Source organism: Salvelinus alpinus, chromosome 23, assembly GCF_045679555.1.
Source record: "Salvelinus alpinus chromosome 23, SLU_Salpinus.1, whole genome shotgun sequence".
Lineage (NCBI taxonomy): Eukaryota > Metazoa > Chordata > Actinopteri > Salmoniformes > Salmonidae > Salvelinus > Salvelinus alpinus.
This window is the reverse complement of record NC_092108.1, coordinates 23,763,001-23,867,550: the sequence shown is the minus strand read 5'-3', so window position 1 is coordinate 23,867,550 and position 104,550 is coordinate 23,763,001. Positions and strand designations below refer to the sequence as shown.

Genomic DNA, 104,550 nt, shown 5'->3' with positions numbered 1-104,550 from the left:
ACCAGAGCAGAGCAGACCAGAGCAGACCAGACCAGTGTCTCGTTTATGCCATGATTGTTTAATTTAAACAGTAACGGTCTGATGTATAGGTGGCCTGCTAAGCGTTCAAATTATGTGCATTTAGAAACAAAAAACATATCCTGGTTATTTTTTATCTTTTATCACTGCAGGACCTTAGAAGAGGTTATCGGCCTTATGTCTGCCGCCCGCCCACCTGCCTTGCCACTAAATCTTGCTATAAGTAAGTTGCTCTTTTTTAATCCCCTCCCCCATTAATGTATTTATTGGACAATAAGGAGGAAAGGCAGCAGTTACATAAATATGCAAGTCAACATAGGATAGATATAGTATAGGCAAGGCGTCCAATCAGCGTGTTAGCAAGGAGCTGCTGTGCCACAAAGACACAAAGGTTTGCTGTAACAGTAGCCAGTGTGGGGGGATAATCTGTGCCTTAAAGCAAGACTGGGCTAGTAGAGACACACGTGGTGGTAAGCCAAGCTTAAATCCCGTCTGACCTTACCCCATTCCCTTCCTTCCCTTCCCTTCCAGCAGCCAGGAGAGGAGATGAAAGGGGGTGGCGATGTCTCTACTGCCCCCCAGAGGATGGTTCACAGACTGGTAGGGGAAAACAACATCTTCAAGGCAACTCTTCTTCAAACGCATCTCTTGTGATTATGCACAAGCCAGTATCATGATATGCTATGGAAATTTGCTCATACTGAGAAAAGTGCATGTGTTAATTTGGGTTTTATAGGTATTGAATATAGGTTTATCATTAGTGATCTAAAAAGCTCTGAATGGAAAATAATTTAACAAAGCTCCATTTCATAAAAATAAAAGCAATTAATTTAGGGACTGTTCTGTTCCTAACAACATTATTACTACAGTAATTACAGTGTTACTACACATATTGGATTCAGTGCGAATTTTAGAATGCCTGAAATGTGTTGCTTTATTCGTTTTTGATAACACCAGCAGTGCGCCAAACATTTTGGCTGATTTTGCAGTCTCCTCTCCTCTGGCATAGATCAACCTGTAATGTCCTTCCTAGATCTCAGTCAAGGGAATCATCATTCTGAACATAAAATATCCTCATACCCTTTGCCATAAATTGTGGTGTAGAAAGAGAAGTGGTGGTAGTGAAGGGATGTAATGCAGCTAGATAGAGGAAATAAAATCACTGAAACAAAAGACGGGACTAACGACGGTCAACCGGCTCCTTTTCATTTCACGTTGTACAAGTTTGTCACTATGGTTTATGGACAGCCGTTTCACCTCTCAGCAGCCATAATTTGGGATTATTAAATAGCCTCTTAAAGGCTCACAGCTGTGAATGCGCTATGGCTTGTGGCAGACTATCGCCGTTGGTATTTTGATATGAAGAGACATCCTCTAATATATGGCATAGGTGCCGTGTTTCATCTTGCCTATAGCCCCCCGCCATATGACACGATCGACCACCAAGCGCAACAAAATGATTTATATTTTCCTGAGCTGTCTCTGACGAAAGCTTTCCATCTTATTGTATTACAGCTTAACATAGTTATTATCGAAGACAGACCAAGTGTACATCTAAGCCTCACATAAATATCTTGTCAGTATAACTATTTTGATGAATGGAATCCAAACACTAAGAACATTTATTTTATTGTATTTATTTAACCTTTATTTTAACAGTGAGACATGCTGAGACCAAGGTCTCTTTTACAGATGAGCCCTGTATACACTTCAATACTCTGCTACAGAGGATAACTGGTGGAAATCTGTCCTTTTGTCTGATGAGTCCAAATTTGAGATTTGTGGTTCCAACAGCCGTGTCTTTATGAGACGCAGAGTAGGTGAACGGATGATCTCTGCATGTGTGGTTCCCACCATGAAGCATATAGGAGGAGGTGTGATGGTGTTGGGGTGCTTTGCTGGTGACACTGTCTATGATTTATTTTGAATTCAAGGAACACTTGACCAGCATGGCCACCACAGCATTCTGCAGCAATACTCCTTCCCATCTGGTTTGCGCTTAGTGGGACTATAATTTGTTTTTCAACAGGACAATGACCCAAAACACACCTCCAGGCTGTGTAAGAGCTATTTGACCAAGAAGGAGAGTGATGGAGTGCTGCATCAGATGACCTGTCCTCCACAATCACCCGACCTCAACCCAATTGAGATGGTTTGGGATGAGTTGGACCACAGAGTGAAGGAAAAGCAGCCAACACGTGCTCAAAATATGTGGGAACTCCTTCAAGACTGTTGGCAAAGCATTCCTCATGAAGCTGGTTGAGAGAATGACAAGAGAGTGCAAAGCTGTCATCAAGGCAAAGGGTGGCTACATTGAAGAATCTAAAATCTGAAATATATTTTGATTTATTTAACTATTTTTTGGTTACATGATTCCATGATTCCATGTGTTATTTCATAGTTTTGATGTCTTCACTATTATTCTACAATGTAGAAAATAGTAAAATAAAGACCAACCCTTGAATGAGTAGGTGTGTCGAAACTTTTGAACGGTACTTTACATACACCTCAATATTCATGTCAATACATGAAAAGCAAAACCCAATCAAAGAAAACAAAACACATTCTTCAGTAAAAAGGTCCTCAATCAGCTTTTTGAATTGAGCAGCCTGGCCTCAAAGACATAGTAAATGTAAATCTGTGACACTCAAATTAGTATTTTGCTGTATGTTGCATTTGATATGGTTACATAACACAGAAGGTTACTCAAAGGTTGCGTGTTCCATCACATCACATACCTAACCTTAACCTTAACCCCTAAACCTAACCTTAACTCTAACCCCTAACCCTAACCCCTAGCCAATGTTAGCCACCTAGCTAACATTAGCCACAACAAATTGAAATTCATAACATATCATACGTTTTGCAAATTTGTAACATATTGTACGATTGGAAATTTGTAACCTATCATATGAATTGTAATTCATAACATATCATATGAAATGGATGATGGACATCCACAAATGAATACATACCAAACCATATGAAACGTAACATATCACACTATACGGAAGGAGACATATTTACATTTACTCTGTTACGTCTACCTCTGAGTCCAGGTTGCCATGAGTGATGTGGAGAGCCTCATTGCAAAACACACAAAAGCTTCACACCTAAGAATATAATACATTGACACAAACAGTCAAAGTCAACTGACCAATAAACATGACTGATATGAAACAGTTTGAAAGTAAATGAAAGCCGGCGATGACGTCCCTGAGCAATGATGCTCTTTTCATGTCAAACCTAGCTCACACAGTCCTTGTCTATCCTTGTTTTTGTGTAGCCTACCTTGGAGAAACCCATCAATTGAATATGGTGGGTATTGCTGATGCTGACAGCATAATTGCAGTCTGAATGTTTTTATTTATTCCCGATTCAGATGACACCAAAATGAGTGTGGGTGCAGCTGCACTGTATCATTCTTTTGAGCTCTTAACTACAACTTGTATTAGGAAGGTGATTTAATAAGTATCATCACATGTACTCTCAGAGGGCACCTTGCTCGGGGAGGAGGGGGGGGGGCATGCCTGTCAAGATGTTCACTTCAGGGCATCAGACAGAGTTGCTCTCTTCAACCAATATTCTTGGGGAATATTTGACAGCCCTATTGCTTTTTAAAGTGTGGTTACAGTAATTACATAGAGCTGCTTTTCAGGAGAAACCGAGGACAGCTTTGAATGAACCGCTGGAATTTCAATCAGACCCATAACATTACCCACCAAGGATATCTTTCTATTTCTTCCCCTCAGCTCTTTCTCAGAAGCTACCACTTCAATGGATACATTTACATGTTAGTCATTTAGCAGACACTCTTATGCAGAGCTACCTATAATAGTGACTGCATCCATTTTCATACTGGTCCCCCATGGGAATCGAACCCACAACCCTTGCATTACAAGTGTCATGCTCTACCAACTGAGACACACTTTTCCTATGAAGTTAATGGAATTGAATATGGACAATCTCTATGGCATTGAATTTGTATCAAAGCAAATTAATTGTACAGTAAGTGTTGACTTGAAAAATAAAATTCTCGCCTTGCTGAAAAAAGCAGCTGGCTTGGAGGAGATGAAAGAACAATTTCATACATGTGCAATATGTAATGATCATTCATTCGTTCACTGTGCAATTTATTTATATTTTTTTATTTATTTATTTTTCCCACCTTTATTTAACCAGGTAGGCTAGTTGAGAACAAGTTCTCATTTGCAACTGCGACCTGGCCAAGATAAAGCATAGCAGTGTGAACAGACAACACAGAGTTACACATGGAGTAAACAATAAACAAGTCAATAACATGGTAGAAAAAAGAGAATCTATATACAATGTGTGCAAAAGGCATGAGGTAGGCAATAAATCGAATAATTACAATTTAGCAGATTAACACTGGAGTGATAAATCATCAGATGATCATGTGCAAGAAGAGATACTGGTGTGCAAAAGAGCAGAAAAGTAAATAAATAAAAGCAGTATGGGGGGTGAGGTAGGTAAATTGGGTGGGTAGTTTACAGATGGACTATGTACAGCTGCAGCGATCGGTTAGCTGCTCGGATAGCAGATTTTTAAAGTTGTTGAGGGAGATAAAAGTCTCCAACTTCAGAGATTTTTGCAATTCATCCAGTCGCAGGCAGCAGAGAACTGGAAGGAAAGGCGTCCAAATGAGGTTTTAGCTTTAGGGATGATCAGTGAGATACACCTGCTGGAGCGCGTGCTGCGGGTGGGTGTAGCCATCGTGACCAGTGAACTGAGATAAGGCGGCACTTTACCTAGCATAGCCTTGTAGATGACCTGGAGCCAGTGGGTCTGACGACGAACATGTAGCGAGGGCCAGCCGACTAGGGCATACAGGTCGCAGTGGTGGGTCAAATAAGGTGCTTTAGTAACAAAACGAATGGCACTGTGATAAACTGCATCCAGTTTGCTGAGTAGAGTGTTGGAAGCTATTTTGTAGATGACATCGCCGAAGTCGAGGATCGGTAGGATAGTCAGTTTTACTAGGGTAAGTTTGGCGGCGTGAGTGAAGGAGGCTTTGTTGCGGAATAGAAAGCCGATTCTTGATTTGATTTTGGATTGGAGATGTTTGATATGAGTCTGGAAGGAGAGTTTGCAGTCTAGCCAGACACCTAGGTACTTATAGATGTCCACATATTCTAGGTCGGAACCGTCCAGGGTGGTGATGCTAGTCGGGCGTGCGGGTGCAGGCAGCGAACGGTTGAAAAGCATGCATTTGGTTTTACAAGCGTTTAAGAGCAGTTGGAGGCCACGGAAGGAGTGTTGTATGGCATTGAAGCTCGTTTGGAGGTTAGATAGCACAGTGTCCAAGGAAGGGCCGGAAGTATATAGAATGGTGTCGTCTGCGTAGAGGTGGATCAGGGAATCGCCCGCAGCAAGAGCAACATCATTGATGTATACAGAGAAAAGAGTCGGCCCGAGAATTGAACCCTGTGGTACCCCCATAGAGACTGCCAGAGGACCGGACAACATGCCCTCCGATTTGACACACTGAACTCTGTCTGCAAAGTAGTTGGTGAACCAGGCAAGGCAGTCATTAGAAAAACCGAGGCTACTGAGTCTGCCGATAAGAATATGGTGATTGACAGAGTCGAAAGCCTTGGCCAGGTCGATGAAGACGGCTGCACAGTAATGTCTTTTATCGATGGCGGTTATGATATCGTTTAGTACCTTGAGCGTGGCTGAGGTGCACCCGTGACCGGCTCGGAAACCGGATTGCACAGCGGAGAAGGTACGGTGGGATTCGAGATGGTCAGTGATCTGTTTGTTGACTTGGCTTTCGAAGACCTTAGATAGGCAGGGCAGGATGGATATAGGTCTGTAACAGTTTGGGTCCAGGGTGTCTCCCCCTTTGAAGAGGGGGATGACCGCGGCAGCTTTCCAATCCTTGGGGATCTCAGATGATACGAAGGAGAGGTTGAACAGGCTGGTAATAGGGGGTGCGACAATGGCGGCAGACAGTTTCAGAAATAGGGGGTCCAGATTGTCAAGCCCAGCTGATTTGTATGGGTCCAGGTTTTCCAGCTCTTTCAGAACATCTGCTATCTGGATTTGGGTAAAGGAGAAGCTGGGGAGGCTTGGGCGAGTAGCAGCGGGGGGGGCGGGGCTGTTGGCCAAGGTTGGAGTCGCCAGGAGGAAGGCATGGCCAGCCATTGAGAAATGCTTGTTGAAGTCTTCGATTATCACGGATTTATCGGTGGTGACCGTGTTACCTAGCCTCAGTGCAGTGGGCAGCTGGGAGGAGGTGCTCTTGTTCTCCATGGACTTTACAGTATCCCAGAACTTTTTGGAGTTAGAGCTACAGGATGCGAATTTCTGCTTGAAAAAGCTGGCCTTTGCTTTCCTGACTGACTGCGTGTATTGGTTCCTGACTTCCCTGAACAGTTGCATATCGCGGGGGCTCTTCGATGCTATTGCAGTTCGCCACAGGATGTTTTTGTGCTGGTCGAGGGCAGTCAGGTCTGGAGTGAACCAAGGGCTATATCTGTTCTTGGTTCTGCATTTTTTGAACGGAGCATGCTTGTCTAATATGGTGAGGAAGTAACATTTAAAGAATGACCAGGCATCCTCAACTGACGGGATGAGGTCAATATCCTTCCAGGGTACCCGGGCCAGGTCGATTAGAAAGGCCTGCTCGCAGAAGTGTTTTAGGGAGCGTTTGACAGTGATGAGGGGTGGTCGTTTGACCGCGGACCCGTGGCGGATACAGGCAATGAGGCAGTGATCGCTGAGATCTTGATTGAAGACAGCAGAGGTGTATTTGGAGGGCAGGTTGGTCAGGATAATGTCTATTAGGGTGCCCATGTTTACGGATTTAGGGTTGTACCTGGTGGGTTCCTTGATGATTTGTGTGAGATTGAGGGCATCAAGCTTGGATTGTAGGACTGCCGGGGTGTTAAGCATATCCCAGTTTAGGTCACCTAACAGAACAAACTCTGAAGCTAGATGGGGAGCGATCAATTCACAGATGGTGTCCAGGGCACAGCTGGGAGCTGAGGGGGGTCGGTAGCAGGCGGCAACAGTGAGAGACTTATTTCTGGAGAGATACATTTTTAAAATTAGAAGTTCGAACTGTTTGGGCATAGACCTGGAAAGTATGACAGAACTTTGCAGGCTATCTCTGCAGTAGATTGCAACTCCTCCCCCTTTGGCAGTTCTATCTTGACGGAAAGTGTTATAGTTGGGTATGGAAATCTCAGAATTTTTGGTGGCCTTCCTAAGCCAGGATTCGGACACGGCAAGGACATCAGGATTGGCAGAGTGTGCTAAAGCGGTGAGTAAGGCAAACTTAGGGAGGAGGCTTCTGATGTTGACATGCATGAGGCCAAGGCTTTTTCGATCACAGAAGTCAACAAATGAGGGTGACTGGGGACATGCAGGGCCTGGGTTTACCTCCACATCACCCGAGGAACAGAGGAGTAGTAGGATGAGGGTGCGGCTAAAGGCTATCAAAACTGGTCGCCTAGAGCGTTGGGGACAAAGAATAAAAGGAGCAGATTTATGGGCGTGGTAGAATAGATTCTGGGCATAATGTGCAGACAGGGGTATGGAGGGGCGCGGGTACAGCGGAGGCAAGCCCAGGCACTGGGTGATGATAAGAGAGGTTGTATCTCTGGACATGCTGGTCTCAATGGGTGAGGTCACCGCATGTGTGGGGGGTGGGACAAAGGGGGTATCAGAGGTACGGAGAGTGGAACTACAGGGTCCATTGCAAACCAAAACAATGATAATGAAAACTAGCCTGAACAACAGTATGCAAGGCATATTGATATTTGAGAGAGACATACAATAAGGCATAAAGTGATTGCAGGTCTTGATTGGGAGAGCTAGCTAAAACAACAGGTAAGATAACAGCAGCAATAACAGGGTGCTAGTCTAACACAGCAACAACAGGTAAAAATGGCGACGACTAGGCAGAGAGGGTCGGATTAACTACACACAGATCCTGAGTTAAAGCACAGAGCCGACAGATAAAACACAAATAAACAGAATGGAGTACCGTGAATTAATGGACAGTCAAGCATGCATCAGCTATGTAGCCAAGTGATCATAGTGTCCAGGGGGCAGCCGTAGATGGAGCAGGGAGGCCTCCACTAAGCTAGCACGCGGCGTTTAAAGTTAGTAGCCCGGGGGGTGGTCTGCTCAGACGGAGGGGGTCTGCTCAGACGTGGTCGTGTCGACAGAGAATCCAGAGAATCCAAGCCGAATGGCGAAAGAGAGGTTGTGAATTGTAGAATTGTGTTTGCTAACTGGTGCTAGCTTCGTGGCAGTGGCGCTAACTGCGCTAGCTGCAAGCTAGCTGTGAGGATCAGAAGTAGTGGCTCAGGGATTACGGCAGGAATCCGGCGTTGTTGTCGAGAGACAGTCCGATGCTGGTAAATTGGTGAGTAATATCCAGGCTAATAACAGGGCTGGTGTCTGTGCAGAAGGTAAAAGCTACTAGCAGCGGCAAAAAATTGGCTAAATTAGCTTGTAGCTGATTTAGACCAGTTGTGATGGATTGGCAGGGCTCTGTGTCGGCAAAAAAAAGGTCCAGTCCAATTGGCAAAAGAGGTATTGTAGCCCAAGAATTCGCTGGTAGACCTCTTCGGCTAGCCGGCAGATGGGCCTAGCTCGAGGCTAGCTCAAGGCTAACTGGTGCTTGCTTCGGGACAGAGGTGTTAGCCAGTAGTAGCCACTCGGTTGCAGCTAGCTAGCTGTGATAATACGGTGTAATTGTCCAGAGCTTGCGTCAGGAATCCGGTGATGTGGTAGAGAAAAAGCAGTCCTATATGCTCTGGGTTGATATCGCGCTTGCAGACTGGCAGGTATTGGCCCGGTATTGAAGCTGGCTGTGTCCGAGTTAAGGGCGAAGACCGCAGCAGTGGCTAACTGACTACTAGCTAGTAGCTAGTTATCTGGCTAGCTTCTGATTGGGGTTACGGTTCTAAAGTATAAAAAAATAGCAGGTCCGTACCACATTGGGTGAGGCGGAATGTAGGAATGTATATTCAGTTCCTAGATGGAAAGTGAAATTAAAATATATACGAAATGTATACGAAAAATACGAATACTATTTACACGGGACAGACAGGACAAAGACACATCCGACTGCTACGCCATCTTGAAAAGGTATGGAAGCAGAGGAGCAGAGAGATTGCTAGCCTAGTCACACCTGCTGCAGTGAGACTTCTACACACACATCCAAACCCCTATAATACAGTTTGATGCACAAAAATCACTTACACAAACATCTATTAGTAAACAAATATGTGGTTGGAATCATCATTCGGTATTAGTTGTGGTAGTAATAGAGGTATCAGATATAGTAGTGGTAATTATAATAGATGTAATTGTGTAGCAGTGGTATAAGATAATGTTATTGAAAGTCATTGAATGTGAAATGAATGACTGAAATAAGAGTTGCTGATGCTAGCCTGTCTCTCAGCCCAAGAGAGTGGCCCAGGGATTAGCCTGAAGCAATGCTGCAGTGGGAAACAATGGATGGCCTGGGGCTAACACAATACAACTGGGATCTCTAGGCAGCCATCACACTGCAGTAGCAGAGTACACCCGATAATGTGTCACACAGCGGTATGTAGGTTTCACAAAGTCTGTTCTGCGCACTGTCAAGAAAGCCTTCACATAGAAGAATGAAAGACAGCCGGGAGAGAAAGAGTGAGGGGGAGAGAGAAAGAAATTCTATTTTTTAGCAGCTCTTGAGAGAAGGTTAGAAAAGGTGAAAAACTTGCTGGGGTAGAGAATAGAGTTTTGTGGTCCTTTTTGTCAGAATTTGAAATGGTTGGAGGGATAATATAATTGGTTCCACGATTGTGAGAGGAGGAGGAGGAGGAGGGGGGCACGTATACATACCCGCAAAAGACAGATAGAACATACTGGGGAAAAAAGAAAAGGAAAGCTAAATAAACGCAAGTTGACAAGCAAAATGGGGGACAGTGAGGCTTAGTGTTATTACCATGACAAAGAGTAAAACAGTGATGTGTCTACTCTCTGCATGGAGGGTGAAGGGGTTTAAGGACAGAGCAGCAGGAGATGAGGAAGTGGCATGCCGGGATGCCTGTGTGTGTGTGTGTGTGTGTGTGTGTGTGTGTGTGTGTGTGTGTGTGTGTGCGTGCGTGCGTGCGTGCGTGCGTGCGTGCGTGCGTGCGTGCGTGCGTGCGTGCGTGCCGTGCGTGCGTGCGTCTATGTGTCTGAGCTTCTCTCGTATCTAGGCCTACATAGTTAAACTTTTTAGATGTAGCAGTTTGTCCCTTTCAATATCACATATCATGTCTGCAACTTTAACACCAACTTAGAAAACCTCCTGGTGTGCACTGGTTTTTAGATGAAATGGTTAAGTATGTTACTTATTACTACATAGGAGACTTGAAGTGGTGTTAGAGTCAGCTGGAAAAGAGCATATATCAAAGCCTGGTCCCACCTAAGGGGCCCTTCAGGCAAAACAGGAGACATAACTCCTCTGCCAGGCAAGAAGTGCCCTCCTTGTTGGCTGGGAAATGTTATGAGGAGAGTTTGCAATAGCGCATGCCTCACATGACATACGTAGACCGCATACATTAGTATGTAGACTGGTGTGTCATGTGCGTGTGTGTGGGTTTGTGTGACGCACACACACACTCACTGCAAGCTGGTGTGCGTGGCCAAAGAGCTCTATTTTCAAGTCATCCAACAAACGTAAACGCTTGGATTCGAACTGGTGCTATTGTCTGATGACATGAAAACAGAGCTCTTTGGCCACTCACACCGGTGGTGTGTTTGTTGTCGATATGCATAAATAGAAAAGAACCCCATACCTACTGTAAAATATGGTGGTGGATCTAACTTTACCCAGTACCAGGATATTTTAGCCGAAAACCTGGTTGCTTCTGCCAGGAGGCTGAAACTTGGCTGCAAGTGGATCTTCCGCCAGACAATTATTATCATTTTTTTTTAAATGTAACCTTTATTTAACTAGACAATAACTCCATGCACACGTCAACATCCACAAAGAAGTGGTTAATTGACCACAAAATCAACATTTTGCAATGGCCATCAGTCTCCGTACTTGAACCCCATTAAAAACCTGTGGTTTGAATTGAAGAGGGCAGTCCATAAGCAGAGACAAAGGATATTAAGGATCTGGAAAGATTCTGTATGGAGGAATGGTCTAAGATCCTTCCCAATGTGTTGTCCGAAGTCATAAAACATTTTAGAAAAAGGCTCAATGCCATTATCCTCTCAAGTTGAGGTATTGAAAGGTATTAAAAACAGGGGTTCCATTCATTTTAACACCTATAATTTTTTTTTGCATACACTATAGCTCAGTATTATTAGTATTAGTATTATATATTTTATACTTTTTTGCTCATATATATCAAGAGTGCCAATCATTTTGGACCTGACTGTGTTTGTCAATGAAGCTAGCTAGTAGCTAGCAGGCACATACAGGCTGGCCACGTTAGCTAAATCAGCTTATCAAGTCACTGGCGAGTGGCAAAGTGCTTCAGTGCCATTTTGTTTTTCTATCTTTCTCACTATCTATTAGGGGAGTGTGCATCTGTCTGGCAGTGTTAAATTAATCATGATACAAAACAGGTCACAGCAGGACACAAGATGCTCACAAATGGGTTTTGAATTGTGTTGGGATGTAAGTGCGCATTGTCTTAATTGTAATTTTGTGAGTGATCCCTATCAAACACATCACCAAGTGGCCCCTCCATAAAGGGCTTAGGGGCCAAATGTTCTTTTTACATAACATTGGCGACGTGTTGTCTAATGTAATAATGTAAACAAGTTTATAATGGGCAGGTGTGTGTCTCTGTCTGTAGGCTTTGCCCTACGATTGGATAGAGCGCAATCAGCTATGGTGTTTCTCCGTGCATGACAATTTACCCTTGGCGTTATCATCCCGTGTTAGTGGGCAAGTGGGCATGATCTAAATCAAAACCCAACCTTCAATTAACCAATGGAACTAGAAAAGTAACAGCTTCCCTGAATCTTTCAAATCTCTATTTTGAAGATACTGACTTATGGACAAAAATATGCTATTTACACTTTGTTGTACATTTTTACAGTAGAATCAATGTTTCTGACTAATATTGATGCAAAATAGGCTGTTTTCAAACATACTCTTTTTAGTTCAGCTGCCCTTTAAAACTGTTTTAAAGAATGGACGTGCTCTAGGAGAATAAACTTTACTCCTGACATTGGGATGACATTAACAAGGCCCTGATAGACAACTTTAGGAATGTTCCTGGGAATGGAAACATATCTGATATCGTCCAATAATGTTTTAAATCAACAAATATATCCATTACTAGACCCTATCTGAGAGTGACCACTCTACGAAATATGTTGCCTTGGTTATCTCTTGTGGTTGGTAATATGCTGTTCATTCTGGAATGCACTGCATGCCAACATTTACTTAGGATAGATATATTCCCCATATCTGATTGAAGGTTAAGCCTGGACCAGACCCTCCTGAAATGTTATTATGTCCTTAAATCGAAATTACACTGTTATCATTTTTCTGTGACATAAACAAGCAGGGCATTTATTCTCTCTATTTCAGGACTCAATTCTCAATTATCTGATTAGGTGTTGTGTTTTCTTGTCTGACTGTACAGTACATTATAGAATGAGGCCTTACAGCGTTTCTTATTACTATATTTTCTCTCACTAGTCGACTCCCCACGGACTTTTTCTCCCAGACTTTTTCGTATTACTTTGGATTTAATGTGCTAAGGATTATCAGCTAGTTTGTTCCTCATGCCACCTTTCTGTTATGTCGTATTCCCCAAGACAGCAGCTCGGTAGTTGGTCATGTTTCTAAACTCACATTGTCCTGTTGTCACAAGCAAGACCGTTGACAATGATGTTGATGTTGTTGATGGCCTGTCTCTTTCTATTGGCATAGTGTATACACATATGATGACATGATAACTCGGGTTGCATAGTGTATACACATATGATGACATGATAACTCGGGTTGCATAGTGTATACACATATGATGACATGATAACTCGGGTTGCATAGTGTATACACATATGATGACATGATAACTCGGGTTGCATAGTGTATACACATTTGATGACATGATAACACGGGTTGCATAGTGTATACACATATGATGACATGATAACTCGGGTTGCATAGTGTGGCTTTATTCCAATATTTTGTGATTCAGAATAATTGACCCTTCAGTCAACATGGATTTGATAGAATTACAAATGAACCATCATAACTCCATTAAAAGTGTTGACATAAGGAACAGTCAGAGTCAGAGGACCAGTCTCTCAGAACTAGCAGCCATTATACAAATTCTGCTGCTGTGTACTGGACATGTCCTGGCACCATTGAAAGTAGTGTGCACTTTGTGGCATTTCTGCAACTGTGTGCCCAACAGCCGTCACATACGCCCTGACACTAATGTCAATCAATTGGATATCTTGTTATGACATCCTCCCTTCGTTTTACTGTCCAATTTCCCAGTGGTAACAGTTTATCTCTACCGGCTTGGCGAACGTTCTGTTTTGAACGGTGTTACCATTGTGTAAACCGCTGTTGTGCTCAGAGAAATTAAATTGTGTCTATTGACAGCTGTATTTCCATGTGCCTGGCCACTCTGAATGTTTACCCAAACACTGGCTGATGGATTGAGGAAACGAGGTGGAGAGTATAGACTGACATATGTGTTGTGTCATGATGAGCATGTCACATAACATTGTGCTGGCACAGAGTGTAGGGGGAATTATATTTCCAAGGAACATGACTGTCAAAAAGGAATTAAGTCACATTATTGTAGTTTGGTTACAGTTGCAATAGCTCAATGATTTCTTATTACCTTTCTGTATATGCACATGATTGGTAGAGTTCAATCAAAAGATTGATTCCACAGATTTTAAGAATTTCAATTGAAAAAAGTTTATGGGAGAGACACCACCAGATAATGCAACGGTTTGGTTTGCCCACCACCCAAATCATTGAAAAGCATGACAAAGTATGTCCTCAACTTCTCCCTGAAAAAAACATTAATATACAGTACCAGTCAAAAGTTTGGATACACACTATGCGCAAACCAGATGGGATGGCTTATCGCTGCAGAATGCTGTCGTAGCCATGCTGGTCAAGTGTGCCTTGAATTCTAAATAAATCACAGACAGTGTCACCAGCAAAGCACACCCACACCATCACACCACCTCCTCCCTGCCTCACGGTGGGAACCACACATGCGGAGATCATCCATTCACCTACTCTGCGTCTCACAAAGACACGGCAGTTGGAACCAAAAATCTCACATTTGGACTCATCAGAGCAAAGGACAGAGTTCCACCAGTCTAATATCCATTGCTCGTGTTTCTTGGCACAAGCAAGTCTCTTCTTCTTTTTGGTGTTCTTTAGTAGTGATTTCTTTGCGTCAATTGGACCAAGAAGGCCTGATTCACGTATTCTCCTCTGAACAGTTGATGTTGAGATGTGTCTGTTACTTGAACTCTGTGAAGCATTTATTTGGGCTAAAATTTCTGAGGCTGGTAACTCTAATGAACTTATCCTCTGCAGCAGAGGTAACTCTGGGTCTTCCTTTCCTGTGGTGGTCCTCATGAGAGCCAGTTTCATCATAGTGCTTGATGGTTTTTGCGACTGCACTTGAAGAAACGCTCAAAGTTCTTGAAATGTTCCGTATTGACTGACCTTCATTTCTTAAAGCAATGATGGACTGTCGTTTCTCTTTGCTTATTTGAGCTGTTCGTGCCATAATATGGACTTGGTCTTTTACCAAATAGGGCTATCTTCTGTATACCACCCCTACCTTGTCACAACACAACTGATTGGCTCAAACGAATTAAGAAGGAAATAAATTCCACAAATGAACCTATAACAAGGCATATCTGTTAATTGAAATGCATTCCAGGTGACCACCTCATGAAGCTGGTTGAGAGAATTCCAAGAGTGTGCAAAGCTGTCATCAAGGCAAAGGGTGGCTACTTTGAAGAATTTCAAATATACAATATATTTTGATTTGTTTAACACTTTTTTGGTTGCTACATGATTCCATATGTGCTATTTCATCGTTTTTGATATCTTCACTATTATTCTACAATATAGAAAATAGTAAAAATAAAGAAAAACCCCTGAATGAGTAAGTGTGTCTAAACTTTTGACTGGTACTGTACATTTCCCAGCTTGATCATGAAATCATCCAACTTCTTACAGGTTGTATACATAAATCTCATTGTGTGTTCCTTAAAATATACACATTGTTTCCAAAATCCACCTAAATGTAAAAACTCACAGTGACAGTAGGATCTAGTCCTCACTCCTCATGTAAATTCAGAGGATTAGAATTTTTTTTAATTAAAAAGTCTGTCAGGAGGGCTGAAAAATGAAGACAGGAAAAGTAGGCCATCCTGATTAGCCCCGTGTGTTTTATCCGCCTGGGTTTGAATGAAGGTTTCTTCATTTTTTCAGAGATCTCTTAGATGGAAGGATTTGAATAAAACATCTGAGAGCAGCAGCATTTTGATGGTAAAACGTCAAAACTGACATTAAGTGAGCAAGAAAAGCCTAAAAGAACACCGTCAGAAAAAGCAGAACATCTATAGCATTCTTTCTTTTTCCATCTAACCGAGGTGCTAACCTTTCTAGATAGGAATACATGCAGATGGCACTTATTGGGCCTGAAATACCGTATTTTGTTTCATGGCAGGTAATTGCTAGAGGGACATTGTCAGAGAAAGCGAAAGAAAGTCATGATGTCTATCAAATCAAGTTTCAAGTTTATTTTATATAGCCCTTCGTACATCAGCTAATATCTCGAAGTGCTGTACAGAAACCCAGCCTAAAACCCCAAACAGCAAGCAATGCAGGTGTAGAAGCACGGTGGCTAGGAAAAACTCCCTAGAAAGGCCAAAACCTAGGAAGAAACCTAGAGAGGAACCAGGCTATGAGGGGTGGCCAGTCCTCTTCTGGCTGTGCCGGGTGGAGATTATAACAGAACATGGCCAAGATGTTCAAATGTTCATAAATGACCAGCATGGTCAAATAATAATAATCACAGTAGTTATCGAGGGTGCAGCAAGTCAGCACCTCAGGAGTAAATGTCAGTTGGCTTTTTTCAGCATGTCTATGTCTATGCATAGCAATAATTTTAATCCATGGCATGTTTTTCCTGATACAGTACATGATAGCATAATTGCTTTATATAAATGTCATACATGACCTCCAATAAAAACACATTTTCAGCCATGATGATATATGTCAAGAAGATTAGAGCAAGAGCATGTTGAGAGTTTCAAAACCATCTGCTTTTGAAAATGGTCTCGATATTACTTTATATTCCCAATGGTGTTCTGTCTGAAAATAATTGTTTTCAATTGTCTCTAGTGTATCACTTTCAGACATACAGTATAGTGTGTTCCTTACTTTGGCTGGGTTACCAGTGTTGTGTCTTCTTTTCTCCTGCCTCATAAGAGTTCAACTGTGCAATACATTACCTCAACCTTCTACGCTTACGGGGAATCAGAGCAGAGTGCATTATACAATGACTTCAGAAAGTATTCACACCCCTTGACTTTATCCAAATTCTATTGTGTTACAGCCTGAATTTAATATTGATCAAATCGAAATTTTGTGTCACAGGCCTACACTCAAAACCCCATAATGTCTAAGTGGAATTATGTTTTTAGAATTTTTTACAATTTAATTAAAAATGAAAATGCTGAAATGTCTTGAGTTAACAAGTATTCAACCCCTTTGTTATGGCAAACATAAATACGTTCAGGAGTAAAATGTTGCTTAACAAGTCACATAATAAGTTGCATGGACTCACTCTGTGTACAATAAAAGTGCTTAACATTATTTTTGAATCACCTCATCTCTGTACCCCACACATGCAATTATCTGTAAGGTCTCTTAAGTCAAGCAGTGAATTTCAAGCGCAGATTCAACCACAAAGACCGGGGAGGTTTTCCAATGCCTCGCAAAGAAGGCCACCTATTGGTAGATGAGTCAACATTTTAAAAGCAGACATTGAATATTTCTTTGAGTATGGTGAAGTGATTAATTACACTTTAGATGGTGTATCAATGCACCCAGTCACTACAAAGATACAGGTGTCCTTCTTAACTCAGTTGCCCGAGAGGAAGGATACATCTCAGGGATTTCACCATGAGGCCAACGGTGGCATTGAAACAGTTACAGAGTTTAATGCTGTGATAGGAGAAAACTGAGGATGGATCAACAACATTGCAGTAACTCCACAATACTACCCTAATTGACAGAATGAAAAGAAGAAAGCCTGTACAGGATAAAAACATTCCAAAACATCCATCCTGTTTGCAAGAAGGCCCTAAAGTAAAACTGCAAAAAATTTGGCTAAGAAAATTTACTTTATGTGCTGGATACAAAGCTTTATGTTTGGGCAAATCCAACACAACACATCACTGAGTACCACTCTTAATATTTTCAAGCATGGTAGTGGCTGCATCATGTTATGCGTATGCTTGTCATCGGCAAGGACTATGGAGTTTTTTAGGATAAAAAAAGTAGACTAAAGTTAAACACAGGCAAAATCCTAGAGAAAAACCTGGTGCAGTCAGCTTTCCAGCATACACTGGTAGACAAATTCCCCTTTCAGCAGGACAATAACCTAAAACACAAGGCCAAATATACACTGGAGTTGCTTACCAAGACAACATTGAATGTTCCTATTTACAGTTTTGACTTAAATCAGTTTGAAAATCTATGGCAAGACTTGAAAATGGCCGACAACCAAATATTGTACAATCTAGGTGTGCAAAGTTCCTAGAGACTTACCCAGAATTCACAGCTGTAATCACTACCAACAATGATTTTAACCTGTATTGACTCAGAGTTCTGAATAATTATGTAAATTATATATTTCTGTATTTCATTTTCAACAAATGTTTTGCTTTGTCCTTATGGGTTATTGTGGGTAGATGGGTGAGGGAAAACAAATATTTCATCCATTTTGAATTCAGGCTGTAACATAAAATGTGGAATAAGTCAAGGGGTATGAATACATTCTGAAGGCACTGTATATCATATGTTGGCCTCTACAGAGGAGACAACTGTATGGGAATTGAAAAGTAATTAACCCTGACTCCTACCATTGAGGGTTTTCTCCTGAGAAGGATACACATTTATTCAGAGAGTGGATGCTGAAGGAAGCCGCTGACCTTCAACCTTTCAATATGAATATGAATTTCATATGAGATATACAATAAGAAACATTCCAGCACTTCAACTAACTCAATGGGTAAAATGAAATGCTTGTTGTTTGTTCTTGGTCCAAGTTCAACTATGTTAAGCTGAGTAATTGCAGTTGAATAACCTTTGTAATGATACTGTAACAAGCTATTACATAAAGTTGTATGTACTCAGCTACCACCTTTGATCTCATATGTTTGGATTTACTTAGAAATTAGACATCTATGCTACAGACTATTATTAGATACCTTGTGCATTGTGATTACATAAATAATTCCCTTTATAGTTACCCTGAAATAATGCCTCTATAGCTACATGGATTTCCCAAATTAAATTGAGTGTTTGTGTTATCATTACTGAAATAATATTTATCAATGTATTTATTTATTAATACTATTATTATTGTGTGCTTCAACAGTGCATAGCAATTGGACAAAAATCAATTCTGACTTTCCTTTCATACTATACAGTGTAGTTCACAGGAGGAACCACAGAATGAGTCTCTGGTGTAGCCTATCTATGTGCACCAAGGGTGTTAGTTTGACTCCAGGACACAGAGTAGAGCTCCTTTCCGAAATGGAGGGAAATGGAGAAAATACAAACACATGTCAAATGGATGTCAGACCATGATCCCTGCTATGATTGACATGACACCTGTGAGACGGTCTTTCCATGCAGCCTTCCAGCAGAGTTAAACAATTCCCTCTGGGTATAGTCACTATCTTGTTAAAGGATGTGTAAGGGACCTCACATCCCTTGTATAACCCATGTTATGTTAGCAGGTTGGGCTCTCCATTCTAAAAGCATGGAGCTAAAGAGAATTTTCCCATGACTGTGAGAATAGCTCAATGACATTGGAAAGTCATTGACAAATTCAGTTAATTTCAATGCCAGCATCAATATAAACTTTAGCATGACATTTTATAATTGAATAACTTGCTTTAATATATGAATATTTTACAGTAGGTTATGATAAATCTGTTATTGTCTGTACATTTTAGGTAACATAAATTACTGGAATAATCAAGGGTATGAGGGAATATAACTGGAGTAAAATAATTCTTCATTAAATAATCCATCCACAGCTTTTAGATTTAAGACAATATTCATGACACTGTTCATTTATTTGAATTTAATTTCAAAACTCATCTTAATGAGCAAAAAATATCCTTATTTGAAATATAAACCTGCTAGGGTTTTACAATACCCAAAACCCCTCTGTGATAGTAGTTGAGCTACTGTGTCAGTACCGCAATACCAGTTGGATTTAATTGAGTTGAGGAGCCTGCTTACAGGCTGGGATTCAATCAAACTTGTGGGGCTTGGGCATCTAGAAACAAAACAAAATACATTTTGATGTTAACGCAAGTGAGTTTGATTGAGTTTGATTGAATATGGCCCAGAGTGGAAGCTTTTCAAAGTTTTCTAGTAATTCTTCTTACAGAATGTCAAACAAAGGCGAGCTGGGATCCTGCCTTGGAAGAGATTCTCTATTTCTGGAGGTATTATAGGAGAATTAGACATGCCGCAGGCCCGCTTTTCCCCCTGGAAATGACCCAAGAAGCGTAATTTAAGAAACATGCATTGGAAGGCATAAGCGTTCCTTTCCCTTGGTAATCTCGCTTAGTAACTGTGGAGACTGTACACACACTGAAACACACACAATGAATCCCACACATTGAAACACACACACGCAGACGCACGCACACACGGTGGATGAGTTTGTTGAATGGTGTGCCTGGTCCTACTTAGAACTTAATGTCAAGAAAACCAAGGATATGGCTATTGATTTCTGGAGGAGGTCACTGCCACCAAAGCAGACTCTGACAGATGGTGAGCCAGTGGAGACCAATGATCAATACAAATATCTTCCCAATATTAATATAATGAATTTGGCCTCCTATTTATAGGGCTAATGGTAACTACTTCTTAACTTCCAAAGGTCAAATCAACCATAGATGAATGAGAGTATACCTAGCTACATGTTGAAATGATGGTGTCCTTTCTTGGGCAAATCAGCCTGCATAAACCCAACCTCAATCCCAAATGTACTTTCACATACAGGTTGTGTAAGAAAAGTTTGAGGAGTTACTTTCAGCTATTACATTTTATTTAGGTAGTCCAAGCAAATGAGCATGGAAGCTGATCAACATCTAATTGTGTTTCCATGATAGCTCAGCTGAAATGAACAGAGGTTGTTTTCAAAGACAAGCAGGGTACATAGAGATATGCATCTGGATGGTAGACTTGCTCTCACTTAAGTGGGTTACTCCTCATGTACCATTAGGAGTCACTGTTCAGGCAGCAGTTGATGGACTGTGGCTTCTCATTTTAGGATGATGGCATGACGTTAAAACTATGACTTTGATTCAAACATACCCTTTTACTATCAACATTGAAACAAGGTCAAATAAAATAAGTCTAATCAAATCTAAAATTCTACATCATTTTAACCATAGGATGAACATTTTTATTTACGTTTCTATGTGGATTTTTCAACACCATTTCAACATATACATAGCTCTGATGATTATGTTGAAATTAGATTGATGTAACGACTTGATAGTCAGGTTACGACAATGTATTTAAGTTGAAGTTTTACCCTAATTTCAATGTTTACAACGTTGGTTGAAATGAGATGAAAACAGTACTGGTTGATTACTTTTTGATTCCAATGTATTTTCCACATTGATTCCACATCACAATACGTTGACAATTTACGTTGAAACAACATTGATTCAACCAGTTTGTGCCCGTGGGTTGGCACTTTCCTTCACAGCAAACTGAGTTTTGAGGCCAATGTGGATGTTATCTGTGGAAGGGAAAATCAGCCATCCATTCTGGGAGACACCCAGCATCCCTTGTTTGATGAATTTCTGTTGCTTTCCTCAGAACACAGATACAGGTTCCCCACGTTTAAAACGAACAGGTCTAAACCCTTCTTCATGCCAGCTGCTATCAGCTTTCTCAATAAGCTGTAGTAGTACTGGTAGTTATGTACATATTGCTGTATTTATTGTTTTGGTGTATATTTATTGTCATGTTCAATGTGTTTTTACTAGGTGCTGGAAAATGAATTGCCCCCTCCGGGGATAATAAAGACTCTACACACACACACGCACGCACTCACGCACGGGCACATCCTCCCCCTCCATCCTCAGTGTCTCTGTGTCACCATGGCGATTTGTTTCATTATCCAGCCAAACAGACTGTTTCAGGTGGTTTCGGTTCATTCAAAATTGTATTTTTTATTATGAGAAGTAATTGTGGAGCAGAGATTTTGTTTAATCAGAAGTGTACTTTTTCATCTGCATACTCACTATACAGTATAACTATGCAGAATCAATCTGTTTCCTATTTTGATGTAATATCAGTCAAGTCCATTGCTTGATTGAATAGCCCTGGCTATAAGTAGAATATGTATGTGTTGAAGACATTTTGCATACTTTTAACCTGGATGAGCCACTATCCTTCACTAACAACCACCAATGTCATGTGATTAGATTAAATACAGTCAGTTGATGATACTTTTTTGTAATGAAACAGTCAAGTGGAACAGTCAAATAGAACAGTCAAGTGGAAGAGTCAAGTGGAGCATTCAAGTAAGACATGTCAGTAAAGAACCCATCACCGTACAGGTGTGGAATCTTAATTTGATTACTCTGTTGCAGTATAACTTTCCAGCAATGGAGAAAATCTAAAACGTATTGTTTATTTTAGGTTTAAAAAGGCTTCTGAAGTTTAACATTTCTACTTTAAAATTTCAGACTTGATTTCCCTTACAAAAAATGTATCAACCTCAACAATCATTTAAACGTCCTGTTGCTGCAGGATTATTTTCCTGCTGTAGCAATGTGGCTCAAATTAAGATCCTACATCTGTATGCTTTGAGTGGAGTGTGTATTTCTGAATACATTTCTGACTCTACGATGTGTTCTGTGAGGTGTATAGCGCCCTGCACCACGGCTGAGCAGTAATTGGGAGGGTGGTCAGCCCGATAAGTGTTTGAAGTCTGCAGAAAAAAGCCTAAATGGTCTGATTGATACGATTTAAGGAGCTGTTTGAGGCATGGTGAGGGAGATTTTACAATATGTTGGAATGATGATGTCACTGCTATTCCGTTGTAAAACCGCTGAAATAATGGATTCTCAGTCATTTTATTTATTTATCCACTTTACTATTTCCAGACAGCAGTACTGGCCGTGGTCAAAATCAGTAACTGTACTTTCAATGAGAAACTGTACTTTCTATTGCCTATTTTCCATATGAATAGGCAATATACAGTGTATCGCATACTATCATAATTTTCCCTAAAACTGTTAATATTTGCATTGCCAAAAAGGTTTTTCAGTCAAGCCTATTATTACCTTGATTTGATAATAAGGATATGGTTGGAACAATGTCCAGACCTCCTTACCCTCTTCTCTTGTCTATTCTTTAGGCAGGCCTCCCAAGGGGCACGTTCCTCTGCCCAGGCGTTGCTGACGCATGCCAGATCTTAAAATGCCTGGATAGGTATTTTAAGTATCAGCTAACCACATCATATGTTACAGCAATCTATCAGTCGATGACACAGTCGATGATGTCAGAGGTGTCATGCCCATACGGCCACGTGCCCCCTCAGATGATTTTTAAAAAACATTCCAATTAAAAGCGGTTAAATAAAAACTACATTTTTAAGCCCATGTTTTATCATAATTATTTATAACAATACATATTAGCTGTATTTTGAGGAATCAGCACACTGACTGGACCAGAGGTGGTCCCTTCCGAGGTGAACGGATTCCGTCAGTAGAGGAGAGTGTAGAGCAGAGACGGAATAGGAAGTGAGACCTCTGGCTTCCTCGTTTTTTTCTGTTTCAATGGTATTCAATGAGCTAAGTAGACCAGACCCAGCAGCTATCACATTGGTGTCTATGGGGGAGCAACAGCCTTAAGTAGACCGGAATACATGAATTTGATCACCAAGAAGCCATTTCAAGGTATCAATCAAGTTTGAGTGGCTGGCTTGTCTAACAATCTTAACTGGCATGCCTGCTGGCAAGGTTGGTAGACTTTAGAAAAGTAAGCAATTACTAAATGTTCTGAATAATACTCACATTCCTTTCAATCTTTTACCCAGATTTTAGCAGAGATGAAGAGAAGCATATTTAGTTTCTTTAAAAAAAAGACAGACAACTCAAGAGGTAAGCTTAGATTTGCAGAAAAAATTGACAGAATTTTACATAGAATTAAGCATAATGAATATGGTTCTAGACTGCAGGAACAAGCTGTTTTATAGCCCCCCTCCGGACCACCCCCCAGCCATCATCACGTACTTTACGCCCCTTCCAATTTTGGGTGTGATGACACCCCTGGATGACGTGGCACACAACCATTGGGAAAGGGAACGGGGGATACCTAGTCAGTCCTACAACTGAATCAATTGGTTGATGCATGCAACATCTCAGCAGGAGAATGTGACCATTGTCACGCGACAAGCAGTTGCCAGGACATGAGACTAGGGCCGCGTTCGAGAGGATCAAAACCGTAATGTATCATGGGTAAATTGTGACTGACTGACTGATCTACAAATAATAATGAGTAGTTATTTATGATGCAAGGTTCTTTGTAGATCAGTCAGTCGGTAGTCGACTGCACTGTCAGCTGCAATGTCGAAGAAGCCCAATGGCAGGCCTCCAGCAAGACAAGTTTTACATCTCCGGCGCTTTTTCAAAGCCAGCCAAAATGCTTTCCCTTGAGAGAGTTAGCAATACAAGCATTTCGCAGCACCTATGATAACATCTGCAAATCTGTGTACGCGACCAATAAACTTTGATTTGATATCAGCATACTAATTGCTCCAATTAGGAAAGTTTGACTGTTCAACTTTAGATTTAAACACCTGCTTGTTCAGGACCCTGAGCAAGGCAGTTAACCCACTGTTCCCCGGGCGCCCAAGACCTGGATGTTGATTAAGGCAGCCCCCCGCACCTATCTGATTCAGAGAGTTCCAAAAGGGTTCTTCGGCTGTCCCCATTAGATTCTACATGGAAGCAAAAGGGTTCTACCTGGAACCAACAAGGGTTCTTCAAAGGGTTTTCCTATGGGGACAGCCTTTTTTTCTAAGAATGCAGGAAGAATGTTGGTTTGCACTGTAAGTTAACTGTTTATGTATGTGTTTAGTCTTGGTACCCTAAGCCCAGCATTATCTGTAACGATTAACAGTTATAATAACAGAGACCTTTCAAATCGTAATTTAGACTAATGTTGATGGAAGTCAAAACCTTGCAATACACACTATTATTATCAGATTATATTTTCTTGATTTTTGAGATGTTGTTTTCCTATTCTTTATCCAATTAACCCCACTCAATTCCATGCTGGTCTTCAAGTAGAATAAGTACTTGCCATGCTTAGAATATATACTTGACATTATCACCAGACAACGCATTTGGACACTCCATATTAGAATAATGGAGGAATGTGCTGCATAGATTTGTCACAGTTTTAATCTAAAATATATTTTTCTGAGCAACACAGACTAATGCATATAGTTTCCCCAATAAAAACACACCATCATTTTCCTTGTGCTTTGAGCATTCCATCTGGTGCCAAGCTGTTTTGGTTTCAGTTCCTGGTGCGATGTAATTTAGAAACCAATAACGATGGCCGCGGATATTTGTTTTGATTGTGATGACGTGTTTACCATCAACATCTCATGAATATGCATGATGCTGCTGCTAGGTTTCATTGCTGCAATTTCCCTTTAAGGGCAAAGTCTTAACTTCATAATCTCTTATTAGTGAGAGTTAAAAGAACCATCTAAACTGCCTTGAGTGTTATTCTGTTGAACATCAAAGACAATTGTTTTCCAAATATGGAGCCTCTCATAATAAATAATTTCCTGTGACACACAAACACAGGTTAAATAGAACACATGGTACACTTTCAGTAGTGTTAGCCTCCAGCAGCACAAAGCCAACCACTGAGACTATCATCATCCCCCTCACCCTCATCATCATCACTATCACCACCATCGCCATCATCACCATCCATCAACATCACTGTTGCCACAACAACAATAGTTGACATTTTGCATGTGTTCTCCCTACAGCTTTTTGTCTTTGCCTGTCTTTGCCTGTCAGTCACTTCCATTCTAAACAGCCTCATGTTAGACTAATCCCTCGCCCCCTGCCCTGCCATCCACAGGGAACTCCACAGCAGGGCATGCTTGTTTTAGTGGCAGGCTACATATAAATCCACTCTTAATCCGCTCTCTTCCTCTTTTTCCCCTGCAAATATGCCTTTCCCTTAGCTCTTGATCTCATTAGCAGTAGAGATATTCTGCTATTTAGATTCCTATTCAGGCTCTCTGCCGCAGTTTCACAGTCAATGTTGTTGAGAGTCACACTAGACCTTAGAGTACTAACAGACACAAAATACGATGACAAAACATGGCATATCACTTTCCCAATGTGCAGTGTGGCTGATTTCCATGCCTTTAGCTGGAGCATAAATGATCCAGTTCGCTGAGAATGCTTTGAAAAAGCTTGGTTATACCCGAATGTGCTGGTTTCCCTCTTCTGCACCTCATCAAGGGTTCTCTCTCTTCCTCTTTGTGTCTGGCCTGTTGAGCTGTGCGGGGAGAGAAGCCTGTACAAAGAGAATCACAGATCAACCTCAGTGTTTGACAGTACATGAATACAGTCAAACACAGTAAAGCCCAAACAGGGAAGCCTCTCTCTCTACCTCAACAATAGAATCACAAATCACATACAACAAGACGTGAGCTATAAGAAAAAATAATCCTTGCACATAATAACAAGTATTAATACTCCTCTTTCTGGTTCTTTTTCTTGTGTAGTGGTTAGCAGATTGCGTCTTAAACGTCAGAAGGAATGTCCTTTGCTGTTTTTTTAACAACTGCATAATAATTCATTTCTTTTAATATTTATGTATTCTTTTCAAGATAAAAGGTCACAAATATGTCTCACTTTAACATTTTCATAATGCCTGTGTTTCTAAGAACAATGTATTATCCCTATACTGATTACTCATGCTCAGTCTTTGCATCTCTCTCTGTGGACGCTCAAGATACTACTGTACCTTTGAATTAGCACCATGCAAAATGATTATTTAGAACATGTTGTTGTTTCTCAGTAGGCTCTTCACTAAACACATTGTATATTTAAATCTAAATGAGAGATGAATTAAGAGCATATACAGTACCAGTCAAAGGTTTGGACACACCTACTCATTCCAGGCTTTTTCTTCATTTTTACTATTTTCTACATTGTAGAATAATAGTGAAGACATCAAAACTATGAAATAACACATATGGAATCATGTAGTAACCAAAAAAGTGTTAAACAAATCAAAATATATTTTATATTTGAGATTCTTCAAAGTAGCCACCCTTTATCTTTATTGACAGCTTTGCACACTCTTGGCATTCTCTTGGTATTTTTGTATTTTATTAGGATCTCCATTAGCTGTTGCAAAAGCAGCAGCTCCTCTTCCTGGGGTCCATACAAAACATGAAACATGATACAGAACATTAATAGACAAGAACAGCTAAATGTTTTTTTAAAGGCACACGTAGCCTACATATCAATGCATACACACAAACTATCTAGGTCAATAGGGGAATCATGTAGTAACCAAAAAAGTGTAAAACAAATCAAAATATATTTTATATATGAGATTCTTCAAAGTAGCCACCCTTTGCCTTGATGACAGCTTTGCACACTCTTGGGATTCTCTCAACCAGTTTCACCTGGAATGCTTTTCCAACAGTCTTGAAGGAGTTCCCACATATGCTGAGCACGTGTTGGCTGCTTTTCCTTCACTCTGCGGTCAAACTCATCCCAAACCATCTCAGTTGGGTTGAGGTCGGGTGATTGTGGAGGCCAGGTCATCTGATGCAGCACTCCATCACTCTCCTTCTTGGTCAAATATCCCTTACACAGCCTGGAGGTGTGTTGGGTCATTGTCATGTTGAAAAACAAATGATAGTCCCACTAAGCGATGTCGGCGATGTCATCTACAAAATAGCTTCCAATACTCTACTCAGCAAACTGGATGCAGTCTATCACAGTGCCATCCGTTTTGTTACCAAAGCCCCTTATACCACCCACCACTGCGACCTGTATGCTCTAGTTGGCTGGCCCTCGCTACATATTCGTCGCCAGACCCACTGGCTCCAGGTCATCTATAAGTCTATGCTAGGTAAAGCTCCGCCTTATCTCAGCTCACTGGTCACGATAACAACACCCACCCGTAGCACGCGCTTCAGCAGGTATATCTCACTGGTCATCCCCAAAGCCAACACCTCATTTGGCTGCCTTTCCTTCCAGTTCTCTGCTGCCAGTGACTGGAACGAATTGCAAAAATCGCTGAAGCTGGAGACTTACATTTCCCTCACTAACTTTAAACATCAGCTGTCTGAGCAGCTAACCGATCGCTGCAGCTGTACATAGTCCGTCTGTAAATAGCCCACCCAATCTACCTACCTCATCCCCATATTGTTTTTATTTACTTTTCTGCTCTTTTGCACACCAGTTTCACTACTTGCACATCATCATCTGCTCATCTATCACTCCAGTGTTAATCTGCTAAATTGTAATTACTTTGCTACTATGGCCTATTTATTGCCTTACCTCCTCACGCCATTTGCACACACTGTATATAGACTTTCTTTTTTCTATTGTGTTATTGACTGTACGCTTGTTTATTCCATGTGTAACCCTGTGTTGTTGTCTGTGTCACACTGCTTTGCTTTACCTTGGCCAGGTCGCAGTTGTAAATGAGACCTTGTTCTCAACTAGCCTACCTGGTTAAATAAAGGTGAAATAAAATAAGCGCAAGCCAGATGGGATGGCATATCGCTGCAGTATGCTGTGCTAGCCATGCTGGTTAAGTGTGCCTTGAATTCTAAATAAATCACAGACAGTGTCACCAGCAAAGCACCCCAACACCATCACTCCTCCTCCATGCTTCACAGTGGGAACCACCCATGAGTTCACCTACTCTGCGTCTCACAAAATCACGGCGGTTGGAACCAAAAATGTGTGTCTGTTACTTGAACTCTGTGAAGCATTTATTTGGGCTGCAATTTCTGAGGCCGGTAACTCTAATGAACGTATCCCCTGCAGCAGAGGTAATTCTGGGTCTTCCTTTCCTGTGGCGGTCCTCATGAGAGCCAGTTTCATCATAGTGCTGGATGGTTTTTGCGACTGCACTTGAAGAAACATTCAAAGTTCTTATGTTACGCACGCCTCTTGGAGGAGGGAACGCAACACCCTGCTACACTCAACTAACTCCCCATTGAGTGACTGTAGGTGCGGGTAAGGATGACAGAGGCAGAATATATTACTTTAACAGGGAATTTATTTCCTTCACACGGTAATTTGGGGAAAAGCGGCTGGATGGAACCAAAGCAAAGAAAGTAAAAGTTAGAGAGGCCCCTCTCCTACCTTATCTACCTACCCACAACTTACCTAACTAGCACCAACTGGTGCACTAACCAAAATACAGGGGATGGTCCGCCCAGGTCTTATCTAGTGTGCATAGACATAGCACATTCTACGAGTATATGTATGCCCACAGGCCTCTTGCCTAAGCACTCCCAAGGTGCCTTCCCCTTCCCCCCTGGGAACAAATGAAACAGAATAATACAAACTTAAAGTGAACAATTTCACTAAGCAAAAACACAGTCCTATGGCATACACAAACGTCAGCAGGACCGGCTACAAAATACTTAGGGTTATGGTTAAGTTTAGGAGTTGGGTTCAGGTTAGGGTTAGGGGGAGGGTGAAGGGTTAGCTAAAAGAGTTAAGGTAAGGGCAGTGGTGGAAACCAATTGTCATACTTGAGTAGAAGTATAGATACCTTAATAGAAAGTTACTCAAATAGAAGTGAAAGTCACCCAGTAAAATACTACTTGAGTAAAAGTCTAAAAGGATTTTGTTTTAAATATACTTAAGTATGAAAAGTAAATGTAATTGCTAAAATATACTTAAGTATCAAAAGTATAAAGTAAAAGTATACATAATTTTAAATTCCTTATATTATGCAAAGCAGATGGCACCATTTTCTTGTTTTTAAAATGTACGCATAGCCAGGGGCACACCCCAACACTCAGACATTATTTACAAAAGATGCATTTGTGTTCAGTGAGTCCGCCTGCCCATAGGAAGTAGGGATGACCACGTGTTCTCTTGATAAGTGAGTGAATTTCAAAATTTTCCTGTCCTGCTAAGCATTCAAAATGTAATAAGTACTTTTGATTGTCAGGAAAAATTTATGGAATAAAAAGTACAATATTTTCTATAGGAATGTAGTGAAGTTTACTATGTTGTGTCTAGTCTATGAGACCAGGCTAAAATATTTTATGCTCAATATGCCATTGATTAACAACAAATATGCACATGCATTATTGATGTTCGCATTATTAAAATGAAATCAATATAAAACTGCCATAATGTTTTGCTGACACCTCCATAAGGACATTACTGTGATCTTCAACCTTTACCTTCTTTTGTTGGGGAGTCGACTCTACGTTGCACATTTTAAGACAGCAACTCTCTGCAATGCTCTATCTCAGGGTTTCCCAAACTCGGTCCTGCCCCCCATTCACATTTTAGTTTTGACCTAGCACTACACAGCAGATTAATAATCAAAAGCTTGATGAGGAGTTGAATATTTGAATCAGCTGTGTAGTGCTAGAGCAAGAACCAGCAGAGAGCAGAAACCCTGCATATATTCTATTATATGAGAACATTGCCCCCTGCTGATGTACACCAGCAAATACTATATACAAAAAACAGAATAGTAAATAACATTTCAAAAACTGGCTGATTGGCTGATCAAATCCTAGGACCTATCACATATCCTTGGACTTATTCCATATACTGGAACCTTTAAAAGGAAAGAGTGAAAACCAGCAGTGATGTGGTCTTTCAAAGCTTTGACTGAATAGGTATAGGACATAATGACTATGTACTAGTAGTAAAATGCAATTGAATGGTTATTCCTCAAACGTCTCATTGCTCCAACTTCAGTAGGCTAACAGATATGACCGTCAACAAATTATCAAAGGCATATACACTAGCTCTCACAAGGAGCTGGAAGCATACTGTTTAGAGACCAATCATATCAATAGATACGCATGTTCTTATAGGCCCCACATAGCTCTTCATTCAATGAGTACCACACACTGTTTCACCCTTAGGCCTTGTATCACAGACAATAAAACAGGCTCTAATATCATTCCTGATGGAGATTTATGAAAACAGCCATTAAACATAATGGTCTGTGGACCACAATAAATGGGTAACATCGCCGCTAATGAGCAGAGTCAGTATTCCAGGAGCAGCACCACCTCCAACCAATGCAGTTCATCTGTATTCAAACAGTCTGTCATGTCAGATGAAAGCATTCAATTAGTAGTCAATTCTATTCAGTATCTCCCATCATGCGATCCATTTAGATTCTCTCTCAGCGCATGAGATAGATCGTTGCCAGACAGACAGTTGCGTTGCCCAGGATCAGCCCTGATGAGAGTAAGGGGACCCCTGCTGTGAACAAACTGTGAAAACAAGTGTTTTATTGTAATCAGGAGTACGGTGGATTGGTATTATGGTAAAATGGGGGACCCTGTAAAACAACACATTTCATTGCACCTATTCGGTGTGTGACAATAAAAAAATGAAATACAAATAAATGATACCCCCCCTCACTCCCTGCCTCGTGGCTGTCGATGTGACTAGACAGAAGGTTGAAGCAGCATCCTTTTCAGTCTTTCAGCGAAGAGATGAAACATCCTCCCTATGCTTTGAATTGGAGCATCATGCTGGGGGTTTAGCACAGACCCACAGCGTGACGCATGTCCCCTCACCAGGTGTTCTAAGTAGAGATGAGCATCTGATTGAATTTTTACTCTACCACCTACATGCCTCTTTTGCTATACTGGATGTATTAGCTTTCGCACAATAGCTTCTATCCTGTTAATTCAAGTTAACGCACAAAGGCAGAGTATCAGAGTATCAAGCTAAAGCAACACCAGATTTGACTGAAGGTATGGCATTGACCTTCCATGGCCTTAAAGGGATAGTTCACCCAAATTTCAAAATGACTTACCTTGTAAGCAATCCATGTGTCACGCCCTGACCTGAGATATCTCTGTTTTCTTTATATTTTGGTTAGGTCAGGGTGTGACTAGGGTGGGTACGTTAGTTTTTGTATTGTCTAGTTTTTTTTGTATGTCTAGGGTTTTTGTAGGTCTAGGTGATTTGTATGTCTACGGTGGCCTGATATGGTTCCCAATCAGAGGTAGCTGTTTATCATTGTCTCTGATTGGGGATCATATTTAGGTAGCCATTTTCCCTTTGGTGTTTGTGGGTTCTTGTCTATGTGTAGTTGCCTGTCAGCACTTGTTTTGTATAGCTTCACGGTTTGTTATTTTGGTTAGTTTGTTCAGTGGTCATTCTTATTATAATAAAGAATTTACGCATACCACGCTGCGCCTTGGTCCGATTCATACGACGAACGTGACACCATGGGCAAGGTATGACAGCAATCCATCCTTTTATTTAGTTTCCCTGGCACTGTTTCCACATGCTAATGTTTTAGCATTTGTGGCACAAATCCCATTCAAGTCATGGGACCGACATTAGCATTTTTCGCGCATCATGTCACAATCATCAAAGAATCTAAAAATGATTGTGGAAAAAAATGCTAATATCGGTCACATGACTTGAATGGGATTTGTGTCACAAATGCTAAAACGTTAACATGTGAAAACCGTGACAGGGAAACTAAACCAAAGCATGGATTGATGCCATACCTTGTCAATAGACTGCCTACAGGGCAAGGAAACCAATATATAATTTTGTAATTTGGGTGAACTATCCCATTAAGGTCAACTTCTGAGTTTATGAAAGCAGCATTACTATAACCCTCAGTAAGACGGTCCTTAACACCTATATCTACTGAGTTCCTATAGATGTTTGATTGACCTCTTACCTCTGAGGAGCTTTGCAGGTTTCGTTTCCAGAGAGGACATTGGAGTAGAGGTATCAATCGTCATGCTGAAATGAAATGAGTGAGTTGATAGAATAAAGACATGCATTAGGTCTATATGATCTAATTAGCACAAGTGCTCTGTAGCTTATAGCTCAGTAGTCCATAGATTTAGGCCAAAGGGACAAGTGCATAAAGGTCAGGGCAAATCGAATCAGGAGGGATACAGTGGGATTCCACTCTAGTGGAGATAGGTCAGGCCAAGGTCAAAGTTCACTCAACAGAGCCTGGGCAGCTTCGGCTCAGCGCTGTCAGGTCCTGACCCTGTTCAACATGCTCAGAATCAGAACTGATGGCTCCCCACTGGTGCTAGGTCGGGGAAGATAAACAGAGAAGAGAAGATGCATAGCCTATGCACACAATGCAAATATGGGTAGGCCTACGTGGGTGCAAAGATCAGAGGCAGTTGCATGAAACAGCAAAAATGTAAAACCAAGTATGAGCAGAAAAGTTGAGACAACTTCAACCATGGACAGGGGTGCCGTATGGGGAGGGGGTTTAGTATGATTCTAAGGGCCTGTGACTGACAGGGGCCCTAAAAAAATATTAGAACATTATGTAAAACATTTTCAATATTAAATTATTAACCTATCATCATTAATATAATATTTTATTTACAATGTACTAATAAAGCTAATGGTTTCTTTTTCTTGTTTTTGGCAGAAAGTAAACATCCAGAGAGCCTATGTAATACACAACCCCTGCTATGGACAACATAAGTGACTTGGACACTAGGTTCCACACCACTGCAAAAATTGTAAAATGATTTTCTGCTGTTCTGAAAGTTGGGCAGATTAGTGAGGATAAAGTCCCTTCTGTGTGCCAACCACTGATCATGAAGTATTCCAGAGATCTTACACCTGAGTTTCAAAATGAAGTAAGACACCTGAACACTGTATATGATGCCACTTTCCCCCCTAACTTGTCCCCTCTTGGTCTCCTGAATGTAAGATGCAGCTGCAAAGCATTTTTGGAGAAGTCTGCATTGCTTTACGTATATTTTGCACACTGCCTGTGACTGTTGAGGGTGGCGAGAGAGCTTTCAGTAAGCTAAAACGAATGAAAAAAAAATATTTGAGGTCCACTATGTCCCAGGACAGGCTTTGCAGTCTTGCCATGCTGTCCCATTGAAAGTCAGTTAGCTAGAAAGCTGGACTTCAAAGACTTGAATAGTGACTTTGCTAGCAAGAAGGCTCGGCGCTGGGCTCTTGGTGAGTAAGACTGAGCAAGGGCCAGTGATAACTGTTAAATGGCTATGGATATTGGATCACTACACACATGATGCCCCAAGGCTGAGAACAAGACTGAGAACAGACTGAGAACAAGATATATCTCAAAGTAATGGCTGGATTCTCATAAAATTTGTTGTGCACAATCAAGACCCCAAGTGGAAGAAACCTATTGATTTGGTGACCGCTTGACCTTTCCTATTGCGCCACTATCAGGCCTTTTCATTTCCATTTCCACTTTGTTTTCCATTTTCCATTTCCACTTTTACAGGTGCTTATTTTCTAGTTGGTATGTATACTTAGTTCAAACATCTGCTGCTGATTTTATTATTTTGCTTGTTATATCATTCTATAGATGATAATGTTAATTTATTTTAATTGAAAAGGTTAATATATATTTAAGTTATATTTATTTTAAGTTATTCATTAATGTTAATAGAATTTTCCATAAAAATTACATTTAGACTGTAAAAGATGGCCTTTAGCACATTTCTTATAGAGGGTATCAGTCTTGCATCAAATAGTGAATTCCACTGTATGCCGAATGTTGCATGCATGTCTGCACAGTGTTATATTTTCACAGCTCACTGTCAGTAAATATCGTACAGTAAATATTGGACTACAGGAGAGTTGCAAGCCTGCAAATGTAGAGTTATTTAAAGCTTTGATTTGGTTCTGGAGGCGTGTGGTTACAGCAATTGCGCAGGGTTGGTGCGGCCTGTGGAGGCGGGGCCCAATGTGATATTTTCATGGGGTCCAACATCGCTGGCAGGGCCCCTGACCATGGAAGTTCCAGTGTAATTAAATGTATGTTCAAAACATTTAATTACACAAAATGTATGTTTCAAATCGTCAAATTCAATTTAAGAAATTGTTCAAGTCAGGGAATTTATTCACAGAGATGGTAGTCAATGTACAATATCTGGTATTTGTTGACAGGATTATTTCATCATGTAAAGAAATTAAGAACAATGAAAAATGTGCCACACCTGTTGGGGGCAGTATCAAAACATGGGAGTACAGGGAAGGGAATTCAACCAATCAGGTGCCAGTTTAGGGATGCCCTGTCAAAGATGTTCACCATCAAAACAAGATTGTTTTAGCCAGGTAGTGCGTCAGATCAATTTACGACTGCACAGAAATGTAAACAATTTTGGTAAGGTTTATATTATATTGGTCGTGGTACTAGAAGTGAGTTGATTTATAGTTTATACTGACTACACCATATTTTGCTGTGTAGTAACGTTATCTCGAAATCGCCATTTTAACTTGGTTGTGCGGCCGGTGTCAGGTAGCTAGCTCAACTGGAACTGTAACGTTAGCTCACTATTTCAGACGTTAACCTAGCTAGTACTACGAGTTTTCAAAATAGCATGCTACTATAATTGTCTAACATGCTTAGTTACCATACGTGATTGGCAGTTCGTTGTAGCTAGACTGTTTCAAGTTACAAAGTAAGCTAACTAGCTAACTAGGCTAGTTGGCGAATCCAATCAGCTTATCAACTCTAACTCTACTGGCTAACGTTAGCTATAGTACGTTATTTACAACAACCAAACTGGACAAAACGTTGGATTTGGTCGGGTTTAAGTCGGGCTCAGCGGGTTCGCTGACCCCACAGAAGAAGATGAAGAAGAGGAAGGAGCTTAATGCATTGATCGGACTTGGGGACAGTAAAAGGAAGAAAACCAAGAAGGGGTCCGGCCACAGGCTCCTACGAACCGAGCCCCCAGACTCAGAATCCGAGTCAAGTTCAGATGAAGAGGAATTCAGCAACCTTGGTACTGTCGCTGCTTTCGGGAAGTAAGTGATCAAACTTGTACTTAGTCTCACTAAACCTGTAGAATTATGTTTATCAATGATGCATGAAGCGTGTGACTAAAATATTAATTCAAACTATGTGTTTCTAATTAATCATAGAATAAGTTACGTGCAGTGTTGCAATGTCTGCTATCCCTTGATCCTGTTCATCATACTGGCTGCCTGTGTTATGGCTTGTGCCGGGCTGCTATGGATGCAGATTGCTCTGAAAGAAGACCTGGACTCCCTCAAAGAAAAGCTGCATACTAGTAAGCCATCAGATAGACAAACACAGCAACCTGTCATCTTATTTTATTTAACCTTATTAGCCAACTAGTCTAGCTAGCTTACGTTACCTGGCTGGCTAGCTAACTTTGTAATTTGAAACAGGCTTGCTACCATGAACAATTGTTTTATTTATTTAACTAGGCAAGTCATTTAAGAACAAATTCTTATTTACAATGACGGCCTAGGAACAGTGGGTTAACTGCCTTGTTCAGGGGCAGAACGACATATTTTAACCTTATCAGCTCGGGGATTCAATCTAGCAACCTTTCAGTTACTGGCCCAACGCTCTAACCACTAGTCTACCTGCCGCCCCAGGTAACTACAAAGCATGTAGCTAAGCTTGTTAGACAACTAGCATGCTATTTGTCAACCTTCAGACACAGCCTTTTGGGTTAAATCAAGAATTCAGCCATAAGAGTACACACTACTCTAGTTTACCTTGTAATAAACCTTTGCACAGCCATCACTTATTGCTGAGTTTTACAATCAAACAACCCAATAACTGCAGTTTTAGTAAATTGTTATTAACTTGATGTATCTTCTCTCCACAGTGGAATCCAGCCAGAAAGTGTCATCACATGAAATACCAAAACTAAGTGAAGATCTGAAGATGAAACAGAGAAAGCTGGAGGATATTGAAAGTGGAGACAAGGGTCTGAACAAACTGTGGTCCAACCTTACGGAGATGAACAGAAAGGTAAAGTTGTTTTAGTGAAGGGAAAGTGTTATCAATATCAGCAGAACTAATTATTGTACGGTCTGTTATCCCAGCCACCCCCGTTATGTACACACAAAAGTGTCATAATTCATGGCCATTCATATGCAACCTCTCACACCATGGCAGGTTGAATTGAGGTTAAGAATTTTTCAAAGTTCCAACTTGGAAAAATTGGGTATCTCTAAGCTCAGAGTGAATGTGAAGTGAAATGTGTTTCCCAAGTTTAATTGAATGTTCTTCTCCATTCCATTAGATCAGTTTGCTGGACTCTGCAGTGAACCATCTAAAGGCCAACATCAAATCAGCCTCAGACTTAATCAATCTTCCAACTACAGTTGAAGAGCTCCAAAAGGTAAAACAGTTTTCAGATTAAGAACTATTTGACATATTTGTTTAGAATTACTGCCAATTTCTCAATGTTTGCGTCAACCACAAATGTATCTGGAAAGTGACTCTCAAAATGTTTTAATTTGCAGAGTGTAGCTACAATCGGCAGCACGTTAACCAGTGTGCAACATGATGTCAAGACAATGCAGACAACCCTTGCGGACCAGAAGAAGGAAATGGACGATCTAAAGATGACTATGGTAAAGAAATAGAAATACTAGCTTCCTTTACAGCCCATTCTCTTCAGCTTGAACCTGCACAGTTAGCGTGCCAGAGTGCCAGTTAGCGGTGCCAGTGGCCAAATGCACGGGCTGCAGAATGATCTCAATGAGAGATTATACAACTTCTAGTTATGGAGCGATTTTAGTACCAAAATATTGTATTTTAATTTTAAATTTGTTTTAGGATATTGAATTTGAATGGAATATTTTAGCATTTATAATGTACAATTTAAATCATGAAATTCATAAATGTAACTTTTATTTCCTGATTTAAAACTGAATTGAATGAATATTGCATTCAGTGAATTTAAAATTTACATTCAAATTCAATATTTATAAATTCTGTTTAAATATGGTAGATATTACAATCATTGTGTCCGCATCCAGTTTACAAATTATTATTTCAAGTTAATCAAAGTTTCATATATTCAACTTCTCAGACTTCTTCAAATGTAATTCTCTATATTCAGATTCAAAACCAGAGACATCATCCTGGTACTTTGCCAGCCAGGAAAGGTAGAGGAGAACAGATAGAAAGAATCAAACTCTCTGTGGTAAATAGATGCTTCTGGCAGTTTCTGAAGCCAATGTGGCACGTTGAATGTATTTTCTAACTATGAATTTGGCTCTAGTGTTTTAACCATTTTGGCTATAAGCTATTCTGACCCCATTCCTAAAAGCTAAGACTCTGGAACATGGGTGTGCCTTCTGTTCCCCGCTTTGATGATCACAGACCGTGTAATACACATTATTTGGCCCCCATAAGAATATAGTTGAATAGCCCTTCTAGGGATAGCCTTTCCACTCCCTATTTAATCTTGCTCTTGTGACTGACTGGGATCGAACCAGGTCTCCTGCATGTCACAAGACTGTGTTAGCCCAGTAAGCTAAAGCCTATACTGGGGTCGTTCCACAAAATGAGAGCCTTTAGCATCCCTTTGATATTTTAAGTAAAAATTGTGCACCAATATAGAATTTTTAAAAGCCTGTAATATACAATGAAGTGCCTTTTTAATATACCAGTAGACCACATGGAGAATTTATTTAATCACATTTTTATATCAGTAAATGCTTACTTAAGTGCCAAAATTCTGCATTTCGACATGTCCCTCCGTGCACCCTCTGACTTCTAAAGTGTCCTGCGCAGCCTGTGATCATTATATGGTATTTTATTAGGATCCCCATTAGCTGTTGCAAAAGCAGCAGCTAAACTTCCTGGTGTCCACACAAAACATGAAACATGACATGATACAGAACAATAATAGACAAGAACAGCTCAAGGCAGAATGACATACATTTTTTTAAAGGCACACGTAGCCTACATATCAATGCATACACGCAAACTATCTAGGTCAAATAGGGGAGAGCCGTTGTGCCGTGAGGTGTTGCTTTATCTGTTTTTTTAAACCAGGTTTGCTGTTTATTTAAGCAATATAAAATGGAATGGAGTTCCATGCAATAATGGCTCTATATAATACTGTATGCCTTCTTGAATTTGTTCTGGATTTGGGGACTGTGAAAAGACCTCTGGTGGCATGTCTGGTGGGGTAAGTGTGTGTCAGAGCTGTGTGTAAGTTGACTATGCAAACAATTTTTTAATTTTCAACACAATGTTTCTTATCAAAAGAAGTGATGCAGTCAACTCTTACAGGCTGACTACACTGCTCGTGTCACGTGCGTGAGCGTTGCAAAATTAATTTAGAAATCTATATTATTCAATTATTGCACCCACACTGCTCGCACGCGCCAATGAGCGTCTGCATTGCCAAGGGCTAAAATAGAAGTCAGTTCTATTTGTGACGCAGATCGCGCTGCAAGTCCTGCCTCTCCCATCTCCTCATTGGTTTGAAGAAGCAGGTACCCACGTGCCATCTCCTCATTGGTTATACCCACGTGGATGACTGAAAGACGAACAAGGTCACTGGCGGTAATGCACCTAATTTATGAAAGTTGCCAATCGCAATATAAAGTTGAGAAGAAAAACCCTAGAAGGAGGAGAGATGACTAGAAACGATTCGGTTGACCGTTTTGTGTGGACAGTTTTATGTGTGGATTAATTGTCGGAGTAGAGGACCTTGTGCATTTCAGGTAAAATAACAACTCAATGTTTATATCCCAGGACAAATTAGCTAGCAACAGCAAGCTAGCTAAATAAAACAAATTAGCTAGCAAGTGCAAGCTAGCTAGCTAAATTGCCATAAATGTTTAACGCTTTTCAACCTGTCCCCAAATTAATGTAATTGGTTCAGAGTTTGTTTTGATATTTTAACCTGCGTGTCGTGATCGCGTTTGGTGTGGGGGGACAAAATAAATGTATGCACGATGGCGCACGCGCGCAGCCGGTTTGGGTTCCGTGTTAGCCAAGAGAGACTGACATGCAGAGTATTTATATCAGCCCTCTGATCGCAATGAAGAGCAAGATGTGCCACTCTGTTCTGGGCCAGTTACAGCTTAACTAGGTATTTCCTTGCAGCACTGGACCACACGACTGGACAATAATCAAGATTAGACAAAACTAGAGCCTGCAGAACTTGCTTTTTGGAGTGTGGTGTCAAAAAACCAGAGCATCTATTTATTACGGACAGACCTCTCCCCATCTTTAAAACCATTGAATCTATATGTTTTGACCATGACTGTTTACAATCTAAGGTAACACCAAGTAAGTCTCCTCAACTTGGTCAACAGCCACACCATTCATTACCAGATTCAGCTGAGGTCTAGAACTTAAGCAATGATTTGTACGAAATTCAATGCTCTTAGTTTTAGAGATGTTCAGGACCAGTTTATTACTAGCCACCCATTCCAAAACAGACTGCAACTCTTTAAGGGTTTCAGCGACTTTATTAGTTGTGGTTGCTGATGCTTATATGGTTGAATCATCAGCATACATGGACACAGATGCTTTGTTCAGTGGCAGGTCATTGGTAGAAATAGAAAAGAGTAGAGGGCCTAGAGAGCTGCCCTGCGGTACAGCACACTTTACATGTTTGATATTAGAGAAGCTTCCATTAAAGAAAACCCTTTGAGTTCTATTAGATAGCTCTGAATCCACGATATGGCAGAGGTTGAAAAGCCATAACACAAGTTTTTTCAACAACAGGTTATTGTCAATAATATCAGAGGCTGCACTGAAATCTAACAGTACAGCTCCCACAATCTTCCAACTATCAATTTCTTTCAACCAATCATCAGTCATTTGTATCAGTGCAGTACATGTTGAGTGCCCTTCTCTATAAGCATGGAGGGGAACAGAAGGCATGGCCAGAATCTTAGCGTTCAGGAATAGAATCATAATTGCTGTTCAAATGCTAGAGTCAAATTCATAGGAAGAAAATAAATTCAACGTGCCACATTGGCTTTGATTCTTTCGGAGTTTCTTTCTGTTTGGAGTTTGATTCTATCTGTTCTCCTCTACCTTTCCTGACTGGCAAATTACCAGGATATTGTCTCTGGTTTTGAATCTGAATTTACAGAACTGAATTTGAAAACTGAATCTGAATGCATTTGAGAAGTTTAATATATGAAACTTGAATTAACTTGAAACTATAGCTTGTAAACTTGATACAGACAATGAATGCAATATCTACCATATTGAAACGAAATACAGTTGAAGTCGGAAGTTTACATACACTTAGGTTGGAGTCATTAAAACTCGTTTTTCAACCACTCCACAAATTTCTTGTGAACAAACTATATTTTTGGCGTGTCGGTTAGGACATCTACTTTGTGCATGACACAAGTCATTTTTCGAACAATTGTTTACAGACAGATTATTTCACTTATAATTCATTGTATCACAATTCCAGTGGGTCAGAAGTTTACATACACTAAGTTGACTGTGCCTTTAAACACCTTGGAAAATTCCAGAAAATGATGTCATAGCTTTAGAAGCTTCTGATAGGCTAATTGACATAATTTGAGTCAATTGGAGGTGTACCTATTGATGTATTTCAAGGCCTACCTTCAAACTCAGTGCCTCTTTGCTTGACATCATGGGAAATTCAGAAGAAATCAGAGAGACCTCAGGGAAAAAAAATGTAGACCTCCACAAGTCTGGTTCATCCTTGGGAGCAATTTCCAACCCCCTGAAGGTACCACGTTCATCTGTACAAACAATAGTACGTAAGTATAAACACCATGGGATCACGCAGCCGTCAGGAAGGAGACGCGTTCTGTCTCCTAGAGATGAACGTACTTTGGTGTGAAAAGTGCAAATCAATCCCAGAACAACAGCAAAGGACCTTGTGAAGATGCTGGAGGAAACAGGTACAAAAGTACCAATATCCACAGTAAAACGAGTCCTATATCGACATAACCTGAAAGGCCGCTCAGCAAGGCAGAAGCCACTGCTTCAAAACCGCCATAAAAAAGCCAGACTACTGCACATGGGGACAAAGAACGTACTTTTTGGAGAAATGTCCTCTGGTCTGATGTAACAAAAATAGAACTGTTTGGCCAGAATGACCATCGTTATGTTTGGAGGAAAAAGGGGGATGCTTGCAAGCCGAAGGACACCATCCCAACCATGAAGCACGGGGGTGGCAGCATCATGTTATGGGGGTGCTTTGCTGCAGGAGGGACTAGTAGGAAAATTATGTGGATATATTGAAGCAATATCTCAAAACATCAGTCAGGAAGTTAAAGCTTGGTCGCAAATGGGTCTTCCAAATGGACAATGACCCCAAGCATACTTCCAAAGTTGTGGCAAAATGGCTTAAGGACAACAAAGTCAAGGTATTGGAGTGGCCATCACAAAGCCCTGACCTCAATCCTATAGAAAATGTGTGGGCAGAACTGAAAAAGCGTGTGCGAGCAAGGAGGCCTACAAACCTGACTCAGTTACACCAGCTCTGTCAGGAAGAATGGGCCAAATGTGTATATATATGTACAGAACATATTGCAGTTCAATATTCAATTAAATCAAAATATAACTTTTAAACTGAATGCAATTCATTCAATACAGTTTCAAATCATGAAATACTAGTTCAATTTGTGCATTACAAATTCTAAAATATTAAATTCAAATTCAATATCTTAATACAAATTCTAAATAATGGAATTCAAAATATTATTCTCTATGACAAAGGATTCTGAGGCTAAAAAATCAAATGCCAAATCGACAGCTTCAGCTGAAAAGGAGACAAGAAACCGCTCATCAACATTAGCTCTAAACCAGGTACTAGTACACTACTCATTGTTAATCAATTCCATTCTCATACCGTTTCAAAACATTTGTAAAGGATGGAATAATGAATTTTTATGCAATTTATTTTCTCACACACAAGTACTTTGGGTTGAAATAGAGGGGGATTCATTTCAGATGTGATTTATTTTCTGAAATCAGGAATTCAGTCAGTTTCTTACATCTGTATGTCATTAAAATGGACTGGTGGTAGCCTCTCCTATTAGATTTTCTATGCTGTGCCGATAAATTACTTGATCAAAGATTCCTTTTTGTCACATGCTTACGTTTTCTGTATCCATTCTGTCCATCAGTCATATGAAAAAGGAAGACCTTTTATATATACTCAGCAAAAAAAGAAAAGTCCTCACTGTCAACTGCGTTTTATTTTCAGAAAACTTAACATGTGGACATTTTTGCATGAATATAACAAGATTCAACAACTGAGACACAAACTGAACAAGTTCCACAGACATGTGACTAACAGAAATGGAATGTGTCCCTGAACAAAGGGGGGGGTCAAAATCAAAAGTAACAGTCATTATCTGGTGTGGCCACCAGCTGCATTAAGTACGGCAGTGCATCTTCTCCTCATGGACTGCACCAGATTTGCCAGTTCTTGTGTGAGATGTTACCCCACTCTTCCACCAAGGCACCTGCAAGTTCCCGGACATTTCTGGGGGGAATGGCCCTAGCCCTCACCCTCCGATCCAACAGGTCCCAGACGTGCTCAATGGGATTGAGATCCGGGCTCTTCGCTGGCCATGGCAGAACACTGACATTCCTGTCTTGCAGGAAATCACGCACAGAACGAGCAGTATGGCTGGTGGCATTGTCATGCTGAAGGGTCATGTCAGGATGAGCCTGCAGGAAGGGTACCACATGAGGGAGGAGGATGTCTTCCCTGTAACGCACAGCATTGAGATTGCCTGCAATGACGACAAGCTCAGTTCGATAATGCTGTGACAAACTGCCCCAGACCATGACGGACCGTCCACCTCTAAATCGATGCCGCTCCAGAGTACAGGCCTCGGTGTAACGCTCATTCCTTCGACGATAAACACGAATCCGACAATCATCCCTAGTGAGACAAAACCGCGACTTGTCAGTGAAGAGCACTTTTTGCCAGTCCTGTCTGGTCCAGCGATGGTGGGTTTGTGCCCATAGGCGACGTTGTTGCCGCTGATGTCTGGTGAGGACCTGCCCTACCACAGGCTTACAAGCCCAGTCCAGCCTCTCTCAGCCTATTGCGGACAGTCTGAGCACTGATAGAGGGATTGTGTGTTCCTGGTGTAACTTGGGCAGTTGTTTCCATCCTGTACCTGTCCCGCAGGTGTGATGTTTGGATGTACTGATCCTGTGAAGGTGTTGTTACACGTGGTCTGCCACTGCAAGGACGACCAGCTGTCCGTCCTGTCTCCCTGTAGCGCTGTCTTAGGCGTCTCACAGTATGGACATTGCAATTTATTTCCCTGGCCACATCTGCAGTCCTCATGCCTCCTTGCAGTATGCCTAAGGCACGTTCACGCAGATTAGCAGGGACCCTGGGTATCTTTCATTTGGTGTCTTTCTTTTGGAGTCAGTAGAAAAGCCTCTTTAGTGTCCTAAGTTTTCATAACTGTACCTACTGTCTGTAAGCTGTTAGTGTCTTAATGACCTTTCCACAGTTGCATGTTCATTAATTGTTTATGGTTCATTGAACAAGCATGGGAAACAGTGTTTAAACCCTTTACAATGAAGATCTGTGAAGTTATTTGGATTTTTACGATATATCTTTGAAAGAGGGTCCTGAAATAAGGTTGTTTCTTTTTTTGCTGAGTTTATGCATGTTTTTGTGTCGTATTGTTACAGGACGTAACTCACCTGAGAGAGGTTGTGAGTGAGGTTAACAAGACCCAGACACTGTACCACGCATGGACCGATGACCAGATCCACAGTCTCCACACCGCTGTGTCCAACCTCACTCAGAGGGTGTCTTTTATAGAGCAGGGCTCTGCCCAAACAACACCATTCAGTGTGAGTAATGGGATGGAAGTGGTTCACGGTTCTGTCAAGGCACACAGAAGATAAGATACAGACTCGTAGAGTGGTATGTAGCAAGAGCTGCTTGATCGGTGGCTATGTGCCTAGATAAGTACTGTTGTTATTGTTCTAATGTCGAAATGCATTTTACATTGTAGCGTTCATGATTCCTAGTTGATTCCTAGTTAAACACACCAACAATTATGTTATAATCACTTCATGCTAAAAAACTAAGCTAAAATAATATAAAACTAAAGGTACATTTCAACCTATTTAAGGACCTTGTGGAGGTCGTTGAACCAGTGCCCGTCAGTGGAGATGCAACAGAACCAGTAAAGGACCTGGTCACAGAGAGAGACACCAATGCAGATGGAATTAACGAAGCAACTTCAGAAGCTACACATGGTATAATAAGATCAGACAGGAAAGCTTATTTGTCCATGACATTTTCATAAGAAATAAGTATAGTGAAGTACAATGTTAACTGTGGATGACTGTCCTGTTCTTTCTCCTCCACAGGTTCAAAGCCAACAAGACGTCCACGGTTTTTGACGTCAAATCGCTCCAAGAGAGAGTCTGGAATAGAAAACCTTAAAACTGTGTCATTTCCTGGAGTTAGCTCTTTGAAAGGTATTGTCGTGTCTTTGGCTATGCCAGATTAATTGCTATGACATACTATTCTATAAAATAATTTCTCCGTAATTAATATTACCTGATTGAACTAATCATGTAAATGTAATTAACTAGAGAGGGACACCACGAAAGAATATTTATAGAGCTGTTATCTTCCGAATAAACTCTTAAAGATTTAGTAATATTTTACATCCATAGCAGTCACATTAATCGTCATTTTATTCAGTCTCATCTGAAAGTTGTAAATCCTTGGTTATCTGCAAGAATTCTGGCTAACAAGTTGAATCAGCAATACAAAATTGGGTTTAATTATTTATTTACTAAATACCTAACTAATCACACAGAATCACACATACACAATTAAATCATAACTTGATTACAAATTGCCGTCATAAAGGAAAACGTCCCTAGCGGGCGGAATAGATATGACAGCTTGTTACACAAAGGGAAGGGGCTGAGTTTTAGTGAAAGCGCGGGAGACTGGGACAGAGGCGAAGCTGTACTATCGTAAATACAGTATCTTATGCATTCTAAATTACCGCCCATTTAGAAAAGGAAAATGCAATAAATATTTACTCTGAGCTGCGCTTCAGTAGGTTGGTGGTAGATGGAAGACCGTCTTGCCAAACCGAGTCCTCTGTCCTTTGAAGAATGTCTCTGGTTACGTTGGAGTAACGTCGATGTGTAGTAGACGGGATACTCTGACTGTCCTTCCTAACGTGCGTTTGTAGCAGCTGTTGCTAACTCAACGGCTAGGAGGTAACACTTCTGTAGTGAATACGAGTTCAAAGTTCATACCATTTGCAACCAAAGTCCATGCTGATGTTGGCTTAGTTCTGTAGTTATTATCTGAACCATTCTGACATCGGATCGTCATCCTAATGTACCCGGAACAGGAAGTTATATTTTTGTCAATGGCTTATATAGTGGAGGGAGAGGGGTGTGTCTGAAAAGTTTGTAACCCATGTCTCTTCACAGGGGCGGGCCCCTGGTTGAACAGAGGCCCAAACTTATGAAAACCCAAATCTCTCATTTGGAAGCTAAAATTACATTTCATCTCTTCACAAATAATTTCATATTCAAACATTTGAATTAAACAACAATTCCATGTGAATCCGATACCTCTGACGTTTAGACTTTCCACAGTAGAGTTTGTCATTCTATCATTGATGAGAATGTGTCAGAGGGCAACCGAACTGACATAATATACCTTAAGTACCACCGCATATGTTCAGTTGGTCGGATTACCAGAATATAGTTAATTTCCCCCCAACTTCTGATGTTCCCAGAATCTCTGTTAACCAAGGGGTTTTCTTATGTCACATCAGTTATAGTAGGGAGAGGGAAAAAGAGGTATTTATGACTGTCATAAACCTACCCCCAGGCCAACGTCATTCATCCCCCTCCTCTCCCCTGTAACTATTCCCCAGGTCGTTGCTGCAAATGAGAACGTGTTCTCAGTCAACTTACCTGGTAAAATAACGGTAAAATAAATAAATAAATAAATAAACTTTTAGTTATGAAGTTTCATATCTGTGATCATACATCAAAATCTTAGTCATATACAGAGTATCCTGCATCCACAGTTAAGGAGAAATGCAGATATGAATCTCCGATTGACAGTGTGCTTGAGCAAGGAATTTGTGCATTTTATTTTGTGGCCAATGAACAATTACCTGAAACTTCTACTTCCACTAGATCTCAATGAGCTCTTTGAGCACACAGGGACCGACCCCACCTCTCAGGGAATGTCTTACCAAGTCCTGAGGAAACTCTTTGACACCGCAACACCAGACCCCCGTAGCCTGGATCGCTACGACAAAGACGGGGACCAGAGGTTCTCACTGGCTGAACTGAAAGCTGCTGCAGGTCTGTGAGAAGAAGTGGCTGAGGCTGCAGAGCACAGTATTGAACAGGGAGAGGTCTCTGTTGTGTATGTGGAGTTTGAACTGAGTATTTAATAACAAGCTGAATGTGGAACAGTGGCACTGGCATGCTCCCCTACACACTTAAGCTACAGTCAGCTACCCAGATACAAGGTTTGATGTTTCTTATTATTTGGCAAAACAGTTTACAAAATGTACATGTAGAAAATGCTTAGAGGTCTGTAGAAAATCCTCAGCATTGTACTTTGTAACGGAAATGATTGTATTAAATTGTGCTTTGCATGTTGCTAATAATGTAACAATGTCTAATGTATCGATTTTAACATAGAGGACTGTTTGAGGGTAATTTTGTTCTGCAGGATAATCAGGTGGAATTCTGGAACAAAAAATGAGGGCAAACAGATTTAGAATTGCCATTTTGATTTCCGACAGGAATATTGTTCCTATAAAGCTATGTGCTTTGGGGATACTGTGGGAATTTTATGAATGTGTTGTGTGAGCACTAATTAAAATGAAAATGTGGATTACAAGGATTTGACAATCTATTTAGTTTCCATACTTTCAAATGTTATATAGATAGTATTCTAGTCAAGGTTATTTATAAAGGACTGTTTTTGTTTTGGAATACTGTGTATCATGTAGGCTCACCAGTATGTTCCGATAATGACGACCATACAGGCATAAACGGTTTTTGTTTGTGCATTTGGTCTCAACTGTGATTGTATACTCGTTGTACAACCACAGCAGAAACGAAGTTAGTGTGCATTTAATCATGGGGTTGATTTGTGTTGAGGGCTCCAGGAATGAGAATTGAGGATTTGGCCCCCAACATGTTTTTTAATAAGTGCTGATAGTACAGTATTAAATACACATGGTGATTTCTGCATGTGCGTAACATTAGAAAAACAGCATTTACCACAAGAGCAAGTTTCATATACAGTACCAGTCAAAAGTTTGGACACCTACTTTTTCTTTTTAACTATTTTCTACAATGTAGAATAATAGTGCAAACTATGAAATAACACACAATCAATAGTTTTAAACAAATTAAAGTATATTTCATATTTGAGATTCTTCAAACGAGCCACCCTTCGCCTTGATGACGGCTTTAAACACTCTTGGCATCCTCTCAACCAGCTTCATGAGGAATGCTTATCCAACAGTCTTGAAGGAGTTCCCACATATGCTGAGCACTTGTTGGCTGCTTTTCCTTCACTCTGCAGTTCAACTCATCCCAAACCATCTCAATTGGGTTGAGGCCAGGTCATCTGATGCAGCACTCCATCACTCTCCTTCTTGGTCAAATAGCCCTTACACAGCCTGGAGGTGTGCTTTGCGTCAATGTCCTGTTGTAAAATAAATGATAGTCCCACTAAGCACAAACCAGATGGGATGGCATATTGCTGCGGTAGGCATGCTGGTTAAGTGTGCCTTATTCTAAATAAATCAAGGACAGTGTCACCAGCAAAGCACCATCACACCTCCATGCTTCACGGTGGGAATCACACATGCAGAGATAACCCGTTCACCTACTCTGCGTCTCACAAAGACACAGTGGTTGGAACCAAAAATCTAATTTGGATTCATCAGACCAAAGGACAGTTCTTTAAATTCCAAAGATTGACTGACCTTCATATCTTAAAGTAATGATGGACTGTTGTTTCTCTTTGCTTATTTGAGCTGTTCTTGCCATACTATGGAATTGTTATTTTACCAAATAGGGCTATCTTCTGTATACCACCCCTGCCTTGTCACAACACAACTGATTGTCTCAAACACATTAAAGAAAGAAGTTCTACAAATTAACTTTTACCAAGGCACAGCTGTTAATTGAAATGCATTCCAGCTGATTACCTCATGAAGCTGGTTGAGAGAGTGCCAAGAGTGTGCAACGCTGACAGTCATCAAGGCAAAGGGTGGCTACTTTGAATCTCAAATATACAAGGAGAGTGATGGAGTGCTGCATCAGATGACCTGGCCTCCACAATCACCCGACCTCAACCCAATAAGTTGGACCGCAGAGTGAAGGAAAAGCAGCCAACAAGTGCTCAGAATATGTGGGAACTCCTTCAAGACTGTTGGAAAAGCATTCCTAATGAAGCTGGTTGAGAGAATGACAAGAGTGTGCAAAGCTGTCAACAAGGAAAGGGTGGCTACTTTGAAGAATCTCAAATATAAAATGTATTTTGACTTGTTTAACACTTTTTTGGTTACTACATAATTCCATGTGTTATTTCATAGTTTTGATGTCTTCACTATTATTCTACAATGTAGAAAATAGTAAAAATAAAGAAAAACCCTTGAATGAATATGTGTGTCCAAACGTTTGACTGGTACTGTAGACATAACTGTACAAGACATTCAATATCCTCAACAAAGGTTTGTCATTGACAGAGGAAAGAAGCTGGCTCCTTTGCAACTTTGCAATTTTATTTACAATCTGGAGAAACATTGACCCTATTAGGGTCAAAAGGACCCAGGAATTTTAAGCAAGGGCCCCTTTAGCCCTCCAGTCTCTTGACAGCAAGTGGAGCAGTTCTTCTTCATCCTCTTCATCGCTTCCCCTGGATTCTTCCTGGTCTTCGGTTTTCTCCTTCGCAACCTTCTTCACCACATCTTGCTTATCTCTCAATACCTCAACCCGACGGTAACATTCGATTTGCTCATCGATTTCATCAATCTGACGCTCAAAACGTCCCTCCTCGTCATCCTCGGCTACAATGGCCTCTGATTTAGTGTTCACCTGCCGCATTTCCTTTTGGAACTCTTCCCACTCCTTATCCATTTGATCTTTTGGAGCGTCAACATTGCGGACTTTGGCATCTCTCACTGGGTCGTCAAAGAAGCCTTCTGGTAGTGCTTCAGGTGTATTTTCCTTCTTCTCCACACTCTTCTCAGTTTCATCTGGTTTGAGGATAGACCCGGAATGAGAGGCAGCTGGGACAGCTGGAATGGTGCTGTTGTCAAAGAAATCAGCTGGGAGTCCTGGGGCAGGCGTCCCCTTCTGCACACCCGAGCTGGAGGCTGCCCCCCGGTCAAAAGAGTCACCAGCCTCCTCTTCGTCATTGTCTTCATTATAGACTCCGGCTAGAAGACTCAGTCCAGCAGATGTTTTTTTCAAAATTCCAGTTAGTTTCTTCGGCCCCGGCGGGGCAGGTTTCGCAAAGAAAACATCAGGCAGCCCTGACGACGTAGATGCCTGCTCGTTACCTGCCACTGGTTTAGACTTTTTCCCATTCGTGTCTTCAGAATCCAATGCTTTCCTTTTCAGCGGGGGCTGGGGTCCTTGACCTGTTGAACTTTGTTTAGACCCCTTGAGCTCGGCAACTTTCTCCTTATGCTGTTTTCCAAGAACGTGAGTCTGCCACAATATTTCATTCTTTACCCGCTCGTTGCAGAGTACGCAGCTAAGATGGTCGAGACTGTTGTACTTGGCATAAGGGGATTCGACACGCTTCTTATCTATCGTTTGCTTTTGTTTCTCTCTCATTAACCGACGCAGTTCATCTTGATGAATCACTTTCTTCTGCTTATTCTTTGGAGGCATTATTTGCGTTTCAAAACAAAATTTCTGGAAGCTTGGCAAACAACAAAAATATGGCGCGTGTAGATGACGTAAATTAATTCAAGACCCCTAGTAGGCGTCGAAAAAATTGCCAGAATCAAGTTTGAGAACAAATTCTGTAAATTATACCTTATGCTGGTGCTTTTACATTGTATATATATCATCATGAGTTTACTACAATATATTTTGTGTGCGTTAAATATTTATTTGGTGTTTCTAAAAATAAAAGATTCTGTTCAACTAATTATCGCGATACCTAAGGAATGTGGTTTTCATGCTTTTTATTCTCGCGAGATACTAAGCGGAAGATGGCAGATGGTCTTTTCACCACTGAGGTATTAAGAACGCTTTTCAATCGGAAGGTTTCTAATCTTGCTAGCAAACGTTAGCAAGCAAACTACCGCACTGCAAGATGCAATTGGGACATTTTGAAACGACTTTTATCAAGGATGTAGCCGAATAATTTGGTATTTTCAATCTTAATCCTGTGTTAACAATCTTGAGAGTATATTTTCCAGTTGTTTTGTTTTTACATGTGTGTTGTTTCTGTTGTAACACCCACATCCATTATATGGTTGAAAAACTGCAATCTAGCTAGCTAGGTTAGGCAAATAGCTAGCTATTACGGTAGCTATTGCAGCTGTCATTGACAACCATAGTCAACATAATACAATATTCATCTGAAGTAGCTAGTCTCCTTGCTAGATAGTAACGTTAAACCATGACCGGGGAAAAGATTCGCACATTGCGGAAAGACCATAACAACAAGCCTAGTAAGGATGGGGCTATAACGTTAATGGAAACATTTGATGAATCTACAAATGGAACAATAACCTCTCCAACCCCCAACGGTACCACCATCACGTACAAATCAAACAAGAACCATAACAAGACGGTGAAACCTATGGCACTGCAGCAGCAGCTATCGAATATTAATGCAACCAATGCCAATCAATCAGTTTGTACTATCATCGATGACTATAACAAGAATCCCATCATTCTGACCAATGGTAATGAGGACTTGAATTTGGAATTCCCTGTTCACGAATGTGTGTTCAGAGGAGATGTGCGTCGCTTGTCCTCACTCATTCGGACCCAGAACATCTCCCAGAAAGATGTGCATGGTGAGTGTGCATGGTAACCCGAACTTAGTACATGGAATAGGAAACTGCATAGGTTATCACTTCTAGTTTTGCATCCATTACATATTAGTTTACACTTTTTTGACCAACATAGTCAGTACTTGCTTACTAACGTGTGTTGAGTTAAACAAACATTGTCCCTGTGCACCTGCACTAGCTGTGACATCAATCATCTCATAACTGGTCATTCTCTCTCTTTCTAGGAAACACACCTCTTCACGTAGCTGTGATGATGGGTCACAAAGGTAAGGGCTTTGACTTCTGGTAATCAAGAATATCTGATATGGAGAATAACAGATACATAGACCTATTTGAACAGGACCGAGACATGCAAACAACAAAAGACTGACTTGTACTACTTTCCTCTAAACATTTACATGACACCAGAGTTTGACAGGATTTTTTGGCTCATACTCTCATCTCTGGCCTAATGCCACATTCAAAACAACTGGGAACTCTGAAATCTACAACTTAAATGTGTTCAAGACAACTAGGAACTAGAAAAAAAACAAGCTCCGACTGGGAAAAATTTATTTGAACGGTCATCCAACTTGGAATTTCATGTCGGAAACTCTGGCATCTTTTTAGAGGTCCGACCTGAAGATCACTGACGTCATGATTTGACCTATTTTTTTTCTAAGTTCCCAGTTAGCTTGAAAGCACCATAAGCCTAAGGCCAGGAAATGACACAGAAAATGTGCCATGTTGCAGGGCATTATGCCGCACATCTGGCATGTCTCCCAAGTCATCCTACCAGCAATGTTTTTCCCATTCACATAACATAATCAACATGTTCTCCAGCTCTCCTCTAGTAAATTGGCCATGTGGCTTTCTTCTGGGATAAATTCCCTGTCTGTCCTGCTGTACTGAGATCATCCTGTCTGACCTCTGTGGACTGCAGTGTGTTACATAGTCTAGTAGTCTCATAGTAGCGGCTGGTCCCATATCGAACGCCCTTTGGGTCAGTCGACGTCTTGTTACTTGACGCAATATACTGTTATCGTCATTAACTACAGAAATGAGTATTCAACGTCCAAGTATAAAGACCATGGAGACGGGTGAGTGGCTTAGATTTGAAAACAAAAACAATTAATCTAAAAGTAGCTTGATGATGTTTGATCAATTGTAATGTTTGTGTGTTTTTTTTGTGCTGCAGAGTGTGCCCTCCTGCTCCTGGCCCATAATGCCCCTGTGAAGGTGAAGAATGCCCAGGGCTGGAGCCCCCTGGCAGAGGCCATCAGCTATGGAGACCGACAGATGAGTAAGGATCTAGGGTATTTTCTATCCAAAGCAGTGTTCCTCAACCTTTTTTATACCGGGACCGGCAAGCTAGGATTCCTCTTGTCGGGGAGAGACGAGCTATGGTTTTATACGGTATTATACAACGGGAGGGTCTAATCCTGAATGGTTAAAACCGCATTCCAGACGGTTTTATTCCACAAGTTGCCACCGGCTAACTCTATGATGTTAAAATGCCTATTTACTCTGTTCCATCTGACTTCGTAATCCATTGTCTCATCAGCCCAGCCAAGCAACTTATAAACTTGATCTCCACTATAAAAAGCATCTAGACATTATTTCATGTTTCTTTTAGACTAACATTTAGTTTTCAACAGTGGAGATTTGAATAAACCTTGTTCTCTGTCTCTCCGACATTTGCAACATTGTTTCAATATTCAAATTCAATCTCCTGCTGTCCCATAGTAATGAATGTGTCGTGAGTCAGGACGAGACAGACAGGCAGCGTTTCTCAGCCAGTCGAAGTCATGATTCCACTGGCATCATTTTTATGGATATATATACAAAGAAATGTAAATTGAAAAAAGTTAAAACAAATGCTGCTAATCTTTCCAGTTTCAGTTTAAAGTGATTGTCTAACTGTTGCTGTGTTGTTGGCTAGCTCCTCTGAACAACATTGTCCTTACGATTGAGCACATTTTCTATGCCAGGCGAAATCTTCCCTCATCAGCTTATTGTTATGGATGTATCCAAATAAATATCACTAGAAAAAAGTTTATGCAAATGCATCTACTTTGCTGTTATTCTGGCTGCACTTTTTGACGTGACTGTAAGTTCGCAGTAGTTGGCTAGCTAGCAAGTAAGGGATAAGAACGTTGCCAGACAGTATGGCAATGGAACATTTAGAACGAACGACTGGCTCGCGTCCATAGATGCAGAACAAAAAGACTCAACGACTCTAGCAACCCTAGATTTGTGTCGGGACTAGATCTTGTTGAAGGATGAAATACTATGAATACATTTAATTAAAATAACGTTTTTAATTAAAATATGTTAATCATTATTTGAATATGTTGCTAACCCATTGTATAAAATGGATAATGCCTCAGAGCTGGTGTTTGGAGGATATATTGCCAAACAAAACATGCAACAATTTATTTTATTTTACTGAGTTACATTTCATATTAGGAAATCAGTAATTTGAAATAAATTCATTAGGCCCTAATCTATGGATTTCACATGAATGGGGATACAGATATGAATCTGTTGGTCACAGATGCCTTTTAAAAAAGTAGGGTCGTTGATCAGGCTGTTGATTGTGGAATATTGTCCTACTTCTCTTCAATGTCTTTGCGAAATCGTGGATATTGGTGGGAACTGGAACATGCTGTTGTACACGTCGATCCAGAGTATACCAAACATGTTCAATGTGTGACATGTCTGGTGAGTTTGCAGGCCATGGAAAAACTGGGACATTTCCAGCTTCCAGGAATAGTGTACAGATCCTTGCGACATTGGGCTGTGCATTATCATGCTGAAACATGGAGTGATGTTTGGCAGATGAATGTGCCTCAGGATGTCGTTACGGTGTCTCTGTGCATTCAAATTGCAATTACGAAAACCATTGTCATTATATCCTATTTCTAGGTCACGTTGATATAGCGAAGGTGGCAACGAGAGACTTTAGTAATTCTTTCTCACAGTTGACACAAAATGAAGAAATGCAGAATGTACATTATCCAGCATTGCATACAACATAGCACTACAAAAACCACTTAAAATACATAACACATGGCAAACCTAATTATACAAACACTTAAATACGTAATAGGCTACAGAACCTTTTTTCTTTTGATGGGAAAACTTTGTGTAAAAAATATACACTACCAGTCAAAAGTTTAGACACACCTACTCATTCAAGGGGTTTTCTTTATTTTTTTACATTGTAGAATAATAGTGAAGAAAAACTATAAAATAACACATATGGAATCATGTAGTAACCAAAAAAGTGTTAAACAAATATATTTCTTATTTGAAATTCTTCAAAGTAGCCAACCTTTGCCTTGATGACAGCTTTGCACACTCTTGGCATTCTGTCAACCAGCTTTACCTGGAATGCTTTCCCAAATGTCTTGACGGAGTTCCCACATATGCTGAGCACTTGTTGGCTGCTTTTTCTTCACTCTGCGGTCCAACTCATCACAAACCATCTCAGTTGGGTTGAGATCGGGTCATCTGATGCAGCACTCCACCACTCTCCTTCTTGGTCAAATAGTTCTTACACAGCCTGGAGGTGTGTTTTGGCTCATTGTCCTGTTGAAAAACAAATGATAGTCCCACTAAGCACAAACCAGATTGGATGGTGTATCACTGCAGAATGCTGTGGTAGCCATGCTGGTTAAGTGTCACCAGAAAAGCACCCCCACCCAATCACACCACCTCCATGCTTCACGGTGGGAACCACACATGCGGAGATCATCCGGTCACCTACTCTGCGTCTCACAAAGACAAGGCGGTTGGAACCAAAAATCTCAAATTTGGACTCATCAGACCAAAGGACAGATTTCCACCGGTCTAATTTCATGTTTCTTAGCCCAAGCAAGTCTCTTCTTATTGGTGTACTGTAGTAGTGATTTCTTTGCAGCAATTTGATCATGGCCTGATTTCACACGGTCTCATCTGAACAGTTGATGTTGAGATGTGTCTGTTACTTGAACTCTGAAGCATTTATTTGGGTTGCAATTTCTGAGGCTGGTAACTCTAATGAACTTATCCTCTGCAGCAGAGGTAACTCTGGGTCTTCCTTTCCTGTGGTGGTCCTCATGAGAGTCAGTTTCATTATAGCGCTTGATGGTTTTAGCAACTACACTTGAATAATCTTTAAAAGTTATTTTAAATGTTCCTTATTGACTGACCTTCATGTCTTAAAGTAATGATGGACTGTCGCTTCCTTGCTTATTTGATCTGTTCTTGCCATAATATGGACTTGGTCTTTTACCTATCTTCTGTATACCACCCCTACCTTGTCACAACACAACTGATTTGCTCAAACGCATTAAGAAGGAAAGAAATTCCACAATTGAACTTTTAACAAGGCACACCTGTTAATTGAAATGCGTTTCAGGTGATTACCTCAAGAAGCTTGTTGAGAGAATGGGTGCCTACTGAAGAATCTCAAATAAACTATATATTTTGATATGTTTCACACTTTTTTGGTTACTGCATGATAACACATTCCATGTGTTATTTCATAGATTTGATGTCTTCGCTATTATTCTACAATGTCGAAAAGAGTAAAAGTAAACCCCTGGAATGAGTAGGTGTATCCAAACTTTTGACTGGTGCTGTTTGCGTATATATATTATTTATTTTTAAACTTTGAATATATTATAGAGCTACAGTATGCTTTTTATCCTATATATTCTGGAATAGTTTTCAGCACGGGACATATCGTGTAACGACCTGTCGTGTAAAGTACTTAAGTAGTACTTTTAAGTATTTCTACTTAAGTAGTTTTGGGGGGTATCTGTACTTTACTATTTATATTTTTGACTACTTTTACTTCCCTACATTGCTGAAGAAAATAAAGTACTTTACTGAATATATTTTCCCTGACACCCAAAAGTATTGTTACATTTTTTTATGTTTAGCAGCACAGGAAAATGTTCCAATTCATGCACTTATGAAGAGAACATCCCTGGTCATCCCTACTGCCTCTGATCTGGCTATCAGTGAATGAATAAGTAAACAATGAAACTGTGCTGTTTGATTTGCTTAAAATAAGCAATTTGAAATGATTTATACTTTTGATACATAAATCCGCTTAAGGATTAGACCCTTTTTTTCAAATTTCGCCGATAATATCATACCCAAATCTAACTGCCTGTTGCTCAGGCCCTGAAGCAGGGATATGCATATTCTTGGTACCATTTGAAAGGAAACACTTTGAAGTTCATGGAAATGTGAAAGGAATGTAGGAGAATATAACACAATAGATCTGGTAAAAGATAATACAAAGAAAAAACCAACCGTTCTTTTGTATTTTTTTGTACCATCTTTGAAATGCAAGAGAAAGGCCATAATGTATTATTCCAGCCCAGGTGCAATTTAGATTTTGGCCCCTAGATGGCACCAGTGTATGTGCACAGTTTTAGACTGATCCAATAAACCATTGCATTTCTGTTCAAACGTTTGTATCAAGACTGCCCAAATGTGCCTAATTTGTTTATTAATAACTTTTCATGTTCAAAATTGTGCACTCTCCTCAAACAATAGCATGGTATTATTTCACTAATAGCTACTGTAAATTGGACAGTGCAGTTAGATTAACAAGAATTTAAGCTTTCTGACTATCAGATATGTCTATGTCCTGGGAAATGTTCATGTTACTTACAACCTCATGCTCGCATTAGCCTACGTTAACTCAACCGTCCCGTGGAAGGGACTCCGATCACAAAGAAGTTTTAAGTATATTTAAAACCAAATACTTTTAGACTTACTCAAGTAGTATTTTCCCGGTAGACTTTCACTTTTAAGTTAGTTATTTTCAATTAAGGCATCTTTACTCTTTTACTCAATTGGCTACTTTTCCCACCACACAGTTACGTTTCACTTTGTAACGGGTACACTGCATGGTGTTTAGGGAAATGGTTTTGACATCTTCGGCTGTTATCTTTATGATGCGTCATTAAAGCCTAAATTCCATCACTATCATAAGCCTAAATTCCATCACTATCGAGAAACCGGGTCCTGTTAGGCTGTAGACTGAACGATTGCTCTCTGGTGCTATTGAGGGGTTGGGTTGTAGGCTGGCCCAGCTAGCCAGCCAAAGCCATGCCGGGGATTTTCTCTGCACGCTCTGTCTGCATCCAGACGTCCTGGAACCCAGCCTGGCTCTACAGCTGGCTGGCTCTCTTTGTTCACTTTGATGCCCACTTTGATGCCCATTTAACATAGCACTGTAAACTAGAGGTCTTAATATAGGGTACATTTTATTTGTGTCGATTATGTGGATTTGTTAGGAATGCTAGTTAAGTGAAGTGTCTGTTTTTTAAATGGTGAGAGTATCGTAGAGGATTGAATGGGCTTCACTAGCTCGCTCAGTTTTTTTCTGTTTATTGCCTTGTTAGCAAAAAAAAATCTAACTGCATAATATAAAATACTATTATAAATAGGCTAGTTTATAAAAAATTCCATGCAAGTCATTTTAAAGGTTAGGCAAAACATATATATATATATATATATATATATTACAAATCTTTATTTCCCTTCAATTAAATTCCCTGTTATATGTTGCCCGGGTTAGAGCTATGACCCTGTCACCCCAACATGTATTAGTATGCGTCTCCAGTCCTGCAGTAGGGATGCTTTGGCAGACTGGGGACAGAGGTCAGGCATGGGAAGGTCAGATCGCAGTGGGCAGGGAGGAGACAGCAGCTTGGCTCCATCCACACAGTACACCAAGGACACACAATGGCAGCCAAACTCTGGCCAGTGACTGTGGCAGTACTACTAGTGGTAAAATTAAAAGTTTAAAGATTTATTAGTCGTACAGCGCCTTCGGAAAGTATTCAGACCCCTTGACTTTTCCCACATTTTGTTAGGTTACAGCCTTATTCTAAAACTGATTAAATCGTTTTTTTCCCTCACACAATACCCAAAAATGACAAAGCAAAAACAGGTTTTAGACATTTTAGCTAATTTATTTAAAAAAATACAAACGGAAATATCACATTCGTATTCAGACCCTTTACTCAGTAGTTTGTTGAAGAACGTTTGGCAGCGATTACAACCTTGAGTCTTCTTGGGTATGACACTACAAGCTTGGCACATGTTTCTCCCATTCTTCTCTGCAGATCCTCTCAAGCTCTGTCAGGTTGGATGGGGAGTGTTGCTGCAAAGATATTTTCAAGTTTCTCCAGAGATGTTAGATCAGGTTCAAGTCCGGGCTCTGGCTGGGCCACTCAAGGACATTCGGAGACTTGTCCCAAAGCCACTCCTGCGTTGTCTTGGCTGTGTGCTAAGGGTCATTGTACTGTTGGAAAGTGAACCATATCCCCAGTCTGAGGTCTTGAGCGCTCTGAAGCAGGTTTTCTCTCTGTACTTTGCTCCATTCATCTTTGCCTCGATCCTGACTAGTCTCCCAGTCCCTGCCGCTGAAAAACATCCCCACAGCATGATGCTGCCACCACCATGCTTCACCGTAGGAATGGTGCCAGGTTTCCTTCAGTTGTGACACTTTCAGGCCAAAGAGTTCAATCTTGGTTTCATCAGACCAGAGAATCTTGTTTCTCATGGTCTGAGAGTCTTTAGGTGCCTTTTGGCAAACTCCAAGCGGGCTGTCATGTGCCTTTTACTGAGGAGTGGCTTCCGTCTGGCCACTCTACCATAAAGGCCTTGGTTGACCAAGGCCCGTATCCCCCGATTTGTTCAGTTTTGCCGGGCGGCCAGCTCTAGCAAGAGTCTTGGTGGTTCCAAACTTCTTCCATTTAAGAATGATGGAGGCCACTGTGTTCTTGGGGACCTTAAATGCTGCAGACATTTTTTGCTACCCTTCCCCAGATCTCTGCCTCGACACAATCCTGTCTCAGAGCTCTATGGCAATTCCTTCGACCTCATGGCTTGGCTTTTGCTCTGACATGCACTGTCAACTGTGGGACCTTTTATATAGACAGGTTTGTGCTTTTCCAAATCATGTCCAATCAGTTGAATTTACCACATGATCAATGGACACAGGATGCACCTGAGACCAATTTCGAGTCTCATAGCAAAGGGTCTGAATACTTATGTAAAGAAGGTATTTCTGTTTTATTTTTAACACATTTACAAACATTTCTAAAAACTTGTTTTCACTTTGTCATTATGGAGTATTGTGTGTTGATTTTTTTATATTGTTAATTCATTTTAGAATAAGGCTGTAACGTAACAAAATGTGGAAAAAGTCAAGGGGTCTGAATACTTTCCAAAGGCACTGTATGTACGGGATACGCATAGGATACATCGTCCAACGAAATGCTTACTTGCAGGCTCCTTCTCGACGATGCAACAACAATAAGAAATAGCAACAACAAAAAAAGAATACTAAGGCTTATTATTATACTGTACAAAAATATAAACGCAACATGAAAAGTGTTGGTCCCGTGTTTCATGTTTCAGATCCCAGGCATTTCCCATAAGCACAAAAAGATTATTTCTCTCAAAATTTGTGCACAGTTTTGTTTACGTCCCTGTTAGTGAGAATTTCTCCTTTGCCAAGATAATCCATCCACCTAACAGGTGTGACATATCAAGAAGCTGATTAAACTGTCCGATCTTTACACAAGTGCACCTGTGTGATCTTTACACAAGTGCTAGGGACAATAATGTGCAGTCTTGTCACACAATGCCACAGATGTCTCAACTTTTAAGGGATCGTGCAATTGGCATGCTGACTGCAGGAATGTCCACCAGAGCTGTTGCCAGATAATTTGAATATATATTTCTCTACTATAAGATGCCTCCAATGTCGTTTTTAGAGACTATGGCAGTATTTCCAACCGCAGACCACGTGTAAACACGCCAGCCCAGGACCTCCACACCAAGCTTCTTCACTTGTGGGATCAACTGAAACCAGCCACCTGGACAGCTGATGAAACTGAGGAGTATTTCTGTCTGTAATAAAGCCCTTTTGTGGGAATTGTTTATATTTTTTAATTGGCTGGGCCTGGCTCCCCAGTGGCTAGGCCTAAGCTCTCCCAGGCCCACCCATGGCTGCACTGCTGCCCAGTCATGTGAAATCCATAGATTAGGGCCTAATTAATGTATTTCAATTAATTGATTTCCTTATATGGACTGTAACTCAGTAGAATCATTGAAATTGTTGTGATTTGTTCAGTGTAAGAGACAGCTGCAGAAAGAGAGTGATGGGTCATTCCACGAAAGGAGTGCCTTTTGGTTTAACTTGGTGGGAAAAATATTCTCCCATAATTCTAACATTCTGTCTTAAAGAGCACATGTTCAACTTAATAAAAACATGTTTTCCCATCTCAAGAGGTTACATAAAACTTGACTATAGTAAGTATCTAAGTGCCAAATAAAGTAACAGGGTTGACGATTTCATCTTAAAGCAGCGATCTGTCCCCTTGTGACAGAGGGAATGGAAGCTTGTCTGCAACAGGGAGGGGCAATTGAATGCAAGCGTCACATTTTATTGTTATTTTTTTTTTTTTTTTACATTTGTAGCTAGTCTATCTATGGGCAACAGAGTTGACGTGTTATGCTCGACCTGCTCAGTTTTCCAACACATTGATCAAGGTTACTGGATAGAAGTTAGAGATATCACCCCAATTATAATTCTTTGCAAGAAAGCACACACTTTTTGAAATCCATCCAGAAACTCATTAGGGGTGTTGTATCACTGAGGTTCAGCATGTATTTAACTGCGCAGTGTGTAAGGTGACTCATGTCATAGGCAGCCTCCCCTTTGTACTCTGCTGCACCACAGAGCCACAGTCCGGATTGCTGGCTGCATCAGTGTTTGAGCAACTGCCCCTAAAAAATAACTTTTCATTTAGAAAACAGCCTATGTGGCATCGATATGAGTCAAACATATATTCTATTGTCAAAATTGACTACAAAGTGTAAATAGGATAACTTTGGTCTTAAAGTCAGAGTAGTATCAGGCAAAAACCCATTGGAATACTGTTAGAGTATATCACTTGGTTGAATGATTTATCACTCTGTCATTGACTGGCTGGGTATCTCCTTTTTCTTCTCTGGCTCACAACTCTCACTGTCGTTGAAGCGTTGGTTTACAAAGCTCATCTTCTTTCACTTTTTTAGGTTTAGTGTTGTGTAACGCTTTTGAAAGTTGCTTTTTGCAAGATCATCTGCCCTTGTAATCGCTTCTGCTGTGTGTGTGTCTCAAGGTAGAAACTTGCACGTATAGAATATCTAGGCTATGGAAAATATTGGCTATGTCTTGTATGGAGTTGTATAGCAGTGCCTTGCTATGGCTTTGTTGTGATCTCCTTCTTCTCCCATCGTCAGTCACAGCCATACTGCGGAAGCTGAAGCAGCAGTCCAGAGAGAGTGTGGCGGACAAGAGGCCCAAGCTGCTGAGAGCGCTGAAGGAGGTGAGGCTTTGACAGCCAACTGGGCTAGCCTACTACAGCATCCGCCATAATTTATGGCGTGCACAGATCCTTTGTCAAAGTACTTGAGCTGCGCTTAATTTATTTTTGCCAGTACAGTGGAATAAATTGAATATTTCCAAAAGTATTTGACAGTCGGGTCCGAAATTATTGACCCCCTTGATAAAGATGAGCAATAACGACTGTATAAGATAAATAATAAAAATACCTAGCTATATTGTATGCTCCAAACAATTGGGAAATTGTATTATTTTATACTAATACAGTTGCTTAGAGAAAGATTTTGTTTAACAAGTCATACTTTTTTTCTTTTCAAAATGATTGACACCCCAAAGATTCTTACAAATAAAGTTTAGTATTAGTATTTGGTTGAGTATTTGGTCCCATATTCCTAGCATGCAGTGACTACATCAAGCTTGTGACTCTACAAACATGTTGGATGCATTTGCTGTTAGTTTTGTCAAAGATCATACTGCCAAGACATGCTAATCTCCCCTGTTATTGGTAATGGTGAGAGGTTAGCATGTCTTGGGGGTATGATCTTTGACCCTCTAACTTTCTCACTCATCATTATTCATTATTCATTCATTATTATCTGTAATCATGGTAGCATCCACATTAATGTAGAATTGTTTAGAAACATATTCTATTCTTATTTACAATTAAGGTGGCTCCAAAATGACACTGCATTATTTACCATTAATTTCTGTTGGGGACCAAATAATCTTATACACAACCAAAACAAACTGCAAATGAATCCATGAAGTCATTGTGTGCTTGGAATATGGGACCAAATACTTTACTTTTGGCAACTTTATTTATAAGAATCTTTAGGGCTGTCAATCATTTTGACCCCTACCTTTTGAGGTAAAACAAATATTACTTGTTAAACATAATCTCTTTCCCTCAGCAATTTTATTAGGATAAAATAATATATATATATACAGTGGGGAGAACAAGTATTTGATACACTGCCGATTTTGCAGGTTTTCCTACTTACAAAGCATGTAGAGGTCTGTCATTTTTATCATAGGTACACTTCAACTGTGAGAGACGGAATCTAAAACAAAAATCCAGAAAATCACATTGTATGATTTTTAAGTAATTCATTTGCATTTTATTGCATGACATAAGTATTTGATCACCTACCAACCTCTACATGCTTTGTAAGTAGGAAAACCTGCAAAATCGACAGTGTATCAAATACTTGTTCTCCCCACTGTATATTTTTTGCATACAAAATATCTCTATTTATTTTATGAATTCATAATTGGTCATCTTTATCAAGGGTGTCAGTAATTTCAGTTTGTTTGTTCCATAGCTAGTAGTAGTATCAGTTCACTACCACTATCTGTCCATACCTTTCTTTAACCTTTCTCTCCAATTTCAGCATCTGTCCATAATAACAGCACCAAAATACATTTTTCCCCTTTTTAAAATGTTTTTAACAATTTACAGCTATAAAGGAACTTATTTGTGAATTTTGTTTGATAGTGTGTGGCTTGCATAACAATATAATAATGTACAACGTTTTTTAAAAATCTTCATAGCTTGGTGACTTCTACTTTGAGCTTCACTGGGACTTTCAAAGTTGGGGTGAGTCGCCGCTACATGATATGCAATACATTAAAATAAGCTGCACCGAGCCAACATTTCTTTTCACACACTCTCTATTCATTGTTGTTATTAGTGCAGGACACCTTCGCCAGGTAGTTTCATTCTCCAATCTAATTAGCCTGTATTTAAAAAAATAATTATTTTTATTTTAAATGGTCTGTTCTGTTACCATTCTATCTTGGCATGGAGTGTGGTGTGTTAATTGCTTAGAGGATCTGTGGTGCTCTTTCGGCTCAGGGATTTGTTAACCTCTCTGGGATCGTTCGGGATGTTAGCGTCCCACCTCGCCAACAGCCAGTGAAATTGCAGGGCGCCAAATTCAAAACAACAGAGATGATAAAAATTCCTCAAATAATTAAAATTCCTCAAACATACAAGTATCTTATACCATTTTAAAGGTAATCTTGTTGTTAATCCCACCACAGTGTGCGATTTCAAAAAGGCTTTACAGCGAAAGCACCACAAACGATTATGTTAGATCACCGCCAAATCACAGAAAAACACAGCCATTTTTCCAGCCAACGATAGGAGTCACAAAAAGCAGAAATATAGATAAAATTAATCACTAACCTTTGATGATCTTCATCAGATGACACTCATAGGACTTTATGTTACACAATACATGTATGTTTTGTTCATATTTATATCCAAACACCAGAAAACAGAAATGCCTCCAAAACATCTGGAGAAATTGCATCAAATAACAGAAATACTCATCATAAACTTTGATGAAAGATACATGTTTTACATAGAATTAAAGATAAACTTGTTCTTAATGCAACCGCTGTGTCAGATTTAAAAAAAAGCTTTACGGCAAAAGCACAATATTCAATCATCTGAGCACAGCGTTCAGCCACAAAAGCAAGCCATACAGTTACCCGCCAAGTTGTGGAGTCAACAAAAGTCAGAAATAGCATTATAAATCTTCACTTACCTTTGCTGATCTTCGTCGGAATGCACTCCCAGGACTCCCACTTCCACAAGAAATGTTTGTTTTGTTCGATTACGTCCATATTTATGTCCAAATACCTCCGTTTTGTTCGTGCGTTTAGTTCACTATTCCAAAGGCACAATGCGCGAGCGCAAAATCCAGAGGAAAAGTCAAAAGAGTTTCATTACAGTTTGTAGAAACATGTCAAACGATGTTTACAATCAATCCTTAGGGTCTTTTTATAATAAATCTTCAATAATATTCCAACTGGACAATAACGTATTCATTACAGAGGAAAAAGAAGGAACGGCGCGCCTGCGTGACCGCGCAGTAAACAACTCATTGGCCACAGCTTAGTCCACTTGTTGAAACAGCTCTTTTTCGACCCCCTTCCACAATAGAAGCCTCAAACAACTTTCTAAGGACTGTTGACATCTGCTGGAAGCCTTGGGAAGTGAAATATGGCCCCATAGACACAGCATATTGGATAGGCAATCACTTAAATGAAACTACAAACCTCAGATTTCCCACTTCCTGGTTGGATTTGTCTCAGGTTTTCGCCTGCCATATGAGTTCTGTTATACTCACAGACATTATTTTAACAGTTTTGGAAACTTTAGAGTTTTTTCTATCCAAATCTACTACTTATATGCATATCATAGCTTCTGGGCCTGGGTAACAAGCAGTTTACTCTGGGCACCTTATTCATCCAAGCTACTCAATACTGCCCCCCTTTCCCAAAGAAGTTAAAGAGATTGTTCGGGATTTTGTTTTTTTATGTCTCTGCGTGCAATATGAAAGAAGTTAGAGGTAGTTTTGCGAGCCAATGCTTCTTGGGGGTTGGACTGTGGGAGGGGTCTCGAATTGTTGAGGGACAGCTATTGGGGAACTTTGGAGGGTTCGGGTTCACGTTTTTTGGCCTGGTGGGAGAAATGTCAACGTGCCCTTGAGCAGGGCATTGAACCTGGATGCTTCTGTGTGTCGCTATGAATGGGAGTCTGTTGGACGACTGGTATGATGAAGTTGTTGAGCGGCTTCACTGCAAGTATATTGTATGTTTTGGATAGTCAATAAAAAAAATGTTTTTAAAAATAAGTTAGAGGTAGTTTTGCGAGCCAATGCTAACTGACACTAGCTTAGCACAGGGGTTCCCAAACTTTTTAATTCGTGGCCCCCCTTCCAGCATTGGGGAATATCCCGCGCCCTCTGCCCGCTCCACGTATATTTCTATGGGCACAAGCACTGTTCCTGACACAAACTGTTCACACCCCTCTTGTTAGTTGAGATAATTTTGCAGGTTTAAAGCTTATTTCCTGCCATTCTACACATTTGTCATGGGGTGCAAAGAACAATTTTGCCGTTTTAAAGCAAATTTTCATGCAATTCTATACATTTTGCCATGTCTAATGTGTATTCAGGTTACGAAAAAAAGAAAGTATGGGAACTGTAAAAATATCTGAAAAATATGAAGTGGATATGAACACACACGTACTCAATTACATGCTCGCTAACACATACAGACTTACACACACACACCTGATCTCATTGTCTTCTCTCGCTTTCTCTCTTTTCTTCTCTCTCTCTATTGTCGAGAACTGTTTTATAATTTAATGTGTTTATTTTTTGTCTCTTTTTTTATGTATTTGTCTACGTTTATATATGTTTACAACAAGCAAGGGAAAGATATCAGAGTAGGGGCATTGGGGAATAATAACATATTGTACGGAATACATTTGTACTGTAGTGAAGCCGTCTCTAGAGTAATGCAAGGTCTCTAGCATGTTCATGTGAAACGTAATTTGCTATGGAAATGCTGGGATGTGTTTTTCAATGATGCAACTATGACGGTGATACGATATGGATTACAATTATCATCATGAATATTAAGAGTTATTATTTATTTGGACATCACACATTATAGTCTTACTCTTATACAGACATCGTACACACTCTCACAAAATCACATCAAATATCATACACATCAACCTACTCAGATTTACTACACACATAATGTCTTGTCTCAATTTACTAACCCATTTCTAACATCTGTGGCATTGACTCACAGGCAAACAGGCAAGGGAATAAAACAAATATTGCTAGAACCTATTTCTTGAATTCTAAATATCAGACATTTGACATCCCTTGCCTCTAATTTTGACCGTCATAATACCTCTGATGGCAGTAACTTTACAAGCACTAATTATGGTCAGTTTAGACTGAGAATAGTATCTAGTTATGGTAAGGGGTGAAATAAGTATAGCCAGTTATTATTTTTTTATTTTTTTATTTCACCTTTATTTAATCAGGTAGGCTAGTTGAGAACCAGGTCTCATTTACAACTGCGACCTGGCCAAGATAAAGCAAAGCAGTGTGACACAGACAACAACACAGGGTTACACATGGAATAAACAAGCGTACAGTCAATAACACAATAGAAAAAAGAAAGTCTATATACAGTGTGTGCAAATGGCGTGAGGAGGTAAGGCAATAAATAGGCCATAGTAGCAAAGTAATTACAATTTAACAGATTAACACTGGAGTGATAGATGAGCAGATGATGATGTGCAAGTAGAGATACTGGTGTGCAAAAGAGCAGAAAAGTAAATAAAAACAATATGGGGATGGGGTAGGTAATGGTTTAGCAGATTATAAAAAAAGATCTGTCTTTACATGGCTGAAAGAAAAGGAATATAACATACTGTTTACAGGAAACTCACTCTACATCCTTAGTTGCGTGGAAAAGGGAATGGGGTGGTGAAATAGTTTTCTGTCATGGAGAAAGGAACTCAAAAGGCGTGATGATATTAATTAACAAAAATATCAATCTGAATGTGCAAATAGTCAGGAATGATTCGCAAGGAAGGTGGATCCTTTTGATTAATCTATATGGTCCAAATCAGGATGATCCATACTTCTTTGAAAACATTTATACCAATTTATTGAAGTTACAGGCAACAAATTATCAAATCATTATGGTAGGAGACTATAACACAGTGTTAAGTACCTCAATGGACTGTAAAACTCTACAAACTATCATCACCGTACCCTTAAGGAAATCACAAATATTATGGACACATTAGAAATAGTGGATATTTGGAGACTAAAAAACCCAGACCTAGTGAGATATACATGGAGGAGACTTAATCAAGCTAGTCGTCTTGACTACTTTCTTGTCTATTTCTCTCTTGCATCAAAGGTCAAAAAAGTTTTAATAAGAGACAGAATGCGATGGGATCATCATCTAATTGGCATTCACATAACTTAGTGTTTCCACGTGGACGGGGATATTGGAAATTTAATCCAAGTTTACTGGAGAACAACTTATTTTTAACTAAGACAAAATAATTTATAACTGAATTTTTCCAGTATAATATAGGTTCAGCAAATCCCCTTATTGTTTGGGATACCTTTAAATGTACCTTCAGAGGTCGTTCAATTCAATATTCATCAATAATAAAAAAGCAGTTTCTGGCTAAAGAGACAAGACTAACAAGGGAAATCCATTAACTAATAAAAACGATACTACAGAGATACAAAATAAGTTAGAGGATAAACAAGAAGAACTTGAGGAACTTATTCAAGAACGTTCTAATGTAATCTATTACAAAAATAAAGCAAACTGGATGGAATATGGAGAAAAATGCACAAAATTCTTCCTGAATCTCCAATACAGGAACACTAACAAAAAGACTTTGCAGAATCTCTTTACCTTTAGACGAGTCATCTATGATTCCCCCGAATGATATTTTATAAGAGGAAACTAATTATTTTAGCAGATGTTCTCTTTTCCGTCTAATCCTCTCCCACTGAATGAAGATTACGTTAAGGAATTCTTTCCAAATAATATAAAAAATTGAAAATTAACAAATGTACAGAAAAATCAGTGCGAAGGCCAAATTTCAGAGGAAGAACTTTTTGAGGCTATTAAATCCTTTCAGTCTGGAAAAACCCCAGGGCTTGATGGCATACCGATAGAGGTATATTAAGCCTTTTTTGATATACTTAAAGCTCCATTGTTAGATTGTTTTAACTACTCCTATGTAAATGGTAGTCTGTCAGGTACTCAGCAGGAAGGTCTGATTTCACTATTATTAAAACAAGACTCAGACTGGGTCTTTATATTTGCCATCTATCTAAAAAACTGGAGGCCCCTTACACTTCAATGTTGTGATGCAAAAATACATGCCTATCTATATAATGAATATGAATTGGGTGGGTTGAGATTATTAATATAAAAGCACTAAACCTCTCTCTAAAAGCTTTGCTTATTCAAAAGTTGTACTTGAACCCTAAATGGTTCTCAAGTAGATTACTAAGAAAAGCTCATCCATTGTTTAAAAATGACCTTTTTGCCTTTGTGCAGATTGCCATGTCTCATTTTCGATTAATTGAAAATTATACTTGGAAAAGATTATCTCTCTCTTTCAAACAAGCATTGCAAAGCTGGCTACAATTCAAATTTCATCCCCCTGAAAAGATTACAACAAATATTATGGCTGAACTCGAATGTGCTGGTTGATAAAATACCTGTATTTATGGGAAAGGTGTTTGAAAAGGGTATTTTGTTCTTAAACAATATTGTAAATTGGAATGGTAGAGTTATGTCCTTCGTGGAGTTATCAGAATTGTACGGGAAGGTCTGCTCGTTCCAAGAGTACAACCAATTGATTACAGCATTACCCCAAAAATGGAGGAGGCAGGTGGCAGCGGGAGGAGGTAGGGAACTGGTCTGTCTGCCCAATATAAAGGATCAAAACTGACAGAGAAATAAAAGTAGCATAAATAGGAAAGTATAACAGTTTCATTTGAGGACCAGGATGTTGACAACTGTGCCATACAGATTGCAAAATAGTTGGGAAGAGATTTTTGGATGTACCAATTCCATGTATGAGTTGATATATAAAACAACGCAAGATTCAAGACCGTGCTTTTCAGCTAAAATTATTATATAGAATTCTTGCCACCAACAAAATGTTGAATATTTGGGGCATAAAATCATCGAAGTTCTGCAGATTTTGTTGTGAGGATACAGAATCAATAGACCATTTATTTTGGTATTGCCCTCAGGTAGCCTGTTTCTGGTCTCAGGTTCAGGAATTGCTGAAAATGCATAGCATTGATCTAAAATTGACCCTCGAAATAGTACTGTTCGGAGATCTGGAGAGTCCGGGTCAGTCAATTACTAATACTCTTAGTAAAAGTATTTCTCTTCAACTCGCAATCTGTAGATTCTATTCGATTAGATGGATTGAAATTGTACGTTAACCATCACAGCATAGTTGACACATACATGTAATAGTGCCAGACATACAACAAATATATACAGTTGGCATTGCTGTTATGATTTTAGTTGTCCTTGATGTCCTTTGTTTAACTTTTCCCCCCTTTTTTTTTTGCATTGATGTTTGCTGTTTTCTTCTGTCTTTTTCTTTTTTCTCTTTAGTTCATTCTCTTGGTTGTTAGTGCATTGGGGGGTTCTTGGGGGTGGGGAATGGAATTAATTGTATTTTATATTTTTCTTCTTGTGGGGGGACTGTGGGAGGGGTCTTGAATGGTATTGACCCTGGATGCTTCTGTGTGTTGCTACAAAAATAAGTTAGAGGTAGTTTTGCGAGCCAATGCTAACTGGCGTTAGCGCTAGATTAGCACAGGGGTTCCCAAACTTTTTCACTCGGGGCCCCACTTCCAGCATTGGCTTGTCTAATGTGTATTCAAGTAATATTTCAGTGACAAAAGAATTACAACAATATAGAGTTGAAGTCGGAAGTTTACCAACACTTAGGTTGGAGTCATTAAAACTAGCTTTTCAACCACTCCACAAATTTCTTCTTAACAAACTATAGTTTTGGCAAGTCGGTTTGGACATCTACTTTGTGCATGACACAAGTAATTAGTACAACAATTGTTTACAGACATATTATTTCACTTATAATTCATTGTATCACAATTCCAGTGGGTCAGAAGTTAACATACATAAGTTGACTGTGCCTTTAAACAGCTTGGAAAATTCCAGAAAATGAGGTCATGGCTTTAGTTGTTTTAAAAATGTTTTATATAAAAAATGATGTTGTTCTGAAGTTTAGAACAACATAATTTTTTATATAAAACATTTTTTACCCCCTTTTTCTCCCCAATTTCGTGGTATCCAATTGTTAGTAGTTACTGTCTTGTCTCATCGCTACAACTCCCGTACGGGCTCGGGAGAGACGAAAGTTGAGAGCCATGCGTCCTCCGAAACACAACCCAACCAAGCTGCACTGCTTCTTAACACAGCGCGCATCCAACCCGGAAGCCAGCCGCACCAATGTGTCGGAGGAAACACCGTACACCTAGCGACCTGGTCAGCGTGCACTGCGCCCGGCCCGCCACAGGAGTCGCTAGTGCGCGATGAGACAAGGATATCCCTACTGGCCAAACCCTCCCTAACCCGGACGACGCTAGGCCAATTGTGCTTCGCCCCACGGACCTCCCGGTCGCGGCCGGCTGCGACAGAGCCTGGGCTCGAACCCAGAGTCTCTGGTGGCACGGCTAGCACTGCGATACAGTGCCTTAGACCACTGCGCCACCCGGGAGGCCCTGATTGACATAATTTGGGTCAATTGGAGGTGTACATGTGGATGTATTTCAAGGCCTACTGTCAAACTCAGTGCCTCTTTGCTTGACATCATGGGAAAATCAAAAGAAATCAGCCAAGACCTCAGAAAAAAATTGTAGACCTCAACAAGTCTGGTTCATCCTTGGGAGCAATTTCCAAATGCCTGAAGGTACCACGTTCATCTGTACAAACAATAGTACGCAAGTATAAACACCATGGGACCACACAGCCGTCATACCGCTCAGGAAGGAGACGCGTTCTGTCTCCTAGAGATGAACGTACTTTGGTGTGAAAAGTGCAAATCAATCCCAGAATAACAGCAAAGGACCTTGTGAAGATGCTGGAGGGAACAGGTACAAAGTATCTATATCCACAGTAAAACGAGTCCTATATCAACATAACCTGAAAGACCACTCAGCAGGGAAGAAGCCACTGCTCCAAAACCACCATAAAAAAGCCAGACTACGGTTTGCAACTGCACATGGGGACAAAGATCGTACTTTTTGGAGAGATGTCTAATGAAACAAAAATAGAACTGTAATGACCATCATTATGTTTGGAGGAAAAAGGGGGAGGCTTCCAAGCCGAAGGACACCATCCCAACCATGAAGCACGGGGTTGGCAGCATCAAGTTGTGGGGGTGCTTTGCTGCAGGAGGGACTGGTGCACTTCACAAAATAGATGGCATCATGAGGTAGGGAAATGATATGGATATATTGAAGCAACATCTCAAGACTTCAATCAGGAAGTTAAAGCTTGGTCGCAAATGGTCTTCCAAATGGACAATAACCCCAAGCATACTTCCAAAGTTGTAGCAAAATGACTTAAGGACAACAAAGTCAAGGTATTGGAGTAGCCATTACAAAGCCCTGACCTCAATCCTATAGAAAATTTGTGGGCGGAACTGAAAAAGCGTGTGCGAGCAAGGAGGCCTACAAACCTGAGTTAGTTACACCAGCTGTGTCAAGAGGAATGGGACAAAATTCACCCAACTTATTGTGGGAAGCTTGTGGAAGGCTACCCAAAACTTCCCAAAAAGTTAAACAATTTAAAGGCAATGATATCAAATACTAATTGAGTGTATGTAAACTTCTGACCCACTGGGAATATGATGGAAGAAATAAAAGCTGAAATAAATAATTCTCTACTATTATTCTGACATTTCACATTCTTAAAATAAAGTGGTGATCCTAACTGACCTAAGACGAGGAATTTTTACTAGGATTAAATGTCAGGAATTGTGGAAAACGGAGTATATGTATTTGGCTACGTGTATGTAATCTTCCGACTTCAACTGTATATGGGCTAATAAAAACGAAATATAAAATCAGTAGCTGACATGGGCTAGTTGATCTGGACATTTCTGACAAGGTATGCAATGACTAACGTGACAAGGATCTGACGATGCACTAACCAGTTTCGAAATTGCTCCTCGTACTTTCTACTATTACAACTTTCAGAAGTAAGTTTAAAGCCAGACTGAGTTCCTTTAAAAAAGAAAAGAAAAAAATTGAGGGGGGGGCTGACCCCCACTGCTGACCCTTCGGGGCGGGCCCCACAGTTTGGGAACCACTGGCCTAGTGCAACGACGAAGTCTAGCTGTACCTGAAGACTTCATCTTTGCCCTTAGCTAGTTAGCATTGGCTGGCTAAACTACCTCTTACTTCATCATACTGGATACAGAGACATAACAATTGTATCCACGAGTTCATCTGACTCTGGGGAAGTAGATAACTATCCCTTTAAAGACCATGCATTGTCTAGTCACGGCCATGTTCATTTATATACCACATAATGATACCACATATTATCTCTGCAGTTTATCTTAATGAATCTTATCCGTTAACTACTGTTGATCATTACATTTTATTTCTCGTGTCTCATAGTGCCCTTGCTCTCCCGTATTTTGCCATCTGATAACTGCAAGATCTACAAGCAGGGGATCAACATCAGGTAAGGCATCACATACACGTTTGACACAGACGCCAGCTACAAGTTGTGAGGATTATAGCTGGCGTGTGCAACCACTCATCTCCCAGAGTTAACACATTACACTCTTTCTCCTTCTCTCTCTTTCTCCTTTGACAGACTGGACACAACTCTGATAGACTTCTCAGATATGAAGTGTCAGAGAGGAGACCTCAGCTTCATCTTTAACGGAGATGCTCCGCCCTCCAAGTCCTTCTATGTCCTGGACAATGAGCAGAAGGTGTACCAGCGGATACACCACGAGGTGATCTATATGGTTTGGTACCATGTCCTCCAAACCACCCAACCTCACATGAATGTGATCTATATGGTCTGGCACCATGTTCTCCAAGCCACCCAACCTTACACGAATGTTTCTATTGCCCTGGCAAAGGTTGATTGATTGAAAGATCAGTTATTGTTACAATGGATCATCTTTTTTTTCTTCTGGAATCTTATGTGTGTGGAAGTTCTCTTTTCACCATGTCCCCCTTAAAGATAATGGGACCTATTGAATTCTGTGATGTCATTATGATGATGATTATGATGACTGCCTGATGTGTCCCTGCAGGAGTCTGAGATGGAGACTGAGGAGGAGGTGGACATCCTGATGAGCAGTGATGTCTATTCTGCCACCCTGTCCACCAAATCTATCACCTTCTCCCGCAGTCAGATCGGCTGGCTCTTCAGGCAGGACAAGACGGTAAGCACCCCTCCCGGTTCCGGTCCTGTTCAATAGGCAATTTATTTTGTTGAAACACAGCAGAATGTGGAGAGGGGGGCAGGTGTCACTGGAATATAGAGGAAATAATACAATTGGTCTCTGATCATAAGCTGTGTTTTATTTATATTTATTTAACCTTTATTTAACTAGGCAAGTCAGTTAAGAACAAATTCTTATTTACAATGACGGCCTACCAAAAGGCAAAAGGCCTGCGGGGACGGGAGCTGGGATTAAAAATGTCAAATAAAATAGAAATATAGGACATAACACACATCACGACAAGAGAGACAACACTACATAAAGACAGACCTAAGACAACAACATAGCAAGGCAGCATGGTAGCAGCACAACATGACAACAACATGGTAGCAACACCACATGGCAGCAGCACATAACATGGCACAGACAACAGCACAAAGGGCAAGAAGGTAGAGACAACAATACATCACGCAAATCAGCCACAACTGTCAGTAAGAGTGTCCATGATTGAGTCTTTGAATAAAGAGATTGAAATAAATCTGTCCAGTTTGAGTGTTTGTTGCAGCTCGTTCCAGTCGCTAGTTGCAGCGAACTGAAAAGACGAGCGACTCAGGGATGTGTGTGCTTTGGGGACCTTTAACAGAATGTGACTGGCAGAACGGGTGTTGTATGTGGAGGATGAGGGCTGCAGTAGGTATCTCAGATAGGGGGGAGTGAGGCATAAGAGGGTTTTATAAATAAGCATCAACCAGTGGGTCTTGCAACAGGTATACAAAGATCACCAGTTTACAGAGGAGTATAGAGTGCAGTGATGTGTCCTATAAGGAGCATTGGTGGCAAATCTGATGGCCCGAATGGTAAAGAACGTCTAGCCGCTCGAGAACACCTTTACCTGCCGATCTATAAATTATGTCTCCGTAATCTAGCATGGGTAGGAGGGTCATCTGAATCAGGGTTAGTTTGGCAGCTGGGGTGAAAGAAGAGCGATTACGATAGAGGAAACCAAGTCTAGATTTAACCTTAGCCTGCAGCTTTGATATGTGCTGAGAGAAGGACAGTGTACTCTCTAGCCATACTCCCGCTAACTTGTATGAGGCGACTACCTCAAGCTCTAAACTCTGAGGTAGTAATCACACCTGTAGGGAGAGGGGCATTCTTCTTACCAAACCCCATTACCTTTGTTTTGGAGGTGTTCAGAACAAGGTTAAGGGCAGAGAAAGCTTGTTGGACACTAAAAGCTTTGTTATAGAGCATTTAACACAAAATCCAGGGAGGGGCCAGCTGAGTATAGGACTATCATCTGCATATAAATGGATGAGAGCGCTTTCTATTGCCTGAGCTATGTTGTTGATGTCAATTGAGAAGAGCGTGGGGCCTAGGATTGAGCTTTGGGTTACTCCCTTGGTGACAGGCAGTGGCTGAGACAGCAGATGTTCTGACTTTATGCACTGCACTCTTTGAGAGAGGTAGTTCGCAAACCAGGCCAAAGACCCCTCAGAGACACCAATACTCCTTAGCCGTCCCACAAGAATGGAATGGTCTACCGTATAAAAATCTTTGGCCAAGTCAATAAAAATAGCAGCACAATATTGTTTAGAATCAAGGGCAATGGTGACATCATTGAGGACCTTTTAGGTTGCAGTGACACATCCATAACCTGAGTGGAAACCAGATTGCATATCAGGGAGAATACTATAGACATCAAGAAAGCCAGTCAGTTGATTTTTCCAACACTTTTGATAAACAGGGCAAAATAGAAATAGGCCCATATCAGCTTGATCTGCCCCTTTAAATACAGGATGAACCGTGGCTGCCTTCCAAGCAATGGGAACCTCCCCAGAGAGGAGAGACAGGTTAAAAAGGTCAGAGATAGGCTTGGCGATGATAGGGACAGTAACCTTAAAGAAGAAAGGGTCTAAACAATCTGACCCAGATGGTTATTTGGGGTCAAGTTTAAGGAGCTCCTTTAGCACCTCGGACTCCGTGACCGCCTGCAGGGAGAAACTGTGTAGCAGGGCAGGGGAAAAGGAGGGAGGAGCATCGGGGCTAGTTGCATTAGAAGGGGTGGGAGATGAGGAAACATTGGACGGGCAAGGAGGCATGGCTGAGTCAAATAGGAATCCTGACTTATTGAAGTGGTGATTAAAGAACTCAGCCATGTGCTTCTTGTCAGTAACAACCACATCATCAACATTAAGGGACATGGGCAGCTGTGAGGAGGAGAGTTTATTCTCCTTCTTGGGGTTAGACCCACAGAGGGAGAACTGCTCTGCTCTTCCGGATAGCCTTCCGGATAGCCTGAGTGCACTTATTTCTCAATTGCCTGAACAATAGCCAGCCAGCCTGACTCTGCGTGTGCCGAGCCTTTCGCCAAATGCAATTCTTGAGGTGGAGTAACTCTGTAAGATCACGGTCGAACCAGGGGCTGAACCTGTTTTTAATTCTCATTTTCTTTATAGGGGCGTGTTTGTTACCAATAGCACTGAAAACATTTGTTTAAAAGTCCAAGCTTCTTCGACAGAGGGGAGCAAACTGATTCCATACCATTTAAGAGGCCAGTTCATGAAGGAAGGCTTGCTCATTAAAGTTTTTTAGCAAGCGTCTATGACAAATCAGGAGAGGTCGTTTCATTGAGCAGCCATTATGAACACAGGCTGTAAAACAGTGATCACTGTATGTACTGTATAGGTAATAGGGTGTCATTAATAATGCACCCACCAGTGTTTATTATGCATCTGGCTTGTGTCTGTCCCTGCAGGAGAGAGTTGGTAACTTCCTGGCTGACTTCTACTCTGTGAACGGCCTGGTGCTGGAGTCCAGGAAACGGCGGGAGCATCTGAGTGAGGAGGACGTCTTGAGGAACAAGGCCATCATGGAGAGCCTGAGCAAAGGAGGGAACCTGGTGGAGCAGAACTATGAGGTGAGGGAGGGACTTGGATGGAGGGAGGGAGGCTTTGGGTCTTCTTCAGTAGTGGGTGTGGTTTTGGTGCACATAATATGGATATGTGGTTATGATGCATAAAGGAAAGCCTACATGTGGTGATCTTCCTCTGTCTTTCCCTCAGCCTCAGAGAAGGCTGTCCCTCACTGCTCCAGACCCCAACACTATCTCCTGGGAGGAGTACATTTCTGCAGAGCACGGAAAGTAAGCCCTGCTTTATTCCTTTTAAGAAAGGTCACAGATGACACTACTGTCCAGATTAATATCAAGTCAATGTTTATTATTGAGTTATTTCATTGAAGATCGTTACTAGCAGTGGCTTACTATTAAACCTCCAAACGTATACGCCAATGGTGCTGACTTAGCGTGTTTGTGTGTGTGTTCATCCCCAGGGCACCTCATCTTGGGAGAGAGCTTGTGTGTAAGGAGAGCAAGAAGAACTTCAAAGCGACCGTAGCCATGAGCCAGGACTTCCCTCTGGGCATTGAGTCGTGAGTAGAATCCCTCCTCTTATTGGCTAGTAGTCTCTCATCAGTCTCACCACTGACTGTAGTGCATTTGGAAACGTCCATGTATTTATCGTTATTGTGCACACAGGTTCTGATTAAATGTATATTAGGCGGATGCAGATCGCCTATTCAGAAAAGTTCTTGTCTCGCAAATTCTTTTGGAAGGCCTCTTGATTTTAGGTACATTTTAAGTTTGATTGAATAGGATCTAGGCTAGTAATGTACTGTTAGAATAATGCATACATCAATTCAAAATAAGTGTTTGGCACTGACCCTTTTTTCTGTCCTCTTCCAGGTTACTGAATGTGTTGGAGGTCATAGCCCCATTCAAACATTTCAACAAACTAAGAGAATTTGTTCAAATGAAGCTTCCTCCTGGGTTTCCAGTCAAGCTTGGTATGAATCTATTGAACACTGAACTAAAATATAAATGCAACATATAAAGTGTTGGTCCCATGTTTCATGAGCTAAAATATAATATCCCTGAAATCTTTCATAAGCACAAAAAGTTTATTTCTCACAAATTTTGGTTACAAATTTGTTTACATCCCTGTTAGTGAGCATTTCTCCTTTGCCAAGATAATCCATCCACCTGACAGGTGTGGCATATCAAGAAACTGATTAAACAACATGATCATTACACAGGTACACCTTGTGCTGGGGACAGTAAAAGGCCACTCTAAAATGTGCAGTTTTGTCACACAACAACATGTTGCCTGCAATGATGTCCACCAGAGCTGCTGCCAGATAATTTCATGTTAATTTCTCTAGCGTAAACCACCTCCAGGGCGACAGGTAGCCTAGCGGTTAGAGCGTTGGGCCAGTAACCGAAAGGTTGCTGGATCGAATCCCCAAGATGACAAGGTAAAAATCTGCCGTTCTGCCCCTGAGCCCACTGTTCCCCGGGCGCCGAAGACGTGGATGTCGATTAAGGCAGCCCTCCGCACCTCTCTGATTCAGAGGAGTTGGGTTAAATGCGGAAGACACATTTCAGTTGAAGGCATTCAGTTGTACAACTGACTAGGTATTCCCCTTTCCCAACATCGTTTTGGAGAATTTGGCAGTACGTCCAACCGTCCTCACAACCGCAGAGTGTATGGTGTTGTGTGGGAGAGCGATTGCTGATGTCAACGTTGTGAACAGAGTGCCCCATGGTGGCGGTGGGGTTATGGTATGGACAGGCATAAGCTACGGACAATGAACACAATTGCATTTTATGGATGCCGATTTGAATGCACAGAGATACCGTGATGAGATCCTGAGGCCCATGGTCGTGCCATTCACCCGCCGCCATCACCTCATTGTTCAGCATGATAATGCACAGGCCCATGTCGCAAGGATCTGTACACAATTCCTGGAAGCTGAAAATGTCCCAGTTCTTCCAAGGCCTGCATACTCACCAGACATGTCACCCATTGCGCATTTTTTGGCATGCTCTGGATCGACATGTACTACAGCATGTTCCAGTACCCGACAATATTCAGCAACTTCACACAGCCATTGAAGAGGATTGGGACAACATTCCACAGGGCACAGTCAACAGCCTGATCCATGCTATGCGAAGGAGATGTCGAGCTGCATGAAGCAAATGGTGGTCACAACAGATACTGACTGGCTTTCTGATCCACGCCCCTACCTTTTTTTTCAAGTATCTGTGACCAACAGATGCATATCTGTAGTCCCAGTCATGTGAAATCCATCAATTAGGGCCTAATGACTTTATTTCAATTGACTGATTTCCTTATATGATCTCTAACTCAGAAAAATCTTAGAAATTGTTTCATGTTGCGTTTATATTTTGGTTCAGTATACATTGCATTTGGAAAGTATTCAGACCCCTTGACTTTTTCCACATTTTGTTAATTTAAGGTTTCATGTGTGTGTATATATCTCTGCGCTTCATTTAGTTAGTCTGCCTTAATATATATAAAATTAAAATATATTTTTTTAACCTTTATTTACATTAGTATTCAGACCCTTTGTTATGAGACTTGAAATTGAGCTCAGGTGCGTCCTGTTTCCATTGATCATCCTTGAGATGTTTCTACAACTTGATTCTTACAAGACTCTTCCTTCAGCTGGCCGCCCGGCCAAACTGAGCAATCAGGAGAGAAGGGCCTTGGTCAGGGAGGTGACCAAGAACCCTTTGATCACTCTGACAACTCCTGAGTTCCTCTGTGGAGATGGGAGAACCTTCCAGAAGGACAACCATCTCTGCAGCACTCCACCAATCAGGCCTTTACGGCAGAGTGGCCAGACGGAAGCCACTCCTCAGTAAAAGGCACATGACAGCCCGCATAGAGTTTGCCAAAAGGCACCTAAAGGACTCTGACCATGAGACCAAGATTCTTTGGTCTAATGAAACCAAGATTGAACTCTTTGGCCTGAATGCCAAGTATCACGTCTGGAGGAAACCTGGCACCATTCCTAAGGTGAAGCATGGTGGTGGCAGCACGCTGTGGGGATGTTTTTCATCGGCAGGGACTGCGAGACAAGTCAGGATCGAGGGAAAGATAAACGGAGCAAAGTACAGAGAGATCCTTGATTAAAACCTGCCTCAAAGTGCTTAGGACGTCAGACTGGGGTAAAGGTTCACACAGCCAAGACAACGCAGGAGTGGCTTCGGGACAAGTCTTTGAATGTCCTTGAGTGGCCCGGCCAGAGCCGGGACTTGAACCCGATCGAACATCTCTGGAGAAACGTTAAAATAGCTGTTCAGCGACGCTCCCCATCCAACCTGTTCAGAGCCTGAGAAGATCTGCAGAGAAGAATTGGAGGAACTCCCCAAATACAGGTGTGCCAGGCTTGTAGCGTCACACCCAAGAATACTCAATCCTGTAATTGCAGCCAAAGGTGCTTTAACAAAGTACTGAGTAAAAGGTCTGAACACTTATGTAAATGTGATATTTCAGTTTTTAATTTTGAACAAATTTGCTAACATTTCTGTGAATCTGTTTTTGCTTTATCATTATAGTGTATTGTGTGTCGATTGATGAGGACAATAAAAAAATAAAAAATCCATTGTAGAAAAGGCTGTAACGTAACAAAATGTGGAAAAAGTCAAGGGGTCTGAATACTTTCCGAATGCACTGTAAAATGAAATATTGTTAAATTATGAAGAAACTGACATATTAAATGCTGGAAACAACCTCTCCTATTTTTGTGTTCCAGACATCCCTGTGTTCCCCACTATCACAGCGACGGTCACCTTCCAAGAGTTTCGCTACGATGACTTTGAGGAGTCCATCTTCTCCATCCCAGCAGACTACAAGGAGGACCCCAGTCGCTTCCCTGACCTCTGACCTGGTTGTCATAGTAACCAGATGTGCCCCCGTCCCACCCGCTCGGAAACTGACAAACAGCCTCTACCTACCTACTTTTTTAAAAGGAAAATAACCAACTTAAGTTGAGACAAAATTAGAATGTGCCATCTTATTGTTTGATGTCTGTGTGTTCTGATGGAAAAAGGGAATTATCTCTTGGCCCTGAGTGTTCAATTTGTAGATATTTCCTCATAGCAAACCAATGCAAACAGGACTCGCATTGCACCACAACCATGTTCATATGTGTAGCAATAACAGCACAAGGTCCCCAAAAATATTTGATGTCATCTGCTTAACAACTTCATTAACCTACTACATGATCACTGCTATGAAAAGTTATGGAGTTGACTGACATCTTCAATGTGCACTTTTCCAGGCTTAGCACTCACTGCATCTAGCGTCTGCCCATTGGAGACTACCCTTTTCTTATAAACTAAGTGTTTGAAAAATAGAGACGTCATAACTGAACTGAGCATAACTTTCATATTTAAATTATGTAGATTATATAGGCCTAGTCAAAAGGGGCAACACTGTGTAGCAATACATTTCCAGTACATAAGAATGTTATTTTTAAACCTGCTGGTTTAAACAGCATTCTTACACAAATCAATACCCAAGCCTTTTGCTCGCTCGCGCCCTCTCACTCAGGATGCAAACACCTGTATTTTCAGGTTAGCTCATCTATCTTACCTCCTGGCTATCACCGTCTGTTTCAAGTGATTGTGTGAATTTGGGGCTCTATTCAATCCGTAGCGCTGAAGAGCCGCTTTATAGTGCGATTGACAATTATAGCCAATTTTCCTGTGGTCGCAGAGACTGCATTCACGGTAAACACTGTGTTGGCTCAATCGGAAATTACCTTTACATTTTAATGCAGATCTTCCGTGATATGGATTGAATCCAGCCCTTAATGTGTTTTGTGTTTGAGAGGACTGTTGTACTGTACTTTAAAGGTGTGTGTGTGAGAACCCAGATGGGGTTTCAGGAAAGCTGTTCTAGTTTGATACTGCACTGACATTAAGTATATTTAATTGCATGCTATGTTGACCCAATAGGATTACTTATGTCCTTTTGAGTGTATATTTCCTACACACTTGTTATACCTGCTGCCATCTCGCTATCCTTTCGAATTATTCAGGAAGACCAACTTCTACCGTATAAATATTGTAACCACACTTAAAACCCTTTGGTCAAATGCATTTAGGTGCTTTTACCACTAGATTATTTCCTTGAGTGTACTACAGACTCTACTACATTACATTTAATGACAGCTTATACAGTTGGACTGTCAACCTGTAAAATCCATATGGTTTTTGAAATGAGATATGACCAGCAGTAGGTAACAGTTTGGGTCATAAGAATGTGTATCTGGCTTGAGCCTACTGGTATTTATAAATGTATTGCAGCTTTTCCAATTTCCCATTCCTTTAAATAAATCACCAGCATCATGTCTCTGCACTGCAGTGTTCCATTGTTTGCCATGGGGCAGAAAGAACATTTGACAAGTTTTAAAGCTAGTTTCCTGCAATTCTACACTTCGTTATGAGGCAGAGAAAAAATGTGCAGGTTCAAAGCTCGTTTCCTGCAATTCTACACATAAGCCAATGCTAAATGTTGTGTTATAATGCTGAGTAACTCAAACATAAAATCAATGTGGGCCCCATGCCATTTTTTGAATTTTACCTGTAGTTTTTGGTGACTTAGTTCTCAGATTCTTATTTAAAAAAATATATTGCTCCATTATCTTTACACATATGGGTTTTTATTGTATATAAAAGAATCACTGATAAAACACAATACAAACTTATAAGAATAAGATCTAATGGGTATTGTGAATAGGTGAGCTATAAGGTGTGGTTATTATAGCACCACAAGACTCACTATACGTCTTCCGTATAATAACGGATGGGATATGAACACTATATACCACGTACAGGAGTGACAAAAAATAGTAAATGGTGAATTATTGAGGCAACAATACAAGAATGAAAAGCTAAGTCCACAGCAAACTGCTCCATCTAGCAGCCATGTCTGATGAAATGGACATACAGTGAATTTGTTAAGCAGTGCAACTGGCTGCTTCTGCTCCCAGCAATGAGTAGAAACTAAATAAAAAACAAAGTAAAATACACAAATGCCGTTATCCTTTAAGGAAAAAATAAAAAAGGTTGCACACTTGCTAGAGTATACACCTAAAATTACGGCAATAAACCTTTCACCCAACCACACCTTTTCACCACCGAAATAGGACAAAATAAAGAATCATGTACACACCATAAACAGAAAATTAACAACTGTGAAGTCTTAAGGTTCATCTTCTAATTGATCTATTTTGTCTAGTCACTCCAAAAGAAATCTAACAATTCAAGTGAGATAAAGAGGGATGGAGTTGATTGAAGCCTGTATACAGTAAGGTCGGTGCAGCATGGAGGGTTGGGTACAATGGAGGGTTGGGTACAGAGATCTATGCACCCGTCTCTATGATTAGGTGACTCAATCACTAACATCCATGTCGTCCTCTTCGTGGTGGTCGACGTCCTCTTCGCGGTGGTCGTCACCATTGACTTTGGGAGTCCCAGTGCCATTGCCTTCCACCGAGTGAGGAGACTGGGCTCCGGAGTCCTGGTCGGAATCCTTCTTGTCGAGCCTCTCCCTCTCCTTCTCACTGTCGTAGCCCTGCTCTTCCTCATCATAGTCTCTGGTGACCTGCAAAGACATCTAGGACATTTGAAATGATTAAGTTTCATATTTCTGAAGCTCATTTCATATTACTTGTTTTTCATTTAAATACAGCGAGTAACGCTAGATCTCTGAGGTCAAAAGCCAGAAGGAAGAATAAGCATGGACAGCCTACACATCTTACATAACTTAAGACAAATCAGTTTCAGTCATTGCTGCTTACCTTCACATCGCCTTTCTCTCCATCAGTTTTCTTTTCCCGTTCCTTATCTTTACTCCTTTCTTTCTTTTCCTTCCGTTCCTCCCGACTGCGGTCTTTATCGCACCTGCGCTCTCGATCCCGGTCATTCTGTCTTTCCTTGTCCCTCTTCTTCTCCTTCTTATGTCTGTAGAGAGGAGAGTTTAAAGATTATAAAAAATCTCAAATCTAAAAACGTGTGTAGACAGTCCAACATTGTTTATTTTCAGGTCCCTTAAAAGAAACCTTGACATTTGAAATCTAAGTAAATTGAGTGCATGATTCGAGTGCATTCACACTGTAAACAAAATGTCTAGAAGATTGTCTCATATTCACACTCAAAGTAGCCACCAATACCACTGGCATCATTTCGAAAACGTGTCCCCTTAGGAAATGATTTTCTATGAGAAGCAATCAATAATAAAAACGGCAATAACGAGACCATAGATAGGCCAAAATATCCACCTTCTAGGAGAGGGAGTCCTGGAAACTTTCCTCTTGGGGGATTTCTTAGGAGATCGGCTGGCGCTGCGACTCTTCCTCCGCCTTCTGTACTCAACAGCAACAAAATGAAAAAATGTAATGTCACAAGTAGTAAATATCTGACCAATCAACATGGTTGGCAGCATGGAGAAACAGACAAGTCAGACGTGTGGCTCTGACCAAACAAAGCTGCACTCACCGATCTATACTGCGAGACCTCCTGGTAGTGCTGTAGCTTTTCGGAGGTGTTTTGGAGCACTTTTTATCCCGCTCCTCTTTCTTCCTATCCCTGTGGTTCAGAGACAAGTTAGTTACATCTGATCAATATTTGGTATTGTATATACAGTGCCTTCAGAAAATATTCAGACCTTGACTTTTTCCACATTTTGTTACGTTACAGCCTTATTCTAAAATTGATTAAATAAAGCAATTTGCTCAGCAATCTGCACACAATACCCCATAATGACAAAGCAAAAACAGGGTTGACATTTTTGCTAATTTATTAAACATAACAAATACCTTATTCTTATTAAGTATTCAGACCAAATGCTATGAGACTAAAATGAGCTCAGGTGCATCTTGTTTCCATTGATCATCCATGAGAAGTTTCTACAACTTGGAGTCCACCTGTGGTTCTCCCAGGTGGCGCAGTGGTCTAGGGCACTGCAACCCAGTCTCTGGGTTCGCGCCCAGGCTCTGTCGCAGCCGGCCGCAACCGGGAGATCCGTGGGGCGACGCACAATTGGCATAGCGTCGTCCGGGTTAGGGAGGGTTTGGCCGGTAGGGAGGGTTTGGCCGGTAGGGATATCCTTGTCTCAGTATGTAAAAAAATAAATTAAATAAAAAAGTAATGAAAATGTATGCACTCTACTGTAAGTCGCTCTGGATAAGAGCGTCTGCTCTTGGCCAGTAGGGATATCCTTGTCTCAGTATGTAAAAAATGTAATAAAATGTATGCACTCTACTGTAAGTCGCTCTGGATAAGAGCGTCTGCTAAATGACTAAAATGTAAAATGTGGTAAATTCAATTAATTGGACATTATTTTGAAAAGGCCCACACCTGTCTATATAAGGTCCCACAGTTGACAATGCATGTCAGGGCAAAAACCAAGCCATGAGGTCAAAGGAATTGTCCTTCGAGATCAGAGACAGGATTGTGTCGAGGCACAGATCTGGGGAAGGGTACCAAAACCTTTCTGCAACATTGAAGGTCCCCAAGAACCGCAGTGGCCTCCAACATTCTTAAATGGAAGAAGTTTGGAACCACCAAGACTCTTCCTAGAGCTGGCCGCCCGGCCAAACTGAGCAATAGGGGGAGAAGGGCCTTGGTCAGGCAGGTGACCAAGAACCCGATGGTCACTGACAGAGCTCCAGAGTTCCTCTGTGGAGATGGGAGAACCTTCCAGAAGGACAACCATATCTGCAGCATTGCACCAATTAGGCCTTTATAGAAGAGTGGCCAGACAGAAGGCACTCCTCAGTAAAAAGGCACATGATAGCACGCTTGGAGTGATGAAACCAAGATTGAACTCTTTGGCCTGGATGCCAAGCGTCACGTCTGGAGGAAACCTGGCACCATCCCTACGGCCAAGCATGGGGGTTGCAGCATCATGCTGTGGGGATGTATTTCAGCAGCAGGGACCGGGAGTCTAGTCAGAATCGAGGCAAAGATGAACAGAGCAAAGTACAGAGATCCTTGATGGAAAAACCTGCTCCGGAGCGCTCAGGACCTCAGACTGGGCGAAGGTTTCACCTTCCGACAGGACAACGACCCTAAGCACACAGCCAAGACAAAGCAGGAGTGGTTTTGGGACAAGGATCTGAATGTCCTTGAGTGGCCCAACCAGAGCCCGCACTTGAACCCGATTGAACATCTCTGGAGATCTGTAAATAGCTGTGCAGCAACATTCCCCATCCAACCTGACAGAGCTTGAGAGGATCTGTAGAGAAACTCCCTAAATACAGGTGTGCAAAGCTTGTAGCGTCTTACCCAAGATGACTCGAGGCTATAATAGTTGCCAAACGTGCTTCAACAATGCACTGGGTAAAGTGTCTGAATACTTATGTAAAATGTGATTGCTAATTTATAAAATTTCAAAAGTTGTTTGCTTTGTCATTATGGGGTATTGTGTATAGATTTGGCCGTCATTGTAAATAAGAATTTGTTCTGAACTGACTTGCCTAGTTAAATAAAGGTTAAATAAATCAAAAGTCTGGAAACACCTACTCATTCAAGGGTTTTTCTTTATTTTTACTATTTTCTGCAATGCAGAATAATAGTGAAGACATCAAACTATGAAATAACACATACGGAATCATGTAGTAACCAAAAAAAAGTGTTAAATCAAAATATATTTCATATGAGTTTCTTCAGTAGCCAACTTTTGCACATATGGGTGATATACAGAAGATAGCCCTATTTGGTAAAATACCAAGTCCATATTATGTCAAGAACAGCTCAAATAAGCAAAGAGAAATGACAGTCCATCATTACTTTAAAGGCATGAAGGTCAGTGAAAATGGAACATTAAGATCTTTGAAAATGTCTTCACGTGCAGTCACAAAAACCATGCTCTATAATGAAACTGGCTCTTATGAGGACAGCCACAGGAAAGGAAGACCCAGAGTTCCCTCTGATGCAGAGGATAAGTTCATTAGAGTTACCAGCCTCAGAAATTGCAGCCCAAATAAATGCTTCACAGAGTTCAAGTAACAGACACCAACATCAACTGTTCAGAGGAGACTGTGTGAAATCAGGCCTTCATGGTCCAATTGCTGCAAAGAAACCGCTACCAAAGGACACCAATAAGAAGAAGAGACTTGCTTGGGCCAAGAAACACGAGGAATGGACATTGGACTGGTGGAAATCTGTCCTTTGGTCTAATGAATTCAAATGAGATTTTTGGTTCCAACCGCTGTGTCTTTGTGAGACGGGGAGTACGTGAACGGATGATCTCCGCATGTGTGGTTCCCACCATGAAGCATGGAGGAGGTGGTGTGATGGTGCTTTGCTGGTGACACAGTCAGTGAATTATTTAGAATTCAAGGCACACTTAACTAGCATGGCTACCACAGCATTCTGCAGCGATACATCATCCCATCTGGTTTGCGGTTAGTGGGACTATCAATTGTTTTTCAACAGGACAATGACACAACACACCTCTGTAAGGGCTATTTGACCAAGGAGAGTGATGGGGTGCTGCATCAGATGACCTGGCCTCCACAATCACCTGACCTCAACCCAATTGAGATGGTTTGGGATGAGTTGGACCGCAGAGTGAAGGAAAAGCAGTCAACAAGTTCTCAGCATATGTGGGAACTACTTCAAGACTGTTGGAAAAGCATTCCAGGTGAAGCTGGTTGAGAGAATGCCAAGAGTGTGCAAAGCTGTCAACAAGGAAAGGGTGGTTACGTTGAAGAATCTCAAATATATTTTGACTTGTTTAACTTTTTAGGGATAGGGGGCAGCATTTTCACTTTTGGATGAATTGCGTGCCCATAGTGAACTGCCTCCTACTCTGTCACGGATGCTAATATATGCATATTATTATTACTATTGGATAGAAAACACTTTGAAGTTTCTAAAACTGTTTGAATTATGTCTGTGAGTATAACAGAACTCATATGGCAGGCAAACTTCCAAACAGGAAGTGGAAATTCTGGGGCTGGTTGATGTTAAACTCATCGTCTATTCACATCCCAGTAAGATATGGATCTGTTCGCACTTCCTACACCTTCCACTAGATGTCAACAGTCAGTAGAACATGGAATGAAGCCTCTAGTGTGATGTGGGGCCGGATGGCAGCTATTTGAGTCAGTGGTCTGGCAGAATGCTAGTTCCTGGTTACGCGCATTACTCATGATGTCGCCATGCGTTCCATTACTCTGTAGACAAAAACGAATGCTCCGATTGGAACGTTATTGGATATATATAATAACAACATCCTGAAGATTGATTCTCTACTTAATTTGACCAGTTTATTTGACCTGGAATATAACTTTTTGAAGTTTTCGTCCGAGTTCGCCTGGACTGGCGCCAGCGCTTGGACATGTGAACTAAACGTGCTAGCAAAAGTAGCTAATTAGACACTAGTAATGGACATTATCGAACAAAATCGTAATGCATGTAATTTCGTATTTCTGTTGACTCGTATGATCGCTGTAATTGCAAACAAAGGTTTCTGTACCAAATATTAAGTTCTGTTTTTCTGATGTATCAAATACTTATGTCATGCAATAAAAATGCAAATTAATTACTTAAAAATCATACAATGTGATTTTCTGGATTTTTGTTTTAGATTCCGTCTCTCACAGTTGAAGTGTACCTATGATAAAAATTACAGACCTCTACATTGTAAGTAGGAAAACCTGCAAAATCGGCAGTGTATCAAATACTTGTTCTCCCCACTGTACATACACTACCGTTCAAAATGTCCTTGTTTTCCATGAAAACATATTTGAATTTAATTAGCAAAATAGGAAAGTCAAAACACTGACAAGGTAATAAATAATGATTTTTAATTTAAATAATAATTGTGTCCTTCAAACATTGATTTCGTCAAATAATGCTCCATTTGCAGCAATTAAAGCCTTGCAGACCTTTGGCATTCTAGTTGTCAATTTGTTGAGGTAATCTTAAGAGATTTCACAACATGCTTCCTGACGCACCTCCCACAAGTTGGATTGGCTTGATGGGCACTTATGTACCATACGGTCAAGCTGCTCCCACAACAGCTCAATAGGGTTGAGATCCGGTGACTGTGCTGGCCACTTCATTATAGACAGAATACCAGTTGACTTCTCTTCACTAAATAGTTATTGCATAGTTTGCAGCTGTCCTTTGGGTCATTGTCCTGTTGTAGGAGGAAATTGGCTCCAATTAAACGCCGTCCACAGGGTATGGCATGGCGTTGCAAAACGGAGTGATAGCTTCCTTCTTCAAGATCTCTTTTACCCTGTACAAATCTCACACTTTACCACCACCAAAGCACTCTGTGGCAGATGAATCAGAATGAGTTGGGTAACATAGATAATTAAGATGTTTTATTTGCATAATATGCTTATGTGAGATTCTTGTCATTAGAATGTATCCTTTTGGACTATAGTGTTGGCGGTTGCACTTTTCCCTCAGCTAGGGCTCAGTCACTTGGGGCCCAGAGAGGGGAGGTCAGGCTTGTCTTTTACATGTCCCTGGTGCTATGCAGAATATCAGAAAGGGAAGAGGACAGAATGGAACATTGTCTTCATATGTGAATGTGTCTTTACCTATTCTTAAACCATGTGAAGGGATGGCGTGATTAATGGGGAACCAATTACTTGTCGCCACAATGTCTGTGCGCCAGTCACTCCCTCCTTTTCCCATTGGGGGGAGGTGTATGGCAGTGTCTGGAAACATTGTATGCCCTCTCTAATCTTACACTTATCCTGGGACAGTGTATGACCTAGAGGCTCACTCCCCTCAGTGAGCTTGTCCAGGAGTGGGGTCAAGAGGGGATTTACTTGAGATGGGAGTATCTAGAGTTAATAATTGATATATGCCATTGGATGAGTTGGTGTTTTTGTCCTATGACGTACCAGGAACGAGATTAGAACCTCATCTGAGGGACCAAACTGAACGATAATTTATAGTGAATGTTATCTGGCTAAGGGATACTCCTTTCCCAAGAAAAAGTATTTCTTTGTCAACAGTTCCTAAGGTCTGTGGTCCAGCATGTAAGTTGAGAGGGGTGTATCTTGGCTATAAAAGATCTTTGTATTTTTCTGTAGTCACTTTTCAATGGTTCATTAGAGATAGCGCATCATTGAAAGTCAAAAAGGGCTATTGCAAAGCTCTTATTAAAAAATATGTAATTTAAGTACAACTCTGACTGGTGTGTAGTTTGTAACTCTCCTCTTTTGGTAAAACAGAAAAATGCCACCACAACCCCCAGACCATCACATTGCCTCCACCATGCTTGACAGATGGCATCAAGCACTCCAGCGTCTTCTAATTTTTTCTGCATGTCACGAATGTTCTTCTTTGTGATCCGAACACCTCAAACTTGGATTCGTCTGTCCATAACACTTTTTTCAAATCTTCCTCTGTCCAGTGACTGTGTTCTTGTGCCCATCTTAATCTTTTATTTTTATTGGCCAGTCTGAAATATAGCTTTTTCTTTGCAATTCTGCCTAGAAGGCCAGCATCCCGGAGTCACCTCTTCACTGTTGACGTTGAGACTGGTGTTTTGCGGGTACAATTTAATGAAGCTGCCAGTTGAGGACTTGTGAGGCGTCTGTTTCTCATACTAGACACTAATGTACTTGTCCTCTTGCTCAGTTTGCTCTCTTCAGTTTCTTGGCAATTTCTCACATGGAATAGCCTTCATTTCTCAGACCAAGAATAAACTGACGAGTTTCAGAAGAAATGTCTTTGTTTCTGGACATTTTGAGCCTGTAATCAAACCCGCTAATGCTCCAAATTCTCAACTAGTCTAAAGAAGGCCAGTTTTATTGTTTCTTTAAATGGGCAACAGGTAGCCTAGTGGTTAGAGCGTTGGACTTGTAACCGAAAGGTTGCAAGATCGAATCCCCGAGCTGACGAGGTAAAAATCTGTCGTTCTGCAGTGTAGTGTACATTTTATATACAGTTGAAGGCGGAAGTTTACATACACCTTAGTCAAATACATTTAAACTCAGTTTCACAATTCCTGACATTTAATCCTAGTAAAAAGTCCATGTCTTAGGTCAGTTAGGATCACCACTTTATTTTAAGAATGTGAAATGTCAGAATAATAGTAGAAAGAATGATTTATTTCAGCTTTGATTTCTTTCATCACATTCCCTGTGGGTCAGAAGTTTACATACACTCAATTAGTATTTGGTAGCACTGCCTTTAAATTGTTTAACTTGGGTCAAATGTTTTGGGTTGCCTTCCACAATGAATTTTGGCCCATTCCTCCTGACAGAGCTGGTGTAACTGAGTCAGGTGTGTAGGCCTCCTTGCTCACACATGTTTTTTCAGTTCTGCCCACACATTTTCTATAAGATTGAGGTCAGGGCTTTGTGATGGCCACTCCAATAACTTGACTTTGTTGTCCTTAAGCCATTTTGCCACAACTTTGGAAGTATGCTTGGGGTCATTGTCCATTTGGAAGACCCATTTGCAACCAAGCTTTAACTTCCTGACTGATGTTTTGAGATGTTGCTTCAATATATCCACATACCTTTCCTCCTCAAGATGCCATCTATTTTGTGAAGTGCACCAGTCCCTCCTGCAGCAAACACCCCCACAACATGATGCTGCCACCCCCGTGCTTCACGGTTGGGATGGTGTCCTTCGGCTTGCAAGCCTCCCCCTTTTTCCTCCAAACATAACAATGGTCATTATGGCCAAACAGTTCTATTTTTGTTTCATCAGACCAGAGGACATTTCTCCAAAAAAGTACGATCTTTGTCCCCATGTGCAGTTGCAAACCGTAGTCTGGCTTTTTTATGGCGGTTTTAGAGCAGTGGCTTCTTTGTTGCTGAGCAGCCTTTCAGGTTATGTCGATATAGGACTAATTTTACTGTGGATATAGATACTTTTTTATCTGTTTCCTCCAGCATCTTCACAAGGTCCTTTGCTGTTGTCCTGGGATTGATTTGCACTTTTCGCACCAAAGTACGTTAATCTCTAGGAGGCTTCCTGAGCGGTATGACAGCTGCGTGGTCCCATGGTGTTTATACTTGCGTACTATTGTTTGTACAGATGAACGTGGTACCTTCAGGCATTTGGAAATTGCTCCCAAGGATGACCCAGACTTGTGGAGGTCCACAAATTTTTTTCTGAGGTCTTGGCTGATTTCTTTTGATTTTCCCATGATGTCAAGCAAAGAGGCAGTGAATTTGAAGGTAGGCCTTGAAATACATCCACATGTACACCTCCAATTGACTCAAATTATGTCAATTAACCTATCAGAAGTTTCTATAGCCGTTACAATTTTTTTCTGGAATTTTCTGTTTAAAGGCACAGTCAACTTAGTCGGTTAGGTCAGCTTCTGACCCACTGGAATTGTGATACAGTGAATTATAAGTGAAATAATTGTCTGTAAACAATTGTTGGAAAAATTACTTGTGTCATGCACAAAGTAGATGTCCTAACCGGCTTACCAAAACTATAGTATGTTAACAAGAAATTTGTGGAGTGGTTGAAAAACTAGTTTTAATGACTCCAACCTAAGTGTATGTAAACTACCATCTTCAACTGTATATATGGGATTAGAGTTGTGGTTAGGAGGTAGACAGTATCCTCAGGGCTGTCTTGGAAGTTATGAGTGTGCAATTTGAGGATTAAGAATGGGTCAAGTCTGTGCTCTGTGGCTCACCTGGATTTACTTGGTGATGGTTTGCTCCTGTCTTTGGAGTGGGACCTCCCACTTCTCCTTCGAGGGCTCTTGGAGCGTCTCCTGCTCCTGGAGTGTGAACGTCGCTTAGACCTGCTCTTTGAACGCCTGCAGACCACGAAGATCACATAGACACGACATCAATCTCTACCCTCAATAAGAATTTTCAAAAGCTTTACTTTATTTTTAACACAATCCAAATCATTTCTGTCAGGAAAACAGATTTCGCGTTCACCTGTGTCTGGAGCGAGAACGGGACCTTCTGCGTCTGGACCTGGACCTGGAACGCGAGTGCTTCCTCTTGCTCTCCTTGTCTGCATAAACAAAACGTTAAAATTACTTTGGTACAGCAAACAATAGCTTTTAGCTAGGTCTAACGGTAATATATCTGAGATGTATGGTATGTTTTGGAGATGCAATGCTTTGGCTACTCACTGCCAGGCTCGATGGCAGCAGAGATTAGGGACTGGGCCTCTCTGACCCTCTTCATGGCCACTTCTATCTCTTTGTTGGAGGAGTCTGCCTTCAGGCCTGGATTCATGTTCATGTTCATCCCTACACCCATGTGGCTCATTCTGAAGAAGAGGACATTATTTTGTGGTGATTATAAACCGGGTAGTTTGGGTCCTGGATGGTGTTTGGCTGAAACAGCCACAGCATTCCAGTCACGTGTATATCAGACAATATACCTTGGGTATGATGCAAAACTACTTGTTTACTGTTATATTTATATTAATAACCGGTTTATAATAGCAATAAGGTACCTCAGGGTCGTCTTTGCGTCGTGCCTAAGAACAGCCCTTAAGCGTGGTATATTTAAGTAATAAGAACCCAGGGGGTGTGGTATACGGCTAATATACCATGGTTAAGGGCTGTTCTGGCCATTATAAACCGGGTGGTTCGAGCCCTGAATGCTGACTAGCTGAAAGCCGTGGTATATCATACCGTATACCATGGGTATGACAAAAAAATGTACTATTTATTTGTCTATTTATGTTGGTAACTAGTTTATAATAGACACCTCAGGGGTTTGTGGTATATGGCCAATATACCACGGCTAAGAGCTGTATCCAGGTCGTGCATAACAGCCCTTAGCCGTGGTATATTGGCCATATACCACACCTCCTCAAGCCTTATTGCTTAAACATACCACACCCCCACAGGCCTTACTGCTTAATTATAAACTGGGTGGTTCCAGCCCTGAATGCTGATTGGCTGAAAGCCGTGGTATATCAGACCGTATACCCCAGGTATGACAAACAAATATTTTTACTGCTCTAATTACTTTAGTAAGCAGTTTATAATAGCAATAAAGCCACTCTGGGGTCCATGGTATATGGCCAATATAACACAGCTAATGCGTTGTGCCTAAGAACAGCCCTTAGCAGTGGTATATTGGCCATATACCACACCCCTTCCGTGCCTTACTGCTTAATTAGAGCACACTGGAGTGCAATCCAACAAATTAATGGCTCATAGGTGTTACTGGAGGTGAGCTAGTCTGATGTCTTGTAACGGGAATTTTCTAGAGACACGATGACTTACTTTGGATCCACCTGCGTCATGAACTTCAGAAGCTGCTCAGTGGGAAAAGACTGGGGAAGAAGAGTGTAAAATATATAATATACAAGTTAGAAATATAATTTCAACATTTCCCTTTTAACAGAACGCTATATATACACAAAAGTATGTGGACACCCCTTCAAATAAGTGGATTTGGCTATTACAGCCACAAACATTGCTGAAAGGTGTATAACATCAAGCACACAGCCATGCAATCTCCATAGACAAACATTGGCAGTAGAATGGCCTTACTGTAGAGCTCAGTAACTTTCAACGTAGCACCGTCATAGGATGCCACCTTCCCAACAGTTCGCCAAATTTCTTCCCTGCTAGTGCTGCCCCGGTCAATTGTAAGTGCTGTTATTGTGAAGTGGAAATGTCTAGGAGCAACAGCGGCTCAGCCGCAAAGTGGTAGGCCACACAAGTTCACAGAACGGGGCCGCAGTGCGCTGAAGAGTGTAAAAATCGTCTGTCCTCGGTTGCAACACTCACTACAGATTTCCAAATTGCCTCGAAGCAACATCAGCATAAGAATTGTTCGTCGGGAGCTTCATGAAATGGTTTTCAATGGCCAAGCAGCCACACACAAGCCTAAGATCACCACGTGCAATGTCAAGTGTCGGCTGGAGTGGTGTAAATCTCACCACCATTGGACTATGGAGCAGTGGAAATACGTTCTCTGGAGTGATGAATCACGCTTCACCATCTGACAGTCCGACGGACGAATCTAGGTTTGGCGGAAGCCAGGAGAACGCTACCTGCCCGAATGCATAATGCCAACTTTAAAGTTTGATGGAGTATTAATGGTCTGGGGTTGTTTTTTTATGAGTCGGGCTAGGCCCCTTAGTTCCAGTGAAAGGAAAGCTTAATGCTACAGCATACAATGACATTCTAGATGAGTCTGTGCTTCCAACTTTGTGGCAACAGTTTGTCGAGACTGGTGTGGGAGAACTTGACTCCCCTGCAGAGCCCTGACGGCAACCCCATCAAACACCTTTGGGATGAATTGGAACGCAGACTGCAAGCCAGGCCTAATTGCCAAACATCAGTGCCCGACCTCACTAATGCGCGTGGCTGAATAGAAGCAAGTCCCCAGAGCAATGTTCTAACATCTAGTGAAAAGCCTTTCCAGAAGAGTGGAGGATGTTATAGCAGCAAAGGGGGACCAACTCCATATTAATGCCCATGATTTTGGAATGAGATGTTCGACGAGCAGGTGTCCACATACCTTTGGTCATGTAGTGCATCTCCAGGTTGCAAGCAAACACTCACCTGGGGATTCATATTCATATTCATATTGGGGTTTGAAAACCCAAACGCTGCCATCGCATCCATGGAGGGACCACCGAAAGGATTGCCTCCCATCTAAAATGCAACACATTATTAACCCTTTCATTGTCTATGACTCTATTTTACAGACCAGTGTCCCCATGGGGAAAATTTGTTGCAGTATCATGTACACCAGGGATCATAAACTAGATTCAGCCGAGGTCCAATTTTTTCTTGAGTGGATGGTCGGAACATAATTACAAATCCTTTGTAGACTGCAAATTGACCGCAAGAATCCCAAACAGATATCATATTTGACTAAAACGTAATCATTTCAAACCATGCTTACATTTGTATACGATCATCTCTTTATTATGCATGAGAATACTTGGGAACAGATTTCCTAAATTTAAATCAATTGGAGCTGATTTCCTGGTGTTTTTACAGTCTTATGATCAACAACGAAAAATAAGTTTTTTTTGTTCTTTGCTAAGAAAGCCTGGGGAGCCAAATAAAACCACTCGCAAGCTAAATTCGGCCAGCAGGCCGCCACAGTTGGGGAACCCTGAACACATTTAAATTATATAACTATATATATACCCGTGGTATACCCGTGGTCATGTATACACCTGTGTTCACATGAGAATGGACTTATCAGGGCATGTTCCATTTCATTAACTTAAGAACTGACATTGTCTTATGTCAGATGGCGTCACTCCTACGCAACGCTCGTCCCTTAAACAATCTGTCTTGTAGGAAGTGGAACTCGTATGTAAATATGAATATTCCTGAGCATCCACCATTCAACAATGAAAACATAGTTCCTATTTTTTTTTATCAATATGCTCTTGTATCCATGAAATAGGCAGAATAATTACCTAAATATAAAACAAATAGTGACAGTGATTTATTGGTTTGCAATTTTGAGAAAATAGTTGAAGGAAAAGGAAACCGCACACTGCTCTTGATAGTATCACCGATATTTAATAAGCTTACGTATCGGCTCTGTTATGTCGGTAAAACCACCCGCTCTCTCAAACAGAGAATTAGTGAACATAAAAGTTCAATCAGGAGAAACGACAGGGATTATCCAGTCGCTGTACATTTCAATGACAAGAAGCATGACATTTCCACCTTTAGATTTTGTGGCATAGAGAAAGTTAAGATATCAGACAGGGGAGGTGATATTAATAATACTCTGAGTAAAAGAGAATGTTTTTGGATTTTCACCCTCCAGACATTGTTTCCAAAAGGACTTAATGATGAAATGCCTTTGTATGTTATGCTGTGAATTGGAACATGAAATGTGTGTCTCTTGTAGATTATTCTGACGTTTTTCATATGATGTACCCAATGACTAATGAACTTGCTATGTCCTCATTGAGATTATACAGAAATGTTCAATACGCCTTATTTATACACTTTTGTAATATTTATGAAATGCACATTGTTATATTTGGTAGCACTTATTTATTTTCCTTTGCCTCCAACCCCCTTCGATGTGTAGAACGGATGTGGGTGGAGCCAGGTCTACATAAGGGTGCAACTTTCAAAAAATCCCAAAAGCTCTGACGAAGGCCGTGTGGCCGATACGTAAGCTTATTAAATATCGGTGATACTATCAAGAGCAGTGTGCGGTTTCCTTTTCCTTCATCTTGTTCAATTGATGCCATGCACCTGCAAATAAGATTGCTCAGATGTGCGAGTGCCTTTTTGAATTTTGAGAAAATAAACAAAACTGTGGCTATCTCCTGCACAAATAATGTGCAAGGACCTCGGTCACCAGTGCAGTGACTTGATCAGCAGCTTTGCTAACTGTTGTAGCTAGCTTACTGACATAGCTGGCTACCTCTACCTTTACTGACATGAAAAGCTTGCTTAGCCTGGTTAAATTACCCAGAAGTTGTAGACATGCAGCCTCAAAATGAGGGACCGTTATCAGAAATCAGTCCGTAAATCAGCATATTTCTCTGCGATTGCTAACATTTAACTTGTAAGTAACTTTGTATAATTGGCTCAGCTGACTACAGCAGCTGACTCGGGAGGCTACTGCAATGACTCACGGGAGAACAGCTGCTTCATGAAAACTCATAAAAGTTAGTATCTGTAAACCCCCCCACAACTAAACAAATCAAAAATAAACTAATTGTCACATTTTTAAAAAATTGTACTGTTAAAATTAGCACTACTGAAGTAGTTTGCGAGCTAGCTTTTGTTTGAAGCGTTCAACAAATTGTGTACGCAGCACTAAGTAGGTAGCTTGTTGGTTAGCAGCAACGTTTCTCCTCTAGCAAGCTAATATTGGTCAAATTTATGCTAGCTTTTGTGCCCAGTCAAACTTCGGAAATACCGCTCATTGAAGCACAAAAATCCATGCTAAATGTAAAATGACTAGAAGTTCCTCACCAAAGAAACTTCATTATTGACCAATTTATTGTTTTAGCTGAGATTAATAGACAGTTTTGAGGCAGAAATTAGGTTAAGCAGACGATGTTACCAAGGTAACGTAAACTCACCCCATTACGTACAAATGTGCGTAACCGCGACATTCAAACGAGGCTGCAATGAAAACGAATGGGACTGTAGTGACTGTGTTGGCATCAAAATCCAGGGGGTGAACTACGTTTCGATTCAGCGTTGATTGACATGGTCATGGCCGAACAGTATTGGAGAAAATATTTTTTTTTAAACTGACCCCTCTGACGCTGTACGTTACATCTCATTTTGTGCCGTACAGCCTCTTTCCACCAGGCGTAGCCGTTCTCTCGCAGATTAATATCATGCTTAACCATATACACTTGTAAGAAAACTTCATTCATGATTTCTGTCTAAATTAATATAATTATTGCTAATATTAAACTGATATTTCATGACTAGGGTGCCAAGTGCATTTTTTTTGCACGTCATTACTGCGAGCCATCATGACACTCAAAAGCCAGAACAGCTGCAGTTCACTTGTGAGGCTAATGTTAGCGCAGCCCTAAATCCCTCTTAAAATTCGAACACAAACCTTCAAACAGGTATGTGATGAGACATTACATAAACTCTTTATGTATTATTTACATTTTAAACTTGATTAGTTGGACAAATCGGGTGAAAAAACCTGTTTCTTCACACAACCTATTTCTCCCTTTCAAGATCACTTCGTAGCCTTCGCTCCCCAATCGACATTTTAAAAAGACCTGACGAAGCTCATTGCCTTCTTGAATTATGCAGAGATGGGCATCATGAAGGTCTCGTCAATTGTACGGACCAAGGCAATGTACAAAAGTGAGTGAGTTTACGTTAGTATTTTCAAATGCTAGACAGCACATGGTAGCCAAACTACTTTTTATATATCCCATACGTTTTGCAAGATACGAGACAGATTAGCGCAGGCAGAATCGTTGCGCTGACGTAAGACAATGAAAGACCACATAATTAAATTGAATAACAAAATATTGTATGTCTATGCTGAGGACCTACCTGTGGATAGGACATGGGGTTTGGTGTTGGGAGAAGTCCTACCTGTGGATTGGACATGGGGTTAGGTGTTGGAAGGAGACCTCCTCCGGACATAATCCCTGCAACAGCATTTGCTGGCGCCAGCAGTGACAAAGCCTTAGCCTCCTCTGGGATAACACCTACAGAAAAACAAAACAGGCATTATGGGAAGAAGAGAACGTCTACGTCTAGAATCTACTAAAGAGGAGAGACATTTTGAAAAACAAAAAGATTACTTGCTCAGGTATTCTTCAAACAAACATGTGTACAGGTTTCAATACTGTTACCTTTGATAGCTGCTAGATTTGAGAAGGTTTATTCCCCTTATTCTTTTAATCATTGTAGATAGTTATTCTTCTAAGGTTGGGAAAAAAGTATCACACAATACACACTACTCCAGTGAACACTGCCAAGATTGTATCACCTGAACGTGTATTTTAAGTCATGAACCAAACGTTAGCTAGCACAGCGGCTTCTCCAGTGGGGTGTGCTCTCAATTTTCATATAGATTGAACAAGCGACTCACGTTGGTGGCTTCACTACTAAGGAGCACAGAGAAAAAAAAAAGGGAAAAAAATCGAGATACACAAAACAAAAAGAATTTCAGAGAGTTGGAGGTCAACAGTAAATACTGTACAGTCACAGTTTCTACTACTTACCAGCAATATGTAGAAAAATAACCTAGCTAGCAATCAAATTCTAGGTAGGCGATATCTATGCTCCCAAAAACCTTACTTGTCACTGCATCAAATATGCTTAAAAGTAATGCTTTTTGATTAAGTTTAATAATCAACTTGGCAACATTAGATTAGCTTGTTTTTTATGTCTGACTAATATAGGGGGGAAAAAACAACAACTATGGTTTCACATCTCAATGTTACCAATGCTACCTAAAAAAGGAAACATACAATATCTTAATCAAGATGCAATGGGAAAAATAACATTTTTCTTATTTTTTTTTTTACAGAAGACGCACAAACATACACACACCAAGACAGACACACATACGCACACACCCACACAAAAAAACATTTAAAAAATGGCACATGGGAGAGAGAATTTAGCTGCAGGAGACAAAACGGTTGGGTGGTATTTTCAGCAGGGCCTGGTTTACAGGACTGGCTGAGCCAGGAAAAAGAACTGTAAAACACAACAACAAAAAAGAAAGACCACTGTTAAAGAGAGAGCACTGAACCAGTTGCCATTGTCATGTGGGTGGATATCTAAGACAATTAACGACAACTAGATAGTCAGCAACCTTAAAGTACAGTATCACTGGTCAACATAGAAAACACACAGCCTAGTTATTTGAATCTGCCAATTTGAGGGACAGCGAGTGTTGAGTGAGTGCATCTAATTTTTAGCTGAATTCAAATTGGATACTAGATTGTGACAAGGGTTCACCCAACTCCCAAAACCAGGAAGTGCCTTAACGCTAAAGATGAAAAAAGTATGAAATGCAGCTGTAGCAATAGCCGTGTCATTGAGATATATGTGTATTGTTCACTGTTCAGTGACCATTTGGATCCAATGAGAATTAGATTGGATGTTATACAGGTCAGATTATTAAAATACCTATTTTGATAAATAGACTTGTGAGTAGTCAAATAACATGTTGTGTTATACATGTGATCTGCCTTATGGTAATATCTAAACTACTGCATTCCACTTAAACTAAAATACATAGAGAATAGAAAATAAGAGAAAGAAGAAAGGACACAGAAAAAAGAGAAAGAGAAGGGGTTGGGGGGCTGCTTGAATGCTTGCTGGCCTTTTGTAATTGTCTACAATCCCCTGTTGGCAGGCAGAGGACCACTTTCAGCCATCAAGGAGGGGGCTCTGCTTTTGCCTTCTCCACTACAACAAATCACACACACAAATAACAGAGATAAGTTTAATAGAGGATAGTCCAATATGGGGGAGAAAATAAAAAGCATGGTTAAGTTTTCATATACATGCAAGTTCCTCTCTGCTTTCTTTTTGTCTGCCCGTGCACAGTCTGGGCATGTTCAGCTCTCTGTCGAAGAAAGTGCCGGTCCCTAAAGCAGATCTTGGTATACTGTGGTTACTGTTAAAGGGGTGGTGGGGGGAAGGGGGGCAAAGAATAGGCTCTGGAGACCACTACAGACTCAAAGTCGTCTGTTTTGTTTAGTGTCTATCAAGTCCAATACATCATGGGTGGCATTATGACCTTACAGTGTGGCAGTGGCTTTATATAATAAATGATGTGTATGGTGGTTATAAGTTTGGTATTTAGTTCCACAGTATACCATGGATATGGGTTGAGAGATCTGATATATAAATCTCTCTCATTGTAATTAGCAAGGGGATTGTACAAGACACTGGGAGAGTGGCATGGCATCATTTATCACAGAATCAGATAGGCTTGTCAGATCGAGAATGGATACTAGGATCTGAAATAGCTAGGACACATGCTTAAATAGTATCTCAAACCACAGGATCATAGAACTCCATGAAATCAATGGGCGCGTCACTCTCCCATAACTACGTCATAGGATCATTCATACAGAAGAGGGGAGAACAAAGCACCAACCTTCGGCAAAAGGGACGACGATCAGCGCTCTGTCCACGAAGACTGTGTTGGTCAGATGCTGAGAAACCCCCACGGACTCCGACTCTTGGAACTTCACAAAACACACACGCGACGTCACTGGCAGAGGCGATTCACTGCAATACGTTAGTTTGTAAGTTAGTTAGATAGCAACAACATAGTAGTAGTTTGTGTCCAACAAAACAACCCTGGAGTAGCTAACCAACCTATTACCTTAGCTAGCTCATGTTTCGTCTAATATTTTGGGGACGACCAGCTTGGGCCTCCGATGCTAACGTTAGCCAGCGTTAGCTAAACTAAAGTTAATACTAACGTTACCTATATGGAAATCAACCAAATCACAAATTGGTAGGAAATGAATAGTCAAATAAACAATAACGATGTCTAGTTTGCGACAAAAGTTAAACAAATATGAGTTACTTACTCTGGTGGAAACAATTTGAGTTCTTCAATGGTTCCAAGAAACCCGAACAGCATTCGCATCTGCTCGGATGTTGTGCTTGGCGACACGTTCGTCACTTGCACTACGTTCGTGGTACAATTCATTTTTTCACAATACAATTTTAAAAACAAATATATAAACAATTACACCTCGATTTGAGAAGGATTTTTTAGAAATGTACTTCGTTGCTATCCTAGCCGAAGATGTTTGATAAACTCAAACGTTCATCCCAATGTGTTTCGTCGCCATGTTGTAAGCGTGAATACACATAAAAAATGAACGGCATGCGCACTGTGAAAATCCTGCAGTGATGTAGATAGTTTACACGGGCGTGGGATGGACAACTGGCGGCGGGAGGGCCGCCCCCCTTTTGAACGCCCTCGGACCAATTCAGTCAGGGTCTCAATTTACTGTTGTTGCAAGTTATGTAGAATAATATAATACTCAAGGTACACTATCGTAATTTGGTTGTGAATCAGCAGTTTTCTCTTATGTCAGTCACTGATAGTCACTCAATTAGTCCATGTCAGCTAACATTTTTAGATTTTAAATTAGTTTAGCAGCCAGCTGATTTTGATAGTCCATCTCACTCAGGTATCATATTTAAACCTGCAAACATTTCTCTCCACTCTATTGAAAAATTTGTAGAATTGGTGGAAATTAGCTGTAAAACAGCACATTTTCATCTCTGCCCTATGGCAAAATGAGTAGAATTGAATGAAATTAGCTATAAAATGCAAAGTCTTCTCTCCGCCCCATGGCAAAATGTGTAGAATTGCACAAAATAATAAATGTTCTCTCCGGTGTTAAGAGGGAGGCTGATAAAATGTGGTGGTGGTGAGGGGTACGCAGAGCAACTGACTAGCCCCTTATGATGAATTTGCATTTTTTGGGGCCCCCACTCTGAGTTAGCGTGTAGTGTTTTGTTTATTTATACATTTTTATTACAAGTACAAATGACAAATATCAGGCTCAAATATTTGTTATACAAATGATCAGCATTCAACAACTTACATCACTAGTAGTGTTAATGTGTGTTAGTAAAGGTCTGTCTCCCCCAGGAATCAAATTGTGAAATTTATCACATTTCTGTGGCATGTAATAAAACGTTAACTATAAATTGAAATAGATGGTGCAAGGCCAAGAGATATCTTGATCCCCCTGTTCAGATGGAAGTCATGATTGATAACAGACATTGACTATTTGAATATGTTATATCACAAAAGTGAAACAAACAAGCAAGAGCAATAATTGTATACAAATATTTTCAACTGCTTTAGTGGTCGGTTTATATCACTTTACATCAGTAGGAAATAATAGGACATGGATGTATTCATGATTTTATTACAATATTACAGTAGGGCTAATCACTGTTCATGTGAGAGGTGTCGGTAACCAACGGCTTTATTGTTGAGGTCATTGATTTGAAAGTTATTAGGTTGACAAGTGTTATGTGGATATTGAATATGTTTTCAACCAGAATGGGCACAGTAACATGTGTCAACTGAGACTTAGATGGTTTATGCAAATCTTTGCAGGAATGCAGTGTAGAAAATCAAAGCTCTCCTTTTATGCGCGTCAACAACAATAGGCCTTATATTCCCACCCAAAGCTTCACTCTGACGCTCAGTGTTTGTGTTTGGTACAAATCTGCCACAGCAACGTAACAATGGATTTGGTATTCATCTTGAAAAAGTCAAACCTTGACCCAGAAAATATAAAAAACTATCGGCCTATATCGAATCTTCCATTCCTCTCAAAAAAAATTGAAAAAAAGGCTGTTGCACAGCAACTCACTGCCTTCCTGAAGACAAACAATGTATATGAAATGCTTCAGTCTGGTTTTAGACCCCATCATAGCACTGAGCCTGCACTTGTGAAGGTGGTAAATGACCTTTTAATGGCGTCAGACCGAGGCTCTGCATCTGTCCTCGTGCTCCTAGACCTTAGTGCTGCTTTTGATACCATCGATCACCACATTCTTTTGGAGAGATTGGAAACCCAAATTGGTCTACACGGACAAGTTCTGGCCTGGTTTAGATCTTATCTGTCGGAAAGATATCAGTTTGTCTCTGTGAATGGTTTGTCCTCTGACAAATCAACTGTATATTTCGGTGTTCCTCAAGGTTCCGTTTTAGGACCACTATTGTTTTCACTATATATTTTACCTCTTGGGGATGTCATTCGAAACATAATGTTAACTTTCACTGCTATGCGGATGACACATAGCTGTACATTTCAATGAAACATGGTGAAGCCCCAAAATTGCCCTCGCTAGAAGCCTGTGTTTCAGACATAAGGAAGTGGATGGCTGCAAACTTTCTACTTTTAAACTCGGACAAAACAGAGATGCTTGTTCTAGGTCCCAAGAAACAAAGAGATCTTCTGTTGAATCTGACAATTCATCTTGATGGTTGTACAGTCGTCTCAAATAAAACTGTGAAGGACCTCGGCTTTACTCTGGACCCTGATCTCTCTTTTGACGAACATATCAAGACTGTTTCAAGGACAGCTTTTTTCCATCTACGTAACATTGCAAAAATCAGAAACTTTCTGTCCAAAAATGATGCAGAAAAATGTATCCATGCTTTTGTTACTTCTAGGTTAGATTACTGCAATGCTCTACTTTCCGGCTACCCGGATAAAGCACTAAATAAACTTCAGTTAGTGCTAAATACGGCTGCTGGAATCCTGACTAGCACCAAAAAATGTGATCATATTACTCCAGTGCTAGCCTCCCTACACTTGCTTCCTGTTAAGGCAAGGGCTGATTTCAAGGTTTTACTGCTAACCTACAAAGCATTACATGGGCTTGCTCCTACCTATCTTTCCGATTTGGTCTTGCCGTACATACCTACACGTACGCTACGGTCACAAGACGCAGGCCTCCTAATTGTTCCCAGAAACAAGCAAGAGCAATAATTGTATACACATACAGTGGGGAGAACAAGTATTTGATACACTGCCGATTTTGCAGGTTTTCCTACTTACAAAGCATGTAGAGGTCTGTCATTTTTGTCATAGGTACACTTCAACTGTGAGAGACGGAATCTAAAACAAAAATCCAGAAAATCACATTGTATGATTTTTAAGTAATTAATTTGCATTTTATTGCATGACATACAG

General features: G+C 40.7%; 4 protein-coding genes and 1 long non-coding RNA gene across 10 annotated transcripts in view; 3 read left to right on the top strand and 2 right to left on the bottom strand.

The window, feature by feature from the left end:
- LOC139551332 (uncharacterized) overlaps positions 1-2,402 on the top strand; it is a 3,230-nt gene extending 828 nt beyond the window's left edge. Inside the window, exons 2-4 of one of the 2 annotated variants that reach the window (XR_011670250.1) lie at positions 171-241; positions 550-618; positions 2,048-2,402. This is a non-coding gene — a long non-coding RNA (uncharacterized lncRNA). Of the gene's footprint in view, positions 1-170; positions 242-549; positions 1,192-2,047 lie in introns of those variants that run through there. The other variant, XR_011670249.1, reaches the window with a different exon arrangement.
- A 32,198-nt stretch (positions 2,403-34,600) lies between these two features.
- LOC139550622 (EF-hand calcium-binding domain-containing protein 14-like) lies at positions 34,601-46,870 on the top strand. Its single transcript, XM_071361626.1, has 9 exons — positions 34,601-35,337; positions 35,455-35,603; positions 36,174-36,319; positions 36,594-36,692; positions 36,817-36,927; positions 43,982-44,146; positions 44,431-44,557; positions 44,672-44,782; positions 46,484-46,870. The coding sequence occupies exons 1-9, from the start codon at positions 35,162-35,164 to the stop codon at positions 46,660-46,662; spliced, it is 1,263 nt and encodes a 420-aa protein (XP_071217727.1). The 5' UTR covers positions 34,601-35,161; the 3' UTR covers positions 46,663-46,870.
- Positions 46,871-49,080: 2,210 nt separating this feature from the next.
- On the bottom strand, positions 49,081-50,329 carry LOC139550623 (zinc finger protein 830-like). Its single transcript, XM_071361627.1, has one exon. The coding sequence runs from the start codon at positions 50,216-50,218 to the stop codon at positions 49,157-49,159; it is 1,062 nt and encodes a 353-aa protein (XP_071217728.1). The 5' UTR covers positions 50,219-50,329; the 3' UTR covers positions 49,081-49,156.
- Positions 50,330-50,546: 217 nt separating this feature from the next.
- LOC139550620 (ankyrin repeat domain-containing protein 13C-like) lies at positions 50,547-81,785 on the top strand. The gene is made up of 13 exons (XM_071361620.1): positions 50,547-51,360; positions 51,582-51,623; positions 52,535-52,639; positions 61,645-61,730; positions 63,299-63,344; positions 72,778-72,844; positions 72,980-73,124; positions 73,431-73,562; positions 76,321-76,482; positions 76,628-76,707; positions 76,896-76,994; positions 77,308-77,408; positions 80,184-81,785. Exons 1-13 carry the CDS (start codon positions 50,958-50,960, stop codon positions 80,312-80,314), a joined length of 1,599 nt encoding a protein of 532 aa, XP_071217721.1. The 5' UTR covers positions 50,547-50,957; the 3' UTR covers positions 80,315-81,785.
- A 290-nt stretch (positions 81,786-82,075) lies between these two features.
- Positions 82,076-102,002, bottom strand: LOC139550621 (serine/arginine-rich splicing factor 11-like). 5 transcript variants are annotated; one of them, XM_071361622.1, is made up of 12 exons: positions 101,407-102,002; positions 100,965-101,098; positions 98,435-98,550; positions 94,931-95,023; positions 93,641-93,690; positions 92,531-92,670; positions 92,331-92,409; positions 92,078-92,203; positions 83,935-84,024; positions 83,718-83,801; positions 83,238-83,400; positions 82,076-83,053 (listed from the first exon to the last, which is right to left on the bottom strand). In XM_071361622.1, the coding sequence occupies exons 1-12, from the start codon at positions 101,526-101,528 to the stop codon at positions 82,829-82,831; spliced, it is 1,422 nt and encodes a 473-aa protein (XP_071217723.1). In that variant the 5' UTR covers positions 101,529-102,002; the 3' UTR covers positions 82,076-82,828. The 5 variants fall into 5 exon arrangements, with proteins under 5 accessions (XP_071217723.1, XP_071217722.1, XP_071217724.1 ...); XM_071361621.1 differs by having other exon boundaries at positions 98,393-98,550; positions 101,407-101,710; XM_071361623.1 differs by lacking the exon at positions 101,407-102,002 and adding an exon at positions 98,835-98,952 and having other exon boundaries at positions 98,393-98,550.
- Positions 102,003-104,550: the final 2,548 nt, after the last annotated feature.

Bases quoted from the DNA above. Each gene is read 5' to 3' on its own strand.
- LOC139550623 (XM_071361627.1), bottom strand. From the start codon at position 50,218: ATGCCTCCAAAGAATAAGCAGAAGAAAGTGATTCATCAAGATGAACTG.
- LOC139550620 (XM_071361620.1), top strand. From the start codon at position 50,958: ATGACCGGGGAAAAGATTCGCACATTGCGGAAAGACCATAACAACAAG. The intron at 76,483-76,627 runs GTGAGGGAGGGA...TCTTTCCCTCAG, and splicing joins TGGTGGAGCAGAACTATGAG to CCTCAGAGAAGGCTGTCCCT. The intron at 76,995-77,307 runs GTGAGTAGAATC...GTCCTCTTCCAG, and splicing joins TTCCCTCTGGGCATTGAGTC to GTTACTGAATGTGTTGGAGG.
- LOC139550622 (XM_071361626.1), top strand. From the start codon at position 35,162: ATGAAGAAGAGGAAGGAGCTTAATGCATTGATCGGACTTGGGGACAGT. The intron at 35,338-35,454 runs GTAAGTGATCAA...AATTAATCATAG, and splicing joins ACTGTCGCTGCTTTCGGGAA to AATAAGTTACGTGCAGTGTT. The intron at 36,320-36,593 runs GTAAAGTTGTTT...CCATTCCATTAG, and splicing joins TTACGGAGATGAACAGAAAG to ATCAGTTTGCTGGACTCTGC.
- LOC139550621 (XM_071361621.1), bottom strand. From the start codon at position 101,528: ATGAATTGTACCACGAACGTAGTGCAAGTGACGAACGTGTCGCCAAGC. The intron at 84,025-92,077 runs GTGAGCCACAGA...TCTGAACCACAG, and splicing joins CCATCACCAAGTAAATCCAG to GGATAGGAAGAAAGAGGAGC. The intron at 83,802-83,934 runs GTGAGTGCAGCT...TGTTGAGTACAG, and splicing joins AGGTCTCGCAGTATAGATCG to AAGGCGGAGGAAGAGTCGCA.